This window comes from Rhopilema esculentum, chromosome 10 (assembly GCF_057945365.1).
Source record: "Rhopilema esculentum isolate cy_ngs chromosome 10, ASM5794536v1, whole genome shotgun sequence".
Taxonomy (NCBI): domain Eukaryota; kingdom Metazoa; phylum Cnidaria; class Scyphozoa; order Rhizostomeae; family Rhizostomatidae; genus Rhopilema; species Rhopilema esculentum.
This window is the reverse complement of record NC_142824.1, coordinates 7,848,406-7,969,103: the sequence shown is the minus strand read 5'-3', so window position 1 is coordinate 7,969,103 and position 120,698 is coordinate 7,848,406. Positions and strand designations below refer to the sequence as shown.

Here is a 120,698-nt window from a genome sequence, read left to right as displayed (position 1 = left end):
TTTCCACAATGTAAGGGCGTGTATGTTGAAAAAAAGATGTTCAGCATGAAACTGTCTTTCAGAATATGTACATATAATGTGGTTTTAGCGACATCAAAATTTGAACCCCTGCTGATCAGTGTGCCATATGGGATTTGCCCAAATAAGGAATTCCCAATGTCCAATTGATGGGGCTTTTTTCTGGTTATTCCCAGTATCGTATGGAACCTATGTGCCAAATTACAGCTTTTTATTATTTTTGTCCGGGTAAAATCGTAATTCCACCACATTATATACACATGGCACCCATACTTGAGATATAATGTGTTTATCATACTAAATGTTTGAGGCTCATAAACATCAATACACCCTGGAAATAAAACAGATTTCTTGTTATTCTGTTCATGAAATTACGTACGTGATATCATGAACTTCTTGCCATTGAAGATATCATTTCAGTTTTAGATACAAATCAATGGTCATCTGAGATACAAATGTTTTTAGGAAATCCGTGGTTGTACCAAGGTTCGAGGAGGCAAGGCTCGTATTTCAACAAGAATATGAAAAATATATCCCTGTTGATGGTACAACTATTGTCTTTAAATATATAATGGCTCTTTAGGGCTATGGAGAAGAATAAAAATGAACCTCTATCCAAGGGAAACCTCTTTGAAACGGACAATTACAATGGTCAGAACCGTATCCGTAATCGTTACATGGAGGCTCCACTGTCTGCCTAAAAATCCCATCCTTGTAAAATGACTACTTGAATCATATGACCTTGACAGTGCTATTGCTGTTTAAACCCAAGGTTGAATAAATCACGTTGTAGTATACGAATTGGATATATGAACCATCTCGTGACGTCAAAAGCAAGTACGAAAGATGATGCATTAGCATTGACTGTGCAGACTTTTTCTCTACCCTTTAGACAAAGTATGCTACCCGATATACCTCAGTATACTGTTACCTCGATATGGGTTGAGCATCTCAATATACTGTTTTCTTGTTAGTAATTTTTTGCCCTAGAGGTCTTCGGTTAATTGCTGGCTAAACAAATACCGTACGTGGTATTTGTCTTCTAATGATAATGAGAAGATAATGATTAATCTTATTCGATGGGAGGAAAGTAAGGGTTCCCTATACTTCCTTTTGGTCTTAAAATATTGAGGTATTGAAATTCAATAAATTTTTGTTTGAGATCATTCAAAAAATGAAAAAACATTAATAATTAGTGTAAGATAATCCAAAACATGGCTAAAAACATCAAAAAAAAATTTGTTACATCTTAGTACTACAGTGCATGACTTGAAAGGTCAAATATGTTAAACACAGTCTAAAGAATCCTGACGTATTCTTGAATTTTCAACTTAAGACATTTATATATACATCAATCCTTCAATCAATTTTATCAATTAACAATGATGTCTAGGTTATAGCTTAAGGCCCGCCCGAACGAATAAAACATCCGTAAAACATTGCCAAACATTTTTGTACCAACATTGTTGGACGATGATTTATGACCTGGCCAAACGAAAATGTTAAAACATCTGTGATAGTCAAGCGCTGCCGCACAGCTTCATACAGTTACTGCGTTGTATTTGCCAAATTTTAACCTACTGCGCTTGCGTTAGTAAAGCAAATGTTTTATGGGGTGGCCAAACGAACGCAACATTGTTGATCAAACATCAGAACGAAAGAGATGTTTCACGAAATGTTTGATGGAAATCAAATTTTGTAAAACATCATAAAACATCGTAAAACAGGGTGGCCAAACAAATAAAACATGTTTTATGCAACAATGTTGCAACGTGTTTTATGCCGATGTTTTATTCGTTTGGCCAGGGCTTTATATCATGGCACAAAAATCACGGATTTCGAGTGTCAACCACGACGCTCTACGTAGCTACAACAAACTCCACACTTCCGTGTGATATCAGGGCACTAGTATCAAAATCACGCAGATTTCCAGACAAGGTACTTAAAATTAGCTGACGTATCAACGAGTCTTCTCAAAATATGGATGTAGTCGTACCCCCATCCATTTAGTACTTTCTCTATAGATTTGAGTGGCGTTTTAAACATCGTTTATGTAAGGATACATAAAATTGATTTTCTGGATGCATACCTTGTAGTTCTTTATGGTCTATTGTCCTCTATCCTCTGTCAGCCATCCATTTGAAAATCTTCAAAGGAAGGAAGAAATCAGTTTTGCAAATAAATATTTAAGCTTTCTTACTGACCCAGCAATAGTGTGGCGATATGGCGAAGCATGCCCAATGTCTGTTCATTTTTATCGGGCCTTGCAGATTCCAGACCTTTGGAGTATGGATAAGCAAGGTGTAGCCATTTGAAGACTTTGCAACTTAGAATGGATTCAATTTAATTCGTAACTGCTTTTAAGAATAAGACCAAAAAGCAATGCGCTTCAACTCTAATTTCTTTGTTCTGGAGGCCCACCCAACTTGTCATCAAAGGGCCATGCCCCTGCGAATCAAAAGCTGTCTACGTTGCCTATATTTCATAGCAGGTCATAGAATTAAGGAAATTTCCATTGCTATAAACGAATTCATGAAAACCATGTTTGGATTTAAATAAACGGAAACTTATAACTCTGTACTGCTATAAACGAATACACGAAAACCATTATCAAACTCTAAATATACGGTAACTTCAATTAAACACTGCATCACGGAATAAGTTGTTGAAAAATCCGTTGAAAAATCCTAAATTGAAGACATTACTACATTAGACAGCGAAATGACACTTGGATGTTTCAATAGTCAAATAATTTTGATGCACTGGCTTCCCAAACCTCCATAGTAGTTCAAATCTCCATTTATGTGATAGGGCTGAGGCTATAGGGGCTGCACTGCAGCCCCCAGGAATTGCCAAGGATAGTTCTGTTTCCTTTATAGCAAGGTACTCTATGGAAAGCAACTTAAAAAGTAGCACCCTAACCCTTCAATATATGAGTTTTGCTCCGACGACACTGTCTAAACGATTTCCAAGGGAAAATAGCTGTTCATACAGTACCCATTAGAGCCCAGATAACCAAGGTTTTAAGCCTCCTCCTTACATCATCAAATAGAGAAAAAGAAAAAAGATGCTTTGAGCCCAATAGGGCCCAATATTAATTTGACCCAAACATGACAACTAAAATCAAAACTTCGCGATAGAAGGACTTTAAAATGTATATGAAATCTTCCTGGCCAGAAAACAATGTAAAAACATCTATACCCACAAATCTTGGGCACCACCACATGCAGTAAATGTAGATTAACACAAAGGAAATGACAGATTTGTTTTAAAGAGGAACTGAGAGTGAAGATTGTTTAGGAAAGTTTAGCGTAAATCTCAAAGATTTCCCAAGGATTCTACGAAAATTGGATATCAAAACCGCTTAATAAATTAATCACCGTATCTTAAACTAAACATGACATTTGCCATTTCTCTTATGAGAAAAAGTTATGCTAAGCTTGACAAGCTTCAACTGTGCTTCGTAATTTCCTTTAGGAAAATTGTTTCTTGAGAAGATTTTCACGGATGATTTCGACGTCCCTCCCGCATCCTGAAAATGTTAAAGAACCATACCAGACCAGGAACCACGAATCCTACCCTCTTGTCTTGTTAGACCAATAATGAAGCTTACTTGATATCAAAGGCAAATTAAAATTGAAGGCTGTCGACAATATTTTCTTATGCATTCAAAAAGCACATTTACGAAGAAAAAACCAGTAATTTATTGGATCCCGGGAACTACTTTTTAAAACTTCTGTGTGAAAATGGGTCCAGTTTGTACACACAAACGTTCGATTAGGATTTAACAATTTAAAGACATATGCACAGCATTGTAATTCAGGTCACTGATTTGTTCGAAGTTTTCGTTCGAAGTTCTTGAATGTGAGTAAAATATGTACATTTTCTTATCTGAGGATGGATTGTTTTTTATATGTTATTGAATTAATAGGGTATAAGCAGTGCCATTGCTAGCTTTTTTGCTCCAGGGAGGTGTTCAGGCCTCATTTGCCAACAAAGTGACAAAAAGACAACTTTCATTTGTCTACAAGTTTGAAAATTCACTGAAAAAGCACCCACGCATGGCAAAAATTCTTGTTATTGAGATGAAACATTGCCGAGAAGATTACATTTTACAGTAGCTCAGCCTCAACTTGTTCTTAATTTGCTGTTAACTTTTAACCACTTTTGAGGCTCGTGTTCTTATAAAATTGTTCCTATAAAAGATTGTAGTTGAAGTTTATAGATGACTTTGAACGAAAGGGGTAGAAGAAGCATATAAGACCATAAGACTGTCTACAACTCAAATCTATCCTCGAAGTAATTATTACCCTATATGTTTTCAAACAAAAATCTTATATCTCATACATAGGACGAGATGTCAAAATCAGAGCCAAGGTTCTTTTTGACTTTGGTCTTTCGACTTGTTTTCCTGGTCCGAGATTATCAACAGCGTCAATGTCCTCGGTCTTAGACAAACTCAGAGATTTTGGTCTGGGTCTACGTTAGTAATTCCTGATTTTACGTGCTTTGGGTCAGACTTGAACATCGCGTTGTTGATTAAGTAGATCTGCCCATCGAATGTTATCTTGTCAAAACTTGTTAGTAGGCATGTTCTGGATTTCAAATTTCAACTTATGTTACGGAATAAATAGCTTCTTAAAACTATATGCAGATCTTTTCATGAAAACAGTCTACAAACGAAAATCAATGATGAAATAAAATATGCTACAGGGCTACAGCATGTGTTTTGAAGTTATGTTGCAACACCAGAAATGGATAGAAACAAAGAGATATGTAAGTGGAAGCTCAGTTATTATTATAACAAGGGAAAGTCCAGGCTTGAGCGGAATATGTTATCGTTCGGAAAAAAAGGTTTAAAGTTATCGGTTACTTTCGTCACCCCTGACTTCTCTCAGACTTTTTACACAGTCTGTGCTATAATCCCAGTCAGTCTTATCTAGCAGAGATATAATTGGAAGTCGATTCGGAAAAAAACGGCGAGGTAGGCTATGTTGACGGGATTATATCAATTGAATGAAGAAAAACATTATAAACTCCAAACAAAACTGACAAAAATTGAAAGAGGGATCGGATTGGATTATAGACATGAAGGCAGCAATCCAGCACTGACCTAACCTTAGGCCCATGATCTGTGAATGGTCATCGAAAAACTTTGTCAAAACCTGATATCAGATATTAGAGTTACTTGGTAGCAAACTTACCTCTAGCTGCACCTCTTTTCTTATTCGACTGAAAAATTGACGAAATGCTGTTTTTCGTGGTTTCAAAGAAACAAAAGAAACACAATTTGTAACACAAATTTGTCGATATAATGGTCATAACAATCAGCCATCGTGTTCCTTTCCTACATTCTTGTCACAAAGCTGACTATTCTTTCAAACATGGAAATCATGCTGGTTAAGCAACTTAGTTTTCTATTCATTGAATTCGTCACCAGCGAGTAATAATCTCGGCGGTGCAGAGAAAGTAGAGTCATCAATATCAACATCATTGGCATGTTAGCAACGCTTGAAGCAACACATTTTCCCTGGCTCTTACATTTGACACAGAGGTCCTACTTTAGAACTTTAAATATAGAAGAATCGTTTTGACAATCTTCAAAGTACATGAATGTTCTCGAAAAATTAAACGACCAAAGAAACTTTTTGAATTAAGATATTCCTCCTTTGTGGCAAGGGAGGAGGGGAATCGTGGAGCATAGAAAAGATTTTATCCTTCCTCACTGAGCGAAATATTCCTAAAAATAAAATAGTTCCAGAAGGGTGTGATCAGGGTACTCTCAATTGACCCTTTTCGTTCCCGTGATCGCCAATTGGGCCCAATTGTAGTTCAGCAATGCGTGTTATTAATACCAATACACTTTTTATAACAACAACTTTATAAGAACACAAGCCTCAAAATTTGACAAATTTAGAACAAGAGGCAAATCTACTGTAAATTGTAATTCTGAACAATGCTTTATCTAAAAAACTAGGAGATTTACGATGAATTTTTCAAACTTGTCGGCACATAACGAATGTTTCACTCACATTGTTGGCAAACGAGGCCTAAAACCACCACAGAGCACACTAGCTAGCAATACAACTGTTTACACGAAAATCCAAGAAAAAAATTAAGAACAATCTAGCCTCAGATTTTCGAAAGAATTAAAAACAGTCAGCCTCAACTTCAATTTACTGGTTCTTATAAAAATAGATATAGATGTTCGCTTTGTTAAATGCTTAAAAATAGCAGCTATGCCATGCAGTTCAGTAAAACATTAGCAAGGAAAAACTGCTAGAAATCTTTCTACCCCCAGAGATGGAAGAGCTTGGTGACCCGAAGAAATAAGATCTGAGATCTTTAGGGTTATAAATTGGATACGTATGAAAAATGTACTGATAGCAGTGTGTCATTTGAGCCAACATGATTTTAGTTCAATTAGTCATTTGACTGCTCCCAATTTACCTACAGCAATCAGCCAGAATTCAAAAGCGCACAAGTAAAACTTTGGAAATGGTTTTGAAAAAAGCAAACATTTTTCAACATGACTTAAGCTTTTCGTCTAACACCTTTCGGGGTATTATATGACAGATAAAAGACAGAAAAAATCAAGAAGAAAATATATACCAAGTTTTATGTGGATCGAAATAGGTCAATCAGAAAAACGTGAGCACCTGACCGGCATAGTTACGCAATTAGTACCGCGTGCCTATAGGAAATAGTTAGCTACCACTTGTGCGCAAGGGTGAAAAAAGCTCCTTCTGTCAATGCAATACAAGCTTGTTCTTTCTGTAAAACTAAACATTGATGCAAATGGTTAAGGATCTTATTTCTTGATTTCGAGATTGAAAAGCACACAAGTTAAGCTTTTTGTCCAGTGCAAGAAGTGCCACATTGTGCGATATGATATCACCTACAAATAATATGAATCTCAAAAAAATTCATAGGGCAATACATGTCTCCAATGCCATTATCAGCGAAACTTTACATCATTCAACAGAACCGAAAGCGAGAAGAATCACTTAATTCATTCTCTTTGCTCTAAAATAGAAGCACATAGAACCAGCCTGCCCGACGTGGCTAACTGATTAACAAAAATACATGTAACCTAAGCGGCCATTCTAGACAGTCACAGGAACAAATATTTTGTCAACTTTTATCTATTTTTCTTAAAAAGCCTGTAATTATCATTAATTTTTATTTAAGCCAGCTTTGAGGTTTAAGTTCGGTTAATAAAAAATCAATATCCCTGAAAGGTTAATCTAGGTTTAATCAACATGAAATTTCTTGGAATATTCCCCTTAAACCGTATCAAATTTGAAAAAAATAATACTACTTCAAGAATATATGAACAAAATTTATAGTATTATTATGAAAAAGTGAAGACATGCTAGCAGTAGATGTGGCAGGCCTGGTTCTAAGTCCAGGCAATAAAATTCAAATATTTCAAACTGAAATCGTTATTCTTAAAGGTAATTGTGATTTACGACACCCCCCGTTCCCTTTGCAATACAGGTAATTTGTCTCAATGACCAATAAGCTCTGAATAGCCAGTACAAAGTAAACATCAAGGTCTTTCTTTAGAACTGGCTTACCAAGGTCAGAGGGCAGTTACATTTCAGAAGAGCCGTATCGGTTTAACCTTGACCTCACGCGTGGTGTGTAGAACAGAAGGTTTCTAAGCTGCAACTCTGAGTTTCACACTTTGTGGGATCGTCAGGCAACCGTTCTACACAACCTAACCTTATACGGTTTCGCCTTTAAACTGACCTTTGACCTCGAACACCATAGGATTAAGGTATAATGTTTGATGAACGCTTTTAACTTTACTTCATGAAGTTGAGGACGTTTCGTGCGCCTTGAAATAAAAGGTCTTTGTAGGTATTGGGGCTTCCAAAACAACAGAGCATGCACTAGACTTTAATTCAGTGCATGGGTTCAAACACTTTTTTGGATAAAATTGAAAAGTGAGCCCCTGGCGGTCGTTGTCTAAGACGTAGACTTATGGAAATTTAAAAATAGTTCACAATTACAGCCCGAAGAAAGGCAAATATGACAGGCAGGGGCGTCGTGACCGAGTGGTGCGGGGGGTGTCACATCCCCCAATGGTATCTCAATAGGAGATTTCAGGTAAAACTCGCTCGGTGGAAGAAACACTTTAGGTATTTCAGAGACCTTCATGTCGTTAAATCAATAAATGATCAAGCCAAGGTAGTTGCTCCGTTGGTTGAATATGACATTCCTTGAAATGAATGAAAGGAAACAAACTAATGATTTGAAGATTTGAAGATTTCTTGTTGGCACTAAATCTAAAAATCCAGGCCCTCTTTAGGTAAAATTATGCCTTGTGTCCATTTCCCCTAAAGTTTCTCGGTAGAAGCGTCAATTGCAATTAACTATGAGCTCCAGATTTTTTTTAACATTCAGAAGGCATGCTAAGATGGAAAGAGGGATCTGAATTGACAACCAGGGCTGCGAGTTACCTAGCTTTAGAAGTAACCAGTAGTGACATAGAGGGGGGTGGGGGGGGGGGGGGTGCGGACATTAAAATATTTCTGACGACATACAATACATAGAATAATACGTATCCATATCTATTTGTCAGTTTACATTTGCTAGGTATAGTTCTCGTGGCCCACTGTGCAACCAAATTTGCTATATTTTAAATGTAGTTGTTCTGTTGCTGAAGTGAAAGCATTCTTAAGTAAAATTCAAAAGGTTACAACTTAAAAAATTAGACAACGTTATCAACACAACATGATAGCAAGGAAACCAGGCTACATGACACAATAATGCTAAAAAGTCGATTGTTTTCAACTAATAATCTTCTTCTCTTTTTCATGGCTGCAAACTTTTCCAAACCCTCAAAGAGACTTGGGGTTATCATATTTGACATACCTCTAGTAACATTTAGAATGCTCTTCTTTATGAAACCTGGCTTCTTCATCAAGGTTTCTTTTGGGAGGGAGGGGGACAAATTTTTACAAATTCCCGTCGAAATGTTAAAACCTTCGGTCCATTTCTGTGCATATTCCATCCAGAATCGAAAAAGGCAGCTCTTTGCTTGTTATTTGTACTCGGATCAGTCTCCATTTTTCAAAGTAGACATGGGCCTACATTTAAAATCTCTGCCGCACATTCTGGTGTCACGGGTGCTTCGCTGACAGAGACATCTTCAGCAAAAAGTATAAATCTGAATATACATCTTAATTATCCTTTTTGCCAGTTGCTTTATGCTTCCCACTGTAAAGGAATCCATACTCGACCGGAAAAATCCCGGAGGATCTCGCAAATCCTAAAGTGTTCCTGACAAAGGACCATTAAATTATTCTGCAAGGACTAACTTTTGCTATTTTCAGCCAATGCAACATACGAACTCCGATGATTTTATTAATATGTTAAAACTTTTGTAAATTATTAGACTTGTCACCAGGCTAGCCGATAGTAACTACCTGCAAAGTGAGTTACTGTTGCAAGTAGAAGAATTCAAAATAAAAATGTTTTCATTATTATCATCAGGCAGTCCTTGGGATGTGACTTGTGGAGAGTCCTAAAATTTTCCGACAAAGAGCTTTATAGGGGGCGACGCGCCCTTCCATGCCCCCATTGGCATCGGCTCTGGAAGTAACTGACAACATGGTGTTTTTCAAGACCATGGCGATATTGTACCAGTTGTTTTTATCTGCTGTTCAATTTTTTTGCAAAAAATAATTTTCAGTAGGATTAGAAGGATTTATTTAGTAAAATGTGCTTAAAAGAGGGCATTTTCCAGGGAACTATAAGCATCAAAATTCGAAAATTTTCTTCTTCGGCGGCAATCATGGTGCCGCCCTGGGTGGTAGCCATATCCTTTGCCCGTCCTGGTATAGGGATTTGAGAAAAAAATTTAGGAAAGTCCGTTATCATCATATGAAAATGATATTTGCGAATTATACACAGTAAGATTGACAAAATGTATTGCAGAGGCAACAAAAGAATTTCAGGCAAAAATTTTCAATCCAGGTAAATTTGTAGTCCACACTCCCCCCCCCCCCCCCTAACAAGGCTTGCCTCGTGACGGTCCTGATGACAGAGGCAGCAAAAATAGTCTTGGACTGACAGGGGCTGGGATTTCGAGTCATAGAGGACTGGGAACAAATATTTCAGCCTGCCAGGGGATGCGAAAATGGAAACTGTGCCGTTCATTGGATGTTTCCAAAGGGGACTCCCCAGTCTGGATTTCTCTCAGTGGATGGTTTTCACTTGGCACATTACAAGGGGTGTCACTGGGGTTGCCAGTTTATTTTTTATGAGCAGTTGTTCTGGAAATGTAAAAGGGCTGCGACTTGATGTTCTTTATAATAGCTTTTCTTGCCCAATACTTTCACGAAAATTATTAACAGGATTATCAGGGAGTTCATTTGACATCGGCATCCACATACCATACCTAGTTGTGACACTGAACTAAACAACCAATTCACATTAACGGTAGCCTTGAAGAACTTCTGCATATTTTATCTTATGGGAAAATAGTTTTCGGAATCAGAATCTTCTGAGTTTGAGAATTTCAGTCCTTGTCTTCAGAATAAATAGTGCCTGCCTTGGCATCGTTCTATCTGAAATTTCCGCATCTTCACCGAGTCTCATTTGAACCACAGATCATCATATTCGTGTTTTTTGTAGATATTTTCTTTTTATAAATTATAAGAGGTCCGGGAAAGGGCTTCAATTCTTTAATCATACATAAATTAACACAATCGCGAAAAATTTTTAGGCTTGACTGAGACAAATAATTGCCCTTTTTACAATTTTTAATTAGCCTGCAAAAATTGAGCATCAAACATCCAAAATTTGACATACATTTTGCAGTTGCATTCATAGATTGGCTCATTGGACAGTTCTAAGCTATAATAAATAAACACAGATTTCTTAAAGTTTAAAAACGACTGCTTGAAATGTGTATCAAAAACCAAAATAATAGAATACAAGATCAACAAGAATGTCTGGAACAAACAGTAAAACTGAAAGAGATGTAAACAAGGAAATTCCAAAATTCTATGTTTTGAAAATACATGTAAACAAAATAAAAGAGATAGTGCCTAAGGGATTGGCTTTCATATCAAACACAACTGTCTAAACGTTTATCATAATTTTAACCTTTATCACAATAACGTTTATCATATTTTATCATAATAACTTTACTAGACCTAAGTTCATTTCACTTCTCTAATATTTAGTCACCTTCACAGAAATATATCGTAGTAGCTGTCCCTGCAATTTTAGATAAAAAAGACATCAATATAATTAACATTTCTTTCGTCCTCTCTTCTTTTTTCTTTTCAGAATTTCTTTGATTGAGTCATAAATACCTGTAGGAGCTGAAAGATCACCATATAATGGATCATACCAACTAGTGCTGTCTGTTTTCCATGGTTCTCTATCAAGATCCTTTGCACAAAATTTAAATACTTCTGATAATGACAATTCAATTCTTAAACTTGGAGGGGGTGTACATGTGAAGTATAATATGCCAGCAGTATCGGACAATGGCTCCTTGTTCCACCATTGTCGATGAGAAGACCCCTCGGCTTGGGCTGATTGTCCTTGCTCTAAGTAAGAATCTAAGACTTTTGTCTGTCTTGCTCTCATCTCAGCTTCTTCAAGAATTTCCCCTATTTCAATAGCAGTGAATGCTGATTCATTGGCACTCTCATTAGGGCCATGACTGGGGGGAGGTGGTGCTTTTTCAGGAGTATACGGTGGCAATGGTGGTGGGTAAAGGCTGCTGTTTGTTTGAAGATGGGGTTTCTCAGAAGTGTCATTCACCTTATGTGGTGTAATGGATGAGCTATTTCCAACCCCATTCATAGGAGAACTACACATTATCTTTTTGTCTTCCAAGTGACCATGGGTATCTTCTATTTCCATGTCATCCAAACCTGTTCCTCTGTTAGCATTAATACTCGTCCTTTTAAAATTATCCTGTGATGGAGCTTGAAGAGGTTGCATTGGAGAATTGCCAGCATGAGATCTGTTGTGCTCAAAGAAACGCCATTCTTCAAATGGAGGCATCCCATAATCAATAGATCTGTCAATAACACCTTCAAGAAAATTAAATTTGTGATTTTGTTTCAATAAAGTATAGTGCAAATAGAAAGTATAATAAATTAAGAAAAGTCAACAAATAATATTTGGGAAAAGACAGTTATTAGTAGGATAATTGCTACTCATAGAACTTATAAGCATTGAGCTTATTTCAAGGATTTAGAGATAGTCTTAGCTCTTGTAGGAAAGCAAATAAACTTTCATGTGTAATTCATTTGGCCAATTAACCAAAGTTGGCAAAAAGAATTCTAGAAGGAATAAGTTTATGATAGTATGTAGTTCTAACAGGAAGGATCAATTCTTTTGTCTAATTTTGACTTTTGGAAAGGAGAATAAAAATAATAATAATAATTCATATATTTGCAGTAGGCCTGTCTTACTATGTTATTTTGAAAAATAAAGAAATAGGTGCTTAAGTTAAAAAAAAATGTTTCGGTGATTCATCGCAACTAAGGAAGATAAATTTTTATCAGCTATGTGTAACGGTGGAATGTGGTAATTTAGAGGCAAAAATATACTTTATTTGTCAGATTCAGACAACTAGACAATGTTTATGACAATTTTCACTTGTCTTTGCAGTTTACAAATAGGGTTTTGTTTGTGAAAGTTATAAGAGGAAACAAGGTTCACCAAATGGCAAAAAGTAACATCATTAAAGATAGAAAAACAATACCTTCTTCCATTGGAGAATTGAAACCAGGGTATTGAACGTCATGAGTAACATTTTGCCCTTGTATTTCACCTTCTTCTCCATCATAACTATCTTGAATTTGACCTTCTTTGCCATACATCAGAAGACCTGTTGAAGTTGACTTAACATAGCCTGGTGGATACCCCAGAGTCCTCATTTTATAAATATATGGTGGCAGCTCATCTTTGCCAATACATAATGCTTCTCTTAGATTTTCACTGATGATTCCAGCTTTAAATGACTTGAACCTTTCCTGTTCACCATCATGATATCTTGAATCATTACTTGGAGAGCCCCCAAACTTGCTTACAAAATCTTGTCGGTTTGTATTTATTCTGGCCATATCTTTTGGTTGGTCACATTGATTCACATTATGATCACCAAGGCAATTAAAACAATATTTTGACCTCCTCTGCCTTACAAATACCTTCTTACCGTCATCATCTATGACTGGAAGGGCATTGAAGAAGACTTGATCATAAACTGGGATGGCCCAAACTTCAGTTATCCCTGGATTGTGTTCAAGCAATGGGAGCCCTGTTCTGTCAATGCAGAAATCAAAGTAGTAATGTACAGCGCTATAGATGTGTGGCTCAACAGCATCTTTTGATGCATTCTTGGCAATATGCAATCGTTTGCCTTTCGAGCTTACAGTAAAAGCTCTCAATGGTATGGCAGACTGTTGTGTCTTAAGGTCTTGAGTTAAAGCCAATTTGCCTTCCATATTCCCATTATTTGAAAACAATATATTGAGCATTGATTCTTCGACATCTTTCTTCAAAGCAAATGACATTTCATTATTTAGCAAAAGCACAACAGCCATGGGCATTGTTGATGTTGAACCTCGTTCCCAAAGGTTTCCCTTCTCTAAAAAATTCTGGGGTCCACACAATCGCTTTATCACTGCCTTGAGTTTATTGTTTTGCTCCTCAAGCTGATTTATATATCTATCTTTCTGTTCCATGAGCTTGGAAAGCTCTTCTGGGAGTTCCATCGTTGGTAGGCCATCGTCTCCAACAATGCAGTCTGAAAGTTTCCGTTTTCTACTTTTCTTTGATTTATTTCTAACTGTTGGCTGCTCTTCGAAGTTACCAAATAGAAAGTTTTCGTCCATTATAGATCCCTCCATGATATGTGGTCCTGTACTCTCTCTTATAATCTTTGTTCCGGACAAGAAATAACTCGTGTTACTTCTGGTTACACTAGGTAGGCCACTGTGCCACCTTAAAATAATCTATTGCATTTTCAGGCCGATAAAGTTTTAGAAAAAAGCAATAATTCCTCCACTTGAAACAAATTCAGCTTTATTTCTTTATAAGAATGAGAACGTTTACATATCAACGGTTCTATTAAAGTCCTCTGGCCATTTCATCTCGTTGCAATCTTCTTTCGCAAATATGAATTTGTGATAAGAGTAATTGAGGTGAATCGAAGTATGGAAAGGAGGCCAAGATCCGAAAGGCGCGATAAGCGACTTGGACTGGACAGAAAAAACAAGATATGTCACGAGCAATGCTGCTGTCTTAAAAGCCGGGCACTAAGGGTCACCATTCTATTATCTCAGTACAAAAAGTTGAAATGTTATAGGAAGACTTATAGTGACGATGTTTGTACCTACCCCCCAGCAGGAGCCGTACCGTAAAAGTAGGCTAGGCAGTGGCGGAAATTATGGGGGTTTGGGGGGCTCGGGCCTTCGTCGGATAATTGACAACCGTTTAACGTGTCGAATTACTCCAAGAAAACGTTCTGAAAAGGAATTCTAAACTAATCTAAGGGGCGTAATTGCCAAATTTTCTGCTCGCTTTGCTCGCAGGTGATCCACGTTTCCTTTCTTTACCCCAGGGGCCTTTATAAACTCTCTGTTCCCTTTTTGCAAAATTTGGCATAGCATAACATAGCATAGCTTATGAAATATTAGCCATTACCAAATAATCAATCAAACAATACATGACCAAAATCAAAACTGCTTGTGAATTGTGTATTTAATTTCAATTCCGTAATGATCAGCCAAAATTTCTATCGGATTCTTCTGAACAAAAGTTATTTTCAAACGTATTTCTTACTGACTAAAACAAGATAAAATGCATAAAATGAACGTACGACTTGTCAAAAGTGTTATCGGTCTACCTTTTGTATCATCAATTGTCTTAGATGAGATATCAATCTGGATATCAAAAATCATAAATGGATTGTTCTTTTTGCTACTTAATTATGGCGTGGTCAGCAAAGATTTCTAAAGAGTCCCGTCAAAAATCAACTATTTTTATCAAAATGTGCAGTTTCTTTGAAATTATACATGGTCCGTGATGTTATCTTGTCGGAAAATCGTAGGCCTGGGCCCCCCAAATGAAAGCCTGAATTTCCGTCACTGAAAGTAGGGGTGATCTCTATTCTGTGGACATACTCTCCCAATCAGTGACGGATTACCTAAATGATCTACGGAGCCTAGACCCCCGGCAAAGAACCTAATTGGCCCAGCTAAAAAATGTTTTTGGTATCTTAAGTGAAAGGCCGCGTACTTTATGAAACAAAAAATTTCAACAAAATTAGGTTCTTTCAAAAATATGGTGGGTTAATGGGAACGCAATGCAAAAAACAGATAGCTGTTATCCCGTTTTTGTTTTAACCCAAGATTGTGGAAAGGCTGCCTCAGAACAAATGTTGTCTTTTTTCTTTGATAAATTAAAAGCAAGTTCATTTATTTTATCTTCCTATATTGAATAAAGTATGCTATGGAAAATATTTTTTCAATAAGAATCAACTTTCCATAAAATGGAGAAACAACATCTAGAAAGAAGATTGAGGTGACAAAAACATTTGAATGCATTAGCTGAAACGCTCAAATTGAACTTGAATGTTCTCTATTGTAACTCATACATGCAGATTCAAATTTTAGAAGAATTACGTAAGATACCATACCCCCTTGGCACTGGCACTGGTACTGGCACCGGCACTGACATTGGCACTAGCACGGGAACTGCCACTGCCACTAATATGCTAAAAATTAAAATGTTAGTCCTTTCCACGGCCCTTGGAATGGGTGAGACGCTTATTGGCAAGATAAAACTTTCACTCCATGGCAAAACAAGAAAAAACAGCGAAAAAGTAGCCTACGGCGCATAATTGAAAGATTCGGTTCCAGGTGGAGCTTGCCTATTATTCGTCCTGTGAGTCACCGCAAAACGATTGCCCTTATTTTGAGCCAATGAGAAGACCAATGAATGAAGTTTACTTGAGGAAAGTATCGAAAGGTACTTCTCTCATTTGGCCAGAAAATATTGTTTTTGAAATATATTTAAGATCAGTAAGATTAGTATTTCTATAATTGATTATAAATAGTCAATATGCAGTATTTATATATCGACACTCAACGAAGGTTCTTCTTCAAAATCATCAATTTTCAATTGGGTATCCATTCAAAAGACAAAGAACTGCGACAATTTATAAACTTGAACTTATTTACAAATATTCTGATTGAATAAGAGCGGATGGGCAAACACGATGATATACTGCGTTACACATATCTAAATATGCGTGAACCTAAACAAAGGTAATTTGAAACAAACTTACATTGATCGTAATTTGAAACAAGCTGCAATGTATAATCAAGAAAATCACTTCCATCCCCTATTTGCAACGAATACCGTTAATCCTCGAACATGCCCCTTAGGGAGCTTATTGATTTCGATTGTACCGGGTCCAATTTAGGGGTCTCGAATGAGGGGGAAGCGCTTACAAAAGCTACCTGAGATTGCCATGAACATAAAACACAAAATAACATAACATAACATAACATAACATAACATAACATAACATAACATAACATAACATAACATAACATAACATAACATAACATAACATAACATAACATAACATAACATAACATAACCTAACATAACATAACATAATATTTGGTGTGTACAGGGGCATTAAATAGAAAGAAGTCGTTAATAAGGAAGTGAGCGTTAATCAACTTGTTTCACTTTTAGGGTGGGCGTTGATTAGGAAGGGGCGCTAAAAAGGAAAAGGGCGTTAAATAGATCAAATTCTGTACTCTTCATTGGCCAGTTTTCTCAAGATTCTGTCTATAAATAACATGAAAATGGGTCGCTGATTTTAGTTCCCATGTTCCTTTGAGCATGTTTTTTATCATGGATCAAAATCATGTATTCTTATGTAGTGCACGGCAACCCAAGGGGGCTTATTTCAAAGGAAGGGGCTTTTTGACAATTACCTAGCATCCGAAGGTAGGTTTTACGACACTGAAAAGCTATGGTTGTCGAGCAGTGTCCAGATCCTTTCCCTAACGTGATCACACCTCGTGATTCCCACCTCACTCTGGGCGAAAGTTTGGTCATGTCAGGGACTCAAACCCAAGATCCTTGGATCTGTTGTCCGCGACCCGCCAAATCAACTTTCAGGTTGGAAGCTAAATCGAGATTCTTGCAAAAGAAATAGCGCAAATTCAACACGGATGACAAGGTTAGTTCTCGTGTGTTGAAGGCAGTGCTGAACAAAGCAGTCATGGCTGATTGAGGCCTAGAAGTTAAACTCTGTGTTTTGTGATAACGTAAAGCAGAAATGAAGTTACTTACCAAGAATGCTTATTCGTCTGCAGATTAAATAATCATTGAACCTTTCTTGTTGGCTAAAAATTGCGATGGAACGATGGAAGATAGCAGACATGATAAAATTCTTGACATTTGCAAAATTTTCGCACTATGTTCAGCCAAGAAGCTGCAAAAGTGCAGTTCGCTGTTCGAAACCTTTTGGGAATGCATCGGCATGGGAATCCTAAATGTTTCATCATGGGAATCCTAAATGTTTCATCAAGGGACAGAGGGAGGACCTCAGAGAAACAAAGCCACCAAAACGATGCAAAGCGGCTGGTTTGCACAAGCGAACGATCGCCACTATTTCATGTTAACACAAGCTGAAATGCTTCGCTGTTTTAAAGCATCTTGGCGCAACCGCATCCTCAAACCACGATGTTGTGCCTTTCATAGCTTGATTCAAAGCTCCTAATAAACAAGCTTACTTTTGTATCCTCATAAAAAACCAATGGGCCTTAGTAAAAAGCTTAAAAAATGTGCCGCTGCATGATCTGGTAGTCTTGCAGTCCTGATCTGGGAGGATTGTAATATCCTTTTTAAGCTCTAAAGGACACTTTAAATCATTTAACCTTGTTTCCAGAACAAGCAAATGGTCCTTTTTGCTTGGAATTATCAGCTACAGTTTTGAGTGCCATTAGTCTTTTGGCCCAATTACTATTTTTCCATTGATGTATACTTCTTTTACCAAACCAAGACTAAAAAACCGACCAGATGAATCTACCTACGGGCTGTGTTGCCACTTCATGAGTTCCATTCTGGATTAGAGGAAAAATAGAAAGAGTTGTCCTTTTAAACACAGTGTTGGTGGTGATACCTGCAACCAAACATGGGGAAAGATTAGCATTTTTGCCAAATCTGGTAAAAGAGGATACTGCAAGAATGACTGTGAAAGCCAATTCTTTTACAAATGTTTAGAATGTAAAATTTTCCTTTGTTTTGACAGTTGTCCGCACGATTGTAACTATGACTAATAAGAGACTTGAAAAAAATATTCAAAATTTCTAATTAAGTAGAACTAAGGATAGAACGAGTAGAATGATTTTTTGACTTTCTGTCTGGAAATCTCTTACATTACCTTCCAATTATCACTTGGGACACATTTGTCCTTATGGTTCGGAATGGGTCAAATTTAGTGATTTCACAAGCTGACAAAAGTCGCTTTAGAGTAAACTGAAAACGTCAGTTCTTAACTTTGTTAAAAAGACGCCATAAACAGCACATTATTTGCAAGGAGAAAAAATTCAATCAGAATTATCTTGCTAAGTTTTTGTAAATTCATTTTGAATTACTCTCAGACATAGATATTCACAGCAAAGGACCTGGCTTGACTTGCTTCAAAATGCAAAAAGAGGCAGACAAAGCTAAAAACGGTGTAATATTCATTTTAATGGTGATGCTGAACAAATATCAAATTCTTCAAATACGTTTCGCAACATGCTCTGTTATAAAGATACTTAATAATCTTAAGCAGACAACAAAATAAATATTTATATTTTACTGGGAGCGACCGCACAACATTCTACACATGAAAATAAAAGTTAAGCAAAGTTAACAGAGCTAAGTAAAATAAAACAGCAACAAATTTGAAACGAATTCGATCATTCATACCTACTGCGTGAACGCAAGCCCTCAAGATCTAGGACGCAAGCAATTCTGAGGGTAGCTGCAAAAGAGGTTAAGGTTGCTATTTCCCATGCAGAAAATTGATGGGCACTTAACCCTCTATATGGTCCATGTTCCTCAAGACCACAACAATACAACTACTGGCCCCGTGCCATGCACCAGAGGTACCGAATTATGGGGTGTTAGGGCGTCCCCTAAATTATAGAAAAGGGCAGCCCAAAAAGGAATACTAAAGCAGAAGATTCTTTCCTGGTTCCCGTCCAACGTAGAATTTCATCTCCTCACTAGCACTTACTAAGAAAAGACGATTCATTCTCATCGATAGTTGTTCCACTTCAGGAAACAATCCCAAAATTGCTTGTTTTTTGCTTCCCTACTGTGATTAGGAAAACAGATTTTACCTTTGAGCAAAGAGTAAAAGTCTCTACTAGCAACTCGTAGGCAAATTGACACCTGACACTCAAATCGTTTCGCATACGTTTGCCTCACCTTGTCTAGAACGAAAATAACATGAAGGAGCAACATTTACTCTCGATATATTGTGTTTATTGATAAACTGCAAAAGTATCCTAACGAATCTTGAGAAACTTATTCTGACAACTGTTATGTTATATCCAGTTAAATTTTCACGTATATGAAACGCTGCATTATACTTAAGATTGTTTCAACAGCAGTGGGGCTTTGACCTCAAACAGGAGTTTTTAACCGCTTTTACACAAAATTTAAGTGCATCTATAATGCGAGGGGCTAGCCAAACAGTACCAAAAGGATTGAAATTATTCTGCATGTTTGTGTCTTCTGTCTACATAAAAATAATAAAAGGCAGTATTAGGAAAGGCACAAAATTCAAAACGCATCGTTTCCATGTAGCAGCAAAACTTTAAAATCCTTTAATTGAGATGAAAGCAGAATATTTTAGAAGCATATAGGTTCAAACGTCAGGGACGAAGTCGCAGGGGGGTTAAAGAGGCAAGTCATGAAAATTTTGCCACTTTGTTCGGATAATGGAAAACATTTCAGCTTAAGCCCCCCTCCCTTGAAATTTTAACTCCCACTGAACCCCAGGTAGACTTGGCCTAAATTTGTGGTAAGCATAACAAAACTCCAAACAAATAGCTGATTTTATTGTTAGAAACAGACATGGTTGGCAAAGGTCCTTAATCCTATTGCCTTGAGGAGTTTTGAAGACATGCACTCTGCCTCAAAATGGGTCAAAATAAACTACTCCTGTTAACATCCTGCTAAACATTCAATATTAAAGCTTAATACATACACATACCCTAATTATAAGTAACGAAGATTTATAAACTATTTGCATGTCAATTTTACAATTAAAATACCTGTATAATTGTGATCATGCATTAAAGAATTATATTTTCATCCTATCACTTTGAAATAAAAGTCCTTAGAAATGCACTGTAAAATGACAACATCTAATTGTTGCTGTGATAGTGTTGTATAAAGCAACCTTATCTGGCTTGTGTCATTAACTTTAAAATCGAAAACATTTTACTTAATGCATAGCTGACGGAAGATTATCAAGTCACAAAATACTTTTATTGTGCTTTCTGTTGTAAATGGTAAGAAAAGGACTTTATTTTGAAAGAAGCTTCTTATCACAGTGTTCATGGTTATACTTTGTTTTTCAAACACTCACACTGTAGATGTTATTAGTAACATACATTTTTGAGATAGCCAAACCTGAATAAATTTTATTATTCTCTTGTTAGGGATCAGTAAATAATTATTATGGATTCAGGGAAGGGTGGGGTTTAGTTATAAGCAGATCAACAGAGGATCTGAAATTAATGTTGAAATAGGTTGGGGCCATAACATTAAATCTAATCACTAAATCGAGCACTAAATCTAAACAATTGATGTTGAAATAGCTTTGGGCTATCACATGACTGCTTGTGCAGGTTCTATCCTTTCAAACCTCTATTTGGTTATTTTAGAAAAGATGGTACTACATTAAGGCAATGCATCTGAAACAGAAACTGCATCTGTGTTTATTACTTGCCTTACTATAAAAGGTCCTTTCAACATTTGAGAAAAATAATTTAAAGGTTGCATTTATGAAAAATATTGATTACCTTCTTCCAAACAGCATTACACTAGAGGACGGGTACATCTATGGAACATGTTTACTTGTTCATAACTGCCAGACTCATAGCTTCTGTAGAGGGTCTTCAGTTGGATTTAAATCATCTGCACCTACTTCAAGCTGTGAGAGTTTCTCAAGCTTTTTCTTTTGTACAAATTCCTCTTCTTTTTCAACTGCCTTCCTCTCCTCCTCTTCCTAAAATTAGGAGCAAAAACATGAGTAAAAATGTAAAAATGAGCAACTTTTAATATAATTGTATCTATTTCTAGTACCAGATTTGAAAAAAAAATAAAATAGCATAATATACCTCTCTCTTCATACGATAATATTCATCTATGACATACTGATACTTTGGAGATGTAATGCCAAAAAAGTCTGCAAGCTTTTCCCCAAGATACTCTGCAACTATCAAAAAAATATAATCAACAATTTGTTCAAAAATATGACATAAATAGTTCCCTGTAAACAATCACATTTTGTATCAGACCTACCTTCAGATGATTGCATTAAGTGCAAATCTCAGCCTAGCAACTTAGACCGGTCCTATACTATTCATTAAAACTGCATACACCTCTGCCTACATAGCATCAAGTGCTTTATAACTGGTAAACAGAAATTTTCATATGCATATTGTTATGTACTATTAAATCCAACATGAGCCATAGCTGACCTATGGAGTCAGAATATTTTAACAAATAAATTATGATATAAACTTTAGAATTATCATATCCTAAAACACTAACAAAAATTTATCAGTTAATTACAAATAAAAAAGTACATATCAGCAATTTTTACATCAAGAGAAGAAATGCGGATTAGCTCCAGTTAACAGAATAAATTAGCTCTCCAAATTCAAACATTGAAAATATCTGTGGCAAGAATGTTTGTGAAGACTTTCTTGACTTTGAAGAAAAAAAGACTTGATTGAGGCTTCGAAGAAAAAAAATTTAGAACTCAATGACCATCTTCTGTTTATTTGTGTGCAGTGGCGGACACTTGGGGGGGCGAGGGGGGCGATTGCCCCCCAATACTTTAGAGAACAATGGTATTTTGTTCTAAAACAATGGGAAATGTGACGTCATCTTATTAAAAACAATAGGCTTGCCCCCCCCAATATTTGACCAAGTGTCCGCCCCTGTTTGTGTGCTTCATAAAAATCTCTCAAAATTAATTGTGCTTACAGTGGAAAGCTCCTGATGATACTGCCACAACATAGTACCAAAGCCACATTGTCCAAGTTGAATCTTTCTAGAAATTAAAATAGATAATATACATTACCTGATGATTAACTGTGCATTACTCAAATCAAGCTTCAACTACATTCCCCCTTTTAGTTGTCAAATTTGACTTGAAAAACTTGAAAAATTTGATTTTAAATTTGTCAATAGAGCAAATATAAAGGATGTTCTACCAATCAACTATCAAGTTGGCAGAGAAAAGAAAAGTTACAATAATATCTAATGTGTAATAATTTCACTTAAATTTAGGTCTAAAAATTCAAAATAAAACTCATGATCAAAATAATAGCAAACTTAAGCTAAACTGTTTTGAACATAATCAAAGGATAGCTAAACTGTTTTGAATAATTAGTTTTGAATAAGTTCTTCAAGCAAGGAACAACCTTGTCCATGTTGCTCTCCAGAATACCTTCAAACTTTCAAACACTGTCAAAGCAAGTTTATTTCTAATGATAAATATTAATGTACAGGCTTGTTCCTTAGCAAAATTAGTATTTGAAACAATAATTGCAGTAAAAATAAAAAAAATTGAGCAAGGTGTTGAGGTGAGGTGATTCAATTAAATATATAATTAGGTATATGACAACGACCTTGAGCATCGTCCTTGTGCAATTTTTTCTTGACCTTGTGCTTGATAGAATTTTCTTGTAAATAAAATGAGATTATACACAAAGTAAAATTCAAAAAATGGAATCAAAACTAATCAAAATTATCAACGCCTGCTTATCAAGGCATTGAGTAAATCTGACGCAATTCTGAAGGTGTGTAGCTTTAGAAAATTATTTCCTAGTCGTTCAAACGAAACTTGTTAAAATGAACATAAAATATCTGTGTACCAGGCTTATATCTCCTATTCTGTTTTTACTATTTGCCACTATGCTATGGACATCTTCATCCGAGCTTGATGTTTCTTCGTCGTTGCTATTGAAAGACTTCGATCTTCTCTTCTTCTTTACTTTCTTTTTAGGCCGGATTTTCTGCGGGTCTGATGACACTGAATCCCTTTCCTCTTCACTTATATCAGATACATCGCCATCTTCGTCAGCATTTGTTCCGAAAACTTTCGTTTTACCTTCATCATCGATTTTATTGACCTCCTCTGCTACACAGGATTGATGGGAGGTCAATTTGTCATTCGCAGCATCCTCGTCCGCCTCCGCCATATTTGTTTCAAGTTGAGTGTGAAAGTCAAGATTTGTGTGTCATATAGCAAAAGCATGTATTGAAATCTCAAAGATTTTTTAAAAAGCTGATCAAAAGCAAATTTTAAGAATAGTGATAACAGGCCCGTCGGAGCCGGGGGCTGGGGGGCTGGAGCCCCCCAATAATTGTCAAACTGTAGTATGTTTCCTTTATAGCAGTGTACTGAATGAGAAGGAAAACAATGGGCAGCCCCGCAATATGAATTTCGTTCCGACGGCACTGGATAAACAGCAAATTTAAAAATGAAATGAATTGAACTGATCAAACAATATTAGTGGCTAGCTTATCGCTAACCATAGAGGCCAGAGAGCTATGTTAGTTAAGAAATCTTCATTAAAAAAGAGTTACCGCACCTATAGCTGTGTAGTTTTGATAGCAAAACTCCTTGCTCCTTATGATGATTATGACTTCTTACTTGATAGGAAATCTCCTTTATCAAAATCTTAAACTTGTAGGAATTTTATCATTAAAGTATGATTCTAAAACCTAAAACTACCTGGAAGAAAATTTGTCATTTTTCCAAAAGTATTGCTTTCCAGAATCTGTACTTCCGAAAGGTATGACGTCCAACATCCCTAGAATCATGACATTTCATAGCAATTTGCCGTCGCGGAGATGAGTTTCCACGGATCCAAATCTTCCGCAAACAGAATGCGCGAGAACAAGCCAGGAATATGTTTATACAAAAGTCAACAAAGTCAAGAAACAGGTAACCAGCACAAGGCAAGATATCGAACACAATAGTAGTATGTGTAATGTTTTCTCTTGCATGTTTAAAAGCTACTATGAACTGAAAAATTTTCATTAATTTATTAGAAATACTTTCACTCTTTGCTATTAGAATATTCTTTATAAGGATATTCAGGATCAAAATCATCCAGTTTTAAAGAATATTATAAGCTCAGCGTCAGCTTGCGTATTTGTTCAGTAGTTGCCTGCTTTGTCATGTTCGTAGCAGAGAATCGCATGACTCATATTTTCAAAAAGCGTGGTTTCTATTCGAGGAAGCTTTTTGACTATCAGAATATTGAAAAATATTCCATATCCCCAGAAACCATACCAGGTTTGAAAAAAGGAAGAATTCTTTGAAAATTATAAAAAAGGGACAATACGTAAGTTCTCAAGAATATTGACACTGGACGTTGCGTTTAAAAATTTGTATAGAAGAGTGTATCCATATCAAACAACCCGCCCTTTATTGAACGAAACGAAGCATAGGTTATCAAGTGTTGGTACACAAAACGCTGAACCCAATTGATTTTCTTGAACTCTAATTTTTAAAGAAGAATTTTAAAACGGCTTTTATTGGCAATGGAAGTTTTTGCTTCGAATCAGTTTGATATCTTCAAAAGGGGCCGAGAAATCAGTTTTCTAAGAATTTTATTTTTTCTTCCCCCCCTTTGGCTGTAATCATGCTATGTAGTCTTGCAGCAGCTTATTTCTATGTACTTTTTTTGAAACGCAGTTAAAATATGATAGCTTCCACCACCTAAGGTAAAGGTAATCTTGAAAACTAAATCCACAGTTGATGATTATGCCAATGAGGGAATCGTCGTCTGGTTTTACAACATTATTTTAGTCAAATGCCAAAGAAAAATGACAGAAAAAAGACAAACAGCTGGCAACATCCTGCGATCATCATCAATATGAAACAAAAATCTACTTAAATATGTACAAAATCTTGAGTTAAGCAATATTACTAATGTTACCCATCTTGTTACTGAAACAATAAAAGCTATGTTTAGAGTCAAAAGGATCGATTTAAAAAATTATTTTACGCAAGGGAGAGTCACGGCCTATTTGCTAAATGTGTTGTCCCGATGCTAGAATTACCAGTTAGAAGAAGCACCAAGGAATGAGAGGTTAAAGAAATTTAAAGGGAAATTGCAACAAAAACTGACAGAGTATAAAAAATTAAAATAGACGCTGAGAGTGCCATAAATCGATCTTTTGGGAACAAGTCAATCTAACATCCCTGTTTTTAAAGCCCCTGTCTATTCGCCTTTCAAGCGATTCAAGAAATGAAAAATTATATACAGTAAAATATAAAATTAAGATATGTTCGACTTCACTCATTTTCTTATATTTCAATGGTATACAGGAATCTCCGACAACCCATTTCTGACGATAATGAATTAATAATTTTAATGTCTACGCAATTTATCGAAACCCATATTCTTTGGCATGAGTTATATTGGATCTTCGGGCGTTTAATCGTGAAATAAATGCTGAATGCCCATAGAAATCAACCTTGGTTGCAACGAAAGAATTGCACCTGAAAATACCTTCACGAACCTATCACTTTTACTCCGATAATAAAAATAAAAAGAGGGGAAGTCTACTAAGGTAAATATTATGAATTCTCAGCGACTTTTTGCTGAGGTTTTTTATTTTGTGAGGTTTTTTATTTTGTGAGGTTTTTACTTCGTAATTGTAATCTTTCATGAATAAATTTGCAGTCCAGTCATTGTTTTCCCTATGTGAAGTTTGAAGATACATCTTTATGATGCGTTGTTTTGTACGGACTTACTATTGTCATGAGAAGGTAATCTTGACTATGCCTTTCATGCAATACCAAATTAATGAATGACAATACATGTCTGATATTAAACACATCGAAGTACCTTGACATTATTTGGTTCTACTTGACATGAGAAAATTTGCCAATTTACATACAAAGAATCGATCAGTAGCAAATACTAACATTCGTTTTTTAGTCCATTTACGACTCTACAATTACACAACAATTAGTGCGAGTAAAACATGGATTGAGAAAAAATTACGTAGAAGGGATATATCATAATATTTTGCTTTCACTTGTCAAGTAATGTCCCAGAAACAAAAGACATAGAGGGTAGCAAAAAGCCACTGCGGACATTTCGCTCTTTATTTCAGAGCTAAAAAATCATGAAAATGTTAAAGAGCTAAATATCTCTGAAGATAGAAGTAAGAGCTTGTGTACACAAACCAACAAAGTTTTTTGTAGGTCGTCTAAATCTTTGCTGTGTCTCAAATTAGCTGTCTACGTAGGGTTAAAAACATATGGGGAGATGCAAAAGATCAACCACTAATAGCACTTCTTTAAAGTTTTTTTTGATCATAACGAAACGAAACTTATAATGGATTAAAATTATGTTCGGTTTCAACTCTCCGTCTGCATCATTTAAATTTCCTAACGTAACTGACTTACGGGAAACAAAATTCCTCTTTCTTAGCATATGCGGAACTTGCAACAAATACCTGAATCCATTTAATATCCTAAATTTTCACTGGTGTACGCCGGTCATCCATCGAATCAATAAGAATTTGAACAGGGTAAATAAATCATTTTGCGAAGAAAAACAATTTTGTAAAATACTACTTACACAATCAGTTTACTCTATACCTACTTGGCCATTGGTATTCCCAGAAAAATTCCCGGTTGTTTCAATTCCAGTTAAATCATTTGTTGTGCTTTTGTCATCTAAGGAAGATTCATCGACTTCAGTTCTTTTATCTCTAATGACGTCATTAAGTTTTTTGGCTTTGCCAGGAAACTGCATCTTCTCTATGTGATTATCGACTTTATTTTCAATTATTGCTCGTGAATTTTCGGTAAATTGGTCTTGTATAATATCAACCTTTCCGTCTTGAAGTCTGCGATACAATTCTCCCAAATCTCTATCTGTATTGCTGAAGTCAACTGTTGGTGTTGCTTCTTCGTCATTTTGCAAACCCTCAGCAGCATCGATGCCAGTCTGACGCTGCAGGTTTTTCCACGGGGAATCCTTTCGACCGTCATTGGCCAGATGACTGGGATCTTTGCTCTCAGGGGGTTTAGTATCCTGGTTTTGGGGGCTTTTAGCTGAATGGTCACTTCTTACACTTGCAATTTTATTGGCGACACCAGCAGATGCATTCCCTATAGTTTCTACTAACCTCGTTATGGTAAACCTAGGCTTCGGGGTAACTGAATTCTTGTGGGCATCGGCTAAGGTTGGTTTGTAGATAGTGCTTGGGGCCACAGTGGCGTGGCTTGGGGCCACAGTGGCGTGGTTTGGGGCCACAGTGGCGTGGCTTGGTGGATCATCTTGTTTTTGTCTCTCTTTGGATGCAAGCGTTTGTAATGTTGATAAAATCTGTTGATTCCTTGAAAAATCATCCAAATTATCGCTACGTTCATCGTCTGATTCCTTTTCGCTGAATTCTTGACTCACAAGAGATTCGCTGTCCTCGCTAGTTGAACTCTCCCGAGATATTGTTTCGCGAGCAAGTTGCTTGTTTCGATGACAAAAGTTATAAATATCCGCCAAAACGGACTGCTGTACCGTTTCTAGGCCCTATTGTTGAAGAAAAAAACGAATTGTTTATGGATATAGAAGTGAAGACCCTGCAAGCAGAAAACTGTAAAAGTCTCAATCAAATTTTGCATCATTTACTATGCTAATTTCACGCATCACGACTGAACCAGGCATCTTTTGTCTTATTAAGCAAAAGACACGCAAAACATCTAATAAAACTTAATTCCTTACAGCAAATTAAGTTGGCAAGATTTGATGAATGTTTTGGTGCAAAAAATCTCTTATAATGTAAGCAAAAATATAACAACCAATCGTTGCAGTCAATGTGTCCAAAGCCATTGGAGTATCATGCCCAATCGTTTAAACTGCTGACCTGTGATATCAACTCAGCTATACAAAGATTTAATTGGTTTAGATCAAACTATTTGTATGTTGATTGGCTAACAACAAGAAACAACCCCTCGAAGCATGGCAATTGTAAAGCCAGACTACTTGGCATTACATCAAGTGTTTCTATAAACTTAAACTGTCAAGCATAGTATTACTTACTGGCTCCTTTTTCAGCTCTTTATCCAGATCGATTCTAATCAGGGAATGATTGACTTTCAATGCTAAAGATACTGCCATCAGCCCAGCAATCTGAATGTTGTTTTCTCTAACATCTATTCTTGACAATGAAATGCTGTCAGCAAGAATTTCAGCCAATGCAACAGCACCTGACAGAGAAGTAGATGGCTGTGACGTTTTGAAAACAAACAAAGACAGTCGTTTGAATACCAGAATCTGAAGCAATGATCGTTAGGCAACATTGAAAAGATCTCCCTACCTCACTACTGCTGACCTACCAGTGGTTAAGATCATTGTCAAATGTCTGAGAGACCCCTAAAGCCATTTGATATTGTGCATGTGGGTTGGCTTGTAAAGGATGTAATGCGTTATAGAATAATCTACGAAAACCAAGTATAGGTCAGTTCACGAGGCTATCCACTAAAATGATACTAGTCACTTGCTTTTAGTTAAGAGGTCCTTGGCAAGTAGAGGTAAACATTTCGATCCTGCAGGTTTAAAGTCTCTTGAACAGATTGCTCACAGACCTTTGCAATATTTTGAGATCCTTCGACATTCAGGTGAATTGTAATAGATGGAAACGCATATACTTAAAATTGGGTTTTTACCTTTAAGATAACGAAGGTCAAAATATAAAAAAGAAACATTTTAGCTTTATTTCAATACGATTGACTACCAAAAAATGACTTTTACGGAATGGAAGCAAAATTCGCCGAAGACCAAAAAAAGTTTGGGGGTATCGCACCTCCTATACACCCCCCAGTATATTCAATCCGTCCCTGCTGTATATTTATGCTTGCTAGCAAATGTTCGGCCATTTGTTTAATCTGGCATGTCAAGGATTGCAGGCTCAAAAATCCTTTGCAGTAGGTTGAACAACAAATATTCAATGTATATCTAAACCGTTTTTCATAAAGACTATTATAGCTTACCTTCGTATACTTTTGTCATATTGCCAATTTTAGCTTACCTTCATTGCTGATTCTCGTATTCAGCAAGCCAAGTTTACGTAACGATCTATTTCTAATGAGACCAGGTTTGATTTTCTGTATCCCTAGGTCACTAAGTCGATTTTGGCCTAGATTCAATGACCTGAGACTTTTCGATTTCGCCTGAAAAATAAGTCACAGATTCACAGTATGATCATACAATAGTTGTACGTTGGGGTTTAAATAGATTGACACTGAAAAATTCAAAAAATAAGCTCCTGCTTCGCTGCGTTTTACAAATTAAAACAAACAAACAAGGCCATGCAAAAGGCGATATTTTAGGGGAACTGGAAAAAGTGTGACAAAAGCAGCAGCTTTCCTTATACTCACGGGCAAAAATGCAGGCTTGAGATGATTTCAGTTAATTTTCCTTATTTATATAAAACATTGCGCAACCACAACGTGAGTTCTTATAGATGGATAAAATACTATTTTTATATTTTTTTGCAAGTTGATATTAAAACTATAAATTTCTCGCGCTGAAGGGTCCCTCCGTTATAATCATGCAACTATCATTGTTACGGGAAAATGTAAGGAGATGCAAAGTTCATAACATCGTACAAACGTTCCTCTGGACAACAAATTCAAAATACACGAAAAGGAAGAAAACATTTCACCGAATATAGAAACTCATTTTTTCGACACAAAATCAAAAACATATTTCCTCACAAGTAAAACGTAAAAAGTAAAATTCAAAGACATAGAAAACGAAAAACCTACCAAAGCATTACAAAACCCAAACATTGCTTCGTGTGTTAGTCCTAAGTTCCAAAGAACAATGGAGGCCAATCCTCCCGAATCGAAGTTGGCCTGGTCTGTTAACCCATTTGCGATGTGTACCAAACCAGCATCCTTAGATGAAAAGCAGGTGTCACAAAATAAAGGGAATATGCCGGATGCAGGAATATCGAAAACTGATTGAAAAAAATAACATCAAGCAAATAAAATAATTCATTAAAAGCTCAATAAGTTCATAAAGAGTTCATGAAGTTAAGAGGCAGTTGAAATCTAATAACAGACTTATAAATTTATAAATAAAATATGACAAGAGATATGGTAACAATTAGAAAATGAGGCTAGACGTTAAAAACCAAAGCTGACAAGGTTTGAATAGCGCTCTGTTAACGTTCTAGTGAGACGAGTCTTGATGGACCAAGTCTGATCTCGTATGGACGGAAAAACGTGCGATTCGAGGCCGTATGAAAAATTATTGATAGAATCCAAACAATGTAAAGCAAAGAAGAAAGTCTCTTGTCTATAAATCTTCTTAATGAATAGTACTGGATCTGGAAATGATAGAAAAATGAAAGGGCACAAGAAAAAACGTTCTTCGTCTTTCCTCTTGGCAAGTCTCTCAAACTTTGAAAATCTTACTCAAAAAACAAAGAACATAAAGTGAGGTTTGAGTATGGTACTAAAACTTCTATTGCTTCCACGGGCCTTTGCGGTCAGTTACCGTATGGCCATCATGTTTTCCTGGCTGTGGCAAGGAAAGTAAACATTACCTAAAACCGGTTCTTTCGAGGTTTCTAAAAAGAAGCCGCTTTACAAAATTAGATGTGTAGCGCTATCAAGCTCTACCCGTTTTAAAGGCTTTATAGCATCTGAAATCGCAAAAGTTGTAAAGATTTTTCAATTAAAGTCGAGTCAATGAAAACTTCTGGCAAAGACGCACTTTTTTCTTTCAGAAATTGCTAGCTAAAGACAGAATCTGGAAGCTGGTAATAGAAATAAAAAGATAGCGGGTTACAAACATTATATATTACATAACAATCGTATATTGCTTTATTCCTTTGAACATTTGACCTTATAAAAGAAACAATTTATTCGATTGCATAAATCTGAATTTTGAATGAATCAGATAAGATTTAATAAGCAAACAGATAACACTCACCCTGAAACTGTTATTTCTTAAGTCGAGTAGCTGGAGTGTTTTGTTTGCACTCAGCATTGTTCCGATCGAAACACCATCTGCCGATTGCAGGTCGTTGTCTCCCAGATATAGGTCTTCTAAAAACGTGTTGTATTTCAGTGCAGTTGCTGTAAAAGTAGATATACACAATAAACTACTTATTTAAACAAATTCATGCATAGATGATGCGACAATAATAGCAGATATATTTATTCTGACGTTCAGCGCAATAGATTTTCCGTGAGGAAAAGCCTAGCTTTAAGAAGTCTGTAAAGAGCAAAGCAAACTTTAAAAATTGCAATATTGTAAGAATTTGTTGACGATCGTTTGCAGGAATAATCAAATCAGTAACTTAAGGTACGGTGAAAAACTGTGCTTTAGGAAACAGCTTTAGTGACATAAAACGTAGAGCTGGCAAAAGCAGAACGAAATCTATAAACTCACGAATTTGTTATTCTTTGGATATTTTCAAATTACATATGGCATTACAATTGGTTCAGTTTTCACAGTCTTCGTTGATTGAAAAACTTAATGATAACAAATCTTTGAAAGTCTGTTTGGTTGCTACAGGTAACTGCTGGTTCCTTAAAAAACTCTTTGACTCGCTATATAGAACACAAAGACAGTTTGGTTTAAAGTTTCGTGAACCTAAGGGTCACTATAAAGCAATGAAAACAGTTGTTATACTTAAAGATAATGAACAAAGGCTTTCCTAATATCTTACTAAGCGCACTGAAAAGGGAGATGAGAAAAAATCTGAGTGGAAATCCACATAGCATGTGAGAAAAGAGAAAGTTAATCAAATTGAATTATCAGAAGAAAAGGATGAGAGGAATTGTTGGTGGTGAATGTATAATACTGTAAAAGGCGACCAAAAATAGAACTTCAGTAAGCAATTAGCAAGAAGGTTGTGTCTTCGCATTAGGCAATGAATCTTTTCCTTGAATTAGCCAATAGTAATTACATAATTGCATTTATGGATTAAACGAATGACCTCAAAATATATCTAAATCGTATAAAATAATCTCTAATAATTTCAGAAATCAAAATCAGTGTGGCAGTCGTAAAGGCTGGTTTTATTTCGATGGTAAACATAAAATGTTATTCACGATTCTCGTCTTGAAAACGAAACAGGACTTTTAGTCATAGTCATTCTAGATAAAGTTGAGTCAGATCCATATAAAAAAGATGCGTAAATCTTAAAATCGAAAATCCCACAAAACATCTGCCTTTGACAGCATTCACGTACGAAACATAAGGAGCAGGAATTAGTTGAGTGGGGATTGGCTTAGTTAGGCGTCTTGGGGGTTTGGTGGCTCGAGAAACTGTCCGGCTCAACGACGTAGAAAACGCCTGTTACTTAATTAAAAACAAAACTTCCAATAAACAAAACAGAATTGCTTCACAAGCATCGAGAAATTATGTTAAGAGCAAGAAAATCTGTCCCTAGTTATTTGGCATTTGAAGAAAGAAAGCTAATAAACCTTTGTGCCATATGTAACAACAAAATCCTTTACTTCTCTACCTTAAAAGGTTTAGAACATAATTGCAAAAAATTTGTTGTATAAAGCCCAGCTTATTATTGTTTACATGGATTAGAATTCTGGTCGGTTAGGTCCCTTTGCCAACCAATCGAGATATGACTCTCATTATTAGTGTTGGTGTTTCACATACAGATAAAACAGTCCAGACTTAAAAGCCGCTGCAGGGATGCACATAAACGTTTCGTGATAAAATGTCAGCTCATTAATGAAGCTATTTTAACTCAAAACTCACTCAGAATAAGTAGAGGTCTTCCACTTAAAAACACTCCTTCCAGATGTAATGTTCTCAAATGCGGATCCATTTTGAGGCATCTTCCAAACATTGGCATCGTTTGATCAGTCAGCATGGTGCGCCGTGCGTCTAATGAATGTAAACATGGCGTTTTGCGAAGCATTCGACACAGTGTCTGCCAGCCACGTGCCCCCATTTTCGGGTTCATAGCAACGCTAAGTTTGCACGCACTTTGGTAAAATTCGATCATCTCTAAAAGAGCTGTTGCACCCTGAAATAAATAATAACTTTACCAATTTACTGACCCCAATGGGTAAAATAATCAAAAATTAAGAGGAAAGACAGCATATAACAGTATCAAATGTAACAAGAGCAAGATATTTCTTGGAGATATCAAGGAAAATAAGGGAGAGAATTGGAAATTATACCCCCTTAGAATTTCATATAAATAATGACACTCCTTGATAAGCAAAGTCAGAGGTGTCAAAACCCAATATTGTGGATACGGAAAGATATTGTTTTCTATCCTGGAATCTGGAGCTTTTTGATGGTTATCAGTAGCCAAGTGGTTAAAGAAGATAGTTAGCTTTAATCCCCACATGAATGTAAATTTGTTTCACTTATAGGTCATTATCCGAAAATTGTTAAAAGGACCTCTTCTCCAAGTAATTTTGATATTAGTATTGCAAAAAATCAAAACCCTTTGTTACATTACAGAAGAATAGTTTTTGATCACAGTCTGGAAATGGGATTTTATTTCTAGATAAATTCTAAGTAGGGGGAAAAATTGGCAAAGGGCAAGGCCGATGAAATTGTACCTCAAATTCTATCATAATACCACTTTTTTTCCTGAATAGAAAAAACCCCTGATGGATAGAAAAAATCTTCTTCCTTACCTCCTCTTCTAGGCCACAGTTTTCAAAATCAATTACTTCAAATCTAACTCTCTTGAAGACAGCTTCTAGGGCCTCACACGATTTACTGTCTAGCTTCACACCTAGAAAATAAATATACTGACAAATGCAATGCCATCCTGCAAAGTGTTGGGTTCTTGCCACTATCAAAATTACTGCCTCTTTTCCCTGAAAATTTTTTCTTTTTAGAAGGTGTATCTTGTCTCCTTTATTTCAGACTTGAATAAATGAAGATGAACAGTATCAAGTAATTCCAAGCCAGATAACCAAATTAGGTACTATTAGGCCAAAAACATCTTGATGTATGAGGATGGCGCAGTGGTTAGGATCACAGGCTACAGATCTAGGTTTCTGAGGCTTGATTGCTTCGCCAAAATTTCATTCAAAAGGGAAGAGCTGTCAGCTCTCTGGAATTCCGGGCATAGGAACCATGAGGGGTGGCCACATTGAGAGGATACACCAGGATACTGCTCTGTAAACATAGCTTATTGGTGTTCTAAAATCTACCTTCAGAAGCTATGTAGTCCCAAAACATGTACAGCTTAACATGAGCATTCAACACCAATATTTTTGTAGAGAAAATCACTTTGAACAAAAAGTAGGAAAAATTAGGAAGTATATTTTGCCAGGCAGTTGTATATTAACAACATTTCTTTATATACACCAACAGCCTACCTTTTAGTGACAAAGTAGCAATTCTAGTAGACAGGTCTGGAAGGTCCTGCAAAATATATATCAAAATGATAGCAAATCAACATCTCATCAACGTTTTCGAAACACCACCAGTTTCAGGATAACATAAAACACTATTTAATATTATCTAATTTATAAAATCCTATACATTTCCAGTTACAAGAACAAGGATTACTAGATTGATTGGATGATTTTAAGGGCCATCCGGTCCTATCTGTGAAATGTTTTCTGGAACGTCCAAATTTGGAAACTGAAGAAACAAAGGAGATCCTTTCAATCAGGACAATATACAACAAGTATATATGTGACCATCAGAATACTGAATTTTAATTACAAATTTTTATTTGCAAAAATTATCAAGGAAAAATATTTTATGGGCATAGTGAATCGAGCTAGACAAAAAAAGTAAAATTCAGTTCAATGTCAAAGGACATTCTGTTCTTTTTTAGTGAATTCAAGTGCAATTGGTAAGTTTAAAACATGAGGCCCCCACACCTCAAAGCCCTGGGGCAATTTGCACCCTTGCCCCCCTCTAGGTGGCCATATCCACCAGCACATCGCAACCTGTCCAGGGCTTTGCACCCAGCAGCCAATGCCAGGTCCAAGACAAGACAAGATTAGGAATTGCTTTAGTGATTTCTACAAAGCTCTGGCTGCAAGTTGCTTTTACTTTGTTGTGGAAACATTCAGAAGCTTTTCATCTATACTTATGGATTCACTCCCGAGCAAACTACGATAGGAAGACTATTAAAGCTGGGAATTTTTTGCAGATTCATCTGGCCTTTATTCTGGACTAGGCTAGCCATGCAAACAACATGGGTTCATTTAAGCTATGACTAAGATAGATATGGTTATCTGGTTTCTCTGGTAAATTAGATTGCTATCAAAGTTTTAACAGATCTCTTCATGCCAAAGATTTCAGTTTGTGGATTCTTCGATTACAGCCATGATGTATCAAGAGCTGCTAGTAGCAAATCAAATTAGGGAAAATATTCAAGATATTAATTTGATTATCCAAAGAGCTATCCTTTAGGAGAATATGCCGCATTTAATATGGGATCTGTCATGCAGCAACTGAAAAACAGGCCTTTCAAGGAGAGGCCTTCGCATGCACCTAGAGAGTTCTAGGAGCTTGATTGTGTAAAGCCGGATGTTAGAAACAAACTTTTGTTATTGATGATTGTCAATTGAGTGACTAGAAAGTTGAAGATGCTCAGTTTGTCAAGTGCCTACTTTTTGCTCCTCCCATGGCCTGACTGAAAGTTTTATTCCTTAAGCCTGTTAAGTCATTCCCATGGATTTACAATGGGCTGATAAACGCACAGCTTGTAGCAAACTGTCTCTTAAAACTTTGCGCTCTATTCCAAATGAAATTATCCATTAGCTAATCCAAACTAATCCTTCACAACAATGTCAAAAAGGCAAGGTACAACTTCTAGTCATAGTCTGCTTAGTTGAAAACTTATTGCATATAAATTGGGCCAAGAAAAAAATGACTGCTATGGTGGAATCTTAATAAATTGATTTCATGAATCATTTGTTGATTTCATGGAGTTGTTTGGCTCAGTTGAATAATCAATATGTAGTTTTTGACACATAAACCTTGAGTGTATTTCCCACCAGAAGGAGTAAATGCATTCAGATATTGCACCCATAGGGAAAAAACCTTCTTTTCAGCCTAATGGTTGAGTATGTTCTATTTTATATAATACTACCTGTTTTATGAAAATATACATTTGTATATAATATATTATTCTATACCTGCAGTTGCCTGACAACATTTTCCACTACTTTAGTTCTTGTTTGTTTGCAGATCTTTTTGTATTCAAATATCACTTCTGCACTTGTGGCAACCTTTGCTAAAAAGAAAAACTAGGTCTGTAAGTAGCTGATGCTTTACTGTGATAAAATTGAATGAATACAAAATCACAACGATTGTAATCTCTTATGTAAAGTAACTTTTATGTAAAGTAAGTGGCTATGAAGTAAAAAAGCTACCAAAGATTACAAAAACTATATGAAAGAGCTCAATCTGGATCAAGGTTTCCAAAATTGATTGGAATGAATAGAAATCATGGCAACTCCATATAAAATGTAAATGGTGTGGGCTAGATTTATATCAAATAAGGGCAACAGCCTCTTGAGATTTGTTCAACAATAAGTTTGAGAGACTTCAGAACCAACAAAAAAACAAAGCTTGCAAAGGATGTTAGTGACTTTTTTGGCTTGCCTGATTCCTAGATTCCCAGAAAATTTTTTGGCTTGCCAGAAATTTTTCAGCAAAAATTAATAAAAAAACAGCTGTTTTTGCAATAGCAAAAATTTTTTCTTGACTTTTTCACAACAGACATCCGTAGGTTATTGATTGCATCAAATAAAGAAATTTTGCATTTTTTAAACCGTTATAAAAACTATCACTCACTTGTCAAATATCACAAAAATTGTATAATTTGGAAGCAACCTTCAGCTTTCTTGTCCAGGACCTTTTTAACAAACAAAGCTTCAAATAAAGCGACAAAAAATTAGAAGCCCCTTGTACACAATACTTTCACCTCAAAGTAAATTTTTTGCTCTGTTTCCCAGGTTCCCAGGAAGGAAAATATTTTTTGCAGTTCTGATGCCTCTCAACACCAAACTATTAAATGTCAGAAGAAAGTATGTGATTTGAAATCCACCCAAACAATACTATCTTCAAGGGCAAATCTTTAGATACTTGGAGCCAATATATGTTTTTTTCAAGTGGACTAGATTTGGTACACTGCTAAATATTCTAATAACATACAGTGCTTGGTCTCTTAAAAAATTTCAAAAAATGGTTGTTTTGATCAGAATTAAAATACTCTTGATCAAGCAGCAGCAAAAAATGTATAAGATTTTTCCAAGTGATGAAGGTGAAGAAATAACTGGTAACTAAATTATTGATTATTTTAGGTCAAACTGTACAAAATTAAGAAAATGTAACTCTTCACAAGCAACTACCAGTTTTTTCTAAATTTCTGATTTGAGTTATAAGTATAAACTTTTGTTTAACATCCAGCTAATATATTCATCATTAGGTACCATCTTCTATCAGAAGGTTGGCTACCATGACCCTCCAACTATCCCAAAATCTGAGTTCTGGTTTGTTGTCATGGTCATAGATAAAACTAAGGGGCTAATAGTAGAGATGGGCCCCCAGAACAACGTCTACAGTGTTTTTAAAGGGACACCATCCCTCTTTCCAGGAGTTCTTCCGCCCGAAGCTGATGACCCCTGAAGTCGTAGCTCATCCGCCTTCCTTGCCGGTCTCCAGCCGAGTTAGCCCTTGGCCATCGCTCGTAGCCCTGAGCTAGGGAACCCTGCCAGGTGGTACCAGTCGGGTCAGGCTGGACCTGTAAGCTAGTGGAGGGAAGGGACGCTTTAATTCCCCATTCATGTCCTGTCGGAGCATGCCACAACTGAATTTATATTTGCCCTGCATTTCCACAAAGACTGAATTTTTACAAAAACATTTGCAGCATTATATTATCAAAAAAATTGGATACACACAAAGAATATGAGTGTATAAGTTATATACCAAACTGACTTCTAAAGGCTTGTAGTAAATAACTACTTAGAAAGAGAATTAAGTCAATAATATGGAAATACAAAAATATTTAGCTTTAAATATTGCTTGTTATTATGGTTTATGTGGTTTTGGAGTATGTATTTGCTGGTTGTGGTAGGAAGTAATGACTTCAATTATAGTAATCTAACACATATCCTTACAATAATTGTTACAATGGTCACATCCTTAATTTTACTTATTATCAATTAGGTTTGGTCTAAACATAGTAGTGATGCACCAAATTGCAAATACCTTGATGATGATGACTGTTTCTAGCATCCCTATTTATACTCTAATAAAAATAACCAATATAATTGCAATGTCCCCAGGTTTTGACACAGATTGAACTTGTTGGGCTTGAAGAATCAATTCCACTAACTTGACAGTTGCGGTATGGATAAATTAAAGAACATCGTTTTATGGCAAGAATTTGTTAAATCATGGGCTTAAACGATGACAATGTATTCATTAATCTCATATAAGCATAATCGTGATGATGACAAGCTATTCAAATTAATCAACAAATTAATAATAAAAACAAATTAATTCACATTTACCATTTCTCCACGGATCCACTGGATCTACCTTCATAGTTACCATTATCCCATCTGCAGGAAATGAAACATTTTTGCGAGTTTTGTTCTGTTCGTCTCCAGTGCCTAATTTCCTGGATTTCAAACAAGAAAAAGACGATTTTTTGGGTAATACCTCCGATTTTATAGATTTACCAGCAATTGGTTCTACACTGTTATCTAACAGTGTTGTAGCATTCCCGAGTTCAAAACTTGGCACTACTTTTTGGGAATCTTGTTCTGTTGGGGATGGCTGTAATGTGAACTTAGTTCCCTCATCAACATACTTTGGGGAAGAAGAAACATCATTTGAATTCAGCTCGTTAAGCTCCTTAAGGTTTGCTCCACCATTATTCGTTGCTTCGCTGCTTTCTCTGTCATTAACTTCCCCCTGCTTCATACTTTGCAGCGCAAGAGACGGATTATCCACAATTTTGCTAGAATTATTAAGGCAGCTATGGTCAATGCAATTAGGCCCATGCCCATGGTGACTGTGATGGATATGATGTTGATGCAAAACGGTAGCAGCGTTGGCCGGAGGTGGATCGAGTGTTAGGCTAACGATTTCTGCCTCCATAACTTCCTCCACTTCCTCTTCTTCCTGATCTGAGACCTCCATACTCATCATTTGTTCACAAATTTATAAATCTAAATTTATTATGCAGCACTAACACAATATGGCTGCGTTCGTATATTACAACCACAGCAAGTCGCATCAAGAGTTAAGTGCAGTAAAAAGCATCCTCGTTCCAACCCACCTCCTTTGCCCCGAGTGGGTGCTCACAAGCAGGTTAGCATGAATACTTTCATTTGTTCGCAAAATCGAAATAGTTTATCTTTCGAGTCTGCGATTAGAAGTTTTCGAGGAAGAATGACAACCTCAATCACTCTTAAAAGTTTGTTAAGAAACTGTGGTTAATAAATTTGACAGCTGCGAATTCGCCCTTACATGCTGATCCGTATATTCAACATCAAAAGTTGGCGTTCTAACTAATTCGGCGATTCATTCAGCGTACCGTATCGTTGCAATTGCAGTATTGCCGAAATTACAAATCTCATCGAACAATTCGATCAATTTTTAGATTCCTGGGAAAATATATAAATCCACGACATCTAGGACATCTACGGTAATAAACAACGCTCCGATTTCAAACTTGGAAAGTTTTACTGTACATTATGAAAAAATCAGTTGTTATCAATTCATTTTTATTAACTTTTGAACAGCTGATTTCTACAACTTCAACATATTTATGCTATTTATTTGCAGTGATATGATATTTTTGTCATCATTAAAGATTTCTTTAGATACTGTTGGTATACATATTAGTGTTTATCCTGCTTCTTTCTTCATTTCCTTAGTAAACAGGTTTTGTTCTAGTTGATTTATTGAAACAGGGCGTTAAAATGAGAAAATTAGGCATCAGTTGTGTCGAGAAACCTGATTCTCGAGCGACAAAATAAAAAAAAAACGAGGCGCCAAAGGTTTTCTTTACTTTCTTTTTACAGCCCATTGCTGCATGCAGCAATATACCAAGGCAAAATTATTGGATATTATTTTCACTGGTAAAATCTACTGTTGCAAAATCACGTTTTTAAGGTTTCTGAAGAGTTTTTAAGACATCTTAGGCAAGCAAAAATAAGTGTAACTACGAAATCTCCTTTCAAAGAGATTTCGTGCATTCCACATTTGCACGTTTGGAAACGCTATGGCAAGGGAATTACCTGCGGATGTCGTGCAGCCAGATGGTTTTTAAGTTCCAGTTGCTTCTGTTTACGATGCAATGCAGGTCAGGTGAAAGACTGGGAACGAGTTTAACCAAAACCGGTCTGGTTTCAAATTAACTGGTACAAATCAAGAAATTTAACCAGCGGCGGCTCTCTGTCATCTTAATCAATTCACCGTTCATTAGCATTTCAAAACAAGTGGACAGAGCTGTTGCCAGATGTGCAAAGTGAGCTAACTGGGTTTCTGAGATTTCCTCCCAGTATCTTAAATTTACATAAGCGCTGTGCGAAGCTACCAACGCTTGATTACAGAATTAAAATATTTATAAAGTTACTCTTGCCAGTAAAAATAGCAAGCTTTCAGTTTGATGAAAATGGTGATGTCTGCCTCAAAAGTGCAATTGTTGACATGAGGGCTTAGATTGCTAGAGCCTCGCTTCGTTTATCGAAACAAGGCACTGAATTTAAATAGTTTTGTTTGTGAACCGGACGAAATGAAATCAGCTACTGGTGCTTTTGCTGGAACAGCGAGTTTAAACAGTTATAGGCAAGGGTGGCGAAACAGCGAAACGATAATGGCATCATTAATAATCGTATATGATATTCTTATTCGATTGCGTGTATTTTTAAAGAATCTTGCATATCTCTATGGAATCTCTTGACAGAGTTCTGAAATATATAGCATGAAGATTAGCTGCTTTTACTAGTTACCGCCATGATTTTCTCCTTAATTTTCTTTGCCTATATTGCTATATATTTCACGATAGATTGACACTTTCTTCGATATAATTTCACGATATTGTAAGCAAATCGTTTCTATATCAGTGTGCAAACTATTATACCTTTATCTTTATTTATGGCCAAAATACTTGCGGGTCAACCGAGCATTTGCAACTTCAATTGTTTCGATATGAAGAACAAGTCTTCAATAAAGATGCTAAGTACAAAGGTTTTAGCACAGATCCCTGAGGGGCTCCCCAGGTCGGTGTTTTAAGGAACAAATGATTCATTCGTTGCTTTTCACAAACTCCACAGTTAATAGCTTATTTTTCAAAAATCAAAAAGCTTTTCAGGAGTCCGCAAAGAGGGGTCCTATCACCCTTAACAAAGCATTAAACAGATAATCGTAAAAGAATCAATGGAAACTTGAAGTAGGGTACTGTGGAAATAGGATTGACCTTAGACTTGCTACAAGTCTCTCTTTCTATTTAGTAATCTGAAAAATAAAGCTTGTCAACGTTGACCTAAAACCGAACTTTTGCCATTTCCTTTTCTATTTTTTATCATTCTTCTTGAAAAGATCTCCTTGAATTGCAGAGTTTACAGCCAAATGACCAACAAGGGGAAGCCATATGTCAAAATGTGCTCTTAAGCCTGCTCATGTATTTTATTTACGAAGCAGACGCAAAAGCAGACGCGGACGCAAAAGCAGACACAGACGCAAAGACAGAAGCAAGCCGTGTGTTAGCAAGACGAAGCATGTAGCATGGATAACCCGTTGAAGGAAGAATATATAACAAATTTATAATTTCCTTCATTTCTGCGTCTGCTTCTCCGTTGCGACATGCTTACTCAACAAATTTTGTAGTGTGAACGCCGTCTGTAGCGTGCGCACTGTGAAATGAAATGAATACAGCGTCTCGTGGTAAAGATGTCATCTGCAGGAGAGAAACATACTCAACTTAATCAAAATAAAATTCTTTATCACCCTGAGCCAATTCTTGTACCACTGCCTTTCTCTCTTGTTACTTAAACATTTCTTTCACCCAAATTGTCCGGACATCTCACAAGAAGCTGCTTTCGTCTACCTATCCTAATGTGAGAAAAACTTCTTCTGCATTCTCTTCGTTCATATCACAAAGCATATTGTCGTTGACATAGCACTCGTTTGAAGCCGATCTTGGAAACTATAAAATTATATCAAAAAGACTTTGACTGCACATGCCTATTTCACTTGCTTGAGCTCTTGCTTCACAAGTGTGAAACAAATGAAGTGCTTGCTGTGGAATGGAGTATTTTCCCTTTCCTCTTGATCTAGCGGTCCATGTAGGCCCTATGGCTTCAACCTATATAATTTATACTTTTGCTTGCGGCATTATTAAGATACTTCAAAGAACCAATATTTTCTCTTACTTTAAAGTGAACACTAGTACCAGAAGCATAATTCTATATCCTTTAAGGCAAAAATTAGGGTTGTTCTGCTGTGAAATGAAACAAGCATATTTTGCAGCTTATTGAATCTAGAAATATAAAAAACTGGATAAATTCGAATTTGAATAGTATAAAGGTATTAATATTTAAGGTCAAGAATCTTCCCCAAATAAATTACAGATACTATCAATGTTATCTTCGTGTTCTGGTTTTGCTTTCTTTCTTGGTGCCAATGGTTGTAAATCTTTGATTTTGATATCTGCATTGTGTATCTCGCTAACATTTTTCTGCAAAAAAGCAACAAGAATACATCACAGGTTAATTCAAACAAGAGGGAATGCACTTAGTTAGAAAATGACGGTGTCGCATAGGTTAAGTGGTGGCACAAAAGAAGACATGTTCTATTTCAAGACACAAGCATGTTCCTTTTTCAAGCATGTTTTATCTTCTTCTAGTTTTTAAATGTCAAAGTGTTTTAAACAAACAGAGAAATGATTTCGGGACAATAATAAGAACATCACTCAATGTTATGTTAAAATGACTAAAGTAAATTTGCTTTAATAAAAGTTTATAATAGTCATTTCAATAAAAAAAATACAAAAAAAGGAACTTGGTCATTGGCTGGATTATGAGCATAAATGTCATTGGCGTCAGGCAGTGGGAAAATCAACTTAAACCCAGCGATTCCTGCGGACTGACGACCCCGAGGACAACATCAGATTTATACACACTGAAACGCAATTACTAAAAGCATTAAACCAATACGAAAAAGGCCAAAACAGGAAAATACAAGCATTTTGCAAAAGCTTATGTAGGGCAGGCCAACTCAATACTTCATACTGTGAAGAAACCGATGATGACGTATATCCTCACAGTGGAAAACTGCCAGAAAAACATGTTTGACGTTGACCAACCTGAGGTCACGTCAAAGTGTTAAAATAAACAATTTTTTATTTATAAACATAGTTCGGCCTAGGGCATGCATTTCGTAATAGCATTTTGCTCAAATTCGGTCTTAGGCAGTTTCTTTGTTTACATCTAAACAAGTTGTATGATACACTTTCTATACAGGTTTTATCTTGTTCAAAAGAAGAGTGGAAAATAAGAGGTTTTCTCCATTTTACACACAGCGTTTGAATGTCTTGGCAATAGTGTTCACATAATCACTTGCTTACATTTCTTTTGTCCTCATTTCTGTCTCATATTAAAACTTTGTCTCATATTTCTGTCTCATATTAAAACTTTCTGTCTCATAAATAAAACTACTAGGTTTCTAATAGAATGCTTTAAAATGCCTACTACCTACCAATAAACAAGAATTTCTAATACCTATGCATTTATCGGGGTTCATCTTAAGAACTTCGAAGGAGCGGAGAGGAACGCGCAGCAACAAATTTGAAAGACCACGCCCCACTTCCTATCGGAAAACATGGAATGCGCCTACTTAAGCATACAGTAAAAACCAGCGTATAAAACACCTGGTCTTCAGTCAGCCTAACCAGGTTCTTATATGGATGGTACCTAAAGTGAATTTAGGCTACCAAGGTTCTTGAAATAGGTTCTTATATTTTCACACCATGCAGTAACATTATACCTAAAGACAGTACAGACTTAACAAAACATATACTCAAACAAACCCACAGCGAAATCTCTAAAATGTCATTCAAAAAACAAGGTTTATATGTGGAAAACTTGGAATAAATGAAAATTAAAATTTTGTACTTTACAAATGCTGAATATCAAGAGAATGTACTGAAATGATGTAAACAATAGACACTAGTTTTACAGTTTTGTAGTAGTAAGTTTTGTAGCATTGTACTTTGGCTTCAAAGAAAAATTGCTTTGCCAAGTCAATTTTAGATATAAGCAGATAATGATTCAACCGTTTCCACTTAGAAACCTTTACAGCAGCTCCACTCTTCACTGGTAAGAGCCTAACTTGAAATTTTAGCCTGAAAAGGTTCTTAAAATCCAGATACTTATACGGGGGTTTTTACTGTATTATACGCTTCGAGAATTCTTCAAGCTAACCCATTTCAAGCAAAAATTTTTAATATAGCTAGCCGGTGTAGATATGCCCGCCGAGAGGGGGCAGGGGGCAGATTGCTAATAGGCCACGAGCTGAGAGGAGCCATAAAAAGTTATAAAAAAGTTCGTTACAAATTTGGCATTTTGAAGGTGCTTACATTTTTCTTTTCTGATAGACACTCGCATGAAATACAAGTTCTGCCGCAAACTTTCACAAAAACACAGGATATAAAAAAGCTCAAGGTAGATCTGCCTTTCGATTAGCAAGCATTTCATACCATTGTTGAAAACCTTTTTTGCATCAGAAAGAATGATACCAATGTTCAACACAAAGATGATGCATGCTTCAGCATCAAATAAAGATGAAGACGATAATGAAGTAGCTTCTCTTGATGACTTTTATTAATTTTACTGGTAAGAATATTTAAACAGGTATATAAAGCCAGAAATATTTGCAACACTTCCGTTATCGAATGTTGCCTGACACGAGAAAAAAAGTGTAGACATATATCCAAAATAATAGTTGACAATTGAACATGTCAGTTCTCTTTCTCCCTTTATCACTATAACTTTTAAAATATTATATCTTTCAAGCCAGGGATTTACGACAAGACTTTTTTTAATACCATGTCTCACAAAACAGACGTATCGACGAATCTCCAGTGCTAAAGGATCATCCTTAAATAACATCTGTTTGTGCGACTGAATCATAATAAAATGAAATTTCAGAAAGAAAATGCAAAATTAATTAGCGAAATTAAAATAGGTCAGAATGGGTGATATTCGGTTCCTGATGAATCTAATAACAAAATATCCCATCAGCCTGATTTTCTGATGTAGCTTGCACTGTATTCTTTCACCTTAGTCTTTCATTTCCTTTATAGCTTGCCAAATATTTGGAAGCACACTGAGTAGGTTTAAAAAATAATGACAAATCTTCTGCCAGTCGTACCAACCCTCTATTGTACATCGTGACATTCAAATAATATAACAAAAGTGGGGATATTTCTTTAATAAAATATGTACTCTGAATGATGCTTACCCCAAAAGCATCCGCAAGAAATTTTCTGAAATATTCTCTCTTCTTCTTTTCGCTGAGTTTGCACTCTGCTTCAAATACATCTAGGTCAAACTTCTGCAAATGACAATATTCGTTTCTTAAATAAACTGATGCAGGTATTATAGCAATAACATGACATGCAATGATTAGAGATCAGAACATTATTAAATGATCAGAAGAGATCTATGGAATTGGACACATATTCGGGGATCTTTTAACATACAAACTAGTGGGGAATCTCCCCACCAGGCCCTCAGATTTCCCCAGTAGTTGGCTCATGATTCCCCACTAGCAAATGTCCTTTTGTTGAAAATTGTTCTAAAACCATTACTGCTTGTTATGTCGTTGTCATTTTATGTACGTGTCAAATTATGAAAGTTACTTCTTTCGTCTTCATTTCCTGCAGAACATTGCATATATTACATAATTTGAGATGCATGAAGTAAAACGCAAACAGTCAAATATTCAATGCATGTCTCAAAAAGCACAAAATGTGATATTATTCTGAAAAGCGCCAATGAAACGATGTTTTTGTTTTTTAACTTTTGCGTTATGCTTTCTAAGAATTTACGACTACACCACTGGGAGTAACGGCCGATGTGCAAGACTTTGAAGCTTTACATACTTTGCATTCTCGTCCCTTTGCTTTTGCCATCAGTTGCGTCACGTTAAGAAAAATGCCCTTGTTGTCAATTCCCCACCAGTGAAAATTCTTAAAAGATCCCCCCTGCCCGGCTTAATAGCCCACTTAGGTGGACTGACAAACTGATCCAAGAGTTCTAATAAAGAGCCTCCACTCAATTCGAATAGGCTAACTTTAAATCCAATACAATGGAATGTTTTTTAATAACTTGCACTGGTTAACTGAATCGTATTCATATGAGAAATGCAATCATCTAAGCGAGATATTTTAACTTATATGAAAAGCAGGGGCGTCGAAAAGGGGGTTAGGAGGGGCAAAATGTCCGGGGCCCATGCTCCAATGAGGCCCGTAATAATGTAATAAGATCGATTTAAAATGCATAAAAGCTACTATTTCAGCTATTTATATGGAATCGACGCCTCTAAGTTTATCGCAGAGGGAATGTCCACATGTTCTTGATTCATATAAACTGTTTTGCACATTTTTGAAAAATTTTTAAAAGCTTTTCAACAACTGTTACTTAAAAGGGCATTTTCCTAGTTTCCGGGAGACTGAAGGGGGTTGCTACAGAAATTTTTTTTAAGGGGGTTCAGTTTTCTGAATCACCCCTAGGCCCGACCTGGATCTCGGTGGCCCTGATAAAAAGGCAATAAAACTGAGGTTGTTGAACTTCAGAAACAGCCTAGGCTCTATAGCGTAGTAAAATGCAATGTGTTGACAAAAAGTAGAGGAAAAATAAACACAAATTGCTGCCAATGTGTGTATTTTCTTTAAAACTCAACCTGAGTTATAGGGTGCGGGTCCCAAGGTAGGTGTGAGTAGGCACAAAATAAATGAACAAAGATATAATCCAACATACCATTAATTGTTCTTTTCTGCAAGATGGTACCATTAACATCACTTGGACAATAGATGGGTACGCCACTCTCTAAAAAAATATCATATCAGGCTGCTGGAAAGAAATTCAGACCGCAGATTGGGTTGGGAGGGAAAAGGAGGGTGAAACTGACAATGCACATGAAACTTCAAATGTCTTAAAGTATTCCTAGCAGTTCATAAAGTAACGCAAATGGAGACATATACATGAGAATGGAAACAATGTCTGAAGTAGTTCAGAACAGTACGAAAATCGTTTATAACAGGTTTCTTGCAAATGCCAGAGTTATCCATCAATTAAATAACTAGTCCAATTTGGAACGCTTCCTATGTAAATGGGGTCTAAAATGAATCAAACCAATTAAGCTTAACAATAACATATAAAAATGTTTGACATGTCAAATAAAAGTTTCTATGTAGTCACCACCAAACGACACTCTTCAAGGCTGGGCAAAATACAAATAATTCAAAGAACAACTTAGACATACAAATCCTTTTCTTTTAGCGATACGCGAGTCAAATCTTTCACTTGCGTAACAGTCAAGTTCTCAGACCAAGTAGAAAATTCTTTAAATCAAATGTCTCTAAACATGATTATGAACTCACAAGATTTAGATACAGGTGCAAAGCTGCTGTTAAAAGGGACCCCTGAGCTGACAATTCTGCACCATGAATCTGCAACCCCTGTAACACAAAAAACACATTCTCTTATATTCAAAGATCGAAAATCGTGGCCAGAAAAGCGACTACATGGTGGTATATTGGATTCCTCTGAGTACAAATAAAATTCCTCTGATATAAATTCCTCGTGGGTACGCAAAACCTGCCTAGCTCCTTCTATTCTACTCGCAGCAAAGTTGCAAATAACGATGGAACATAGTTAAAATCAAATCAAATCAAATCTAAAGCAGCAATTAAAGGACATTGTCCCAGCCTAAGCACATAGCTGGCGGCAATGGGGTGTCAGTCTTACATGCTGGCCAGTTAAATTGTTGGTTGGTTGGCATAACACGTAAAATTGCTTGGCGGTCGCAATAACGGGAGGGAAACTGTTTTTATCTATGTCGTCGTCTAAAACTGATCTTTTTTCTGGCCCTTCAAGACATCTTCTTTCCCGGAAGATGGAGGCATGCCACTGCTTCTCGTTTACTATAAAGCATTTTTAAAGGCATTTGACAAGGGGAAAAGTGGCTTACAGCCACTCGACCATGAGCGGTTGACCAATCAAATTACACACAGAGAAAAACACGTGAACAGTTTCCGCCTTTCTGCAAATCGGTGAAATCCTAGAGCAGCGCACAGTGTTTTCACGTGAGCGGTTTTCAGTAACTTTCTTGTGCGCGTGCTCTGATCAATTTGGCCTAAGTTATTTATGGATTCGCTGTACTTATGCATGTCAAATGCCTTTAAGACCTTACACCAAGTAAAAAAAACATTTCCCATTCCTAGGTTCCATAAAACAAAAAAGGGGTGGCAACCAACTCAGTGTAAGATTTGATTAAGCAATTGCAGGACTAGGGGATTGTATCATTATCATAAACTATTAATTTTTCAATAGTTATGGATATCTTCATAATGTCAACAAACGAAGGACAATTGCTATGTGCGGCAAACCATTTACAAGAAATCTCGAAAAATCAAAAGTAAATACCAAGCCAAAATACGTATATGAATAAACAATATGTAGAACAGCTGTTGTACTGGGACTTTATAGACAAATTGGGAGCCGTTAGAAGTACATGTTTATGGCGACCGCGATTTTGGCCGCACCTTCCTATCAGCAACTGATGACACAAATCTGTGTAAACACCCAAAGCTATTTACATCGTTTAAAAACATCTTTTATCAAAACTTTCTCTGTGCAATTTACAATATATTTTTATTCTATACTCGCTGGGGATTGCAAAAATTTTCAGACTTTTCCATATCTATTTGCTTTGATAATAGTTTATATTCCTTTTTGTTCTTTGATATTTCAGTCCATCCTTCCTAACAACTCATCTTCCCGTGAACTTTGTCAATGACAAAGCCTAATATTTGGACATTATATAAGCTAGCATACTGCATAGGAAGCATATTGATCTAGGCTAATCGAGAAAAGTATAAGCAGCTTTCGCTTGATATTTTAATACGATATTGCAAGTGGAATTATATTTATGCTGCGTAATGTAACATCCTACACCTGAGCAACTCAATTTTCAAGAGTCCTGTGACTGGGTTTCTTAATGGGGCTGTTTTCAACTGACTCCCCCCCTCCCCCAAAGAAGAATTTCTGCCATAATTTCACATTTTCAATACTTTCTGAAGATATAATTGCAAATTTGTGTGACATTTTAACGACACCAGGCCTGTCAAGCCTAATCAATCAAATCACAGAAAATCAAATCAATCAAAACACAATCAAACTAGCATGGCCATTAATAGGTTATGATCAACCCAGTCATCAAGCAATATCAAACACAGCGGAAAAGTGGATCGTTTAAAATCAGCAAAAAAAGTCGTTAACAAAGTTATAACGAATTCAGCAATGTACGATGAATTCAATAAACCTCCAACGTACATTTCTTTGAACGTATAACGTTTCACGAATATAGGCCAATCTCAAGAATAAATCGCGAGTTGATTCTAAATCATTTTTAGGACATATAAATCACAGAATAGTTTTGCTAGACAAATTAATCGCTTCATAACAAGAAAAGATCATATAGCACTGCTGTTCTAAAGGATACGTCACGAGCAAAGCCAAAATTAATTTTTTACCTTGAGAATGCATAGGAAGAGTTGATTAATAATTGCAGCATCCATCTTTGATCCTGAGGATGACTCTTTTGAAATCTGGGAGACCATTGAAAATGGCGGGAATTATCCAAAGACATTCATACTCAAAAATGATCAAAATTTTAGACAGAAATATTAGAAAATGTTTACAGAACAACATATTTTATGACACTCGATAATTTCATTTTTAGTAGCTAAATTTGTTTTCGAATTTCTTATTGAATCAAATTAAGATGTATATTTAAGTCAGCCTCAAAAAGATGTAAGAAAAAAATCAGATCATTGAAAAAGATAATACTCACAAAATTTGTAATATGGGGAAGGACTCTGGCAACCTTATTTGTTGATACTGTATCTGGCCATGTGAGAGCAGTAAACATTGTAAAAATGAAGTGACTGTTTGTTGCCTGAAATTTGAAAAATACGATTGGTCACACACACCTACAGTTCATTATTGTTGATAAACATTGAGAGAGATGTAAATAAAGAGTTTACAGGGCAAAGGATTACTATGACGCTCGTCGTATTAACGAACAAGGGGATGGGATGAATCGATTATAGGGAATTTTAACATGCTACGTAAAACTGTTAATTTGTAGCAGGTTTCGCAACCATTGTATGGCGAACGCTCTGATGACAATTGTCAAAATAATATGAGATATTCAAAGCTCTGAAGAAAGGCTTTTGCCATGTTTCATAATGCGTCTGGGCCTTTACAGAGCAGTAGCGGTGGTTGAATACTGAAAGGGTAGTCTATGAAAGCACTTAGACTTAATTCTTTTCATGACTCTATTTTCAAAGCAGAATTATATTTCCACATGACTTGACAGCTCAGCTGTCAACTAGACTTACTAAAATAAAGAAGTGGATAAAGCTGATTGCAACATTGTTTTTTATTTTACATTTTTAAGCTTATTATTCGAGTTACCTGGTATTCATAATGATTGGCACCATAAAAAATTGCCGCATTCGGATGACTCAAAATTCCAACCAAAGAGCAACATAAAAGCTAAAATGCAATGGTATACACCATACAGAAATTCAACTAAAACTCATAAGTGATATCCTTCGCTAAATGTTTCTCAAAGAAAAAAGAAACTATGGAATAACTGCAAACCTCACACTGAAGTAGAAATTTTCCGAGATCACCTGGTTCCGGCTGTGATGAATCTATGTAAAAAACATGAATTGTTTTTAGACATGAAATTAAAGAATAAAACAGCCGTAAAGATTCACAAGCAGCACCTAAAAATATCGATTGGGTAGGAAGCCTTTCGTTAGATTGCCAAACTTCACTGTTAACGACTTATTAACTTTTGATGAAGGTGCTTTATTATGTTACAGACGATAAAATGTTTACCATAGTTGCTAACCGGTTCGCCATTTGTGGCCAGTTCCTACAGTGTTTCCACCTAGCCTCTACTCAGTTTCTAGAGTTCCCACATTCAAAGCATCAACTTTCCAATCGTTTGCGATAAAAAACCTGTTCATATGTCTGATAATTCAAATTAAGAAGTAATTTCTTAGCAGTGGGTGATAATCTATCGCAAAACATAAGCTAGAATGGCTGAGAAGGATCGAGCTGCAGCTTGCTCCAATCTTGAGCTAAACCTGCAGGTTTTCAGTGAACAACCATGAAGGCAGCCGAATGCTCCTCCTTCATGTTTGAGTTCTTCAAACCACAGCATATTCAATATTACCTACGAACAAGTAACCTCCTGCACCTCTTTGAAACCGATACGTTAGTTTATGGGGAAAATTCATTATCATTTAGAGAAAACATTTTATAGAACGCGGTATCAGGCAAGATCAAAAGTGCTCAGAACACAAAGCAATTCAAAAATATGGTTAAGAACTGAAAATGAAATATTTAGAACATCTGCGGATGATGCATCTATTGATCATGTATAAATTCACATTCTATACTACTGAGAAACACTGTTTACCAGTCTGTATTTACGTATATATCTTTACTTTGCATTGTAGATAGCAGTTACTTAATACTTTATAACTCTTTAAAACTATTGCTTGCATCAACTATAGATAACTAAATTATCACTATTATTATAACTTAAGCTGAAGAATCGGGAGAAAATTTTCTCAGAAGTATTAGTCCTCTTTTTCCGAAATTTTTGACTGAAAAAGATTCTAGAGAACTCTTATGAAAAAATCATTAAACCTAGAAACTTTTCATTGGAAGAATTTTGGACGACTGCTAGGGTAAACATTCCTGTCTGTTGTACTTATCAATCAGAATTTAGTCTTACCTTAAATTTAAGGATTAAGTTTAATTGGAGTACATAAGAGTTAATTTGAGTACAATTGGATACCAAAAGACTGACTTATTAAACTAGACATGAATCAATGTAAATTGTCAATAACTTGGCAAAACTTTATTCAACTCTTCAGAAAACATTACAAATATACATATTTCTATCGAAATCAAATGTTGAGTCATATCATGCATATTGATGGACCGCTGTTACTAGGTGCCTACTGCAAACCGCCATTTTTCTTGATTATAGCGTTCGTTTTAACGAGGCATTGCCTGCGAGTGATGTTTTCACTGAACAATTTCAGGTTAACGTTCTACAGAATATTAAATCCTATAGGATTAAATTACAAGAATAATTTAAGAATGGTACTCCACAACGCTAAATTGTCAACTAGCATGTTTATGTTAGAAATGCATGCGGTTGGATTAAAATTATCGAATCGATACCACTTAATTAATTGCTTACTTCGGAAAGGATATTTTATCAAGAAAAATGAGAAATGCTACCTTCATCGTTAGCACCTGTCTCTTTATCTTTGTTCTTTGCAAAGAAAAGTGAAACTTGATAAAAAAGAAACAAATATGATAATTAGATGCTAATGATAAGATAAAGACTCAATTAATAAGTTATAAGAAAGCAATTACTGCATTAGTCGGCGAGAATAAACTAACTCGAACATAATTGGCATTAAAAGTCACCATTACACAAAACACAATCCTTGACAAAAGTCCTTGGAACACTCTGTGACCAATGAAAGATTTTGAAGAAATAAAGGTTTCCGGCTGTAAGGTACAGAAATATCCCCCCTCCTGCCAACAAGAATGTTGGTTGAAAAGCCTATTATTTACCCTAGCTGATAAAGTAACATTGGATGAATTTCAAGCTTTGAAACTGTTGTTATTCAACATTGTTTCAAGGGGGAGAGGGGGATGCTACTGAAGTTATGCGAAATTTTAGCTTGGTGTACCAAGACTTTTGGCAAGAATTGCAGATGCACAAAGAAGTATAAATGCGACAAAAATCATGATATAGAATAAAGCTGGCAAATAATGACAACGTGCTCAGGATTGAAAGAGAGATATTCCAGTTGATTAATTAGTGAAAATTTGAGTGATTATGAAATAATCGTAGTTTTAGATTAGCTCATGTTTAACTATAAATAAAAAGACGACTAATAAATAAAACAGAAAATTTTGGCTGGAAACCTTAGTGATTATTGCGAATACTTCGTGACAAAACTGTTCCAACCTCAAGTAAGTATCATTGCAAATTTACATTTACAAAGGTCAATACAGAATAGAGTCATGCCAATGGGCATAGTTGAATTGCATTCCAAAAAAGTTTTCTAGGTATCGTGCATACAAAAGCTATTAAAGGGGAAGATGCATTCATATTGTTGCTAGATTACAATGGAAACGGAATTCTGTCAGAAAATGGAAGCTTTATTGTTTTTAGCAAGACAAACAAAGAAGAACTGAATAACAAGGAGATATGCTTGTACAAATGCATGGGGAGTGGCAAACAGCTTGAAAATCTCTGGTCAAATGATGCCAATGTCCTAGCTAGAAATGGCAACTTTGAATAGCCTATGGGTCTAAAATGGCACCTCTGATAATTTGTGTTTACCTCTTGGGCAGAAAACATTTCATTTATACTCATGGAAATCTAAGATCGGGCCGTATTACCAGTGCATGAAAGATTATCATGCTACAAACCGTACTAGAAGCAAACCTTTAACAAATCATGATTGATAAAAAACATCAAAGAAGAAAGTAAGTTCAAGAGGCTTTTCTTGGTTGTAGTAAATAGCGAATGAAGACATTTTACAGCAGCTCCTCTTGCTGATAAAAAATACGCTTAGACATATAGGAAAGATCCGAATAAACAAAGAAGAGAAAAGACATATTGAAGATTGAGAAGAAGAAAATTTGTAATGAAGAGGGAACAAGAAAATGAAGCAGGATCAGGAAGCAGGAACAAGAAAAGTCAGAAAACTTACACAGTGTGGGCATAACTTACATAGGTATTGAAATTTTTGCGATGTGGGCAAAAGAAAATAAGAAAGTTATGAAGGGGGAGATTTTGGCCACTTTTCTTAATTTAGGCAGTATGAAATATTTCTTTATCTGAATGATACTTGCATCCATTCCAAATCAAGTTTAATGCTACGCAATATTGCTTTCCTGAAGATCTCAAAAATAATTCGCATTTAATCTACTTAAAAACCTCGGCGTTTTAGATTCAAATTTATACTTAAAGTTAGGGCTGAAGTCACAAGGAACCCCTGAAAAGGCTAGTGACGCAGATTGGGTCCGAATATGTTATGTTTGGTAACCGGTGAGGCTGGAAAAGGTAGTATATAACAAATGTAGGAACAGTATAGCTGCAAATGAACTAACCAAGGGTTTCAATATATTCTCGACTAAGTGAATAAATGAGCCGTTCTTCTATCACTTGATCATTCGGTGTCTCATCCTGGTCTTCAGAACTGCGAAAAGTTCCACTACAAGACAAGATATGTTGACGTCACACAAAAAACTCGAGCAGATAAAAACGATATCGAGAGGCCAGTACATTAGTGTCAGTTGTCCTGCTCTTCAGAAGCTGATAAAGTATACAAGAGGGAAATTGAAACAGTAGGTTACGAATGCACCAAGCATAGCAAACGGAAGTTTGGTTTTTGACTAGATAACGTCAATGTAATGTTTTGAATATTAAGAAGTCATGACATTTTCGAATCGATTCATTCATTGTGGTAGAGCATCGATTTTGTATCGTAAATGTAAGCAATCTGGAATTGACAAACCTTTGGGTTGTTTTTTGATGAAACTCTGACCATTCTTTAGACAAAAACTACAAACACAGCAAAAAAAGCTGAATATATGTAATTAATCGACAATTTTACAAGAGATTTAACAGGTTTGAAAACATCGAAAAGATGTCAGAACGAAAAAAGGTTAATCGCTGCGAATTCTATAAAATCCCCAGCCTTCATTTAGCATTGTGAAATGTTTTAAGGCACTTTTCGAGTATAAATTATATATAAAGAGCTAGTATAGTTTATTTTACTGTAATAAATCTGCTTCCCTGCCAGTGGCTAGGTGACTACATTTGACTGTTTCTAATCAGTTAATCCAGCCTAACCGGTTTAACCAGTTAATCCAGCTAATCCGGTTTAACCAGTTGATTGGTTACTGTAGTTATTCTAGAATCAAACGCCAAACAGTTTGATACTATATGTAAATAGATTTTAACAAGTAAAGCGAGTTACCTGAAGCATACTTTGTAGAGCAACAGACATTACTTGTTCTGCCACTATGGAATAGCAGGATGGAGGGCAATGTGACAAAAATGGCTTAAAAAAGAATTCTGGTTAAAGTTAAGGTACACGTATAAAGGGGATTGTCATTTATCAAAAATACAAAAACGAATAAATTTAACAAGAAATTTTGGCATCTTATCAAAAATATGACTAAAATCACCATGATTTCAATACTAACAAAATGATTCCCATAACATCACAAAGACAGATAGAAAAGGAGCACAGTCTGTCCAGATATATAAAGAAAAGGATACTGAAAACTGTTATAAATCTATACTTTGGAATGTATACCCAAGTCTGCATAATATCATTGACAATTAGATTTGCTAAACCACCATATTTGTAGAAGTGATCTTGGAAAAAGCTACCAATGTTTCCCAAAAGCGTGTAACTAAAAATTAGATGAAGGGAATGAGATAAAAAATTAGAAGTCCCAACATCAATAAGAGGTTTTAATTTGGCAGTGATATCACAGTTTACAAATAAAAAAACCAAGGACAGAAAAGCTCATGCTCTCTCTCGTTAAGGCCGAGATACCTGGTGAAAACTTTTTGTCAGAAACACAATCAAACATTTTTAGGCAAGAAGTCAATATTTCATAAAAATCGAATACCAACAAATTTGGTACTAGTATTGACAAAGAAAGAGTTGGCGGAGGCAATTATGTATATGGAAATAAAGATTTGCATAGTGCCAATATTGGTAAGCCTTGCATGTTGAAAATAAGAATGCATTCATACCTTTGATTGTGGAGCATATACAGAAAAGTAGATGCTTTTGTAACTACAGAAGATGAACAACTTTGTGCATCTTTTTTTTCCTTGGCCACGTGCTGACCTGTTTGGAGATGGAGGAGAAAAATAAATTTAAAAGCATCTAACAACATTTCTTTAAAACTTTTTAAATTGACAAAACTTTCCTGGGGTAGAATGGTCGCAAACATAAGAAATCCCACACTCTTAGCATTATTCAATTAATGATAGAAATAGCAAGTGTAAATGAATAATTCTCCGACATAAAATCTTTGAATTTACTTTCATCTAGACCTTGCGAAGCACAAGTTTCTTAGATTTATAAAAAAGCACCTTTACATGAACACAGCTATGGTCTTCCTTTGTACTGGAACATTTTAAAACCAAGCCCTAAGTAATTCCTTTGCAAACCCAGGTAAACCTATCTTCAGGACAACGTTGTTGAAATAATTTCTACAACGTTGAGAGAAAGAGATTTGTGCAAATTTAGACTATGTGAATCGTATTCATCATGATTTTTCTAAAGAAAAGAGGGAAACTGTTGGCGAACTTTAACTTTGCCAAAAACATCGACATGTTTCTTATTTCGTGGCAAACAACAGCTTCATTTCATATCATTGTGTCGTAATACTTATGTGTGAGTAGGCTACACTGATATGATTTCCTATGAGTTCTCAAGATTTCCTAGATCTCATAACACCTACTAGCTTGGTTACTAGAAGATTAGTGGCACAGTCTATTCAACATTTTCCATTAAAGCTAACAGCAAATATGTATTTGAAAATATTGTCTGTCCTATAAAAAAAATAAGTTTTGCATGAATATAAGTCAAATCTATTCAACAAACCTAACAAGAACACCCGATCGTTATCATGAAGTTTAAATGCCCCAACATAATCTTTATGTATGACACTTTGGATTTCAGGCCTCCAGAGCATACCAGTGTGTCTAAAAAACAATCGAGATGTACATGGAACGCTTATTTTGCTACCAGGTTCCAAGAACTGATTCTGATGTTTCGATGGCATTTTTTGATTAAATTGATTGGTGAGGCATGGAGAGAACTGAAAGAAAGTCATGCTTTGTTCACAAAACTTTGTTTTACAAAGTGTGTACTAATCTTTAAAAGCTAATTGTGTGTATATTGTTCTTTATAAAATTGTGTGATGATAGTGAGTATGTGAAAACCTTGTTTTCTAGAATTTGGCCTAAATTCCCGAAGATCTGTTATTAATTCTTATGATAAGAACCTATTCAAGAACTTTGCATCAAGTTTTCATGAATAGTATCATATGCATAAGAACCTAAACAGGGTGATTTCAAAATTTAAGGTTCTAATATGCGGATTTTTACTGTTTGAGATACCGAGAAGTAACAGTCCCTACTCTACTATCAAGATTAAAAAAAATCATTATTATAAAAGCACAAAATTTCAAATATGCTCACAGCTAAAAGCTAAAATTTACTCCTGAGTATTGGTACAGTTGCGACATACTTTACAATTTGTGTTATCTGCGGAAGATAATCAATGGATTTTTGCAGCCACGAGAATCCAGTCGAATTTCCGAAGAATCCTTGATTAGGTGAGATAGCAACCTACGAAAAAACGGAAATAGAAACCACATGTGTTAAACTGGTCACACGGTATAAGAATTTTTCTTTGCACTTGGATGATTCAATACTGCTGGAAAAAGCTGTTGATACAAACGCACATACAAATTCTCGCTGGATGCACGTATCATTCAAAATCTACCTGTCCCTCAACAAAAACTGTAATTTCACATGCTTCAGCAAGAGCCAACTCTTTATAATTTTGCACAGTACATTTTTTAATGTTACGGGCGAAAAACTTTCTTTATTCTTCATTACCACCAGTTTATCAAGCGTAAACGCATGCTTAATGGGAGATGATGAAAGCTTAGTATACAAACACTATCTCGTTTAAAGAAGCTTAGATAGTCCTTCTCTGACTGAGAAGACTATTTGAAAGGTTGGCTCAGTTATCTTGCAAACATAAATCAAAGGTTAATTCGAAAAAAATTTGTCTTCTCGCCTATCAGTTAATCACTGAGCAAGTATAAGCTACATGTTTTCCACCAGTATCACATCTTGAGAATGTCCGAAGAAAAATCGTTGCAATTTCAAAGCGTAAATACCTTTTCAGCTTCCGTTAGCTGACTTCTACGTATTATCGCCAAAAACAAGTTTATGAATTTGAGCAACTAAAACAAAACAGAGTTGTACAAAGATTTGATTGTAGAAAATAAGATTGATTGCACATAAGATTGTAGAAAAAGAGAGAAAATGAAAAATTTCAGCTTCGACATTTGCATTATAGAATTTGTTTAGGTTAATTCTTGTGCCCACCCCTGAACGGATATCGGTCACCGGGAAGCTTGGTAATAAAAAAGCAGTTTATTCCAGTCCCGGACAATATGGAATAAGATAAAAATACAACTAATATTTGCGGACAATATTTTGGCGTTGAAAAAGCACATATTGTAAGGCATATAAAAGCTAAAAATGTTTGCCTTTCTCAAAGTTACTTTTGAAATTAATATTCATTTCCGTGCACCAAAGATTAGTCTTCAAAAAGTTGTGACTTAAGCTTATTGAAGGGAAGAAATTATGAATGGAAAGAATGAAAAAAACATTGGTACACAATGGCATTCAGTACACGGATGAATTTAAACGAAGGGGAAAATATTGGCCACTAGCATTGTTTTGATAAACTTAGTAAACAGTCGATTTAACGATCAGATGTTTTGATCACAGCCTGACACAACCAGTCAGTCTTGTATCATTCACAAGTATGCGATTTATTCTTCACGATCAGATGTTTCATATTTTTGGCAATGGCTTTAGATTTTTGCTCGTTCCATAGAGTTCTGAAGTGATGTTGTCAAAAAGTTCCGTTTTTAGAATTATACTTTTAGATTTTTTAAATTTATATCCACATGGTTAAGAATTACACGTCGTACATCATGTCATTGTTCGACTATAACAACAGAAATATTAATCCACGAAGCCTTTGATTTATGACATTAAAATCATGCCAAAAAGCTGGGACTTCACAAATGTTTAGTATAAAGAAATTAAACTTAAATTAACATACAGCAAAAAGTCAGTTTTTCGATTTCGTCTATGTCACTGAGAACTTACCCCTCGACGATGTCCTGCACAGTCAGCTAAAAAAAAGAATAGACAAGTAAGTTCATCAACAACAACAACATGCAACCTTTTTTACATGGCTGCCTTACTTTCAATGTCACTTTCCTTGGCCGGGCCGGTTGGGCCGAAACAGGTTGAAAAAAAGTTAAATTAAGTTTCAGTGTGCCCTTATGAAAGTTAAATTAATGTTTCTGGCAAGGTTGCTTGAATCAGGTCTAAAGCCGCTAGAATAAACCCCAAGAACAGCCTCTACATTGCCGTTGCTTGAATTTTTGCAAAGTTTCTTGTTAATAAACGCCGCCTTCCAGAAAAACTGCCTCCAAATATAATTGCTTTTTGAGGTTTTGATTGTTTTTAATGGAGATGAACTTCATTGCTTAGTTATAAAATAGAGATAAGAAATATTTCGTGCAGTTCGAGAATATTTTTAGAAAGCTATCACTTCTTGAGAGACAATAAGAGCCTTATATCTATACAGAATAATAACTTATTTTTTAAAGTCTTGACTTAAATATCGTAAAATACCAATTGAACTAAGCTTACTTAAAAAAGCGTTTGAAAAAGCAGCATTTTAAAGAGAAAATTACCTTTATCCCACGGTGATTCACTCAGCCCAATATATTTCACGAAGTTTTCTGTTGATACCAAAGATCTAAAAAAGAATTTACACGTAAGTTTAAGAACGATTCAACATTAATCATTCATTGAATTAAAAAATTCCCAGATTTCGGAAATGTTTTTTCACAAGGTTCGTACAGAGTCACAGTCTCTTAATTCTACACTAAAAATCACAACATATGTTTCTATCATTTAATTGTGGACCGAACCGTGGAAAACTATTCAATAAATCTAGTCTAAATCCACCCTCTACATTCAATGGACAACTTTGCTGGCAACATTTGGCGTGACTCTTACCTGATTCTAGTGCAGATCTGAATAATGCAAACAGACCTATCCTGTACAAGTTATTGCTTAACATAAACAAAATGTCTACATTTTTCTGTATCAAATAGTTATAAAAACTTTATAGCTGGTGCTTTTGAATACAACAAAAAGCTTACAATTTAAAATCTGCAGCGTTTATAATTTCATCTAGCTTTGAAACTTGCAAAGACAAGTACTGGTGACGTTTTTCAGTTGCCATACCATTACTGAAAAAAGAGAAAGCCTTCATTAACAAGAGAACCTTGTATATCTTAATACCTTTTATATCATCATTAAGAAACGAGAGATAAATAACGATTAAGGGTGGGTTTCCCTAAGAAAACTATCTGAAGAATCAGCAACTACAACATGATTTTCAAGTAGGACATAAAAAAGACCTTAAAAGCTTTATGTTCATTATCAGCTCAACATATAGCCGCTGGGACTTTCGTTTCAAAATTAGCTCTATACGAAAAAACTGTTCTTTGCTAAATTTTTCAACAGATTTATAAGCCTTTAACTAACTTGAGAACTAAAAGGCCTTCTGTTAGTGTGTTGGTTTCTTCCACAATCACTACACCATCTTGTTCAAGCTTCGATACGAATTGATGAAATGATTCGAAGAACGGCTATGAGAAAAGAGGAATCGAAATTTGATAAAAATAGTATAAAAAATTTGCAGTAGAACTAAGGACGTAGAAAAAACAGGCATCATGTTGTAACGCTGATTGTATACCAAAACGAAGTCATGAAATAAATTGTTACTCTGGGAGTGATATTGATAGATTTCATTCTAACGTAATCTTTTGAAAGGGCCCTTTACATAAATCAAGGAACAGCTCACACGATATATACTGCACAATTCGATCCAGGTGGAGTTCAAAATTTTGAAACTTGAACACAGTGCAAAATACAATGAGCTAAAAATCAAATCATAGAAAGTAGGCTTCAAATCCTTTCCAACTTTCGGTACTAATTTTTTATTTTACGTATCTTAATCTTAATCATATTAAGCCCGGCCACACCAGTGAAACATTTCATCTAACAAATCCCAACATTTTTTGACATTGTTGGGCATTGTTGGATGTAGGGGTGGCCAAACCGGTGCAACATAATCCAATGTTTGTCGATTTATCAGTAACAACAACCACTGGCCTACTTCATTCACTAAAGCGTCTGCTGAAAATTGAACATGGCGACCCGATTAAAAAAAACGACAAACAGCATCTGTGTTTCTAGATCTATTTGAAGTTTGCATGGAAGCAAGAAGGGATGAAAACACACTTAGGCAAGACCATAAATGGATAAAGGGGAGATCCGAAAGGGGGTTATTTGAAAACATAATCACACAGTGGAGTCTTCTTCTTTACCGTGAAAAGTCTTTTTAATTCATCGTCGTCAAATTCTCCTCAATCGCGTTGCGAGTTTTCATCTAGACTGTTGTAAGAAAAGTTTTCATTCCTTTTGACTAAGAGTCCTTTTAGTATGCTAATAGTGCAGGCAAATGTTTTATATAATCTACTATCTACAAGGAGATGAAATACTTTTGAGATAATAATCAGACTTGCCAATAAATGATCGGAGTCCTGTTTACATAAATTTATAAAAGAGCATGTAGCTTGGCGTCGAACTGCTATGACGTCTTTGTTTGAATCCTCTAAAGGAAATTTGTTGAATGTGAGCATAATCTAAAAAGTAAAATATCGAAGATTAATATATTGGCATGTGATCAGCGAAGATATAACACAGAAAGATGAACTGGTTTTTTAGAATCCAAGGTAATAAAGAAATATAGTTAGAACAATAAGTATAACATATAGTTAGTATATTAAATCTCAGGTTACCTTTTCTAGTGTTGCTGTCAGGTGGACCTGCGATTTTTTAAAAAATGGGAAGAACGCTTGTATACATAGAAGAACGTTTGACACAATTTGAGGCACCTAAAAAAGATTGGAAATGGTTCAGACTAGCAATTGTAATAGGAATACTTTACGAAACAGTTTTTGCCATGATGATGGGCTTGTTCATTTAAGAAAACTCTTTCAAGAATCGAAATAAACGTTAGACCATACTTTGCAATATAAAGGTTTAGCTCTAGGAGCAAACTTTTCTATTTGAGTTGGTCTTAAAACAATAACTCATGCAGGAACATGCGTTACAAGGGAATATAAGGAAACAATGGGGTACGACAAAAAAGAAAGTTATTCTGTAAAACTACTTGCCGTGTTGAAGAACCATTTGCCATAAAGCCATTAAACTGTGATGTGACACTGGATGTTAAATGTTTTGAAGAAATTAAAAAGTCAGATGTAGAGGCAACTAGTTGAAAGTCAAACTGCAAATTCACTCACACTTGGCTGGAACTGAATAAGCGACAACAAAATGTCGTTTGCCACTGCAACGACGTTGATGTTTTTCTCGCGCTCTACCATTACCTCTATTGCTTCTTCAAACTAAAATAAATTGGATTTGATCAAAAGAACAAGCAAGGCAATAGCTTTTATGGCAATAGATTTAATAAACATAGGTGCGGTGGAAATTTAAAGCTTTTCAATAAGTGCCTGCGTAGAATACGATGTCAAAGATGAGGCCAAACTTGTTCCCAGAGGCCTTATTTCATTTTGGATAAAAAGCATTTGAAAAACTATGAAATGACCCCCTACAGAACATTGTTTAATTGATTTAAATAAGGGTTTGTACAGGGTGTTCTCCCCAAATAAATCTGAGTATGGTCTGAAGACAGTAAAGATTTCCTTACAGGCGAGAAATCTTCTTAACTGGAAAGTCTCCTGCTTGACTGCTTCCAGTAATCTTGTAAAACTTACTGGCATCCATTTCATACAAGGAATATCCTCAAAGTTGCCATGAAAAAGAAAGCTTCAAAAGCAAGAATAAACTACCAGGAGCAGAATGTTTACCTGTTTTGTCCTCCAGAAACGAGACAGTATTGCATCCAAAAGTGTGGACAATGCCTCCCAAAGAACACAGTCTAAAAACAGAATCGAATTGAAGACTGCATTCCAAGTATTGACTAATGCCAAAATCAAGCCCACAAAGGTAAATTTTTTATTGATAATTTCATAAAGTTGCTCACATTTTAAAGAAATTTTATAAAAAATTTGGTTATTATTCTAGAAGTTAAGTCACTATTGCTATTGTACGATTATTGATTCTTCTTAGGACGGACCATTTGTAGGACACTATCAAGGCTTCTTCAGCTAATGCCTAATCTATTGATCAAAACATTGGAAATAAATTATTCTACCATTTTTGACACGAAAACAAAGAAACATTGCGAAACATCACATAACACGAAGACAGCGATGCATACTTTCCCTGAGTTACAAACACAACATAACGATAACACGAACAAGTAGCTGAAATGCGCCTTCTTGTGTTGATTTTGCACAATGGAAGAGGCGTTGCAAACATCGATCGTAAAAAAAGAGCTAAAACTTGAATATACCAATTTTTTTTAAAATGTGGACATTTTTCTAGAGATTGTGTTTCTAAAGACTCCCGTAAGCAAAAACATTTTACTGAAGCCCTATTAGACTACTTTAAAAATGTGCTGTACAAACACCAGCCCACTTCCTTGGCGGTATAAAAGTTTTGTGCAATGAATAAAATTATCCTTCTTAAATACCACAAAATATGAGATTAAGATGAAAAGTAAAAGATTTCGTGTACCTTGTAAATCAACTGGCTTTTGAATCGCTTCCATCACTTTTCGACAAGCGTGCTCAAAAGCATGAACAGGAAAAAGACTTGTGCACTCCTTCAGATTACTTGTGAGTGACCAGCGTAATTCTGGCGGTAAATGTATAATAATCAAGATTAACACAATGGAGGGATGACACAATCATGGTCTGTGAATTCAAAATTGTAACTTTATAAAAAATCTAAGAGCTACTAGTGATAATAATTCTAAAACGCCGATCAGCCAGCCCAGCTCGTGAAAGACAATGGTTTTTTAACTGTCACTAAAATAATCGAAAATCTATGCTGAATTTCAGTTGGCAAACTGGTGACCAATAGCTACAAGAGAATGAGTGCGGCTACATATGGCGTGTTTTCACGAGCAAAACTAAATTCCAAACAAATCTATGAAAAATGAATCGTCTTTTTAACCACCTTAGTTCAAATCCAGGCTTGACTGTAGTTTTTAATCCCAAAGATTTCTTTGATTTTTTTTACATTCCTTTGTAAGTAATAAATTTGTTTGTAATCTGAAAGTTTGTACTCAACACAAAATAGATTATAACTGAAAGGACGTACTTGCATAAAACTCCATGAACTCGTTGGTAGAGTCATGATCAATCACCGAGAACTTGCAGCAAGGATGATTGTCATCATCGAGGCCACCAAACTGAAAAACACAGCTTTTAATTAAAAGAAAGCTTGGAGAATAGAATACAATTTCTTAGGCATTACAGAACAGATACCAAATATCAGTGCAGAGGACAATGGTTGGTGGTCAAAATGATATAGATTTTAAACGCAGTTTTGAATTTCCTTTTACCTCATAACTTTTGTCCCCTTTCTATAGCCAAAGAAATTGTGTATCTTTAAAAGGCATTTATCTTCTATTATTCCAGGAACTGGTTAGCAAAAAGGTTTTCTATGAAGCATTCTTACAAGGTTCTCTAAACTACTACCTGTCGAGAGAGAGGGGTGCTGGGGGTAAAAAGCCAAAGTGCCGAGGCAAAAAGGGGTAAATGAAAATATCATGAACTAAAAATGATAAAACGCGTCTAAAATCTATCTCATATTTTGCCAAATCTGGCCCTAAACGGGCCTTCATGCTTTACATCATCCAAAACCTCATTTAAAAGGAAAGAAACATGAAGGATGACTAGAAGAGTAACACTGACTACAGTGTGAAAACACAGCATTTTAGAAATGGCAAATACATCACAATAGACTTGTGTTATGCATATATGGTCAAAATTTCTGCTAACATCAAAATGATTGAAAATAAACAGCAAAAAACATAGAGGTAAATACCTTTGGCAGTTTCTCGCTGAAAGCTGGAATGAAGAAAGGTATAGATTCTATGAAGGTTTCATCAGCAGAGATTCGTTCATGTTTGAAGAATGTTGTGCACACGGAACATGCTTTATGACAAATGACCTACCGGAGAAAAGGAAAAACATCGAACTCTTGGTTTATTTAGAAATACTCCAATTATCTAATGAAATACAATAATTCAATGTCAAAGTGATATTTATTAAGCGTTTAATTCAGTTTAATCTAAAAAAGAAATATCTTTTAGTGATTGAAAGCATAAAGTCACTGTTGGCTTTAAATATTGGTCAACAGTTTCCTTGATCATTTAAGTTTCTAACAAAAGGAAAGTTCATTGATATTCTCCGATAAATTAAAGGAAAGGAAACTGTGGACAATAAACATAAATAAACATAAAAGATAACACAACCTCAAGAGCAATTCGTTGGTCTTCTAGCTGGTAGCAAAAAGTTAGTGTCGTCTAGTAAAATGGTATGCTTTTAATGTAATAAATAGTAGCAATGAAAATTTTTGTTTGCTCTTCTTGACAAAAAATACACCTCATACAAACTATTCCCGCAATCACTCTTTGTACCAGTAAAACAATGTTTGAAAAATAGGCCTTACTCATCAGCACAAAGATTACAAGACATTTAAAAGCAAATGAATTTAGCACTTACCTGGCTAGGGTGGTTGACCATATCTATAATGAGTTTTAAATACTTTGCAAATGTATCTGGCCGTTCCGTAATGCCTCTGTCGTGTCCCTGAAAGATTTTGGCGGTGTTCAAGAGATCAACAGAAGGCTATAGCAATACTCTTCTGTAGGCTCAGATGATGAAATTACTTCTATTAAATTCTTGAAAAAGAAATGTAAAGGTAATCTGCCTTCTACATAAAACACCATAAAAATTTTGAATTCATAAATTGCTTTGTAAACAGTTCAACTTGTGATATGTAAGAAAAACGTCTGGACAAAATGTATTTGCCTTCCAAAGGAAGTAAAAATTACATTGAAGCTGGGACTGTTGAAATTTCTGACTGGTTAAATGCGTTGAAAGTGGTCCATTTTCTTCAAAAACTGACGCGCAAAAGTTACTAGTTAATTGGGTTACATGCTATAGATATGTTTGATGTATTGCCGATGCACATTCTCAGATCCTCTGGCAGGAAATGTTTAGAGAAAACAGAGTAGGGCAAAAAAGGGCATTCTAAGAAAATTTCTATATGTGGGAGCCCGTGGCTACTGATGTCCTTCAAAGTCATTGCACCAAGAGGAAGCAAAACCAGCAACAAAGCACAAATGAAACATTCACTTTAACCATTGTTATGTTACAGTACGAACGTGTCTAAAAAACGGACTCACCCATATGTCGGCCAGCTGACAGGTCCCAAGGCCTACGATGACGTCACATATTTTTTTGAGGAAATTGTATCCTTCTTCTTCAGCACCAGCAAGACAGGCTTTTCTTAATAAAAAGAGAGAAAGCGTTCTTCGAGGTCATTAACCAAAATAGAAACAATAAAAGGCTCTGAAAAAAGGTCTTTGAAGAAAAGGTCTGCTAGAAAATTCCATCAAGGTCTCAATGCAGAATTTTAATACAGACCAATGAAGTGAGCCATATTTCTCATTACGACATTGGATGTCTAAAAAGGAGGTAAATATTCTACACGAACCTTGCAACTTCAACAAAAAGATTCATTGCATCATCAGAAAACAGTATTAGCATTGGCTTGCGATACTCAACTCGGTCCTGCAATGAAGAATTAAAACAAATCTGTAAAGTAGCACTTTGTTCCACCTTTTACTTCTTAATAAACGAAAATCGACAAAGCAACTGCTAAACAATTAATTTTTGCATGAAAAAAATCTCCAAGTAAGTCTGGCCTATTTCTTTGTAAAACTTCGGACGGAACTATATCAAAGGCAGGAGATGTAACCATATAAAAATAAAAAAAGCTATGGTTTTGTTCACCCTACAACCGTTTTGGAAACTTCACCATACATGAATAAAAATATTTTAAAAATGTTTAATAAAATTACGTTATTGTGAATAATACAATAACCAGTTAAAAAATGTCATTAACGTAGAATCCAAAACAGATGCTTTTTGATCCTATATTTCGTTTTTCATCATTAGTATGTTTAAGGTATGGCAAAAGTATCTTTTCACATTTTCTTTGTAAAGGGAAATTAAACTTTTGGCCCTATGTAAGATCAAATTTTTTAATAAGCTAAGCTAAGTTTCCCAGTAGATGAAATGGTTGCCATAAGTACTTGAAACAGCTAAACAATTTCAGTAAATTTTCGATCTCTTTTCAATCCACGCTTATAGAAATAGCTGAGTTGCCCACTTTCTTCCCGAAACAATGTTTGAAATCGGCCATTTACTTTCTAACATACATGTTAGGGTTCGAGCAGTTTATTTCTATGAAGAACAATCAAACTCTGTTTGAAAAGAGGACAAGGGAGACGGCTACTCAGAATAGCAAAAATGCTGTTTGTGTTCCAAGACATTTGGCAAATTTGGCAAGCATTTCAGGCTTTAACACGTGAAAATGAGCATGGTTCGATAAATACCCGTCTCCTTTCAACCAATACCAATAAGCAATCAGCTGCCGCCATTCTCAGCTCCTCCATGTCGAGCAGTTGACAAAGTATCTGAAGCAGCACAGCATTGCTTGCGAAAATATGTTCGATGGCAGCATGGGTTAAGTAGACAGACAAAGTGAACAAGGTTGCTTCAGCTATGCGTAGACTCATTGCCTCCCGCTGTTGAAAAACAAGTAAGGGTTCTCGTAAACAAGCACATTAATGGAACCACTTCTTGTTGGACCTTTATTTTTATTACTTACATGGCAAGTGAAAACAAACAACCAACCAATACTGAGTACAGAAAACTACAAATAACAGACCTTGCATTATCACTTCAGAATATTACAACAGTGTCTACAAATCTATGATACCTACACATTCTAGTAGAGCTGCGTGAGTATCAACCAAAAATATAAAAATGTTTTTACTTAGACCTTGCCATGTCTTAAACTTTTTGAGAATAAAGCACAGAAAACATAAGAAAGTGCAAAAAGTCCAACTCAAAAGTGGTGAAAATTTAATCCTTACATTCTTTCTCCATGTCCCTACATGTTCTTGCAGCGTATTAATGAAAAGGGTGAAAAGTTCGGGCATGCGTTCGCTAAGGGCTTGTTCAATGTTCCTCCTCCGCTGGGCATGCAGGTGAGGGTCCAGTGTAAGAATCACATCTTCACCAAGCCGTAGGAAGACCAACAGAGTCAGCTCCAATTGAACATGCTGCAAGAATGCTTTGCAAAATCAATTAAATGAACGAACAACGTGATGACGATTATGACAAAAACTATATACAAGATTGAATGATGATCTAATGATTCAAACGCAAAAAGTTTTAACGTCCAGTTTCGTGTTTGAAAACCAGGAAAAGATAGAATTGAAGTCACTATATTTTAATCTAAAATGATATTTTCACAAGAAAAGTGACGAAATTGCGAAAGAGAGAGAGGATATATAGTTCGATGGATTCAAAGAGATGGATGCAAAAACAGGTTCTATTGCAGAGGGATATGCAAAGCTCAAATCTGATAATGTGATAATACTGCAGAACGTGATAACAGGCAACGGCAACGTTCATAGAATAGATCATTTTAACAAGATAAAAGTCAATTATCAATGTTATACATTTGCCCAAATTTAAATTAAAAAAGGAACTGTGTCTATAAATACCCCTCTTGTCTGGAGCTCTCCAAGCTGTGGCAGAAAAATTTCCCAATTCTGAGGAAACTCTCTTTTTGCAACCTCTACCACAACTCTTGCAACTGCCTCTTTGATGTGACCTGCATCATCAACCTTTGCCTGAAATAGCAAAAATTTCTTGTAAGGGGATTGTTTCATGGTTCTTCTTGTGACTACAATTAACAAAGAAGATCGTCTTTTTACAAATTAAGTACATCAAACTTCTGGAGATGAAAGAGGAAATGCTATAATTTCAGATGAAGAGTGAAACAAAAGATCACAAGAACCTTAAGGTTTACCCACCTCCTTGGGTTTACTAAAGAGTGGTACCATTTTAAGAAAAATCAGCTAACACTTGCATAGTCTCAACACTTGAAATCATCATCAAATCTTCCCTTGAAAGCTGTGGCTACAAATTTATTTGTCAAAAAGCAGTTATGATGTAACAGTTTAAAAGAATGCTTACAGTTTCTATAAGGAACATTGCTTCTTTCTTCCACGTTTCTTTTTCATCTTTAGAAATTGTGTTCCACCTTTGCCTGCAAAAGAAAATTAAAACATATTTACCAAAATGTAGCAACAATCCAATAATTTGACAGCTTGATAATCATAACCGTTCATAGTTTGAACAAAAACATTCCCCCTTCATAATCATGTCCTGTCATAATCTTGGAGAGTGCTTTTGAGAAATTAAGCTTTAAATGATTTGAATAAGGTTTGGCTTCTAAGTTTTTCTTTGATTTGTCATTAAACTTTTTATTCATCTTTAATATCTTTCTTCTGCAACCACTAAAAGCTCTTTTGAGCACCATCTCTACCATGACCCCCACTCTTATTTATTACCATTCCAAGTAAAATTCAAATTTTCTTCAAAGCACTAAATTGTATAAAAGAAAGATGGCAGAGGCAAATAAAATAAATAATGACTAGTTTTCTTGTCCAAAATATTTCAAATTTCTGACATCATGTGTTTTAAAGTCAATTTTTCTGGCTGAGCCTTGTCATTAACTCAGCCACCCAGATTGACATAACACAGTCTAAACAACCAACTTTAACATATAAATGTATTACCTGCAAACAGTGAGCACAGACAAACCAAAAATATAAAGAAGAGTTTTAATGAGATAAGTTATGCTTTCCTTAGTAAATTGGGCATGAAATATCTAATGGCATGCAGTGGGCTTAGAAGTCATCTTAGGTGCCTAAATTTCGAACAAGGCGAGTGATGTTTCTTAAATCTGAAAATAAATGGTGGAGTAGCAATAGAATAATTACCCTACCAAGCCCATCAATTGATAATGGTGATATATAAAATTCTGCAAAAGAATTTCTCTTTTCTTTACCATACCATATGATTTAACCATAAAAATTTGACAAATGCAGAGAAAATGCTAGTCTCATTATCTATAAATGGCAGAGTACATGATAGTCTGAATAATAAAAACAAATCTGAACTTGGAAATCTCAGCTTTCTATGATATTCAACTTTTATCTTAATGATATAAAAAGTTTTTTACATCAAACCAAATCCAATGTAACAGAATGAAAAAAACAGTAGCTTCAAACAAATTACAAATAAAAAGTAACTTCAATGCTCACTTGATGTAGTCTTCAACAAACTGTAATCCAACATGTCTTACTTGAATATCATGCAACTCGTTTCCATACAATGCAAGTCCAATTGCAGCTGAATGTGGGGAGTCCTTCTTCACAAATTCAATGAGCTATAGTGAATATATATCTTATTTTACTTAGATACCAAAAATTACCCTTTTGTTGACTGCAATATGCTACAAAGACATCTTTATTTTCAACTTTGATGGAATAACATCTAAGGATTCCCCAAATAAAACATTTAGAAAACCTCCACTGATACTCTCAAATAACACCCTAAAGAACTGTAGAAACCTGGCGATTCAACATATTTTGGACTGGAAAATTTAGACCTATTATTAGCTAGGTGAGAAATGCTGTTTTGAAGACCTGACTGTATTTAAACACGCTGGCAACTAGTTTGATTCATAATAAAGATGAATGTAATAAATTGTACCAGGAAAATTTTTTTTAAAATAAATAATGACGTTTCGAGCATAGCATTGAGTTTTGACCGGTTTCGGTGCTTTACCCCATTACAGCCCGGTGTGTTATTGGTCCATAAATATTGCTATTGGTTGTAAATGAGTTAGCAAATTTTAAATGTGATCAATTTGCCCACACTTTATCTAAAATGCCACAATTTTACTTCGATCAACATGGCCTTTGATATTCTTCTTGCAACTTCAACTCTAATTTTCATGAATTTTTCCAAGAAAAAAATTTGCATCTGTATTTCATTTTGTATCATTTTGTTTTAAAGCATCCACACTTTTGAGCTATGGATATTGATATCAAATATGCTTTTTAATTAACCCGTTTTTTCGCATAAGGGAAACATATGGGCACCAGTTTTCACAGGTTTTCAGAAAATAATAGCCACCTGTTTCAATATTGGCCCGTAGATAGCATACTCTAAATTGTTACTTCGAGTGGTGACTGAATTTCTCTATCTTGAATTCCTCTGATACTTTGGGAGAGAAGATGAATTAGGAAGCTGGGAACTCTGTCGGAATCTTGTGGGGGTTCAATATAGTATGTAAGCAGAACAACTGTAGTCAGTCAGGGAGAAATTCAGCAATTGTTGCAATTGAAATTTAGATCAAAATTCAAGATTTACAGAGAAACATAGGTCTTAAAATTTGACCAATTTTTTGAAACCTGTGCAACTGGTCTAGATCCGCGTCTGGGCCATTAACAAGTTACCTTCTTTTTAGCATAGCTTGGTAAAAACTCAAATGAGCATCCAACAGTAAATGCATAAAACATGTGAAAAACAGAAGGGGAGAGAGTTATTCCCATGATAACTCATAACTACCAATGAATGCACGCTTTTTTCAAATTCAAAAGGCTGGAAATGGGCAACTGATTCTTACTTCTCTAAATAATCTTACCGTTTATTTGGTAAACATTCATAAGGGCTAGTCTTCGGGCTAGTCCAGGCTGTTTTACAGCACTGGGTAAATGTACCTCGAAATTGCTTGTCGTTGTAGGTTTTTAATTCAGTCATGTTTTGCCAGAAGGTGAAAAAATAAAAAACTTATTATTGTTATTAGAAATTCACGAAGTGTTGACCCCAACGTAACTGGGGAAGTTAAGATAGAGACGTAGAAGGAGTTCAAGCATTTTCAGACTGGCCACATTACTCCTGCTATTAGGCATGCACACATTACTACCCGAACTTCAAGCAAACAGTGATCACTTTTCAGGCTTGAATATGAAGTGAAAATTTACCTAGAAAATGAAAACTACACTATATTTGGAAAATAAACATCATGTGAATTTCGGCTTTACGATAAAAAAGATATAAGCATTACTTCATGTGCAGCTTTCCTTTCTTGCTGACTTGAATCTACAGAAAGAATTTTTTCTATTGCTCTAACCACGCGCTCCACAGCGGAACTTTCAAGCACGTCCGCCATTTTCTAGCCAGCCTCTTATCTGTTTCATCGTCGCCATGGTATGTGTGATACGAGGCTTAAATAACGCAAATTCTCAGGAAAAACAGAAAATACCTGGTAAGATGAAACAAAAAACTTTACCGGGCATTTTAAACGCCAAAATTACGTTATAAAGACTTCTAAAAGTCCGAGTCACATTTAACATCCAGGTACGGTGTAGTTAGAATTGCAGCAAGGTGCTGAAATCAACTGATAACAAATATTCGAAGAATAGCAAAGTCAGATGGTAAGAAAAGTCAGGTGGTACTTGTTTACGAACTCGTTCTTGAGACACTTATATTTTCGAAAAGAGAGAAAAGAACATGTTTACTTTCATTTGGGAAAAATTATTTGCATAGATATGCCACCAATCGATTGTAAATAAGCATAGCATTTGGTAAAATTTAAGCAGTTCCTACTAATCGTTCTTGCAAAGGAAAAATTTGCGCCAAAGAACTTGTTGCATATATCGAAAGAATCAGTCTTTGTGCTTCCAATAATTAAAAACCCTCACAGCCTGTGCTGGCTTATCGATAAAATAAATTTTTGGACTAACAAATAGTTCAACGGCCAAACAAACTTCAAAAATAGTTTTGAAGAGATTGATAGAGGGGTTTCCGTGAAAATTGCCTTTTAGTTTTGTAAAAAAAATTGTGACAGGTTCACAACTAAATTCGAAACTGTCCGAATACCTGCGTGAGTGGAGGTATAATATTTATTTTTTACAGCCGAAATCAACGAAAATGACAATTTTATGCACTATTGCTGATTTCCTCAAGTCCCCGAGCTAGAACTACATTAATATCCCCACATATTATGCGAGATGTGTATTTTGTCCCCCGCACTTTAAAGTTTGCTTTCGATTCCCTGGCATGTGGATAAAACAATTGGAGTGAGGATCAACCAAAAAAACTGAAATTCGTTTAAATACTTGGATAATTCCCTTTAGGCCTGTCCTTGCCATATGATGTTGCTCTCGAATAATCAAATTTCGAACATTTGGATCCATTTCATAGTCGAAAAAAAAGTCCTTGTAAATATGCGACTAGTTTACCAATATGTCATATACGTACATCAAAAGCCCGTGGCTTTAGTTCAAATTGTAAAGCATGTTTTGGTTACTATATTAATAAGTAAGTTGGAAAATAAATTTTGGACATTATTTGAACTTTACGCGGGAAGCAAATAAAATTCTTACACAAGCATACTTTTAATGCCATTAAAAACAAATGAACTGAGCTGCAACACAAACCTCAAGAAATATTCTTTACTATATGTTTATTATATACCAGACGAGAACGACAGACCTCAAGCTGAAATTAACTAAAACCTAAAAAGATTACGAGAAGCTAATTCAACTGATAGCCATCTAGCTTTTCTGTTGCTCTATTTATAAATTTTACCCTGTTGTATAGATTTCAAAAAAGTGTTCATGGCAAAAGTTTCTATCAAAGGGTGAAATCCACCCGGGTTTAAAGCTAAAAACTTAAATATTTCCTTCTCAGACTTGGTGCATTATGAGTAAAGGAATTCATTGAAAGGGAAGGGAACATCATAAGTCAAAAATAAAGAAAAATAAAAGCTCAATGCATGAAAATGGTCGTAGAAAGTTCAATATTGTTATCTGTTAAGTTCTTCATTGTACTTTACTTAGATACACTGCATTGTGCCTGAAAATTGTCCGCTTTTATAGTCGATGGATTCAGAATAAACTTGGCGACTTCTGGACAATAGCCAGGGTCCGTAAAAGAAACAAAACAGATGGATCTCTCTGCAGTAAAGGAACTTCGGCTGCTTGAAAATTTGCACGATTCATGCTCAAAGAAATCTTCATTCACTGCCTCGGGGCTAAAAACAAATAACAATGTTTTAGGAAAAAAATTATCATACGACACCTACTAAACCGAACAACCCGCAACATAGATTCTGGGTGAAAAGTTTGGTACGTCTGACCAGCTCGTTTTGTTCGGTTCATTCCCCAGGTACCAACATGTACCCAGTTTGTGGTTTTATTTCGTTTCCTGTAACGTCTTTCATCATCTTCCAAAAATTGCTACTTCTATATCTGAAGTTTGGCTACTTCTATATCATCAGTTCTTAGAAATCCACAGTATGCCAGTAAACAACCTCCTATGCTTCCTTAAAGGGGCGATTTTTAAAATCTTAAGCATGATCGATGTTCGGAGAAATGCTCGGTGCATTCGACAACCCTTTTGATATTTTCTTCAGTTCAGTGTTTAGGGTAATATTCGGTACCTTTGACTCGAGCATTGGCAGTCACTAGCTAATCCTAACAACCAACTTTAGAGTAATGTACAAACAAAAGAAGCAACGAAGAAGAATCAGACGACAAAATGAAGCCTCGATATATTGAAATAGCGAAAAAACATTTTACTCGTTGGGCAAAAGACCAATATTGAAAAATGATTCAAATGTTTTCTCGAAATATAAAATGTTGGTCTTAAGAGCAAAACTAAGAAGGAAAAAATGTTTTGTTCGAATTCAGAAAGATTTCAATTCATAGCCCTCGAATAATCGGGCATTGAATGCACTTTAGGATAGATTCAAAAGAGAAAGGTTTCTTTAAAAGAAAGCAAGATTCCATGAACAAGCAGTCTGGTTTATCAAAATGCTGTTATTATACGTTCGAAGAAATTTCAGGCAATACAGACCTCCAAATGCATCTGGCATCCTTTCAATGGTGTACCTGGAAGATGAAAGCAGATTGGTGCAAATGGTGGCAAAAAATTCAAATTACTATTGAATCAACAGAGATAAAGTGATGTTAAGAGAATGAGTAAGACGCTTTAGAAAAAATACTCGAAACTTGCATGTAAATAAAATGTAAGTAAGATTTCAAGAGGTTGTGAACAAAGGAAGACAACCTGACATTGCACGTTTTCCACTACCAGCAATAACACAAGAAAGGAAAGTGATAAAGTCAATAAAACATCGAAATCGACAAAAAATGAGAGGCTACCCTTGGAAGAATCACTGAATACAACCATAAATAAGGGAAATATATCATAGTCGCCAAAGAGTCCAACAACTGTATTGACAAACAGAACATCATAGATACAGTAGCAAAAAGGCAAGAGGAACTGACGCGAGCTGAGCTGATAGGTTAACATTCAATTCTTAAATCTTGTAAAGTGCTAAAAGAGTTTTCCACAAAGTGTTCAAAAACAAAATAACTCGATAGATTACAAGATGAAACAACAGAAAGAATCTAAGGGTCATACATTTTGGTTATCGAAAAAGTATATACCTTCGTTGTGATATATGCATTATAGGTACCCCTGGAATCTTGCGAATTCTCCTCTTCAGATCTCTATCACACGTCGCGACAATATAGCACTTATGCTAAAAATGAGTTCAGATTCATAGTCAATCGAAAAGACGGGTTGAAGAGATTATTTTAAACAAATAAACATGGTATAAAACTTTATCTCAAGCAAATTGGTTCCATTCCGTTAGTAACTGGTCATCTTTTGCAGTGACAATCATTTCTTGCTCCAATCTTTAACTGCAATCGTACCCTGGGCCTAGTTGTTCAGTTTTCAAAGAGCTGCACAAAATGCTCAAGTCTTTTTCTAAGTTCAACTTTCTCTTGAAAAACTCAAGTCAAAGAATAGACCAGTCAAATGCCATTTGGAAGAGTTCAGTGTAACGGAAACGAGCTTGAGAAAAGTGAAATTTGAGAAGGAATTAGAACTTAGAATAAAACGATAGAACACTGATTTCATGTCTTAGTCTATGAAGCTTATTCTCCTAAGAAAATGATACTTACCTGCGTAACTCTGTTAACCAAACAGTCATCCGCATAAGTGCCTTTGTGCATACAAGGAAGGCGCTCAAATCTTGGGTCTTTAGCTATTCTGAAGAAGGCAAACAGACTATGATTATACCGTTTTGATGGAGGGAAAACAGGGCCAAAAGCTGGTTTGTGCAAGGGAGTAGAAAGTCTTGGGAAAGATATACCCTGTGTGAGAACCTAAAGAGAGAACAGAAAAACCCTGTAATGTAGCAGGCAAGAAAAAGCACATATGATAGTAAAACAGAAATAGTGACTGGCAAAATCGACACTGCCATTTGTAGGTGAAATGTGAAGGATAATACGATCTTTAAAGAAGCCCTAAATATGAAGTTGTTAAGATAATTTATGTTATCTTAACAAAAATTTGAAAGTTATTTATACATAAAGTATGTAACTCTCCAGTTCTTAGAGAAGATAAATTTGTCACCTTTTCCAATCATAATATTTAAATAATTAAAAACAAGCACTCACTTTAAGGCTAGCCTATATTTCAGTCCTAGCTTCTCCAATTCTGCCATTACACAGTCTGTAATGTATGGTGTGCCTGAAATTTTTAATAGTAACAATGGTGAGATTTTTCAAGCTTAAAATAATGAGCAATATCAAAATGAATAACCCAGTTAGCATTTCACCAAACAGAACAACTTTATAAACATCTATGAACAAATTTTAAAAAATGATACTTACATTTGGCATACAGACAGTCCATTAATGACTGCATAACATCCAGTTTGTTCTTGATTGAGAAGTTTATAAAATTTGTGTCAATCAGTACATGGTAAGGAGGGCCAAGCTGTGTGTTGTATTGGAAAAACAAAGCTGATGAGTTCTGAGCCCTGGAATATAAAAAGTTTCAAATACAATGTAATTATAAATTCTAATCTCAAAATTTTCATAGAAAAGTAAAAAGCTAAAAGGCAAGATTTTGCATGTCTACACTAGCCCTTTATGAATGAAACTAAAGGTGAAAATGAAACCAGGTAAAATTGTCTGGCAACAAAAGTTCACTCAAATAAAACAAAGCCTTCATGTATCTGTAGACCTGAAATTTATCCCAAAATTTTCAGGTAAAATTTTCTAATAAATTGAGAAACAGTGGAGTGGTTTCTCATAAAATTTAACATAGAATGGCAAAATGCTCATATTATTGAACTAACTTAGAAACTTATATAAATAGAAGTGTCAAATAAAACTCTAAGCTAAATAAATGAAGTTAACTTTCAAAATTAGTACCCTGATTAAAAATTTAATAATTCTATATTCCAACATTTATATGTAAAAATATTGACATATTGATCAGGAACTCATTGGAGAGCTGAATTTAAATAAAGGCTTTAACTCATAGCTAGCTCTGATTAAAAATATTTCTAAAAAGGGAAGGATTTTAACAAAATATGAAAATTTTTGTGGCAATCTAGTCCATTCATTTTTAAAAGTTGAGACAGCCTAAAGTCAACAAAATGTTACCAAGAAAAACTCTTAGCAGTAGAAAAAATATGTAAATATTTAACATTTCTAACATAGGTACTTACACATTTCTTATTTCATCTTCATCCTTCTTTTTAGTTTCTTTTTTCTCCTTTTCTTCTTTTTTGCTAAAGATGATATTTACAAATAAATTTGCAGAAACCTCATAACATAAAAAATTTGGAATTCATTGAAATTTATATCATTATTTCCTGCATTATAGACAATAATGTAAAAATTCTTACGAATTCTAACAAGATGCATGATGCTACCTAGTGTTGTAGTCCAGGGGTGATATAACCATCAAATTAGTGAAGTTAATGCCTCAAATTTGACAACAAAATACAAAAAAAGAGTCAAAGCATCAGGCAAAAAAGCCCTTAAATGGCAGCGTTTAGAAAAGTCACTTTTGTCATCACAAAAATCTTTAATTCTTTGTCATTTGACATTCATAATTGACATATATTGGCCATAAGTATACAGATGACAAAAATGTCAGTGTGCCTATGTATTTCAATATCATTTTCCATTGAGTAAATTTCCACTACTATTTTTTTCTTTATTAACACTAAAGCTTATATACTAATTATATGGAAAATTGTCTTTAGGATTTAACAATCCAATGAGAGTTGTGAGTAGGACTTGAACAGTGCTGCTAGACCAATAAACACTTCTTAGGAGACATACTTTATTGAAATGATGAAAAAAAGCAATCCTTACATTCTAGCATCTTTTGGACTGATGATGCGTTTAACCGAAGCAAATCTCTTACCACTTTTTGTCTTTCCCTGAAACAATAAGCTGCATCAGCAAAAGAACAGAGCAGGGTAAATAATATTGAATCTCTAACTGGGGAACTAGCAATGTTAAGATGATTTTGGAAATCTTTTTTGAGGCTGCATGGAAAAATACTTTATTCCAGGCCTTGCTCTAAGCAAAATGAAGGTGCTCAATAAAAAGAGCCCCTTATAAACTCTAGGTGCTCTTTTCGCACCTTTAAATATAATATCCTTGAGAGCATCCTTCAAGAGGTTTGGAAGATTGAGAGCTTCATATCGAAAGCTTTGGAAGAGCGTTAAATAAGAAATTCAATGGTGATACCAAAAAGCACCATAGTATGAAATAACAAAACATGCAGCAAACACTATGTTAATGCAAATATAGAAATATAGGAAAACGCATGGCTTTAAGTCAAACATTAACTTTATTTCCATTTTTATGCTATCCATTCTATAAGAGACACTAGAACATCTACTACTCGCGAAAGCAAATGAAAACTGAAAAGCAATGCAGTAAATTGGACGGAAATATGATCTCTGATTTGCAAAGGTGATTCTAAATTATTAAGAAAAAACAGAAAATAATACTTTAACAGAAGATTAACGCTTGCTCGAAAATCAAATAAATCTGCCGGAGAATACGCTTGATGACCTGTGTCCTTGGTGGTTATTAGAGGGTTATTAGATTAAAAATGGTATCGAAAACCCAACGTTGAATTTACTGAATTTTTTTCTCAAGTGGAAATCTGACACAAATCATAATATTGCGTTCTATTGGGAAGATACTTTATGCTTGATCAAGTTTATTAGACAAAGGCCAAGAAATTATTTTGCTCCGTGGTAAAATTGTTTTTACGTTTTGAGGGGCTCTATAAATCGCTCTCCAAGGCTTCTTTTGGGTGCGCTCTAGGCGTGCGCGGTCGATCGAGCGCCTTTCCGGGCAAGGCATGTTATTCCTTATTCTTCCATCCATAAAAAACTAAAAAAATTTAGATTTTACCCCTGGTTAACAAGATCTCTGTAACCAAAGAATACAAATATCTTGGAGTGGCTGTTAATAGCTCCCTTAACATGACACCATTCTTAAGGTGTATGAAGATACAAGTTGATAAATTCTGCAGGAAGGCCAGTTAGGTGCAGGAAATTCCCATTCCAGCTGAGTTTCACAAAACTTTCATTTGTGTCAAAATTCATTGAGAATAATTTAAGACTTAAGAGTTCATGACATAATCACAAATTGCTACACAAGCACACATGTTTTTGGTTATTCATGAAGTCTACCAAAATTTTATTTGGAGCTACTTATTGACAAAAGTTGAAAGAATTGTGATGCATCAGTAGCTCTTAAAGAGCCACTAGAACCTGTCTTGGTGCTATTTAAATTCCAAATTATCTTAGCTTGGAGCTCAACATTCTTAAAGAGACAGCATTCTCCCAACCGAACTCCAAAAATGAGTCATTCTTGATAAATTGCATTGCTGGTGTCTGTTTAAGGACATATCTGGCCTATCTTCCATTTATTCACACCATACATACCATTCAATTCATAAAATTTATCTGCCATCTAATATGGGTAAAATCTTCTTATTTTCTTGCTGTATTTATAGGTTTGTAAGTATTTGATATGGTATATAGAAATTGGACAAAACTTTGAATTAGCTCTGTATATTTCCTAGTGAGCAACATTGGATCAAACCTAGACTGCAGAGTATGGCAGAGAAAGGTGCAAGGTCAGTGTAGTGCTTCACACCAAAACTCACACCTTCAAGATATGTTGTTCTATTGTTGTCATGAATATGTTGGCATAATTTGGGGCAAAGGGTTTCCCCATTGCGGTGCATTTAATAAAATAAAATTTACCATTGCACACTTCTTTATAAGAGCCAGTAAATTGAAGTTCAAGCTGGATGTTTTTATCTTTTTCAAAAATCTGAGGGTGAATTGTTCTTAATTTGTTCTTAAATTTATAGGGTATAAGGAGTGCGATTGCTATCTTTTTGCTTGTCCAGGCCTCATTTGCCAACAAAGTGCGTGAGAAAACCTTCATTTGCCTCCATGTTTGAATATTCACCGAAGAAGCATCCCAAGATGGCAAAAAGCTCTTTGTTTTTGAGATGAAACATTGTTCAAAGTTACATTTTACAGTAACTCAGCCTCAGCTTGTTCTTAATTTGTTCTCAACTTTTGACAAATTTTGAAGCTCGTGTTCTTAAAAAATTGTTCTTATAAAAAGAGGTTGTAAAGGCAATATAATCAGTCCTTTTCGTGAGCAAAATTACGCATGTGTGGCAAATCGCACATGTAAACAAATTTGCGCGTGCGATCGCACTTGTAAGAAAATTTGAAGTACAAACCTGATAAAATTGGTAAAAGGAGCAAGAAGGAAAAAGCCACTCGAATACGTGCAAGAGCAAAACTCAATTAATCAATACATAACAGATTTTGTTGCCCTTAGCAGCCATCTTTTAAAAGTCGTCGTAACTCTCCAAAGTTACAAGAGCAAGTAAAAATTGTTTCCAACAGCTACTTGCTTTCAGGGCCTAATTACGTTTTGACAGGAAAACAGTTATTACACTTAACATGCTAATGGCGACTTAGCTGAAAGACGAGACGCTAAGTTGAATGGAGCACTCAGTCAAAAGCCAAACATCACTTCCGAAAATTGGAAAAATCATATTGTGGTCAAAAGTGCGAATCAAGTAACAAGGGAAAGGATAAACAATCATGAGACGATGGGAAATTGATGTTAAAGGGCCTCTCCAGCAAAAAAAAATTTTTTTAATGACTTAAAAGTTAGCATCTGGTGAGTGTATTATGACAAAGTCATTGTTTTTGAAAAATTCCAATTAGTTTAGAAGTTGTAAGGCTTTAAAGTTGCACCTTTCCGAGAAAAAAACGACAAAAGCCGAATCAGTTTGGTGACATTCTGACGTCACAATGTGCGGCTCTCGTTCGCCATGAATTTCGTATATCTTCCACCGAAGCGTGAAGGACTCATGGTCACGTGTTGATAACTGCATCCAGTTCCAGTTCCTGTTCCAGCTCTTCCCTCGCGTATAATTAATCGAAATTGTCACTTCAGTTGTTCTCCAGAAACGATGAACAACTAAAGGCTTCAGAATTGGTGTCTGAAATGCTTAAACTAAAAGCCGGTGGAACAGAACTGAAAGTACCATCACTTGCAGTGTTCAATTTGCGAATCACCGTCGTTCGATTCGGTTTGAGGCGAGACTATCCGAAATACACTGTGACGTCAAAATTGCGTCACAGTGTCACCAAACCAAAAATTTTTGTCGGTTAATTCAATTAAATTATCGAAATGCAAGAGCTTATATCTCACAAACTGTAAAGAAATATAAAAAAACAAATAACGAATTCGTGATCAGCAGGCTCAACTTCTTTATAAAAATTGCCAATAAAATGCAAGTGCAAAATTTGGCTGGAGCCTTTAACAGAAAACTGCAAAAACACCTGTTTGCGCGTGTGGTCAAAAGCACGCGCAATTTAACTTGCGCGTGTGCAGGCGTGTGCGGGTGCGATCGCACGCGCTAAACGAAAAGGACTGTATAATTATGTTTAAAAAATAGAAATCACTTTCTGTTGAATTTTATATGCAGCAGGGTAGTTTCCCCATAATGATTTTTGATGACATTGAGGGAAGTTTTGATACCTTCATCTTGTGAAATACTAGTGTGTATATCAAAAGTGTGCTGTAAAAAACAGCGCATGCTCTTTGAATCCAGGATGGAGGGTTGCCTCCCTCTTCAAAAAACTTTCTCTTACTCCTCTCCCCAAGGTTAGGCAAACACATTGGTGAACTTGTGGACACACTGAGCAAGGAACTAAGTGGGAAAAACCTACCTAAAGAAGCATTTTAGTGTTACAGGAACTGAAGGCCAGTTCCCAACATTTCAAACTTTTGCCAGGGCAAAATTTTTTCTGGAGGGCAAATGTGCAACCCCCCCCCCCCCCTCCAACAACAAAAAGTATGAAGTGACGCCCCTGACTGCCACACCTGGCAGATTGGGAAAAAACCGTGCACTTGTGAAAAGCTGCTCCAGACAACTATCAGTGTATGACTACAATGATGAGATGAAGAAAGTAATCTGAATTTTTGAGACTGAAGAGTATGGTCTGCATGGGAAAATATTCTGCTTGCAAAAATTTATGTCTGCCATTGATGGTAATCTCACAACAAATTTAAAAAGGTATCGAACTTCTTTCAAAACACAACTAAATAATGGAAAAAAACTACCAGAGGTCATTTTACAAAGATTGAATTAGAAAGGATGGACAGTGGCGAAGCTAGCGGTCATGCTGGTCATGCTGAGCATGACTAAAAATTTTCAGAGCTAAAGACATTTATTATAATGATTAAAACTTTTCTTTATTGAAAAAGTACCCTCAAAACTCCATTCGTCCAGTTGATTCTTATTATTTCACTGCCCTTCCCTACCTTGGTCCCTTGTGGTTAGTCATGCTCATTCTGGAGAGCATGACCTGCCATAGGGTTTCTTTCCTCAGAGAGCCCAACCGCTCCTGTGAGTCGGCTGAGTTTCAATGACTTTTCAGTTGGTATCCCTGCAGTAAGTCATGCTCATTTGGAATAGCATGACCTCGTCATTATAATCATAAACCTAGCACTGATTTGATTGGCTGAATTCTATCTTGCGCATGCTATCTTGGCCCGTTTTGGACCCCAAGTCATGCTCATTTTTTTCAGCATGACCGACCTAAATCTCCCATACATGAAGTATCTAAGGTCTACTTGTGAGCTGAGAAACATTGCTGCAAGGGAGTGGGGAAATTCAATCGAAGCTATTTCCGAGAGATATATTGTTTATTAACTGCTACAGGGATCACTTGCGTGTGGCTGAGCAAGGTAATTGTAAACCAAAATTGTAATTGAAAACCAAAATTGTAATTGAAAACCAAAGGCCGACCCTTATCGATGAAGAATCCTACCACTACGATGCTGATCATACCATAACTTTTTGCTGATGGACGAACTTGTACCCTGAAATTTGCCTGTTATTTAATATTACACCATAACTTGTTGCTGATAAATGAAATGGTACCCTGAAATTTGCCTGCATTCAATATTACACCAACTCTTTTTTTGATAAATGAAATTGTACTCTTATATTTCCTTGTTTATTCAATATTACACCATAACTTTTGTTGATAAATGAAATTGTACCCTTAAATTTGCTTGTTTATTCAATATTACTCTATAACTTTTGTTAATACATGTATGTAATTTGCATTGTACCCTATGCAATGCAAATGTATTGTATCCCTGTAATTTGCCTGTTATTCAATATTACACCATGACTTGATGCTGATAATTGAATTGTACTCTGGAACTTGCCTGTTATTGGATATTTGACTATAATTTGCTGATGGATAGAATTTAGAAATGATTTTTAATCACACTATATAGTTTCCACACAGCCAACCTTCTCAGTGCAGTTTGATTTCCCCAGGGCTTTCGGTTGCCAGGAAAACTATGGGGTTTCTTAAACATGGAAGACCAAAGTTATAGGAAAGCCCTTGATGTTGGGCTTGGACTTAACTTGTTGATGTTTATGGCATGTTACACCTTAAATACAGGGGTCAAAACTTTTTGTATATGCTAAACAGTACTATCCTTGATACATTTGTTTTAGATATGTAAAAATTAAGCTTATAAAATTGAAGCTAAGTATAAAATTCTGAACCAAGAAACAAGCATCCCACAATTCCCTGTATCATAAACAAGGGAGGGCCTACCTATCACTGAGGGCTTATCTTGCCTAATTCATCTTAATTCAGAAACATCATCAAAAGTGTCAATAATTAATAGTAAGAGAATGGATATTCCTTAACCCTTGCTGATTTGAATAAGCTGATTTATCAAAAGTTTAGATTTTGAAAAATATTTGTAGATATAATATTCTCTCATCTGCAATGTTTTTCCAGTATGATCAGTAGTGTTTGTTGGGGGTTTTCAAATGCATTGTCCCAAAGATATTTCCAAAACACAACATTTAGATGTTGAAGTCCTTGACATCATTGATTGCGATCTAAACAAGAGCTATTTGATTCAATATACTAAAAAGGGCGTTACCCCCTTTTCCGAGCATCTATGGGGTGTGGTTGTGTGCAATTTTCCTGGGGGCTATGCCCCCAGACCCCCATCCCCTTTCTCTCCCATACAAAGCATGACCATTGACTTAAGGCCAGCTTCGCCACTGAGGATGGATATCCATACTATTAGGACTTGAATGTGTTTTTGCACAAACCTGGGTCTTTTTCAGCACTACAATCACTCTTTCTAAAACATATATTAATATTGTCCCATTTTTTCTACAAAAAACCTACCTGAAACTAGCCTTTTTCAATCTTTTTCCCTCAATAAAACAACCTATGCTGAATCGATTGAGTTTCAGAAGGAATTTGCAAGAAATATAATCAAAGTAATCTTACCATAATTAAAAAGATTTAATGGTTCTTTTCCTCACTATTTTACTCTGCTTTCTTGGTCTCGTGTTGCCATATTGTATAATTAATTCCACGAGTCTCTACTTGAGAACGAGACCAATCCATAAAGAGTGACTCATTTTGCTGATAGGGTGGATTGTTATCCTACGGCTGAGCAATGGCAGAATTTACAATTCCAAATACTACTCCAGTATTCAACTTAGAGTGCAAAGGAGCATTTGATGCATTGGAAGATCAAGAGAAAAAATACGCTCATTTCCTTTCCCAAGCTGCTTACGAAGGAGGTCTCATAGTGCTATTACAAACTTCATGCGAATCAGTGCCAATCTTCCTTTTATTTCAAAGACTCTTTGCTGAACAAAACATCGAGTCATTGAAAAAAGCAGCACAAGAGGCAGATAAGAGGATCACTGATGATGATTTTCAGGTCTGCTTGCAGAAGTTTGATCATCATTTGTAAATACCCTATAAATTAATTAGAAAGTGTCATGTATATATGCCATTATCATATCTACGGAAAAAACTAAGCAAACCTTGACTGACAAGTTCATTTTAATTTAAAATCCCATCTTACATACACACATCTTTCAAACATGCAAAAGTTTGCTAAAGTCGAAAGGTAACTTGTTAAACCTCCAATTTTCTGCAATATTCCATGCTAAACTTTCTTTTAAGACTTTAAAGTTTTGACTTTTCTAATTTTCTAATCAAGCTAGCTTCATGCTGTGGCTATTTATAGTGAAGTGGTAGTGGTTGGTATACCCTAAATGAATTGAGGCTTTTTGTAAAAATGTGTTCAGGCTCTCATGGGAAAAATATAGCAGGTGTGCTAACCACCGCACGGCTGACAACATGCAGGTGTGTGATGGCGTGTTAAATTTTTTGCAAAAATCTATGTTTATCATAATAGATCTATGCAGAAATTGCCAACACGACAATGATGACACCAATAATTTTGATGAAATTTATTTTGCTGAATCCTTAGCATCACTATTTACATTTTAACAAAAAAAAGTGTTATTTCTGAAGACTTGAGCAAGTTTCTATGGGGGTAGCAAAATCCGCAAATCTGCTACTTTTTCTCGCATAATTGGCAAATCTGCTACTTTTGCTAAATTACCAATTGAAAATGAAAATCTTGTTCACAACACTTTATGTTCCTTATAAAATTCGGAGACAAAAATGTCTGTTATAATATTCTGTATTTGGATTTGTTCACTGAAATGCCATAAAGCCTTGAAAAGGTGTAAACACAAATCTCGTTTCCATTTTTTGCATCATAAAAGGTGCATGTTTGTCAATGTCTGTTTTGCAGATGAAAATAATTATTCCCCCAAGAAAAAGTAATAAATATACACTGGGGAAAAAGTAGGCCAAAATAACGGAGAAAATTTAATTAGTGAAAATTTAAAGAAAAGTTCGTCATATAGATAAAAGTCATTGTGAAAGGACATACAATTCGGTTCGAAATAACAAGAGTTTGTTATATACGGGATTCGTTATACCGAGAAAATTTGTAAGGGGTTCGGTGGAATCCAAGGGGCCAGACATATTATTGTTATACCAGAAAATTAGTTATAGCCGGGTTTCATATTATCAGGATTCCGCTGTAGGTTAGTCCTATGATGATTTCAAATCTTTTATTCAATTCGCAATCCTGACAAGGTGTTAAGCCTTTTTTGAAGTGGCATGAAGTAATAGTACCAAGGACAGATTTACATTTAAACCCATCTCAAAGACCAACAAATCCAATCTTTGATAGAAAATTTCCAGAATAAAAGAAGGCGTGTGATATTTTGCACCCCTCGAAAGCAGTAGGCGTGCGCCAGGGCATGCGCGTGCGACCGCATGCCTTTCCAACGAAAGTCTGGTGTTGTTGCTCCATTCTGAGTTAAGTTTTGCATACTATATTTTCCCCAGTTAACAATCCATTGTTTTTTTGCTAGTAAACATCCTGTTTAGTAAACAAAAGTTTCCAGTCCATAAATTCCTCTGAGGGTGTGTTCACTGGAATATTGTCCCAGATGTATTTTCTAAAACAATCAACCTCAAAATTTTGAACATTTTTACAAATGGTTAAGATCAGTCCAGAACAATATGCTTAAATGTATTTATTTTAAAATTTTTACTAATATCTCATTATTCAAATGTCTCAATATCAAAAAAGGTTAACTCTGTACATTGCTTTGCAGTTGTGCAGAGTTTCGTTACTTTTGTTCTTCCCAACTTATGTTTGCCTTAGCGAGGACTTTTTCCGCCCCCAGTTTTTCAGACCAATGTTCTGATTTAATATGCGGAGTTTAGCTTCCCAATGTTTCCCAACTTACTGCTGAATACCAGGGTGTTAGTAAATAAAGAGAAATGGGGTCTTACACGTCTATATGTTTATCACATATTAAGAAAATATTGTATTATTTGCTAAAACTTGCAATGGAATAAGAAATGTGTTCACACGAAAGGAACAACATATAGCAAGATTAATGCTTTGAATAATTAAAGTAAGAAATGTTGCAACATGCTGTCAAATACCAAACAATTTATGTTCAAGTCACAACATCAAAACTATGCATTCCCAAAAAAGCCACATTTTACCGGCAAAACCTAACAAAACTTTGCTATATTCCAAAAAAGTTATTTTCCTCTTTTGTCTCATTTTAAGAAGTGTTGATACAATATTTGTCTTCTTAAGGTGAAAAATGTTTAAGGAATTGACAAGGTAATGTATTTTTGCCTTTGTAAATACTCAAATATGAAAAAATTAACAACAGTTCTGCAAGTGCTAAATAGCCCACACAGCCAAACTGGGAAGGGCTTTCTATAATAGCCTGCGTTGTTTTTCCCCCCGGAGAGGCCTGCTCAATGCATGTCTGCAGCTTTCTGTCAGTGCTTTCAAAGTATTACAAGTTAATTTCTCAATAACGTATAATCTTGGTTATGATTTTTCAGGCATTACTGGCTTATGCTGCTGGAGTGTATTCAAACATGGGGAATTACAAATCATTTGGAGATACAAAGATCATACCTGCCATATCAAAGGTACTTTGTGTTTTTAAAGATAAATTAATTTGTTTAAAAACATTAAATTAAAATCTGGACAAATATTTATAAGTTGATGTGTTAGGAGATAATATGGCTTAAATAGGAAGAAAAAACAGTTGAGTTGATCTCTCCATGCTTGTATGAATATGATAAGTAAATTTCCAAAGCAATCCTTTCTTTAGAATTAAATAAATTGTACACTCATTCATTAAATAATGTTTTGACTAATTTTCCACATCTTCATTTCTAGGAAAAACTAAAGACAATCATTTGGGAAAGTGAAGCCTTTAAGAATCATTCAGTTTTAATAGAGCCTTTGTGGGGAGAGTGCAATAAAGCCATTTATAATGTAGAACCACAATTTCAAGAGCTTGGCTTGGAGGAAAAGGTGCGCTTCCTTTATTTATTCTTTGGGAATAATAACTTTCAAATCTTTGCAGTTATTTTATTACAGTATTCTCTGTTGGATATGACTGGAGATCATTAGACATTTCTTTTTTTTCTTGTTTAGGGAATTTCCACATATTATTCTAGTAATTGTACCAGGAGTGATTTAAAAATTGTTGGAGACTTCATGAATGAGAAGGTAAGAGTTATTGAATTGTTTCTTCATTTGAATTTTGATGATATGTAGTATTTTGAATATGACTGTCTTTTTGACCTTATCACCTTATAATAATATGCGAGCAATGTTTTTGACAAAGTTAATGTTTTCTCAGATAGTGGTTAAAATTTTTCTCCTGTTATTCAGACATCTCTCTTGGGCTTCCTCTTTGCATTGTGGAATGCCATAAGAACCAGATTCAAGGAAACTGTTTGCCACAATCTTCAAAGTAACTAAAAAAGCTGTAGCAAACAGAATCTGAACCAAAGCAACCATTCCAAACATGGAAATGGCAACTGCGTTTTAGTCTTATAACTTCTTGATTTTGCGACATAAATTGTAAAGCCACTTCCTTAAAAAGCTTTCACAGTTGTTTGTTTTGACCAACCAAGATTTGTTTAGCCAAAGTTCCTTCTTGATAAATTCATTCGTTGTTACGCTGGCATTCATCTAGTAAAACAATTTGACAATAAATTTGATAGTGAACAAAAGGCCTAGGTCATCTTCAAAGAATATGAAAAATTATAAGACCTAAACATTTAATCTCAAAAGCTCAAGCATTTGTAATTAAGGCCTTTGCAATAACAGTGGATATGCTTACCCTTGTTATCTTGACATTTTAGCACAAACATTGAACTATCTGTGTTCTAGTTTCTTTTTTTGCCTTTCCCAATCCCCTATCCAATATCATTAAGCTAAGCATTTTTTGTATATGTTATTGATTTAAAAATCTGTATTTTATCTAGGAAATATGCCCATATAATACAAGACTATTTAAAACCATTGGGAAGGACAACAAAGTTACTTATGAGCTGCGTCTTGCATCAGTTTCAAAATCAGGTAAGTGGCTGAGTGGTATTTTGCTCAATGCTTGCATTTCCTACTTAATCTGTTTATTTCATTTTTAAAAAGTTTCTGATACATACTTGCAGTCAAGGAATTAAACTGATGCAAAACTATTTCCAAGAAGATTATAACTGGTAGGATTAAATCCTGTTATCACTTTTGAAGATTTAAATAAGCCTTTTTCACTAAAAAGTTTTGAAATGGCATGGTAAGCATGAAACACAAAACAGTTAAATTTTCAATCTAAGTAATCATTTCCATCAGGAAGTGCAGTGACTTGCAAAAACAACTTCAAAGACACTGTAGCAGAGAAGCTAGGCAGCTATCAATTAAAAGATGCAACTTTGAAAATAACAAGAGGGGATTATTCACCACTGCTAGGCAGGGTTGTGAAAAACCTTGAAAATGCAAAGGTAGGTAGAAACATTATCAAAAGACCAAAATACAGTTTTCAAATGCATTAGGCTCTGTAAACAAGAACTCTTTTTTAGTACATGACATAGACAAGCAAAGCCATATAAGACATCACAGTGATCTGGATATTTTCATTGTAAATGTTTTTTAGTTTAGTTTTAGATCAATATATTGATAGTTGCAAAAAACAAAAAATTATTGAACTTTAGGGTATTTGACATGAAGGGTACCATTTCCATGAGAGCAACGGCCCTGGCCCAACATAGCTCGGAGGAGCAGAGCACAAGGCAGGGAATATCCAACAAAATGTGCCGTGAATGTGACAGAAAGTGTGCCATGAGTGTAAGAGAATGTGTGCCGTGAATGTGAGAGAATGTTTGCTGTGAATATTTGAAACAATGTTTGCCACGCATGTGAGAGAATGTTTGCCTTGAATATGAAACAAAGTGTGACGTGAATATTTGAAGCTATAGTACCGTGTATGTGAGGGAATGTTTGCCATGAATGTGAGAGAAAGTTTATCTGAAAAAGAATGCTTGCTGTGGGTATCATGAATATTTGCGGTAACCCTTGTGGGCAACTGTATAATATAACTTGTAAGAAAATTCAAAAAAAATAATTTTATTCCGTACATCAAGACCATAAAAATCAGAATTTATGTTGCTGCTTCTAGAAATATGCTGCAAACGAGAATGAGAAATCAATGCTGGATCACTACATTCATTCTTTCACCACGGGATCAATTGATGCCCACAAGGATGGGTCAAGGTATTGGATCAAGGATAAAGGACCAGTCATTGAAAGGTATGTGTGTTTTGATTTTGTTGCAGATTATGTTTTATTTGACAGTATTGTTAGGTGCAGTTAATGTAGATTTTTTACCATTGATGAATAAAGACATATCAAGTGTGTATTTTGGGTGCTCTTTTGGTTGATCATTTCAATAAGTAAAAGAAAAATTAGGCTTCAATAGAAAATACTAGTGCAAACCATTTAGATGAATTACTATGCTAGGCCCAAAGCAAGTTATATATGATTTTACACTCATCAGAAAGCAAAGATTTTAGTATACGTTTTTCAGTAAGGAACCTCACAAGAACTCAGGTGCTACATAAACCTGAGGAATTTTGACAGAAAGTTACTGGAAAGGCATATATGGGTTTATGATAATGGTGTTTAATGATTTTTCACTGTCTCTGTTTCACTGTCTACTGACTTAAACTGAAGTTTTTCTTATATTGTTTGGATGTTATTTCCTGGAGTTTGTTTCTAATTTTGAAGCCCTTAAGTTTACATTGTCAAAGATGGAAAATATATATCCAGTTGTGGATAAAAATAGGCCAATCAGAAAAACACAAGCACATGACCGGTACTGCCTGCCTATGGGAAAATATATTTTCAAAGCTATTTTCAAATTTTGTACCAACAAAAAATTGTTCACATTTTACAAAGCTATTTGTTTTTCCTCTATATATCTTTACCTCTTTAAGTTATTTTAAGTTAGCAATGTTCAACCTATCTGCACATTAAAACATTTATTGAAGAGGTGCCTATTTTCATTGCAATTCCATAGGATTAAATTGTAAAATATTGAAGCTTGTTGATAAACATTGTTTCAGAGAATATATAATGCTCTTAGAAATGCTATTGATATCTATTTTGACCAAATCTTCTCCTACTCTAGATCTACCCATGAGATATGTACGCTGTTCGGATTTTAGATAATTTATAAATGTTCTTAAGTGATGACGTCACAATAATCTGTTTTAGAAATTTTGAATTTGGATTCCTGAAAGAATAACCTGAAAGAGCATCATAAAATAATTCTAAATATGCAAAATCATCTAAATGTGTTACAAATTGACAAAGTATGGTCGCATAAACACAGGCTCTTTCCCTATCAAGCCCATCTTTTTTAACAGAGCCAAAATAACAGTAATCCGTTAGCGAACTTCTAACCTTTCACTGGCCATATCTCATCCTATTTTTGACACATCTAGCTGACTTTGCATATTTAGAAGTATTTTGTGGCGTTCTTTTATGATATGTGGTCAAACTCCAAAAGTTCTAAAAATAGTTTTTGACGTCACACTATATTGCAAAGAACTCTGTAGGAATTTCAATCCAAAAGTGCAAATGTTGATTACAATGTTTTGAATTTTTGATAGGCATTTAAATGATGCAAAACATCTTGTTATCTTACTCTTCTAAAATGTGCTCCTGAATTTTTCTAACAGCTATATTGGGTTTATCGAATCATACAGAGATCCTTATGGTGTCCGTGGCGAATTTGAAGGTGAGTTTATCTTTTTACGGGGTGCATGGCTCACATTTCTCTGAAAAAGCAAAAAATTCTATTTTGTAGCAGAAGAAGTTCTACATTACTCTTAGCTTCTTGAAAATACACAAATTTCAATTAAAGACTGCAATTATTCAATGTAACATAATATATTTATCAAATGCAAGAATATAGAAAAAACGGAGAGGTAAAGGTTTTTTTAATTTATGTATAACAGGATGCACGTTAATTAATTATCTCAAGAGTTATAAACATTAAAGAGTACACTAGTATTTATCAATCAGGGGGTTTATTATGAAACATTTTTGGCATAACGAGGTTAAAAGGTTATTTGTTTCTGCCACTGCAAACCACCATCCACCCTGTCAAGTAAAATGCCAGTTATCTATTCAATATTATATAATATTTACTTCCACATGCCCTCGTCGGAATCTTTCATGATCTTTTCAAGCTTTATGGAGGGGGGCCCTCTCTCGATTAGTTCATCTATTAGAGAGCTCCTCCTTAGACAAATATATTTAAATACATAATGTCTTGTAATGTTCTATGTTTAAGTTCTATGTTGTAATGTTATGTTAATAAATTTTATTCTGTACTGTAATGTATTTAGGTATATTTGTCAATGAAATTGAATTGAATTGAATTTATGCAAACTACAAGGCCGACGTTTCATTAAACTAAAGGATATGCCTGCCTGATGAATTATAAAAAAAATCCAAAGCCGACAGTTAAAATTTAAGGCTCGGTCATTGGTCCCATGTCAGTTGAAGTTCAAACTGGCAAAAGTAGACAATTAAATTACCGTTTTCCAGAACAACAGCTGATTATAATGTGGGCCTTGAAGGACTTAACGGAGTATTTCGTTGCAACAGAGGTTTTGAAAATTGCCTGACAAATTTTTTGGCATTTATTTGGATGTCAAAAGGAGTGACCTTTTGCCATAAATTATTTGTGCCCACATGGCGAACGATTCATCTCCAACATTTTCGGTGTTTTCTATATATCGCGGTGTAAACTTATTTCTACCATGTCCCAAATTAATTATTGCAAATAATTCCAACAGTGAACATGTTTCCCAATTTTTTGCTGAAAACGGTTTATAGGTTTTCAGGCAAACAATTTATATACGATTATCAGTTATCAGAAATGCTATTTGAAAGTTGACTTTAATCGGTACATGTCTCTTATCTAAGCTATGGTCTCATTCCAGGTTTTGTTGCAATGGTGAACAAGGAAATGAGTGCCAAATTTGGAACCCTGGTCGAAAAAGCAGAAGGACTCTTGAAGTTATTGCCCTGGGATCGTGAGTTCGAGAAAGACCATTACCTTCGACCAGACTTCACATCGTTAGACGTTCTTTCCTTTGCTGGTAGTGGCATACCTGCTGGCATCAATATACCAAACTGTAAGTTTGTTGCTCTTTTTGTCGGCCTGTTAAGTATGCTTATAGGTATTTTTATCCGTTAGAAAATTCTGAGGAATTCAAAAAAAGGAAACAGCAATGGAAGAGTCAGCACCATACTTAGAAACTGAATAAAGATATTCCTTTGTAACCGCTCATGTTGTTTCCCCTGGTATTTTTTGTTTGATGGCTTCCTTTTTCTTGCCTAGTTAATGTTGATATATCGTGAGCTCGACAATTTTGCGTGATGTCTCTTTTAGTTCAATTCACTTTCAATTCATCTCCGTGACTTGATTGCAGCACCATGTCACAAGCTACTGGACCAATCGACATGCTTCATGTCTACAATTCAAATACCGTCTTTCTGTGATTCTTTTAAATAAAATATCTAAGCTCTGTCTGAAATAGCTAACCATGTTTTTAAATTTAATGTAATCTAATGTTAATTTAGTTAGTAAACATTTTTTTCAAACCAGTGGGGTGCCTCTCACATAATGATAAAGCAATTTTCATAGTATATGCACATTTTAAAGCTTACTGTCTCTTATAAATTTTTCCCCAGTTCGTCTATGCATCCTTCACTGATTTCTATGAACTTTTTGCACATATACCTTAAGTATAAAAGATATGTTTTCGTATCGCTAAAGAAACAGAATTCTCATTGGTTTATTCAGAACCCTTGAGCTTGTTTTTCTGCTTCTGTCCCAACACGTTAAGCACCGATAACAAACTCAAAATAGACCTTTTGTTTCGTTAACCCTTGATGGCAACTCACTTTCCTACAGATGACGATATCCGACAAGTTGATGGGTTCAAAAATGTCTCCCTTGGTAATGTGCTGAGTAGCTACAATAAAGACAAGAACATTACATTTTTAGAGGAGAATGAAAAGGTAAACCAATTTATTTGCACATAGTCATCGATCGATTTTAATTCATATTTATTATGACTTAATTCCGTATTACGGTTTTTCCCATTCGCTTGAAAAGCAATCAGTTTGATAAGTCAATACAATAAAATCCAAAACCAACTTGGTTATTATGCATTTCTGTTATTATCTTCAACTCCATATTATAAAGGCAATTTGTCAGACTTTGTAATTGGAACGAGCTTTTATACTGCCTAGTCAATTAAAATATAAAGTTTTCATATCTATTTACGGTGGATTAAAATCAGCCAAATGTCATCACCATTATCATCATCATAATCAAAAGGCTAACAAATGAATGCGTGTCATTGCCATTCTTTCGTTTTTAGTGCTAAAGCATACAAACTTTATTTTAAAAAGCACCGAAACATTTGCCAGGATATTTTCAGACTCTTTGTTACAAGAGTTCGCGGTACGGTTTTGGTGTTTTGGGACGGAAATCAGCTTGTATTTTATATGAAATGAATGTATTTCTTCGTAGTCAGCGATACATTCAACAAAATCATTCTGATTTGTTCTTGGTGACATGCAAAGACTCTTCTGCTCGTGTCTTTGCGCTTTGAAATTCCCTGGTATCATTTTTTTGTTCTTCCTTCTCAAACCTCTTCTGAATATTTAGATTCTTTCCCCAATAAAGTCAGATGACAAAATCTGATACAAAAAAACATAAAGCATTCTCACGGATGTGTGGTATGGTATGCGCCTCGCTGTTACCCCGGCAGGACTGTAGCTTCTTTTGTTGTTGGTGGGGAGAAGGAGCCCTCAAAAATTATAAAAATCCTTTGCTTCCAATAAGCCGTTTTCTGTTGTCTCAAACACAGTTGCCCCTCAATAATTCTATCCTTCCTACGGTGCTGTACCCAGGACTCTTGCTTTTCCTCGCTGAGAGTACGATTTGAGCAAAATTGTTTGCAAAGCTCATAGTGGTAACAAAATTTCTACTGGCATGCTTTCTTGCCATTCCTTTGCTTTTTCAGTTAGCCCAATTGGTATTGTCTCCAAGTATTGATTGGTATTTTTTCCATAAATTCTTGAACGCAAGCTGTTGAAAAGCTGTTTATTTTAAAACAAAAATAGTATTGAAGATTGACACCGATTTTGACAGGTGTTTTATACCGTAGGAGCTCTATTGTGATCTAAGAGGGCCATCATTCGAAGTTCAAGTTGGCCTGCATGAACTACTTGGACATGGAAGCGGAAAACTACTTTGCGAGGTTAGCCGTCTTCACTTTTCTTTTCTGAGTATTGCTAACAGCCTTAGGCATTCTTGAATGATCAAGACGGATAGTTTAAATAAGGAACAGAAAGACAACTTTTGACTTCTCTAGTAATTGTGCATATGGCGAAATAATAGAATTAGTGGATATATAACCCAGCTACTTCTGGTAAAGTAGAACCTTATCATAATAGAAACTGATTTTCATCAGGTGACGTAACAATCTACAACTAAGAAAGACCAAGTATCCAAGTATTCTTTGTTCTTAGCCATTAACTCAACTGCCGCTTCTGCATCCATAAGTTCATAAACGCTGTACTAAATTTACCCCCAATGCATTTTCTCGTTTCATTGTATTTGTATGTGTATTTCAGAACAAAGACGGAACATTGAACTATGATGTAGACAAAGTCTCCGATATGCTCACTGGTGACAAGGTTTGTCAATGCAAAATGCTAGTAAAGTTAGCAACGCCTTAAATGAAACATGTATGAAAAAAAATTTGTTAGCTCAATAACGGTTATTTGTCGTTTTCTATTATGATAATGAATTTTTTATTATATTATTTCTATGTTTAGTATTTCGTGCTTATTTTTGGTTTTGTATTTATATGTATACGAGGAGCTTTGGTGTGCATACAATCTAAAAGTAGCATATGGATGATCGTATCAAGCGTGAAATTTATTCCAACACCTTAAACCGTCTTCTTCTCACCAGCTTTCAAAATTTGAAATTACTGGACTCAAAAACGATCTGTTCTAGATAAAAAGTTGGTACAAGCCTGGCGAGACATGGGATTCGATTTTCTCAACCATCAGCTCAACATATGAAGAATGCCGTGCTGAGTGTGTTGGTTTATATCTTTGCATTGAGAAAGATATCCTACGGTAAGTTGTTTATGGGTACTGAAATTCAGTTATTTCCGTGTATATTTAGGTCTAAGAATGTCAGAAATGGTTTGCATTTCGTTGTTTCATGGTTATAGGAAGCCATTTTTTGAAATTGTTTGCGCAGACTATCCTTGATAAACGAATAAACGGTATTACTTTCAGAATATTTGTGATAATTTGTTCACTAAAAACAATTTCTCGTCATTTTTTGACTGCCTATTTTCAACGATGATCACTTAACAATAAGCTATTTAATTTAGAAGTTTGCTTTATGCTTCTTTACTGTATATCAAGTCTAAATTTTCTCACATCCCTGCCAAGGTGCCGACGATTCTTATGTACCCCATTCTCATTCTTTTTACATTCGTTCGAAACTTCTTTTTAATGTTTTTTGTAGATTGGGCAGCATTTGTTTGAGATCATTTCCCACAGAATAAATCGGCATTGCTACTTATTGAGAAGGCCTAAAAATCAAATTCTCGGGCAAAATGTCTTTACGTTTCTGTGATTTTAAGCTTTCTATGCTTCTAATTTTAAACACTATTATCACGAGTTAGAAATTGTTTTCTGTGTATTTTGTACGGCATTTTGTTAATTTTACTTTTCATATCGATGCCTGATTATGATTTTCCTACAGCTATTTATCCCCAATTTTGTGCTCTTATCCTTCTATATTTCCTCGGATAACGATGAACAATCTTTCTCCTTTTGTACTGCCTTTCCTGTCTTAATCAACAATTTTCCTTTCCAAAAAATCTTAATTCCGGTATCATGTAATCTCTTCAACAAGTTCATTTTCTACATCTTATTTCCTAGATGTTAGATGTCTATGACTATACATATTTTGAATTTTATATAATGGTTATATATGTTTCGTTTTTTGAACTGGATACATTATGCGAGCAAGAAATTTATATTTTTTTGATATAAATGAAGTACTACAAATCAAAATTTCGCCAAATGACCATGCTTGTAGATACTGGCCAATATTCTTATAAATGGAACAATGTTATTAGTTAAATTGCACATGTTAGCCTTGGAAGAAAGAGAATCATTCTAAATTAGATTTTGTAATGAACATGTACTCGAATAAGCCCTCGATTAAGCTTAACCCCCCCCCCCCCCAATAAGCCTTTTGAGCCTACTGACCTTCCTCATGTAAAAGATGAAAATTAGTTCTGGTAATACTTTTGCCTGCTGCTAGATAAGCCCCCTCCCCTCCCTTCTCGACTAAGGGGCGATTCGTCGAGCTGTTTTGGAGAGGTCTTCAGAGTTACCTTATCTCCTTTATCATAAAATTATGAATGGTTCTCCATTCGGTGGTTATAAGATTCATAAAACTAGCTGAGCGCAATTATTCACTTTTTAGTATATTTGGTCATGAGGGACAAAGAGCTGATGACATCATGTATATCAACTGGTTGAACATGGCTCGTGCTGGTGTCCTTGGCCTAGAATACTACTCGCCGTCCACTCAAACATGGAAGCAGGTATTTCGATGCTTTTTAAAGATCTTTATCTTGATGTGTGTTTTACATTCAGTGCGAGAGAATAAAGTTTATGTTTTATCAGCTACACTAGAATTTGATTGGTGGACAAGCAAGAATAGCATCATTTAGATAGCAGATATTTAGATTAAATAAACACATCAAAATGTAATAACAGAAGGAAGATAATTACTTCGTCCAAAGTTTGTTGTTTGTATTATAACTCCCACAATATTTTGTCTTGAAAAGGTTATCTATGTAGGTTTTGAATCAATCTGACGACATTGCTTGCTTATTGACAGATGACAGCAGATATCAGAACAAAGGCAACTCCTGACACTTAGCTCCTTTTGTTGATGACAGCTAAACGTTTGGCATATTTACACGTGCTAAAACTTTATAAATTAAACTAAGGCTAGTTTCAAGCTTGAACTGAATGCCCTGACAGCACCACTCAATTGCTTGTATAAATGAACAATAATTGGTATCCACTTAAGATAGATAAATTTTGTTCAATATACTGGCAGCAAATCAGCTTGCCTCGTTCTCACAATGCTGATTACATAGTATACTAAGTGCCTTTCCAACCTCCAACAATCGCAAAGAATTATTTTGAATCATGTATTTCTGTTTTTTCGTTTGTTTATTGTTGCCGGCTCCATTATGGTTCAGCCCATTTATGAGGTTTTAGCAAGGACCTAAATTTTTCAGTACTTTGGGATAAGAAAATAATTACATTTAGCTTCCCTCCTTTACTAATCGTGTTTTTTCAGTTACTTTTTATCTTATTCATTCTTTCCGACTTTTTATTTTTACTCTGCTTTATATTTTTACTTCAATTTTTCAATATTCTTATCTTGCCAACACTGTAAAATTCTGTTGTTCAAGTTGTACACGGAAGATGTGATGGCCTCGACTCCCTTCCTACCGTCAAAATGCAAGTAAGGTATTGTTCTGGGTGCGAAGTCAAAATAAAAGAAACATTTTTTGCTCTTTTCTTTGCATCAAAACAACTCTCTATGTACTGCAAAATTACTGAAGTACGGTAGTTTGCAGCAGAAATGTTGTCTTTAATTTTCAACATTATTGAAATCTCTATTACTGTTGTATTTTAACATAAACTTTTAGGCCCATATGCAAGCCCGTTTTGTCATCCTGCAAGTGCTTCTCAAAGCTGGCGATGGCTTTGTAAGCATAAAGAAATTAACTGGTGATGATGGGAAGCCAGATTTAATGGTAACAATGGACCGGACGAAAATCGAGACAGTGGGAAAGCAAGTCATTGGAGACTTCTTAAGACAACTGCAGGTAACATTATTTTTTAATAACCTTGCAATGCCTCTAAATTCTACAGCGATTCACCTGCATGTTTCGTGAGTATTTAGCTGTGGCCCTGGATATAATTTACCTTCGGCCTTTAAGGTTGGCTTAAAAAAAGTCTGTGCATGGTCACGAAAGTTTTATAGTTGCGATATTGTAATGCGAAATGCGTAAGTTGATAGAAAGCTTGGCTGCAGTGCTCACGGATGATGACTCGAGCCCAGGCTCGGCCCATCATTCGAAAGCTGGTTCCCTTCCATTATAAAGACAATGGGAACTCACTGGCAACAGTAGGGAGGTTGAAGGCAGCCGTGGAGGTGAATTGCCACCCTTTCACCCAAGTCTACTTTTGACAGGTACTGCCCATAAATGGATCGTAAACTACACTGATATTAATCCAAAAATCTCTTGCTGCTATTGATCTGTTAAATTTGAATTAACTGTTGCCAGATTTGTCAAAAAACACCAGCAATAGCTATCCGGGGTTGGGTTCTCCTCTCTAGGAAGTTTATTTCAATATGCTCTCTAACATGATTTGGTCCTTAGGATACTTTCTTCATTTTCTGAATTCCTCACAATTACCCCCGCCCATCATATTTTGATCCTGTTTCCAGTAAGAATACTTCTTAGGCAGTGACATAAAGTCTGAATTAAAGGAACTAGCCCACTGGTTTGGACATGCTGATTAAAGCAACTGTTTCTACAGCTGTACATAAATTCTGACAACGAATTATAGCAGCGTTAACAGACTTAATTAGTTCCAAACATCGCTGAAGTATTTGTTCATTCCCTTCTCTAACAATGTTTAATCTGTGATTATCAATTTTAATGGTACAGGTAAAACCGCTAAACGTCTTAGGATTTTCCTACTGAATTTTTTATCTACTTTGATATCCGTAGTACTCATATCTCTTGCAATACACGTTCTGGCTGAGTGATAAATTTCAGGCAACTTTATTTATATCTGTTACTTATAATGCTTTTTGAAATATGTTTAACTGAATCTTTTTACCATTTGTGCTGTGCTGTAGGCAAGGCCGGCTTAAGTAGACACTCCCCGTAAAGCAATACTTGCTGAGATCGGGTGGCCATGTATTTCTTTCTGTCTTTAGCCTTGCCTGGCTTTCCTTTTCATTATAATTGCAGTTTAATCACGGTTGCCCAGTCAGTCTAAAGGAACTAATTTTCTGCGTGTACTAAAGGTGAATTACATCCAGGGTTAAGTCAGCCGTCAGCCTTCAGTACCGTAGCTGAATATACTAAACTCTTGCTGTCTAAAATATCTTAATCAATACATTTTGACACATATGTGGCTATTTATGCACCAAATAATATCACTTGCTCTTTATTATCGCCTAGGCTAACTTAATCGCCATATAACTATGCTATTCAACAAGTACTTTTCTAAAAAGGAAATCTAAAACCAAGTCTAGTTTTTCGGCGTATTGATAATTTTGGAAGCTGGACGTTCACAATTGATTGGTGCATTCTTTTTTGCTTATAACTTTACTCTTCCACTTGTCTGAATATTCAGACTTTGTCTTATAGTTGCGTTTGTATAAACGTTCATTGATAATCAACGTCTTCCATTCAAATCGGGTCGGTTCATCTTTATGTCATCATAAGCTTCAATAGTCACAGCTGTGCTGTTTAGTCCCTAATTGGTATTAGCTTAAAAGCGATTGCTATTCAGGAGTTCTCTTTGATATGGTCTTTTCGAATGAAGGCGCAATTTCATCTTCATGCGATGTGCTGTATCCTTGGGTTAACCGACTCATCGTAATATACTTGCACGCTCAGAAATATTCTTGGCCTCCTACAGCCAACTAGCAATCAATCAAATCCTTGAAGCCTTAGCGCAGTGTTGATTAAATCAGCGGTGAATGAATCAACTGAACAAAAAACCCATGTTAGAAAAGATACTAGTTACTGTAAATCTGATCTTCCTCCAGTAGCAGAGACCAAGCGGTTTACAAACCATAATTTGCTTGTAACGCCAATGCAGTGCTCTGTTTGAAATCCGAGAAAGGAGCCTACAGCTTATAAGGAATATATCAAATAAGTTGTTTACCGTGAGTTTGGCCGCAAATTAGCAGTGACTGCGGTAGTTAGACATGTGTCAGCCATTATTTATGAGCCTCGAACCGTCGTAGTTTTGAATGTGTAGGTACAACCAAAACAAGGAATACAAAATGCCTGTGAAGCCTCTTTGGATGTATCTGACTGGTAGATCCTTATCTCGCGAGTTTTTCTGTGCTTATTTCTCAACATATTTTATCAATTTTAAAGTATAAATAGCTTTATCTGCATAAAATGTACTTTCAAACGATAAAAGTCAGCAGACGTATTTTGTCTAGAGGCAAAGTTTTAGCATCCTACTAGACAAGAAAATCGACGACCGAGACTTTGCTAACAGCCCACCGAAAACTTCCTCCTCATAGATTGTCAAAGAATGGGTTTCTTGATATAAAGATATTTTGTACCTCCGAAAAAGAAACCATTTTGTACGTTCTTAATTTCAGCACCGAAAAACTGTCAAGTGGGTATTGTTAATCGTTTCGTCACATCTCTCAGCGACGGTTCATTTGATTCCAGGTTCTTTGTTTTATCACTGCACAAAACGAGACCAAAACGGTGCGGTTACGCACTGACTTACGAACAGATCCGTCAGGCGATTATAAATTGAACCTATGCAAAGATTATTTGCTAATGCGCGGAACGCTTCTCGTATGATAAATCACCCACATTTGCCTTTAAATATACAGTGCAAGAGATCTACGTAATCACAGATCATTTTACTGATGATATCCTTATAAAAAATTCATATCCAGCACCAAACTAGTGGCAGCATTCCGTGGACCAAATCAAATGGATTCTCTTTAACCGAAGTTCACAAAAGTCTGGGATGGGAAAATTACATCAATATGTATATAGAGTTTCTATTTTTCAACATTTCAACTAGAGTCTATAAACTTTTTGTATTCAGAATATCCATTGTTAGAATTTTTATGAAATGATTTCCTGCAAATACAAAAAATTTATAGACTCTAGTTGAAATGTTGAAAAATAGGAATTGTTTATACATATTTATGGATTTTTCCCAGACTTTAGTGAACTTCGGGCAAATATTCATTTAGCTGATGATATTCGATTCGAGTAAGGGAAAATACGAATTTCCGAGACTTTCCTCAAAGCACAAGTACGGGATGTCGTAAATGTATTTTCAAATGCAGACATGTCTGCCTCTGGATTCCCGCTTCTTGGGAGGGGGGGTTGTCATCAAGTAAAGATCATATATTTACGAAATCTACATTTTTCTTACATTCAGTTTGCCAGATAACACTGATGTTAGCATGATATAGACATCTTCGTTGATACTTAACCATAAGAGTATGCTATGAAATTAATAGAATATATAGTCTGCTCAGTTTTCTTATAAAGATCAAACAATTTACGAAATGGTTCTGAAACATAAGAAATGTCATTCTTTTTTGGCGTTCGAAGATGCCAGATTTGATTTATCAGGTTTTCTTGGAATGCACGCCATTTATTCGATTATATGCACCATCCTGCGGATTTTTGACCCAAGAATGTCTCGTTTTTTTAGCTTCAGTTTAAATTCTTTAACAAGAAATGTAATGAATCAGGACAAGACGATATCGTGAAATTTATCCTAGAAGAAGCTTTTACATGATCTCATAAATTGACAGGAATCCGTACTGTCGCATACTTTTGTATCTTTTAATGGATATCCTAAGCCTTTATCTTGAAGGATCTTTTTCAATATATTTTCAATTCTGAAATGCCTGTCATTAAACTTCACTCTTCTGTTAAGTTCATATTGAATCTGACAAATCCGTTGCTAAATGTCATCTCTAAATTGACAAGCTATTTCCTATTTAACTTCAATATCTCAAAAATGGATGCTTAATTCCCAGACAGATCCGCTTTTAGAAAATCTTTTAAAAAACCAGGGATAGAACTTTCTTTATTAATTGTCCATAATAAATGGACTGTGTGCCACAGTCACCATCTTGTAAGGGAGTGAAAGCAAAGACATATATCACTGTTGGCTTCAAATGACAAAGCGTCTTGACAAAAATCTGTGATCTGCCTCTTTTTTAAATTCCTTGAAGAACCAGTGAGGTGACAATCCCATCACGAGCATGCTAACACCCTAACTCGTATTGGATTCTGTGCTCCAATTTAGTTTGTTCTCAGCCATCTTCCGCATAATCATCACTATTGCAAAGAGAATTGATATTCGACACCCGCCTCCATAGACTAGAGAGAAAACTTTAAGTACCTTAATCCCAAATTATCCTTATTCATAAAAGGATTATGAAAGAGTCGCATGATTGCGAGGCTTAAGTGAACACTTACATGGAAAAGAGGCGGTGTTCCGCCTATAAACTGATGGTGATGATGATGATGATGATGATGATGATGATGATGATGATGATGATGATGATGATGATGATGATGATGATGATGATGATGATGATGATGATGATAGGCTGGCTGAGAACAATTTTTAACCGCAGTGCTCCTATCTTCATTAAAGCTTAGAATCATCAAATTTGAAACTAAAATATTACGTTGTTCCTCCATCTATATTTACCAAAAAGTTTTCATGTGAGTTTTGCAGGCTTTACTAATTGACACTGAAAATGATGTGAAACTCGAGGTAGGAATTTATTTAAGCAAAGATAAAAACATCATAAAGCCGTGATCAGTAGGATTGCTTCTCGCTAATGAAGGTAGAGTGTGCTTATGAAAAAGGAGCACTTGTTTTTAGTTTGAATTTTTTCGGTTCCTTTGCTGTGTAAAATATTTTCGCCATTGTAATACTCGGATTCACAAATCCGTCCATTCTCGTGATCTTGTCAATGTAAATTTTTCTGTTCCTTTGTTCGTCCTAGTTAACCTTGAAAAATTCACCCTCATTTTTTCCCGACATATCTGGTCACGTAGGACGACATCGTAAACGCAACCATGCCGTAGCTCCCGGTTGTTTAAACGCAAAAGCTTAAAAAATGTGTTACAAGAAAATGACATGTCTGGTGCTTACAGCTTCATTTGATGACAGTTAAAAGTTCTGCAATTTTTTATCGCTAGCTTTGGCCGCAATCTACAAGAATTAATTTATCAACTTAAGTTTATTTTTCATCCCCCCTTTCTTTGTGACATTCTGCTTGTTTTGGTATCCCTCCACACCCGACCTTTCTCCACTTTGAATTTAAATTTCATGATGAGGAATTTGAAGCTAAACTGAACTGAACAAAATTGTTCTCAACTAAGCTGAACATAACTTAACTAAGCTCAGCTGTTCTATCAAGTTTATATGAAGTCAATGGCTGATGGCGTTTCAGTAAAAATTCCTACGTCACTACTGCCTGTTTTCATATTCTTCCCACTTTTGATGGCTGCCTTAATCGTTTAAACTTTGTATCATAACCTCGGTTAAATTTCATTAAGCCTCGACACGGTTTCAATTTTTTTGTCTTTTGTGCAAGAACATATTTCATTCTTATTTGCTTAGAACTACAAAGCGACGGCCAATTACAGTGAAGGGAAAGCTTTGTACGATTCCTTGTCCGAAGTGTCTGCTAGCACAGCACACGGAAATTTCCTTGAATTCAGGGATATCGTCGTTGCCAGAAAACAGCCTAGAAAGATGTTCGTACAAGCTCACACAAAAATTGAAGGTAAGACATGTTTATTAGTTAAATTGCAATGATGCTTATGCCTTTAAGTCTTATTGACTATACATGTCGCTCTGAGCCGATGTTTCGCGCATCAGTGTTCTGTGTATCGAATTCATTCCTGATGCTTATGTATATCGCATTTGAGCGTCATGTGCTTATCCAGGGCACATGTCAGTTAATCGAAAGGATGAGTCTTCTATACACTTTTGCAATATTATTTCCGGCTGTATGGCTTCGTATTGTTCTATCAATGATTTTTAGGCTGATCCCGGGACGAAATTTTCTTATATAATCCACGGGTTTGAATGGCTCGATTAGCATCTTAGCAACTCTGTGTAAGGTGTTGATGCAAGATTCTCTTCTCGTTAAAAGTAGTGACATTATAGACTAAGATCCATTGTAGCATGAAAACTATAATGTTTAGTCCCTGGTCCAATGTTTATATTCACATAGGTACACATTTCAAAAAAATAAGATGGATGTTAAAAAATGTAAGTCACAGTAACACGTAGCTCCCCACATATCAGACAAATTAGCCTTTTTAAAACAATATCAGATCACCGATATTGTATCGAATACTCACTCTTAAGTTTTAGGGGCAGAAACAAATATTATTGTACCATGTTGGCTTAAAGTAAGATTCTGCAAAACTTTCCTATATTCCCGATAATTGTTAGCCAATCGCTGAATGTTTTACCCTATCAAATAAATTCTAGCCCAATATATTGAAATTAGTAGTTAGAAGGTTGATAGGGACAAAATGAAGTGACGTCACATTCAGTAATTTTTCTATTTTGATTTCAGGTGATAAGGTGCAGCTAGAGGAATTTGATTCGAGCTTTGGAGGAATAATTAAATCTTTTGTGACAAGGTTTTCTTACCACGATTCACAGCTGGAGCAGCTATGGAGTGAAGATAGTGCATTCCACTTCTACCATAGTAAGCCAAAGAGCTGAGTGGATACCCCCTGCAAGGAACATTAGAAAGGTATTCGACTTCGTACAGTAAAAAGGTTCTTTCATTCATTAGCAAGCTATTAGGGCATCAAGCCATTCTACCTTCAGTTGTATAAGTGTGACAACACTTTAACAAATTACATTTTCCTCCAAATAAATGCTCCTTTTGAATTTCAGGAGGTCCTGTTCCTCTTATAGCTGTGTATTAAAAATCAATAGATTCATTTCGGGCAAATATTTGAAAGTAAAATATTATCAGTCTTCTGCAAAGAATTTTAAGAGACATGCTGTATGCTTTTTGTAACTTCTATGATGTATACTTCTGATTAAGCCTACCTTGTGAATGTTTTTGGCCTCTAAAGGACTTTTGAACTATTTTATTTCACACGTGCATTGCCCCCATCTAAAGCAAGCTGAGTCTTTGAGCTACTGGAACCCCCAGTCTCTGCCTGTGTCGTTATTACTGCCAAAATGACTTTACCTGAAACTAGTGCGTTTTGGCTGTAAAGATACTATTAAGCTGTGCACATCATCCACTACTCTCCTTGTTTAAGTACCATTATGTCCCAGCATTGCTAGTTGTTGTATTGATGCTTCAATGGGAGTGCACTCATTTTTTTTATAAGAGACTGGCTATAAGTAAAGAGTACTTGACAGTCAGAAAAAAATTAAGAAACTCAAGTTAAAAGCAAAAAGCTCGAAGCAAAAAAATTAAAAAACGATTAAATCGTGATAAAACTGAGAACAACGAAATTTTGTAAAATCCAAGAACAAAATTGCCCTGTTGGCCTAGAACTTAAGACACAAGGGATAAAAACATACTTCCCACATCTAAATACAGCATCGGAACGGAAGCGAATCTCTTGACGTAGCAAAAAAGGTCGCGAACATTTCATAACATCATTCATGACATCATAATTAAGAAACTCTTAAGAAACTATGAGTATTGAAATTTCCAGAACATTAAGAAACTGGAGTACTCAACATCGACCTTTGTTTCTTATAAAGAAAATGAGTGTATTCTATATCTGATGCACCAGGATGCACCAAAGAGAGTAGTTAATGTTACTATTTAAACATTTTGTTAAGTTGGTTTAATTTCATTATAAAAGACCTCGGCAGTCCTACTGCAAAACCTTGTTTCCAATTTCCTCGAAAAATTTGGAAGCGTATTTTCTAGTTTTGATTATCAAGTGGAATGCGAAGAGCATCTGTCGTTGTATTATTTTGCAGACCTGCCTATTAAAAATGAATTTTCAGCGAAAAGTATTTGCTGTAGTAGATTTTCCATCGTTAGCAGTGGAACAAATGTGACCTTTTTCTACGAATGCAACATTGCTTATTTTTAAGACGAAAGTACAGGAAGAGGCTGATTAAAAGGTGGAGATTGAGGTGTCGGAAACGATTCAATATTCTGTGTTAGGATTCCTTAAGTGAACCCACGTGAGCTTCGTTTGCATTGATTATGCCTATGACGCAAAATCGTGAATCGCAACTGCCATCAACAACAATTCAACTCTTAAGCTTTTGGCCAAGTATTTAGATCATTTCCCCAACTTCCCCAACTGAGAGACAAGATGTTACTTGTTTTTGTCTCCAGGAATTAAAAACACTCCCATATATTTCGAATAACCACACATTGAATAATCTTTATCAATGAGGACCTTCATGCTCCCAAGGACCCATCATGTCATAGATTTTCAACATCAAATGATAAGTTCCAAAATGCGAAACGAATCGGATCATGCCAAACAATCAATCGTGTTTTGTCAACTTTAGCTGCATTTACGTTAACGGCATTCGTGTAAACTCGACTCAGCAGGATAATGCCGTATGAAGAAAATTACGCTGTAGAGTACAAAAGACCTTGTTTTTGATCAAGTGAATGAACATAACAGGTAGCAACCCATGGCCTGTATTCAACTATGATAAACTTTGATATTACTTTCAATGAATGAACTTGATAAATTTACAGTTTTAAATGTCATTTGTAATTTCCAAAATTTTCGAGGAAGTAAAGCACAGGCGATGCCTTGTTTGCTGGATACGCATCAAGGCAAAGAAATAAGCGTAAACGAGGCTTCTTCTGATTTATGATACTCAAGACAGTACTGAAAGACAACAGTGTTCTACCATGGGTGACGTAATTAAGATCAGTTTGAGAAACATCCTTTCTAATACATCTTTCCCCTAACAAAATAGTACTCTGGTCTGCACAGATAGTTAAGCGTTTCTCCATGAACTTTGCTCAACCTAGCCAATCATTTTACGAATATCTACTAGTTTCGCAGTGCTAGAGTAGGCTTCAGTCCAGGTGGTACTTGTATGCAGTCCAACTTATGTAAAATGTCCGACATGATTCAATGAGAGCGAAAGTTAAGAAGACTGCCTTCCGCTCGTACCTGCGAGAGTCTGAAGGCATGGCACCAAGAAAGAGACGTCGACTTTTCATGCAGCTCTAATTTCATACAAGCTCTGAAGTCTTCAAAACAGAAGAAAGAAATAGGAAACGAATTGATCCGACCAGAAGTCAAAGCCTACGGCGCATTGCCGCATCTCGAGCCAGAACAAACCATTCCTTCTTTCTTTCCAACAGCTTAGTACTGGCAACGGGTAGTGAGCTATTTTTTACGGCCCGAGGGAAATGTTGGGAAAACAGGAGCTGCAATTCAGACATCAATATCCATTTCATTGAACAGTGTTAAACTGAAAGTTTGATAAATATGAAATTTAAAACGGCGGGTACCTTATTCTGAGTAGATGCAGCTGCTAATGATCATTTTCTAAAATCATCCCTTGCCTGTTTAGTTTTTTGTTGTATGTTGTGATAGATTTTATATTTTGCTACTTACTTTAGGATACCTGAATGATGGGCTAGAGAACGTTTTGTAAATAGAGTTTTGACGGATAAACCTCACTCTGTAAAATGAGACTCGTCTCTTTTATGTTGTATATAGCTGTTCCTACGCAAATGTCAAGCTTCGAAACAAAACGTTCGAGCGGCAAAATTTTACGGATTTAGATAGTAACTGCGATCTGAAAATTCCCAAATTAGATAGAATATCTCTAGAATTGAAATCGTCCTCGGATGTTAACCTGTTGCGTTTCAAATGCTGTAAGTATTATTCCATCAAGATTTAGTAATGTATTCTGCCGCGCGGGAAACATAAACAGCAACGTTGCAACAAAGAATCCACTCTGTTAATCGAACTTACTGGATAATTCCTCCTCATTCAATTTGAACTGTTTCCTGCCTTTATCACAAACGTCGTCTGTGTTGTCGCCAAAGGAAAGATAGACTGTCAAATGAAGAAAGCAATACGTCATAGGAATAATAGCACACAAGCAACGATACATAATAATGGAGTCAGAAGACATATGTTAGCCTGTCTTCAACCTAAACAACGTAATAATAAAACACTTCATGTATGCATTTGATTCGTAAGTAGAGTCGTGTACAAGAAGATGAGCTGTCTGAAGACTGTCAAATTGACGATGATAACCCGTTTTCTTTTAGAATCTGGTGCCATACGCTTGATAACATGCTGGTAAGAAATATTTTTGACGTGACAGAAGCAATTTGATTGATCAAGCAGATTTTCCTAAAGGGGGAGGTGAAATGCTTGCAGCGTTGTAAACATAAATGGCGTCGTTTAAAGCTCCTTGAGTAACCTTTTTTTCATTCCTTTTTGATTGGTAACCACGACTCAAAAACAAATCAAAACGACTTTTCTTCAGATAACTGCTGCCATTATTTAACGAGACTTTGTCTTTCGAGTTAAACTCATCGAGCAAAGTGTCCTAAGTAGTGCCTTTCTCGGAACAGTCTCTCGGAGTCCAGTGCCATTACCCGCTCACAATTACCAGCACACCTTTACCAGCTCACAATACCCGCTCACCATTATCAACTCACCATTACACGCTCACCATTAAGAGCTTCGATTATAAGCTCACCATTTCCATTCAGTGTCACTATACTTCTGTTTTATTGGGAGACCCAGCTATTTTCTCTCTGTGATATCACGATATCATTAATGTAAAGCAAAGTGGCAGAATACTGCGGACCACGGGATGATTTGGACATTTTGACAGAAGATTCTTAACACATGAACGTCTAATGTCCCTTAGTATTTCTATTGGAAATTTGTCGTCAAAGTAAGCGGCCTTCGACGAAAACCATCGGTTACAGTAGAAAAAATGAACCCTTGAGTGTTATGTCACTTCGAATTTATAATCAATTATACCAATTCAAGGATTCGGGAATATTGACATTCTTCATATTAATTAATTACATGAAGAGAAGGTTCTGTTTTCATCAACATGGACCAAGTTACCCAATTCAACTAGAAAGAGACTGGGAATTGGGACGCAGTTACAGTGAAATCGTACCAGCAAGGAATAAAGGTTTGTATCGGAATACTGAAAAAATCCTCCATTTTGCTGTGAACCATGCAAAAAACGTCATTCTTTTTGTCCATAGTTGGCACAAGAAGAATCTGTGCCCTCTTTCACACCTTCGCAAGTTATTTATCTGACTACGATTAGTACAAACATTTACGTTCATAACTCCAAACACTGCAAATTCAATAATCTATCTATCTCAAGATGAAACTTTTTTTCTATTTCCGACAAATTTTGAAAATGTGAGTTAGATCTCAAATGGATTCACATTAGAACAGAAGCAAAAATTTGAGTAAGTATTTTTTAGATTACTGTAGGAAACTAGAAGTCTTAACTGATATTCAAAGAAATTTAAGAAGCAAATATTTCAGATAAATTCTTCAACTTGACCTTACGTAAATATTTAATTCATGTTAATAATAATCTTTTTATTTTCTGGTTTGAGATAAAAAACTTTCTATTATTTTCGTTGAACTTTTTTTGACTGGACTTGTTCAGTTTGTACCAGAATTTTCGAGCAGCCATATGGGCCAGCATTTTCACAATAGATAATGCATTACTCATTAAGCTTTCAAAAATGAAGCTAAGACCATAAAGATTTTGATTCCATCTCAATTTCCTGGGTGCAGCTAAGATAGGGCTTGTCCAATTTGAAAAAAACCAATTTTGCTTCAATTTCTAGTTATTGGATATAACGGCGGGATTTCACCAATGGCGGCACTGTCTTTGTCAGCGCTCTTATAAAGGCAAGAAACAGTGATTTTCAATGGGCTTTCAAACTAAAATGTTCGACTCTACTTTTAATTCTTTATTAGTAATAAATGGGAAATTTGAGTCATGTATATTCTTTGAATATAGGCGAACTTAATCACAGATTATACTTAGCTTTGACTTTCGCAGGTTATGAAGCACAGCAAAGAAAAGCCATGCTTAGAGCTCACAACATAATTTAAAGAAATTGAATTCCATGCCCCAGACGCCAGATTGTACAAATAACATCAATTCATATTAACTACGGCTGTATTTTAATTGTAATGCCAATCAGAATATGAGTAAGTTATGTTTGTTACACAAAGGTAATTTGAAATTTGTTCCTTTTTCATAGCGCCATCCAAATGGCTTCATTATCAACTCCGTCATCGCATTTACTTTTCATGTCACTTCGGGGGTTGGCCTAGCAAAACGAATGCCATCAAATTCAATTTTTAGAGCTAAATAGAATATCTTCAGGAATGTAATGAAAACGTAACGATAAGAAATCTTTGTTTTTATTGGTAGATACGGCTCTTCGAACACCAGAGGTAAATGACATCCATGATCACGATGGGGGCCTTTTACAGAATCCCCCTCCCCCCTATCCAACAACCCTTTCAGATTTCAAATTTATAATGCAAACAAGCTTTTTGGAAATGCAGGGCCCCTTCAAGAAATCTAACTTAACAGAAAGAGAGCACAGAGGGTATTGATGCTGCACCCGACAGTTTCTTTATCCTTTCTAGTGTTGAAGTTGCATTCTATGACAAAAATGTGTTATAAATTTTGCATCAGGTTTGGCAGTTAGTGATCTCTTTTTACCATTAATTCCCAATATTAACAAAGAGCTGCAGTCGCTCTTGTTCTTTTAAGACACCCTTCTAATAACACTATCTATAAAATGGCTTTGAATAAAGCAAACATTTGAATAAACTAAAGTTTTTCGTCTGACACTCTTCAGAGCTTAAAACGTCAGAACATAGATCGAAGACTCTACGCTAGGAAGTCTCTATAGGTAACATTCTCTATAGGCAATCGACACTGATTGGGCAACCTCAGCAGATATGTGCTCGCCTTTCTGATTGGCCTATTTCGATCCGCAACTGGGTATATATATTTCCTAGCGTAGAGTTTTCGATCTATGTTCTGACGTTTTAAACTCTGAAGAGTGTCAGACGAAAAACTTTAGTTTATTCAAATGTTTGCTTTATTCAAAGCCATTTTCAAGTTTTGTACCACCAAAAGATTGTTAGCACTATCTATCATAAACGGATGTTACCGTACTACGTTGCCCTTCTGTTTACGCAGAGCCGGTGAGAAGAACAGAGAGAAAAGTCAAAAGATGCAGTCAGATAAACGGAGTGAAATTCAATGCCCAGTTTTAATGAAAAATAAATTTCTAAATGTCTGAACAATATCGAGTAAATGAAATCTTTTAATTGAAATTTGATAAGTTATTCTCGTTTCCCAGTATTGAAGCATTATCAGGGACTCTTTAACGAGTTGCAAATCTTTGAAACAGGATTAGTTATATCCACTTATTTGCTTTTTCGTTCTACAAAATCATTTCTTATTTTCTCCCTTTGTCGATCTACGCTGTAATTGCACGCTGATTTAATAAATTTAAGCGCAAGATTTCTTCATCCGAACGGACGGCCTATTGCAACATGCTTCTCTTTTGGCAAATTATTAACATTGAACTTCTCGGTCTTCGCATACACTCTGGAATTACTTCTTTAGATCGACAGCAGACGCCGCGAGTAGCAAGCGTGCAACGATTAATAAATACATTAAACGAAAAGAAATCGATTAAGCTCATAAAACTATTGACATTATGAATTAGCCTTGACTAATTCATTTTCTTTGCAGCATTGCAGCCAAAACAACAAGGTCATCAAAGCTAATAAAAACCTGTCTACTCACTCACGTCAAATTTTTACAACCATAATTTGACGAATAAAATTTAAAATCTATACAATCAAAAATTTATTTCCCTATTTAATTACTCCAGTTAAACAACGAGCTCGTTTCCACAAAAATGTACTTTATTGAATAAAGTGACCGGCTTATCATTTCAATTCACTTATTAGATCATCAACATACAAGTAATAGCTCACTCCTTTGGCGCTCTCCTAGTTTTTACTTTCGATTCAAGTTTGCGAGAAAAAACATTCTTTGATGTTTGCGAATGCCTTCGCTCCAGGAAACGTCTTTCTCTTTCTTTTTGCAATAACTGAACATACTTTCTCAGTTTTGTAAAGACGGGTTTCTTAATACCTAAACCCAAACACAGCCTTTCCGTATCATATTAACGTGTCCCATTGCTGAATGATTTTTAAGCTCCATTTACTCACTGCATAAATGGGCCTAATATAGTTTATAAACAGCACTTTTGCTTTTTTATTTCTTATATTCCAGTTTCCACATCAGTAGTCTTAAAAAAGTGTCTGCAGATTTTCGAAATGACTACGACCGTCATTTGAATATGCTTCGTATGAGATTCAAAATACGATATTTAAAGATTGCAGCTCGGTGGCGTGAACTTAGGCTCTTTCCTCCAAACATCTTTGCATAAAAAATACACTAGAGAACTGGGTTTGAAAATCAACAGATTTGCTTGCAAATTTCCTCTACACCTTGTCAAATAGCCCTCTTACACAGTGACAGTAAAAAATGCGTCGAATACAGATTATGGCTTTGAAAAAATCAAAAATTTAGTAAACTAAAGCTTTTCGTCTGACACTCTTCAGAGTTTAAAACGTCAGAACATGGACCGAAAATTCTACGCTAGGAAATATATATACCCAGTTGTGGATCGAAATAGGCCTATGAATAAAATGCTCTTATGGATAAAATCGAAAAAATTATCCATAAGAGCAAAAAAAGGAACTGATTTTGAAAATCGATATTTTAAGCGTGAATTTTACAGTTGAAGAATAAGAAGGCTTAATTTTGTAAACACTTAACAATAGAAGAATCGATCTATTTGGTATCAACTTGTTTTGGTCTAACTTTTTCGATAAAAAGTTAAAAAATAAGCAAATCTTTCCTTTTTACATTCAAAATTTAATCACTTAACTGAATATAAAATAAAGGAATGAAGGAGGCAAATCAATTAGCTTAACGCTTTTGGACATAATTAAAATTTGAATGTACTGTTGAAATAGTTGATAATATGTTAGCCTTGAAACGCGTTGTCGTCAAGTTGGAGGTTTAGTCAAATGTCGTTTCATGTCGGCTGCCTTTTGCGAACAGGGCTTAAGCAGCCAACAAAGACAAAACACAGATAGAAGTGTAGTTGACATACTTCTTAGGTAAATATGATTAAGAATAAGACAGAAAACAATCGCCAAACTGACACAGATCTTGATTGATGAGTGCATAAATTCTTAGACGTCCCTCGATTTACTATAATGGAATAAGTTAGGCTTTCTTAATCTATGATTGATTTGCCTACGCTTCTTAATAATTAGTACATTATTCTAGTTAGCTTGTCGTTATCTTGTTTATGTGCTTAGCAGAAAATTCTCTCTAATTACAAACCCGACAATTACATTTCTCCCGCTAATACTCAATCATTCGTCTTACTACGTCAAGCTTTATGTTACCTGTTTGCGGTTCAGAAAATGGATCAAGCCACGCTCTTTATGAATCTTCATTTTATTGTCTAGTCTAAAAAGATGATCGCCGAACACTTTCACCGACTCACTCTGTGGCCATATTTCGTTTTGTCCCTTGAAAACCGTTTGACATCGTCATAACAATACTGAATTTAGCAATGTCCCGGAGAGCTTTGCGTAAATAGACGAAAAAAAATGAAAATTTCATGTACACTAGACAATTCTACTCTAAATCTTTCCATCTACTCAGAAAGCATAAACATTCTACTAACAAAGTCATTCGACAGAACATCTTGTGACAGTTTCGTGTGTGATTTGGGAAGGCAAGCGCACATCCGTAGCCTAAAAACGACCGTAAACATAAACAGAGTGCACACACACAGCCAGCACGCAAGGAAAAGCTGTTTTTTCTAGTTATCGCACTGCAAACCTCTTTACTAAGCCTGAGTTGTAGTGTAGGTGACAGGTATAGTGTATTGAAGACTATGTTCTTAGTTCCAGGTGACTGGACTTTGATACCTGTATGGAGGTCACATTTCAGAGCGATATCGATAGGGAAATGGCGGAAATAAAGATAAAACCAGTTGTAATTGATAAGGCACTATACCAAAATGATGAAATTAAGTAGAAGTCGTTGATTGAATGAAATGCTACAAGGATGCAACAGCCACTTTGGAATTGAAACGAAATTTCATGGAATTAATTCAAGGCATAGAAATAACTAGCAGGTATAATCGTTAGCGAATCGACTCGTAACGTCTACCACCTTCTCTACAGCTCACTTGTCTGATTCGGCTGAAGGAGAATCGTATTAGGAGAGGAAGGCAAAAAAGGGTGTTGACACGTTTAATGAAAAGTCTTTAATAGTGCATGGAAAGAAAATCCTTTTACATTCACGTGCATCGTTTTACTCGAATCTACAATGCTAGCTTGTTTGTTTCATAACTTGTTCTCATTTCCCGAAAAACTATTTCTTTTCTTCACGTTACAAGAGCTGTAAAGGCCTTCTTCATGTAATATCCTTTTTTTTCTATAAGAAAATTTCTGGTTGGTAGGCACTCCCTGCGAAATTTATTGGTACCTTTACCTGATCATTGACATAAAAGTCCTTACAAATATGTTTTTCTGATGCAAAAGTACTTTCATCAGCAACCACCCGGAATTTTTCTGTAGTTTCAACAATTTCTAGGTAGTGCAAGTAGTTAGTCAAAATGAAAGACAAAAGCTAGTCGATAAGTGATATACGATACACAAAAAAGAATGCCTCGAGCTAACGATGAAAGTAATACTCACTGGCAACAACGAGGCAACTTTGTTTGTCATATTGAAAACAAAGGTATCAACAAGCGTAATTGAAATAAGTTAGTTGCATCGCAGACAAAGGTAATAATTAATTCGATATTTTAACCTGATTTAAAGATGTATAAAAGAAATTGGGTCGGCGTTTATTGTATCATTTGACCAGCTTGTCGCATTTTGTGTTTTATCTAGCCTTGAAATTCGATCGACGCGCGCAAATCCTCGCCATGTCTGCCCGCACAACAGGGCAGTGCAATGCTAATGGCAATCTTGTCTGCTTCACATGTCAAGGAATATCAATCTTCTTTTAGGAATTATTGCGAATTATTCGCAATAACCAAAAGTGGATAGGAAATCGCTACATTTCAACCGCTTGTTATCTTTATCAATGGTATGTTTATCAATGCACACCACACCCAACCGCTTTTCTTGCGCTTCTAAAATCAGATACGACTGTTACAAAAGACACTCGGAGGATGTAAAGCAAATAACTTCAAAGATCTATCTTGAAAATCAAAGTTCAAACAGGGAGGTTACCAATCACCTCTCTGTACATGTCTATTAAATAAAGAGATGAATATTAGTAAGAGGAGACTGAACTGTGCCAACAACAAGAGAGAAACACCAAGAGAGAAACACCTAGGGAGAAAGGCCATAGTTTAAACCAGCTTGTGAATATCCCTCTGCTCTGCTACGAAAAATACAGCAACTATGATGCGAGCTCCTCTTACTATTTTGTGACAATTAGAACAGCGATATAAATTCGACGCTTTCGAAAGCAGGTCAATGCAGCAAATTAGCCTTAGATGCATCAACTTTTGAAAACTGACAAAAAACAGTTCATGTTCAAAAAGCAGCAAAATATCAAGAAAAGAAATTAGACTTAAAGGCATATGAAAGGACTGCGTATACCCAACATGTCAAGTAACATCAAAATAACGGTTTGCGATTGGTTAGTATTCTTGCGATGCAAAACTGCTCACATAAAAAGTTGACCTCGCAGCAGGATAAATAAACAGAACGACCGTAATGACTGGGGCGATGACATGAAAAATCACATGTTTCTAAAAACCCCTGCAGAGTCGCTGGACACATTACCTTTAACTCTGATGTGATGTTTCTTACAAAACAAATGTGTTATATTCTGATAAACAGCAGCATAGAAGTCGCAAAACTAATGCATAGCTGTTAGAAACAAAATCAAGGAAAGAACAATGAACGGAGAATAAATATGTCTCCATTCTATGAGTTTAAAATGATTGTAGATACCGTCCGCAATTCTAACTGCTGCACTTGAGCGTTCAATAGAATTTGCAGAAAATAGTAGTGTTTAATTAATACAGATTAGTAGAACAGCGATTAAAGCAACAGTAAAAACAAAAATAACGCCAAACATGTAGCTAGTAGAGCTAAAATTTCCTGGAAAATATTCTTAAGCCACCCAAAGGGTTGTGAAATTTTGAGAATAACAATTAATAAGCATCTATCATGCACCATTTTCATCTCTCCTCTCTACTCCAACACCTCGACGAGCGATGTATGCATTTTTAAGTACGATATGGAAACTGTGTGGACAAATAGATGGCTCCATACCTTAAGATAACACATTTTTCAATTTTTCAAAGCACTTTGTGTGGCTACAGATTGCGTAAAACCTCAAAGTTTCAGCTTTGTGCTGCTGGATATCTATGCTTATCGAATCACTATCTTCACGTGGCGAGTCGATGTCATTATGTGGGCTAAAACATAAAGTGTAATAATTCAACACACCAAATGCCTTATGATAGCCAGTCAAGTAAAAATATTGCATAAAATCTGTATATCTGATGTCGAAATGCTTAATTCTTAAACCATTACCTTTCTTTGACGTCTGCAGCGAAATGGAAGACGGCTTGCTCAGAAGTCCTATCAACGATAAAGGATTATTAAATGCAGCTTTCAAAGCATGTTTCTTAGAGAAAGTTTTAAGCTCTTCACATTTCCATTGTGCCGAATTGATTTGCTGTGATCATAAGATTGCTAACTTGTATTTAATGAAACAGCATAATTTATATTTCATATTCTGGCACATAATGCGTTTCGAAATAGAAATTTATAGAATGAGACACTGGCACAAAAAAGATTACTTGCACAAAAAGAAAACAAAAAGGGTGCTAATGTAATACCATACAAGCGATATACTTTATCACGCAATGTACAATGTATATAATGTATGGGTGTCACTTTTAAAGGCAAATGGTCACTACAAACCTGAGATCGAATTTCGGGTTAATTCTTCAGCAGCAAACTGTTTCAACAAAACTCCCAAATGCTTAGAAATGCTGCGAAAACTTCCTCATTTCATGGTTTGCCATTCTACAACAAATAGTTATAAGGTAAAACATAACATAACATAAGACATGACATGAAATGACACGGCATAACAACACCCTGCTTCGAATGGTGTCCTTTCGATAATTCTTTCCTACCTAAGGTACTGACAGCGAAATATTCAGCAGTTTAACAAATATCAGCGAAATATCATGAAAATTTAACAATTACAACATAAACCGCGAACTAAACACCATGGGCCAAGCTTCATCGAAGGGGCCTAATACACCCTTCATCATACCAATTGACAGTTACAAACACCTCAGAAATCATTTGAAAACTTTCAATGTTATTTCAATATCATACAAGGTAGAAAAGAGTATTGTCGTAAATTATTTGCAACATACGCAATCTCATCATGCACTGACATCTAAAAAAGTTGTTTTTAAACATATATTCATACAAATCATAGCCGTAGAGAACGAGCTCGGACGAAAGATATTATACGAAATAGAGCTCTAAAGGGATTTTGGGGCAACACCCTCCCAGCAAATGCTATGTGGGAGCACCCTTCCAGTCTCCCAGAACACCAGAAAAGTTTCGTGACGTTCTAATATTAATCAAATTTAAGAATGAGAAGATACGAGAGACGGTAGCCATCTCCTTACATATTTCCAAAGATATGTTTGCAAAGGCTGCAGTATAATCTTACCAAGAATTTTGGTGTCATGCCCGCTTGTTGTCTCCTCGTAAAAATAATAACAGTGTTAATGTCAAACCATCTTATTTTAGTACACTGTGATTGATTGATTGATTGATTGATTGATTGTTACTTTAGGCTATTACTACAGTCATAGAGCTAGTAGGGTCTTCCTTCGTATTCTAAATCTACCTTTCTAAATCTAGGGTTGTTTTTGAATAGGACGCGAAGTGAACGTGACCAACTGATTTATTTGCATGCAGTATTTCAATGTTGTCTGAAACATATAATGTTCATGATTTATCGTCGACCGTAACATAGAGCTCCCTTCAAATGCAACAGCTGAAGATTGTCTCAAGATTCTGAGCAGTTAGGCTGCATAATTGCAAGACATGATATTTTGTTACGATAGCTTACACCAAACGAGTATTTACTTTAAACCGGGACCTTTTTTAACATACCAACTAGGAGGGAAATCACCCCTCCAGCACCAGTGACCTTATTTTAAACGAAATTAGACTATTGTCCTCCTCTTTACATAACCAAAGGCTTGCCCCCACAACCGATTTTCCCTTAGAAAAGGCTTTTCTTAAAATCATATTCCTTTACTACTGTGTTTTTTGTTTTGACCCAGATTATATGAATACTAGGAAGGTGGTGTCTGCTGAAGGATTCATAACCTGGCTATCTGAGGTGAGAAGACATTAAAGATAAGGTGGAGTATTGAATAGATTATGGATATGCATTTTGATTCAGGCGAAAAATCACCGCACGCAAAAGGAATCAAATACACTTATTTATAAATTTCTATTTAGCAAATTGAAAGATCTTGGATATCAAAAAGCCAAAAAGCTTAAATTTTGTCATTCAATCATATTTCCCTGAAATCAATGTCACTCAAATTCATAATCAACTTCTGAATGGACGTAAATTGTGGCACATCGTAATAAGCTCGTAATCTAAAACTCATTCATGTGGTAATGGCAGGGATTCAATGCTAGGTTGTCAGATGTTTTAATCTTAAAATTCTCTAAAGGTGTGGATTTCTCATCCAATTTAAATTGTCATAACTGCTTATTTCATGGTTATTAAAAGAC

The 120,698-nt window shown here is 35.5% G+C and overlaps 6 protein-coding genes across 7 annotated transcripts; 1 reads left to right on the top strand and 5 right to left on the bottom strand.

Moving 5' to 3' along the window:
* Positions 1–11,035: 11,035 nt before the first annotated feature.
* On the bottom strand, positions 11,036–14,604 carry LOC135692554 (zinc finger CCHC domain-containing protein 8). Its single transcript, XM_065210725.2, has 2 exons — positions 12,761–14,604; positions 11,036–12,083 (listed from the first exon to the last, which is right to left on the bottom strand). The coding sequence occupies exons 1-2, from the start codon at positions 13,905–13,907 to the stop codon at positions 11,287–11,289; spliced, it is 1,944 nt and encodes a 647-aa protein (XP_065066797.2). The 5' UTR covers positions 13,908–14,604; the 3' UTR covers positions 11,036–11,286.
* Positions 14,605–18,751: 4,147 nt separating this feature from the next.
* On the bottom strand, positions 18,752–23,557 carry LOC135692651 (uncharacterized). Its single transcript, XM_065210864.2, has 4 exons — positions 23,193–23,557; positions 22,300–22,366; positions 21,426–21,523; positions 18,752–21,313 (listed from the first exon to the last, which is right to left on the bottom strand). The coding sequence occupies exons 1-4, from the start codon at positions 23,517–23,519 to the stop codon at positions 21,182–21,184; spliced, it is 624 nt and encodes a 207-aa protein (XP_065066936.2). The 5' UTR covers positions 23,520–23,557; the 3' UTR covers positions 18,752–21,181.
* Positions 23,558–24,692: 1,135 nt separating this feature from the next.
* LOC135692537 (uncharacterized) lies at positions 24,693–39,630 on the bottom strand. The gene is made up of 10 exons (XM_065210701.2): positions 38,834–39,630; positions 36,452–36,549; positions 34,673–34,718; positions 33,980–34,080; positions 33,084–33,354; positions 31,290–31,435; positions 30,116–30,247; positions 29,377–29,518; positions 28,389–28,555; positions 24,693–27,878 (listed from the first exon to the last, which is right to left on the bottom strand). Exons 1-10 carry the CDS (start codon positions 39,474–39,476, stop codon positions 26,934–26,936), a joined length of 2,691 nt encoding a protein of 896 aa, XP_065066773.2. The 5' UTR covers positions 39,477–39,630; the 3' UTR covers positions 24,693–26,933.
* Positions 39,631–42,834: 3,204 nt separating this feature from the next.
* On the bottom strand, positions 42,835–73,758 carry LOC135692494 (exportin-5). Of its 2 annotated transcripts, none has more exons than XM_065210640.2 (36): positions 72,741–73,758; positions 70,930–71,054; positions 69,797–69,869; positions 69,322–69,450; positions 68,686–68,874; positions 68,143–68,334; positions 67,239–67,315; positions 66,928–67,030; positions 66,242–66,328; positions 65,562–65,687; positions 64,833–64,923; positions 64,245–64,364; positions 63,473–63,543; positions 62,906–63,007; positions 62,399–62,494; positions 62,123–62,242; positions 61,080–61,183; positions 60,692–60,781; positions 60,218–60,282; positions 59,622–59,647; positions 58,616–58,681; positions 57,955–58,055; positions 57,307–57,407; positions 56,448–56,544; positions 55,962–56,098; positions 55,657–55,754; positions 55,192–55,238; positions 54,785–54,888; positions 52,892–52,945; positions 51,227–51,279; positions 50,412–50,516; positions 50,092–50,166; positions 47,938–48,015; positions 47,315–47,383; positions 45,795–45,887; positions 42,835–43,011 (listed from the first exon to the last, which is right to left on the bottom strand). In XM_065210640.2, exons 1-36 carry the CDS (start codon positions 72,843–72,845, stop codon positions 42,877–42,879), a joined length of 3,504 nt encoding a protein of 1,167 aa, XP_065066712.2. In that variant the 5' UTR covers positions 72,846–73,758; the 3' UTR covers positions 42,835–42,876. The 2 variants fall into 2 exon arrangements, with proteins under 2 accessions (XP_065066712.2, XP_065066721.2); XM_065210649.2 differs by having other exon boundaries at positions 70,971–71,054; positions 72,741–72,796.
* A 217-nt stretch (positions 73,759–73,975) lies between these two features.
* LOC135692657 (rRNA-processing protein FCF1 homolog) lies at positions 73,976–85,544 on the bottom strand. The gene is made up of 9 exons (XM_065210878.2): positions 85,395–85,544; positions 78,868–78,935; positions 78,213–78,275; positions 77,368–77,516; positions 77,152–77,224; positions 76,654–76,741; positions 76,132–76,226; positions 75,536–75,570; positions 73,976–74,711 (listed from the first exon to the last, which is right to left on the bottom strand). The coding sequence occupies exons 1-9, from the start codon at positions 85,395–85,397 to the stop codon at positions 74,698–74,700; spliced, it is 588 nt and encodes a 195-aa protein (XP_065066950.2). The 5' UTR covers positions 85,398–85,544; the 3' UTR covers positions 73,976–74,697.
* Positions 85,518–107,728, top strand: LOC135692545 (dipeptidyl peptidase 3). The gene is made up of 17 exons (XM_065210713.2): positions 85,518–85,836; positions 88,356–88,445; positions 88,699–88,836; positions 88,960–89,034; positions 89,799–89,892; positions 90,163–90,311; positions 90,986–91,116; positions 92,550–92,608; positions 93,822–94,016; positions 94,799–94,905; positions 96,063–96,155; positions 96,532–96,594; positions 96,920–97,044; positions 98,417–98,537; positions 99,663–99,842; positions 105,397–105,562; positions 106,367–107,728. The coding sequence occupies exons 1-17, from the start codon at positions 85,567–85,569 to the stop codon at positions 106,516–106,518; spliced, it is 2,208 nt and encodes a 735-aa protein (XP_065066785.2). The 5' UTR covers positions 85,518–85,566; the 3' UTR covers positions 106,519–107,728.
* The last annotated feature ends 12,970 nt before the right edge of the window (positions 107,729–120,698 follow it).

What these genes read in the sequence shown, in the direction of transcription:
- LOC135692554 (XM_065210725.2), bottom strand. Translation starts at nt 13,907, where the DNA reads ATGGAGGGATCTATAATGGACGAAAACTTTCTATTTGGTAACTTCGAA. An exon ending in CAATTCTCCAATGGAAGAAG is followed by an intron (nt 12,084 to 12,760) that starts GTATTGTTTTTC and finishes ATTTTCTTGAAG; the next exon opens with GTGTTATTGACAGATCTATT.
- LOC135692651 (XM_065210864.2), bottom strand. Translation starts at nt 23,519, where the DNA reads ATGGCGGAGGCGGACGAGGATGCTGCGAATGACAAATTGACCTCCCAT. An exon ending in ATCATCAGGAGCTTTCCACT is followed by an intron (nt 21,524 to 22,299) that starts GTAAGCACAATT and finishes TTTTTTTGATAG; the next exon opens with TTGCAGAGTATCTTGGGGAA. An exon ending in ATTATCGTATGAAGAGAGAG is followed by an intron (nt 21,314 to 21,425) that starts GTATATTATGCT and finishes TCCTAATTTTAG; the next exon opens with GAAGAGGAGGAGAGGAAGGC.
- LOC135692537 (XM_065210701.2), bottom strand. Translation starts at nt 39,476, where the DNA reads ATGATGAGTATGGAGGTCTCAGATCAGGAAGAAGAGGAAGTGGAGGAA. An exon ending in TAAGAAATAACAGTTTCAGG is followed by an intron (nt 30,248 to 31,289) that starts GTGAGTGTTATC and finishes TTTTCATCTAAG; the next exon opens with GATGCTGGTTTGGTACACAT. An exon ending in TACGAGAATCAGCAATGAAG is followed by an intron (nt 28,556 to 29,376) that starts GTAAGCTAAAAT and finishes CTTCTCTGTCAG; the next exon opens with GTGCTGTTGCATTGGCTGAA.
- LOC135692494 (XM_065210640.2), bottom strand. Translation starts at nt 72,845, where the DNA reads ATGGCGGACGTGCTTGAAAGTTCCGCTGTGGAGCGCGTGGTTAGAGCA. An exon ending in GTCAGCTGGCCGACATATGG is followed by an intron (nt 66,329 to 66,927) that starts GTGAGTCCGTTT and finishes AAAATCTTTCAG; the next exon opens with GGACACGACAGAGGCATTAC. An exon ending in AGGACTCCGATCATTTATTG is followed by an intron (nt 61,184 to 62,122) that starts GCAAGTCTGATT and finishes CTTTTCTCATAG; the next exon opens with CCGTTCTTCGAATCATTTCA.
- LOC135692657 (XM_065210878.2), bottom strand. An exon ending in GAAGATGAAATAAGAAATGT is followed by an intron (nt 77,517 to 78,212) that starts GTAAGTACCTAT and finishes TTTATATTCCAG; the next exon opens with GGCTCAGAACTCATCAGCTT. An exon ending in ATGCATATATCACAACGAAG is followed by an intron (nt 75,571 to 76,131) that starts GTATATACTTTT and finishes TTCATCTTCCAG; the next exon opens with GTACACCATTGAAAGGATGC.
- LOC135692545 (XM_065210713.2), top strand. Translation starts at nt 85,567, where the DNA reads ATGGCAGAATTTACAATTCCAAATACTACTCCAGTATTCAACTTAGAG. An exon ending in AAAACCTTGAAAATGCAAAG is followed by an intron (nt 90,312 to 90,985) that starts GTAGGTAGAAAC and finishes TGCTGCTTCTAG; the next exon opens with AAATATGCTGCAAACGAGAA. An exon ending in AGCTCACACAAAAATTGAAG is followed by an intron (nt 105,563 to 106,366) that starts GTAAGACATGTT and finishes TTTTGATTTCAG; the next exon opens with GTGATAAGGTGCAGCTAGAG.